The sequence below is a fragment of the Bubalus kerabau genome, chromosome 1 (genome assembly GCF_029407905.1).
Source record: "Bubalus kerabau isolate K-KA32 ecotype Philippines breed swamp buffalo chromosome 1, PCC_UOA_SB_1v2, whole genome shotgun sequence".
In the NCBI taxonomy this organism is placed as follows: Eukaryota; Metazoa; Chordata; class Mammalia; order Artiodactyla; family Bovidae; genus Bubalus; species Bubalus kerabau.
In genome coordinates, this window is record NC_073624.1 from 119,703,799 (window position 1) to 119,847,977 (window position 144,179).

Here is a 144,179-nt window from a genome sequence, read left to right on the forward strand (position 1 = left end):
AGGATATCAAGCTCTTGCAGTTAGGGTGGTCAGACTTAGCAAATTAACTACAGACATCAGTTAAATTTGCATTTCAGATAATCAATGGATATTTTTAGTGTAAGTATGCCCCTTGGAATATTTTGGACACACTTTTTTTACTTAAAGGTCATGCAATGCTTTATATTTTATCTGGAAACTCTACTCCTAGTAGTTCTGGTGATGTCACTGTTTTGACCTAAAGTGAGGAGGAGGGGACTTCCCAGCCCTTTACTCTGGGGATGAATCTCTTAGTTCAACTTTATACAAAGAAATAATTTTCACAAGTCTTCTACAAGTCCCCATTCTTTGAAATATTTTAGTCAATCTTAGATATGATAACCTTTCTAATATTTCCTTTGAAACTTTGCATTTTTTTTTCCTTTGGCCTCTCTGTGAAGTTTGTGGGATTTTAATTTCCTGACCTGGGATCAAACCTAGGCCTGCAGCAGTAAGAGCAGGAAGCCTTAACCACTGGACCTCCAGGGAATTCCCAGAAATTTGCATCTTGATTTGGTGGGATGCTGTGCTGTGCTAAGTCATTTCACTTGTGTCTGACTCTTTGTGACCCTATGGACTGTAGCCTCCCAGGCTTCTCTGTCCATGGGATTCTCCAGGCAAGAATGCTGGAGTGGATTGCTGTGCCCAAGGATCGAACCTGTGTCTCTTATGTCTCTTGCACTGACATGCAGATTCTTGACCACTATCACCACCTTTCATAGGGATGCAAGGTTGAAAGGATACTCATGTATTGCTGGTAAAAATGTTAATTGCCACAACCATGTTGGTTTGCAACCTAACAAAATCCTTAGAGTAAAAATTGCATACCTAATTTGGAGACTCTTTTCCTGAGAATCATTATATACATATAAAATGACACTAGTATAAAATGTTTCATAACAAGTATATCCTAGCAGTATTGGTTTGTAGAAGCAAAATATTTTTTAAAAATCAGCAAAAATTTAAATCACCATCAAAAGAGGAATAACTGAATAATTTATGGTACAAACCTCACTCTGAAATATTAAAAAAGAATAAATTAGAACTATTCCAAATGATTTGGAAAGATTTTCATAAGGTATAGTTGAAAAATTTTAAATTCATGAACAAGTACATATTTCTGAAAATAAATTAATTGCCACAGTAGAAATCTCTATTTCTAATTTTACCTATAATTGTAGAAAAAGGAAGAAAATAAGAAAGACTACATGTAATTGTGTCTATGATGGATCATATCAGAGTTGCAGAATCTGGTGGGAGGAAAGATTATTTTTTTTATAAAAATAAACTTCTCTTTTCCAGTGTAAAATTTCTACTTTCAAAAGCTCTTTTACAAAGTATTGATCCTTTCTGTTAAACCAAACCTAGATCTAGCCTTTATTATTGATTTTAGCATGCAAACTTTACCCTAAGTCTTTAGGCTAACTTTGCTCAATCATTAACATAGTTTAAATACCACAGACAGCAGCTTTAGTCATTTATAGGCCATATGCTAACCAAAAAAAAAGAAAAGAAATAGTAACTTTATTGTAAATCTTAAAAGGCAACAAGTTTATTTTTAGGGAAACAATAGTAAACAGAGAAAATGTCAGTCATCCAACAAGGATTCCCTCAGTTAGCTCCTACAGAACATGAAATTTATAAACCTACTAATGTAGGCAATATGATGTTTTCTTCCCTCCTGTTATATTGGAAACAATGTCATCCCTCTTTCAGCACAGCTCTTTCACCGGTGCTTTGAGATCTATTTACTGTTGTATTTCAAGGTGGCTTATATTCATGATTGCTTCTAATCCCTATTTATGAAACTGGATCCCCCTCTCTGGGATACAATTACACAAACCGTGCTTCAGCCCCATATTTGCCTCTAGCTTATCACCATACTCTTCTTTAGCTTTCATGTAACTTCTAGAAAGAGCTGTTCATAGTTTCATCTCTTTTACTTTGACTCATCCTTCTTCAGTCTATTCCAAACTGGCTTTCCTTTTTTTTCTACAGTGAAAATTTATCTCACCACTGACCTTAATATCATGGGAGTCAATACATATTTTTCTGTCCTCATCTGTAGCCCACTCAATTATTTCCATTGTCTCTGATATTTTCCTTCTCTTCTTGGTTTCTATGGCAAACCTCTCTTGGTTTCTATGGGAAACCTCTCTTGGTTTCCCAATTATTAATATATTTCTGTTCTCCCTCTTTTTTTCTATTCTCTTTTAATCTCATTTATGTTCATTCTTTTAGTCCTTCCTATTTAATGTTGCAATTTCTCAAGATTCAGAGATTGGTATTTCTGTGGTAGTCCAGTGGTTTGCCTTCCAATGCAAGAGGTGCAGGCCTGATCCCTAATCAGGAAGCTAAGATTCCACATGCTTCTTGGCTAAAAACCAAAAGATAAACAGAAATAAATTTGTAATAAATTCAATAAAGATTTAAAAATAATTCATATCAAAAAAATCTTAAAAAAGACATATCTTTTCTTCTAACTCTGTCTCTAAAAATGCATATCCATAGCTATAGTCATCATCCAAGTGACTATGCAAAATGACAACTCTCATTTTGCATCTTTGTAGTTCCAGCTAGACCTCTCCTCAGGATCATACATCCAACCACCTTCTCAACATCTTTACTTGGATATCGAAAGCATTATAAACACCTCATACCTGTGATTGAGCACATTATTCTCCTTTAAAACCTTGCTTCTCTCCAACTGACGGACTGCGGCACAGTTATCCTCTAGAGTCAAAGCCAGAAACCTCACAGTCATTCTTATTATCACCTTTCTCTGATCTTCCCATATTTAATTGATCATTAAATCCTTTAAGTTAGTGATCCAAGTTAGTCATGCATACATCCATATTGCTATCTCCTCTGTAATCGGCACTTATCCAAGCTATTCTCCTTTTTTTCTTGGACAATATTCATAATAAATATAAAATTATTATTATTACTATTATTATTCAGCCTACCAATCACTTTTCCTTTATTGGTTTTGGGTCTCCTCTCACCATTCTCTAAACAGTGAATTTTCCAACAACAAATTTGATCAGATCACTTTCTTAAAACTCTTCAACAACTTTGTATTGCCCTTAGGAGCAAGTTCTTAACATTTCTTCATAAGCCCTGTGTGATCTAGATCTTGTCATCTTTAGACTTACCCTTTTGATCTTCCTTTCCCGGGGAAATACTTTTAAATCTCACAACCTGAGTGAAGCTGGTTTATTTTATCTCTTATGGAATTATATTTCCTCCCTTCTGAGTACTTATTTCAGTTTTAATTGAATATCTATTAACAATTTGATCTTTCATTAGTAACCTCCATTAGAATGAAATTTTAATTTTCTCATCATTGCATTTTCAAGGTCCTAAACATGGCACATAATCAGCACAAAAAATATTTATTAAATAAATGAATAAAAATGCACACAGAATAATATAGTGTGTGAGAAAATAATTTCTACAATCAGACACACTGAATTTCACCTTCTGATTCCTCCCTTGCTAGTTGTATAATCCTAGGAAATTTATTTTTTCCTAGTGTCCTCATCCTTTTTAAGGATAGCTATTTTAAAATATCAATAGCCATTATAAAGTAAGGACATTATACTGGGCTAAGTGCTTTCATATGCGTTATCTCTCTTAAAATTAATGCCATGAGGTATGTGTTAATATTATCCTTACTTTAGAGGTGAGGAAACAGAAAATTAAGTAACTTTCCCAAAGTCATATAGGGGTTAAATGGAAGAGATATAAGTAAAACTTAGGATTCTTTGATACCAAAGTCCATGTTCTAAGCCTTCTTACTTTAGCCACCCTTTTCCTCACGCTAATCTACTGTGTGGCTCCCTGAGCTTACATATACACTGCTTAACACAGAGTCTGACACATAGTAAATCCTCCAGCAATAGGGTTACTGTTTTTCTCACCATTATTGTTATTATTAACTTAGATTATAAGACCTGGGAAATAAAAATGATAAATTCTCATTTCCCCAGAGAATAAATTTATGTGACCATAACAAGTCCTTGTCAAGTCCATCTGCTACAGAGCTGCTGGCTTTCACATCAGAAGGTAAAGCCTTCTTCCTCATCTCCAAGGCCCCTCCCTCCATGCTTCACACCTAAGAGGCCTGCCTGGTATCTCCAAAGGGAGCAACTCAGTGGCAGACTCCACCTGCCAGTGCGGGAGACATGGGTTCGCTCCAGGTCAGGAGGGTCGCTCGGAGCAGGAAACGGCATCTCACGCCAGTATTCTTGCTGGTACAAACCCATGGACAGAAGAACCTGGCAGGCTGCAGCCCATGGGGTCACACAGTCAGACAACTGAGCACACAGCAGCCTTTTACGGCCTTGCACTCCTGCAGCATTCGGGGCCTAGTTCAGTTCAGTTCAGTCACTCAGTCGTGTCCGACTCTTTGCGACCCCATGAATCGCAGCACGCCAGGCCTCCCTGTCCATCACCATCTCCCGGAGTTCACTCAAACTCACGTCCATCGAGTCCATGATGCCATCCAGCCATCTCATCCTCTGTCGTCCCGTTCTCCTCCTGCCCCCAATCCCTCTCAGCATCAGGGTCTTTTCCAATGAGTCAACTCTTCGCATGAGGTGGCCAAAGTACTGGAGATTCAGCTTCAGCATCAGTCCTTCCAAAGAACACCCAGGACTAATCTCCTTTAGAATGGACTGGTTGGATCTCCTTGAAGTCCAAGGGACTCTCAAGAGTCTTCTCCAATACCACAGTTCAAATGCATCAATTCTTTGGCACTCAGTCCGACTTTCACATCCATACATGACCACTGGAAAAACCACAGCCTTGATGTGCATCAAAGCTGCACTTAGGACAAGCATACTAACTTGCTTATGTGAGAGGATTTCTTAGATTGTCCTTTGAGTGGAAAGATGGAGAACATAGCTGGGAAGACTATGCTCCCATCCTCAGTCCCTAGGACTTGCACCTCATTTTCATGATGGCAATTCAGGAACAGGCTGGGTAAACCATTGACAGGGTTTCTTGTGTTTTTATCTGGCTCAAATCAGCTAACTAAATAAAAATAGCAATATTAGCTTTCTGTTTAGGTAACATATAAGGTACTAAAACTTTCCTTGGAATTTTATTGCCATTAAAGAGCAGCCAAAATATGTTTATTTTGAACTATGAAGATGTGTAAAAAGTCTGGAGTCCTGAATTTTAAACAGCTCTCTTGTTGACTTTTTTCTAATATACCAATACATTCTCTAATCTATCAGTATATATAATACACCATTTTGCAAATAATTACTTGAGTAAGCACAGGAGCGAGGAATAAATACCTCCTTCCTGCAAGGCTGTCTTTTAGATTAGCCAGAATAACTTAGAAACTTAGAATAACTTAGAAACTTATAGTCTTATTTTTTCTGTTCTCATGAAAATAAAGTTTCTCCAGAAATATTTTCAAGCACGTTGTTAATCAAGAGAACTGTGAAATGAGGAAATCTGTAGACATCGACAGAAACTAATAAAAATGGCTAATAGTTCAAACTCACCTGCCCTTTCAAGAGTACAGAAACATTATATAATGGATAATGTACAGCAGAGTCATCAGAGTTAGGTCATGAGGAAGCCACAAGGTATCTTGAATACATCTGATCACAGAAAACATAGTCACTGTGATTTATCAACTATGCTGATGAATACCTTATTCATCCTCACCATTTTTCAAATGAGAGAATTAAACCCCAGTAAGAGTTGACTCATTGGAAAAGACTCTGATGCTGGGAGAGATTGGGGGCAGGAGGAAAAGGGGACGACAGAGGATGAGATGGCTGCATGGCATCACCGACTCGATGGACCTGAGTCTGAGTGAACTCCAGGAGATGGTGATGGACAGGGAGGTCTGGCGTGCTTCGATTCATGGGGTTGCAAAGAGTTGGACATGACTGAATGACTGAACTGAAGGTGAAGTTGCTTCTCCAAAATATACTAGCCAGATATTAAATTATTTATTTCTAAAATCAAAATTACATAATACATTTCTCATTTCCTAATTCCAAAATTATTTTCCCAACAACAAAAAACTTGTTATTCTTCAATAATGTTATAAGAAAACATTAAATATTCAGGTTTTTAAAAGAAGCACATGTCTTGCCTATATTAATTGTTTCATTTAATGATTCACAGAGAAATTTAATCTATCACAAAAGCATTAGACAACCTAACAGTAATTTCTGAAGTGTGCATCCATTTTCTTAACTTCTATTTAACTTTTGAAATGCAATCTGTAGAAAACCATGGAAAATTAACTGTATCTCAGGCAATAATGTAAAAATAGAATAGAGTCTTATAAAGCTTGCTCTCTAAATTATATTACAATAGAATATAAGTCTGTAAAACTTAGTAGAACCTAAGTATTTTATCATGGCTTGGAACAGGAATTTGTCCAAACCTATTCTATAGCATTTAGAAAACAACCAGGGATAATTTTCAACTTCTGATAATATTATAGGTCACAATTTCCCCTTCCTCCTCTCAAATCCTTACTGGTATAAAGTATATAAAAATTGTGGTTATAACTAATATATATATATATATTTTTCCCCCTAAATACATAACTACATTTGTACAAATGTAAGGGAAATCTCTCAGCTTCCCAGGTGGCACTAGCAGTAAAGAACCCACCTGCCAATGCAAGAGACATAAGAGATGAGGATTCAATATCTGGGCTGGAAAGACCCCCTGGAGGAGGGCAGGCAGCCCATTCCAGGATTCTTGCCTGGAGAACCCATGGACAGAGGAGTCTGGTGGGCTATGGTCCACAGGGTCTCATAGTCAGACACAACTGAAGGACTTGTCACACATGCACACATTTCTCTAGAATTCAAACACCAAAGAAGAAGCAGAAAACCACAATGACATGAATGTTAATGTGAATTACAGGAATCTGTTTTGGTAATAAGAAAGGACCTTGTATTTAAGTTCAGGAAAAGGGAAAATAGCCAATAAGCAAGGAAGGAAGAATGAAGAAAAAGGAGAAAAAATTTAAAAAGAAGGAAGGAAGACATCAGACTATGATAAATCAGCACATAGAAAACTCAAAGAGTAACATGACAGAGAGTGAATGGATGGCTACTTGAGACTGGATGGTCAGAGTCTAAACATGGTGATGTTTGCCAAGAAACTCATAACATAAAAAGAGATAGGTACCAAAAAACAAGAAAAAGAGAATTTTAGGCAGAGAAAACAATAATATCATTATCTGTAATTAAATTGTTCGGTTCAGTTCAGTTCAGTCGCTCAGTCATGTCCGACTCTTTGTGACCCCATGAATCGCAGCACACCAGGCCTCCCTGTCCATCACCAACTCCTGGAGTTCACTCAGACTCACGTCCATCGAGTCAGTGATGCCATCCAGCCATCTCATCCTCTGTCGTCCCCTTCTCCTCCTGCCCCCAATCCCTCCCAGCATCAGAGTCTTTTCCAATGAGTCAACTCTTCGCATGAGGTAGCCAAAGTACTGGAGTTTCAGCTTCAGCATCATTCCTTCCAAAGAAATCCCAGGGCTGATCTCCTTCAGAATGGACTGGTTGGATATTCTTGCAGTCCAAGGGACTCTCAAGAGTCTTTTCCAACACCACAGTTCAAAAGCATCAATTCTTCGGTGCTCAGCTTTCTTCACAGTCCAACTCTCACATCCATACATAACCACTGGAAAAACCATAGCTTTGACTAGACAGACATTTGTTGGCAAAGTAATATCTCTACTTTTCAATATGCTATCTATGTTGGTCATAACTTTTCTTCCAAGGAGTAAGCGTCCTTTAATTTCATGGCTGCAGTCACCATCTGTAGTGATTTTGGAGCCCAGAAAAATAAAGTCTGTCGTTGTTTCCACTGTTTCCCCATATATTTCCCATGAAGTGATGGGCCCAGATGCCATGATCTTAGTTTTCTGAATGTTGAGCCTTAAGCCAACTTTTTCCCTCTCCACTTTCACTTTCGTCAAGAGGCTTTTTAGTTTCTCTTCACTTTCTGCCATATTGGTGGTGTCATCTGCATATGTGAGGTTATTGATATTTCTCCCGGCAATCTTGATTCCAGCTTGTGCTTCATCCAGCCCAGCGTTTCTCATGATGTACTCTGCATAGAAGTTAAATAAGCAGGGTGACAATATACAGCCTTGAAGTACTTCTTTTCCTATTTGGAACCAGTCTGTTGTTCCATGACCAGCTCGAACTGTTGCTTCCTGACCTACATACAGATTTCTCAAGAGACAGGTCAGGTGGTCTGGTATTCCCATCTCTTTCAGAATTTTCCCCAGTTTATTGTGATCCACACAGTCAACAGCTTTGACATAGTCAATAAAGCAGAAATAGATGTTTTTCTGGAACTCTCTTGCTCTTTCCATGATCCAGCAGATGTTGGCAATTTGTTCTCTGGTTCCTCTGCCTTTTCTAAAACCAGCTTAAACATCTGGAAGTTCACAGTTCACGTATTGCTGAAGCCTGCCTTGGAGAATCTTGAGCATTACTTTACTAGCGTGTGAGATTAGTGCAATTGTGCGGTAGTTTGAGCATTCTTTGGCATTGCCTTTCTTTGGGATTGGAATGAAAATTGACCTTTTCCAGTCCTGTGGCCACTGCTGGGTTTTCCAAATTTGCTGGCATGTTGAGTGCAGCACTTTCACAGCATCATCTTTCAGGATTTGGAATAGCTCAACTGGAATTCAATCACCTCCACTAACTTTGTTCATAGTGATGCTTTCTAAGGCCCACTTGACTTCACATTCCAGGATGTCTGGCTCTAGGTCAGTGATCACACCATCGTGATTATCTGGGTTGTGAAGATCTTTTTTGTACAGTTCTTCTGTGTATTCTTGCCATCTCTTCTTAATATCTTCTGCTTCTGTTAGGTCCATACCATTTCTGTCCTTTATTGAGCCCATTTTTGCATGAAATATTCCCTTGGTATCTCTAACTTTCTTGAAGAGATCTTTAGTCTTTCCCAGTCTGTTGTTTTCCTCTATTTCTTTGCACTGATTGCTGAGAAACGCTTTCTTATCTCTTCTTGCTATTCTTGGAACTCTGCATTCAGATGCTTATATCTTTCCTTTTCTCCTTTGCTTTACGCTTCTCTTCTTTTCACAGCTATTTGTAAGGCCTCCCCAGACAGCCATTTTGCTTTTTTGCATTTCTTTTCCATGGGGATGGTCTTGATCCCTGTCTCCTGTACAGTGTCATGAACCTCAGTCCATAGTTCATCAGGGACTCTAGTTATCAGATCTAGTCCCTTAAATCTATTTGTCACTTCCACTGTATAATCATAAGGGATTTGATTTAGGTCATACCTGAATGGTCCAGTGGTTTTCCCTACTATCTTCAATTGAAGTCTGAATTTGGCAATAAGGAGTTCATGATCTGAGACACAGTCAGCTCCTGGTCTTGTTTTTGTTGACTGTATAGAGCTTCTCCATCTTTGGCTGCAAAGAATATAATCAGTCTGGGAATGCTCATTTTGTGGGCTCCTGGGTCCCCATCGATCTGCATCCAGTGAGTGGAGCAGAGGGGTGTGGACCACAAATGTCTAGTTGTAATGAACAGAGGCCAGGGGAAGCGGCCAGGAGGAGCAACCCCACGTCCAAGTAGCGGTGGCTGTGCAGGCACAGGAGGGCCTAGAGGAGCTATTCCACATTTAAGGTCAGTAGGGGCAGTGGTGAGGAGATACCCTTTGTCCTAGGTAAAGAGCAGTGGCTGCGCTTTGCTGGAGCAGTCGTGAAGAGATACCCTACGTCCAAGGTAAGAGAAACCCAAGTAAGACAGTAGGTGTTGCAAGAGGGCATCAGAGGGCAGACACACTGAAACCATAATCACAGAAAACTAGTCAATCTGATCACACTAGGACCACAGCCTTGTCTAACTCAATGAAACTAAGCCATGCCATGTGGGGCCACCCAAGACGGGCAAGTCATGGTGGAGAGGTCAGACAGAATGTGGTCCACTGGAGAAGGGAATGGCAAACCACTTCAGTATTCTTGCCTTGAGAACCCCATGAACAGTATGAAAAGGCAAAATGATAGGATACTGAAAGAGGAACTCCCCAGGTCAGTAGGCGCCCAATGTGCTACTGGAGATCAGTGGAGAAATAACTCCAGAAAGAATGAAGGGATGGAGCCAAAGCAAAAACAATACTCAGTGTGTAGAAGCAAGGTCCGATGCTGTAAAGAGCAATATTGCATAGGAACCTGGAATGTCAGGTCCATGAATCAAGGCAAATTGGAAGTGGTCAAACAAGAGATGGCAAGAGTGAACGTCGACATTCTAGGAATCAGTGAACTAAAATGGACTGGAATGGGTGAATTTAACTCAGATGACCATTATATCTATTACTGTGGACAGGAATCCCTTAGAAGAAATGGAGTAGCTATCATGGTCAACAAAAGAGTCTGAAATGCAGTACTTGGATGCAATCTCAAAAACGACAGAAGGATCTCTGTTCATTTCTGAGGCAAACCATTCAATATCACAGTAATCCAAGTCTATGCCCCAACCAATAAAACCAATAACGCTGAAGAAGCAAAGTTGAATGGTTCTATGAAGACCTACAGAACCTTTTAGAACTAACATCCAAAAAAGATGCCCTTTTCATTATAGGGGACTGGAATGCAAAAGTAGGAAGTCAAGAAACACCTGGAGTAACAGGCAAGTTTGGCCTTGGAATACAGAATGAAGCAGGGCAAAGACTAATAAAGTTTTGCCAAGAAAATGCACTGGTCATAGCAAACACCCTCTTCCAACAACACAAGAGAAGACTCTACACATGGACATCACCAGATGGTCAACACCGAATTAAATTGTTAAAGAGATCATAGAAGATTAACTAAAAATTTTTTTTCAAAAATATTCTAAGTTTAAAATTATGTTTCAAAAATCAGAATGTGTAGTATAATAAACTTCTGTTGAAAGAGACATACAAGTTTAAAAAACATATATGAGAATAGACACACTGCTTTAGGTGGGATTTGTTGTTGTTGCTAAGTCATATCTGACTCTTTTGGGCCCCATGGACTGTGGCCTGCCAGGCTCCTCTGTCCATGGGATTTCCCAAGCAAGAATACTAGAAAGTGAAAGTGAAGTCGCTCAGTCGTGTCCGACTCTTTGTGACCCCGTGGACTGTAGCCCACCAGGCTCCTCCGTCCATGGAATTCTCCAGGCAAGAATACTGGAGTGGGTTGCCATTTCCTTCTCCAGGGGAATCTTCCCAATCCAGGGATCAATCCCAGGTCTCCCACATTGCAGGGAGACGCTTTAACCTCTGAGCTAACAGGGAAGCCCTAAGAATACTAGAGTGGGTGTCATTTTCATCTCTAGGAGATCTTCCCAACTTAGGGATAGAGCCTGCATCTCCTGTCTTGGCAGGTGGATCCTCTATGGCTGACCCACCAAGAAAGCCCTTAAGTGGGATTATATCAAGCCCAAAACCTTCTATACTGTTTAAAAATATATTATATTAACAAAATGAAAAGGAAACCTACTGAAAGGGAGAAAATATTTGCAAACGCTTTGTTATATAAGGGGTTAATATCCAAACTGTATAAAAAGCTCATTAACTCAATGACAAATTAAAAAAAAAATCTAATTTAAAAATGGGAAAAGGAACTGAGTAGACTTTTTTCCAAAGAAGGCATCCAAATGTCTAACAGTTACATGAAAAGATCTCAACATCACTTATCATCAGGAAAATGAAAGTCAAAACTACAAAGAGATATCACCTCACACTTGATAGAATGGCTATGATCCAGAAGACTAGAGATAACACATATTGGTGAGGATGTGGAGAGAAAGGAACGCTTGTGTATTGTTGGTGGAATGTAAATTGTTTCAGTCACTATGAAAAATAATGTGGAGGTTCTTCAAAAAAAATTATTATATTTGAACAATAAACTGTGGAAAATTCTGAAAGAGATAGGAATATCAGACCACCTAACCTACCTCTTGAGAAACCTGTATGCAGGTCAGGAAGCAACAGTTAGAATTGGACTTGGAACAGCAGACTGGTTCCAAATAGGAAAAGGAGTATGTCAAGGCTGTATATTGTCACCCTGCTTATTTAACTTATATACAGAGTACATCATGAGAAATGCTGGACTGGAAGAAACACAAGCTGGAATCAAGATTGCCAGGAGAAATATCAATAATCTCAGATATGCAGATGACACCACCCTTATGGCAGAAAGTGAAGAAGAACTAAAGAGACTCTTGATGAAAGGGAAAGAGGAGAGTGAAAAAGTTAACTTAAAGCTCAACATTCAGAAAACGAAGATCATGGCATCTGGTCCCATTACTTCATGGGAAATAGATGGGGAAACAGTGTCAGACTTTATTTTGGGGGGCTCCAAAATCACTGCAGATGGTGATTGCAGCCATGAAATTAAAAGACATTTACTCTTTGGAGAGAAAATTATGACCAACCTAGACAACATATTATTTTGTCAACAGAAGTCTGTTAGTCAAGACATTATTTTGTCAACAAAGGTCTGTTAGTCAAGGCTATGGTTTTTCCAGTGGTCATGTAAGGATGTGAGAGTTGGACTATAAAGAAAGCTGAGCACCAAAGAATTGATGCTTTTGAACTGTGGTGTTGAAGACTCTTGAGAGTCCCTTGGCCTGCAAGGAGATCCAACCAGTCCATTCGAAAGGAGATCAGTCCTGGGTGTTCATTGGAAGGACTGATGTTGAAGATGAAACTCCAATACTTTGGCCACCTGATATGAAGAGCTGAATCATTGGAAAAGACCCTGATGCAGGGAAACATTGAGGGCAGGAGGAGAAGGGGATGACAGAGGATGAGATAGTTGGATGGTATCACCAACTCAATGGACATGAATTTGGGCAAACTGTGGAAGATGGTGATGGACAGGGAAAGTGGTGTGCTGCAGTCCATGGGGTCACAAAGAGTTGGACATGACTTAGTGACTGAACAACAACAAAACCAAAAGAAATGAAAAGTGAAAGTGAAGTTGCTCAATCATGTCCGACTCTTTGTGACCCCATGGACTGTAGCCTGCCAGGCTCCTCTGTCCATGGGATTCTCTAGGCAAGAATACTGGAGTGAGTTGCCATTCCCTTCTCCAAGGGATCTTTCCAACCCAGGAATCGAACCCAGGTCTCCTGCATTGCAGGTAGACGCTTTATCCTCTGAGCCACCAAAGAAATGAAAAGAAGATATCAAAAAGATATTTGCACTCCCATGTATAAGCACATAGTCAAGATATGGAGACAACATAAGTCTACATCAGAGAAGGATCCTGTCATTGGCAACAACATGAATGGATCTTGAGGGCATTGCACTAAGTGAGATAAGTTGGAGAAAGACAAATACCATATGATGTCATTTACATGTGGCTTCTGAAACAGCCAAACTTATAGAAATAGAAAGTAGAATGATGCTTACTCAGGGATGGGAGAATAGTGAAGATGCTTTTCAGGGTACAAACTTGCAACTAATAAATAAGTTTTGGATATGTAATACACAGCACAGCATCACAGTCAACATATTGTATTATAAACTTCAAATTTGCTAAGAGACTAGATCTTACTTGTTCTCACTACAAAAGAGAAATGATAATTACATGACATAATAGAGGTGTTCACTAAGGCAACATGGTAATCATATCACAATATATAAATATATCAAATTAACACGTTGTATATCTTAAACTTACATATTTCTATATTTTCAGAATCAATTATATCTTAATAAAAAACTGGCTATATCTGGGATGAAATTATGGATAATGATTAAATTACTTTTGTTTAACTATATTTGTTAAGTTTTTACAATGAACCTGCATTATTTTGAAATAAGGAAAAAGTTAACATTAAGCAATTAACATCTCTTTATCTGATATTATTGAAAGACCATTGTGATCAGTGCAATCCATTACATTTATCCATTCACCCATTTGAAACACCATAGCCTTCATTTCAAAATGTCAAACTGTTCCTTGACAACAGTTTTGAGGTAAAATGGACTAAATTAAGCTCATAGAAGAAGGAAATACATATTCTCTAATCTGTTATTTTTATTAGTTATCCACTTTCTGTTCCTGATTCCCATACTAAGCTTTCCAGAACTTGATTTCAAGTTCTGTATAATTAGCACCAGTTACTCAGAACAAGATGAGGTAGGAGTTTCACCACCAGCTGTTTTAAGGCCATGTCACCAAGGCTCACAAATGATGATCATTAAGAATTTGCCTCAGATGTCCTAATAGATGCCTTTTATTTTCAGAATCAAAGCAAATCTACAATTACTGGGGGAAGTATGGGCTCAGTTTGATTGACACTAGAAAACTTGGTAAGGAAATACAGTCTTTCTCTATTCCCCTCAGGGAGAATACAGCTGGTGTGCGATCTTTCTCTCTCTCTAGTCTAAAATAACACCTTGACCCAGTCTGTTACCTAACCCTGCCTCTCTTATATTCCCATAATGTACTCAGGAGTCATGTTTACATAGTACTGACAAAACTGCAGAGTGACATATATAGCAACATAGAGATTGTTATTTTCCTAGATAAGGGAGATTATTTGCTACTGGCAAGATTACTCACTCAGAACCGTAGTTCATTGCTGCTTTCATGGGCTTCACCCAAGCTTAGAAAATGAGCAAGTCAGGGAAATAGTAAATCTAACAGCTGACAGAATCTCTACAAAAATGGCATCGTTCTTTTCATCGTTGACAAATGGTTTGTTTTTACCCCTTGAGTCTTTCCTACACAATTCTGTACTGAGTTCTGTTCTCAGGAATATTAAAGCATGCCTATAGCCCTGGGATATCTTTGGAAGGAATGATGCTAAAGCTGAAACTCCAGTACTTTGGCCACCTCATGCGAAGAGTTGACTCATTGGAAAAGACTCTGACTCATTGGGGGCAGGAGGAGAAGGGGACGACAGAGGATGAGATGGCTGGATGGCATCACTGACTCGATGGACGTGAGTCTCAGTGAACTCCGGGAGTTGGTGATGGATAGGGAGGAGTGGCGTGCTGCGATTCATGGGGTCGCAAAGAGTCGGATACGACTGAGCGACTGATCTGATCTGATTACCTTACTAGAGGGTCCAAACGAATATTCTTGCTTCCTTGGGGTGGTAAAAACAAGTTAGACCCTCACAAATGCCACTTCCTCATCCTGGCTACACAGATTTTCTTTCCCAACCACTTTTGCAGTTAGCTTAGAGTCAAGATACCAATAAATCATGAGCATACATCAGATGCATCTTTTCCAATTTCCAAGGGCAAGTCAGCTTCTTCTCTCTTCTCAGAAAATGCAGACTGGACAGGTCCAGCCTCACCATGACAGAAGCTTACATCTCAGAGTCTCTTCTTGGAAAAAAATCTGCTCTGGACAGACTCATGATACACTTCAGATTTAAAGAAACTGAAAGAAATAAACTCTTATGATTAATGTGTAGACTACTAGCTTTAGGGGGCAGGTTGGACACAGCAGCCTTCATTAATTATGTGAATACATTCTCTGAGTTTTCCCATCTAATCTAGAGCCAAAAATATATACACTCTAGGGTTATTACTGCCAGGTCCTAGAAGTTATGGAAACTCATCCATTCCTGTATAAGACACATGAGCATTGTTTTTAATCAGGGATACATAAAAACATACCTGTAAAATTAACTGTTTAGACAGCATTGTTGGAAAAATATAGGTAAAAAACAAAATCCTCTTCTAACTCTCCCTCTAAGTCTCTCTCTACAAACACAGTAGAGAAAGAAAACAAGTTTGTTATTAAATAAGCTTTAAACCAGAGTATAATACTCATCTCATATAATCCTCTAAGAGATTGCAAAGACAGAAAGAGGTATCACCCATTTATATAGCTGAGCAGATATAACTTTTTACATATATGTTAAGATAAGAAACTAGTCTGCAAGAGGACTTTGGTAGCACCATTTGTCACACATAGGTATCCTAATTTACCTGGTAGTTGGGATGAATATCCGCTTTATAAAAAAAGAAAAGAAAGAAATTCTCCTATCTTTATAACAGGAGGTGATTTTGCACTTTTGAACAAGGAGTCCATGGAAGTTGTGTTTTATCCTCCCCATGAGACTGAAAGACTCTATCTCCCTGGATGTTTACATTTCAAAGAGATGGTTCCAGGCCCTGGAGAAAGACCAGTTCCTGGGCTGTCAGACTCATAAAAGTCTTATTTAGCTATTTAAAGTTTACATATATTTCTAAGAAAGGAAGCAAAAACTTACCAGTTTTCTAAAGTAAATGCCTTAAGAAAAGACAATTGAAGGCAATCTCTTCCCTTTTTTGCACAGGGGAGAATTAAGGCTTGTATTTTTCATTTGCATTTGTCTTTCACCATTCCCAGTGAACTGATTCATTTGTTCTGAATTGGAAGCCAGGACTCCACATCCTGCTGGAAGTAGCATCTGAGATCAGACCTAAAAGTAATAGATTAATCACTGTCCACAACAATTCCCCAGAAATAGATGTGACAGGCACATAACAGCCCCTCCTTGACTCAAATGGCACATGTTCTGTAGTAGGAACGGGGGGAATGGAGTCACAGAGCAGTTCTGATGGAACAGAATGTAAACTCATAATCTAATATCATTAGGCCAAACCATTTTGAGAATTGTTGGTATCAGGATATTAAGAGTTGAAGAGAGAATCTCATGTCCATCAGTCAAGACTTATTTGACTTTGAGAAACAGAAATCCAACACTAATCATGTGTTGAATCCAGGAAGAGTTGAACAAATAAGACACAGTAATGTCTGGGGCACAGCTGTCTGGACTCATGATCTCTCTGTCTGTTTTGTCTCTTTTATTGCAGACTGATATTTCCATATCAGTGAAGAGTGGGGAAGAGGCATAACTCTCAAGCACACATAAGGCAAATCAAGGCCAAGGTGAGAGTCTGACTGATTTGACGGGTAAAGATTCAAGGAGCCAGTTTTTGATTTGGTTTGCTACTTACATGGACTGTGAAAAGGAGAATAAGCCAAACGTTCCAGCTCCCCAGGATTTTTGTACCATATAGCAAAACAGCAAAACAGAAGCCTGGAATGAAAGGGGCCAGAATGACTGCAGTGTACCTTGTGGAATACCCCTTGTTAAAGAGCCAGTTCTAAATTACTGATACTATTCATTATTCCTACATCCTGCTGGTCTGTTCCAAGGGTGCCACACCCCAGCAGAAACAGGGAGAGGACGAGAAACTGTCTCATAACAAATTCCCAGGAGGAAGACAGAGTCAGAGGGAGATGGCCACGGATTAGCTCCTTTCAGGCCTCCCATGCTCTCTTAACCTGGGAGAATCACAAGGAATCTGTCAAGTTTGGATTAGCTGAAGGTCAAGCATTCATTTGAATACAAGGTCGTACAAACATGTGCAGGTCATCAGGGCACCACTGTGGAGCCATTGCCCAGCAGTAACCACTCACAAGTCCTGTTTTTATAAAAATCTTACATTCTCACTCATTTCAGGAAACTGATTTACAGATACACTTTATAAGTTCATGTTTTAAAGAAAAATCCTTAAAAAATGCACTCATTGACACAATGTAAATTAAGTGCTCACATTTAGATTAATCAAGAGTCATTATGGATATATTTTCCTATTATTTAAAGGGAGCTGGAATACACACACACACACAATGTGTGCATACGTGCTAAGTTGCTTCAGTCGTGTCCAGCTCTTTGCAACCCTATGGGCCATAACAGACCAGGCTCCTCTGTTCATGGGATTCTCCAAGCAAGAATACTAGAGTGGGTTGCCATGCCCTCCTCCAGGAGATCTTCCCAACCTAGGAATCAAACCCATGTCTCTTATGTCTCCTGCACTGCCAGGCGGATTCTTTACTGCTGGCACTACCAGGGCTTTGTCATCAACACAGTAGAGGAGTCCTAGGAAGAAGATTCAGCGAAAAGACAGTAATTCAAAAGTATAATGTTAAATTCATTAAAATTATGAAGGATACTTTTCTTATTGTCTCTTAGTTTTACTAAGGCCCCAAAATTGAAAACCACTGATAATCGATCATTCCTTCATCATCTTCTCAGAGGCACTAGAAAAATCTCCACAGAACCTGAAAACAGGTAGCCAAATCTAATCTTGTGATTCCAGCCAATTCTACCTATGCAAGAGTTCCTAAAACATTTTCTGAACAGAAATAGACTCAGAGGATCCTTTGAAGGAACTTATTAGTTTTAATAACAGCTACGGGATTTCTCTTTCTTCAAATGCATCCCAGCTCAGCAGCCAAATCAGTAGGTACCCATAAGAACCGTCAAAGAGGTAAAGTTTGACAATCAGCAGGAGACATTGCGATGTCACTTTCCAACGGGAAAAATTGCTGAGTTCTTGAACCTCATAAACTCTCCAGTGCTGGGACAGAGTATGACAGAATTCTTCCAAGAGTCTAACTTGAATCTTTGAAGTTTGGGCACCAAAGTGATTGGAACTGGGCTTTCATCCAGATAAGTCTGGGGTGGGAGACTGGATGAAAAGGACTGCAGTGGGAGCAGCCTGCCTTTCCCTGCTGGCTGGGCAACAGTGACTATGTCTAACCCACCTAGTGCAACTGGGGGGAAAAAAAACACTGGAGAGGGCTACCTGTCATGTTGAAGAGGTACACCCTTGGAAGGCAGGAGCCAGGATGGGTAAGAGGTTGACAAGAGAGTATGTCATTTAAAGAACAAATTGAGCAGTGTTCCATGAGACATCTCTGAAGAGACCAGAGGCACCCCAGGAGAAAACAATGTTGAGGTTTCAAGAACAAAAGGTATTAATTGGTAGCATCAATGGTCCAATAACATGAAAATCTTTTTGATCATAACCTATGGTATGAAATATGCTTTACATGGCAATTCCATATAGACATGTGCACGCACACACACACAGTCCTGTGTAGAGAGGAAGAGAATTAAAATTTCACAAAATAAAGCTTATCCTTCTTGCATAAGATGCAATCTGAAATCTTCTAATTCAGTCTGTGCTCTACCAAGTTGTTATATGTCCATAATTAATCAAATTCAGTATACAAACTAGATGCCAGAGGAGAAAAACAGGTGGAAAAGAGGTGTATCAAGAAGAATGGTGAAGCAGACCTTCTTACCTGTTGTTAATCTGCCTGAATTCAGTCTTTGCATTGGACAATAAAGTGAAGTCTACGGTTTTATATTTGATTGCAATTTTCTATGTGTGTTTTAACATCCTGGCATGCTTGGGAAAACTATGCTATCTGCCTGACAGGGGTGAGCGAGGGAGACTGACCTAACCTATTCGAAGAGTTGAGTCAACACATACAATGAACTTAGTCTCATAAAAATAGTTCCTCTGTTTTAGTCTGGATGCTTGCATTACCCCCAAATTCACGTATTAAAACCCTCTACCCCAACGTAATAGTATGTGGAGATAAGGGCCTTTGAGAGCTGATTAGAGCTAGATAAGATCATGAGGGGAGAGCTCTCAGGATAGGATAAATAGCCTTATAAGAACAGAAAGTGTCTCTCTCTCTGTCCCTCCCGCCATATGATATGTGTGTGTGTGTATACATGTGCCAAAAAAGAAAAAAAAAAGGCCCTGTAAGGACATAAATGAGAAGGTGTCAAGAAGCATTTAACAGGAGGCTTCTTGTGTGCTGTTTTGAATCTGTCAGGAATTCTCTGTTCCTTATTAATTCCTGAATACTCAGGAATTAAGAGGAGAGCCACGCCTCTCCCGGGGGCTGAGGAATCCAGGCAGTTCCTTCATTAGTTTTTCTATACGGTGATAAGTACCCTCTTCCTTCTTGTGAACCATACGGTAAAAGTGATTGTCTACAACTCTCTCTCTCTTTAATATGGATTGCCTATGTTTTGTAAGTCTGGAATTTTAATCTTTATCTTTGCTGAGAATAACTACCTTGTAAGACAGTATATATGCCCACACCATGTTGATTAAAACACGTTTGCTCCATCAGAGCTCTGGTCCCCGTGTCTTTCTTTCTCTTTCTTTCTCTCTCTCTCTCAGGCTATTTCTTTGGAGCGCAGAGGCCCTCTGAGTTCACTTTCCTGCCCGGGCTTCTAAGACCCTCTCGAGAAGGCGCTCTGCACCTTTACCACATCGAGAGGGCACCTGAGGCCTCCGTGAACAGAGCAAGCCCCGTGCCAGGGGCTTTATTGGCTTTCTGTGTAAACCAAGGAATATCCGCCTCTTTCTCTCCTTTACTTTCTTATCGTTGACCCCAGACCACCAGGTTCCGGTCCATTAAAGGACCTCAACAAGAAGGCAACTGTCTGTAAATCTGGAAGAAAATTTCACTAAATATTAAATCTTCTGGCACCTTGATCGTGAACCTTTCAGCCTCCAGAGCTATAAGAAACAGTGTCTCTTATACATAAGCCATCCAGTCTATGGCATTCTCTTACAGCAGCAGGAACTGGACACCCATTATAAACACCTTAAGTATTGACCAGGTATTTTCAAAGCTATTATCTCATTTAACCTTTATAATACATAGTCATAAGGTCATTATTAAGAAGAGTTTGATGTTTTCAGTGTGTTTCAATTTTCTGATCTTCCAACCCTTGAAGGATATTACTCAGTGTCAGCTGCTGGAAGGTATTTGTTGTAAGAACTCAGGAGGAAGCAAGGGGTGGGGGGGGCAACATAAATTGCTTAAATGTAAGGGCTCAAAGACAATCTTTTTATGCACGTGGGCATGGAAGTATCATTGAGGAAACAGCTTGAGAAGAGCATCTGTATGTGAAGGCAAGGGACTAGAGGTGAAAATGATAAGAGTATTGCTGGATGGTACGTGGCCTCTCTCATGGAATTCGAGAAACAAGTAACAGACTGGAGTGACATTAATGCTGATTTTAGTCACAGGAAACAGCTTCGCCAGCTAAAATGAGGGAGAGCTAGGAGATGAGTTCAAGATCATTCTCAAGCTCATGGGACATCATTTATTTTAGTCTTCAGATACCACTGAGTATATTCTTCAGAGTTCTGTGTCTGGAATTTATGTATCAAAGACTAAGGCAGCATCATCAGATTAAGTAGAAAAGAGCATTTGGAATAGATATAGGATTAGCTGAGAAGGAGCAGAGCTCTGGATGGGAATCAATACTGAGATACATTTTATAGTAACTCCCTCCACCTATGATGATAATAGCAAGGTAAACTTACAGGAAAAACTGTTTACTGCCCCTCTCAAATCAAAAAGCAGAGTGATGCAATACAAACGTGAATAGAGAGCACTAACAATATACAAATTGAAAAAAGCATTCTAATTTCTGAAAAGAATAGAGATCTATATTATGTTTCTGTGAAACTTATAAGTTTTTCCCATTACCTAAAACTGTATCATACAAATTTATTTAGTACTCTGAAGAATTCTGGAGGGGTTTTTTTTGTTTTTGTTTTGTTTTGTTGTAACATATACTCTACTGTGGAATTACTGGTAAGTTTGATAGCATAAACTGTAGTGACAGGCAAACTGTCCTTAATAAAAATGTCACAGGATTGTACTGTTTTTCACATTTACTTAAGAAATTATTAGTGGCCCGGAGCTTTATAAGTCTTTCTTAAGAGTATTATTTCCTCTTCAGGTAATTTCTTTTTAATTATCCATGTTACTATGACTAACAAATAGAGCTCTTACCAACACTGATATTTAGTACATTTTGTAATTGGCTTCCTCTTTTCTATAAAAGAACAACTCAGAGTACTTCCCTGTGTGTAGCTTTATGCCACCATGATAGAACATTGCAATAAGAAACGGAAAACCATCTCTGCAGAATATCTCTGGAATATTCTATGAATTCTAACAGAAGGGGAAAGAGTACGTCTGAATAACATGAAAACTGGTACTGTGAGTCAAAACTCACAATCACATTGATGGCCAGAAGGGTTCTTATATCTTTTTTTTTTGGTAAAATAAAATCATATTTTATGATTAATATGATTCCTTCAAAACTGCCATTTCACAAGCTTCTATAATTTTATTGATGGTTAAGTTTAGCTCAGCCACAAGACTAGAATATTCACCTCTGTCAAAATACAGGTTGATTCAATGCTGACAGTATGTAATAGTAATCACAAAAATTCAAGATGTTAATTAACCTGATAAAATTCCAACAAAAGCACTGTGATTTTAAGGCTCTGGGCAGATAAAGAAAGAGAAGTCTCTCAGGAGCTTTGTTACTCCTGAAAAAAGACCATCCTTTACTTGTCAGGTTTTATTTAATAGGGCTCCTCCCCTCCCCTTGACTACAAACAGAATGTACACTGTTGTTAATTTCAAAACTGTTTGCAATAATCTAAACTAAGGCAACCGAATTCTCCCTATGATAATAACTAACCTTTAGATATTTAATATCAAAAGATAGATAAATAGGTAGACTAATGGATACAGACATTGTGTATGTATACAATAGAATATTTCTCAGCCATTAAAAATAATGAAATTTTGCTATGTGACATCATGGATGGAGCTGGAGGGTATTATCCTAAGTGAAAAAAAAAACAAGCAGAGATTGATAAATACTGCATATTTTCATTTACTAGTGGACTTTAAGAAGCAAAGCAAACAAATATAGCAAAACAAAAACAAACACAGATACAGAGAATAAACTACTGCTTGCCAGAGAGGGTAGGAGTCAGGGAGAGGGACAAAAGAAGAAGATTAAGATGTACAAACTGTCAATTATAAAATAAATGAGTCATAGAGATGTAAGGTACAGCACAGGGAATATAGTCAATAATATAACTTTGGTGTGATATAAAAATAGCAAATCATTGTGCTGTACACCTAAAACTAGCATAACACTGTACATCAACTATACTTCAATTAAAAAACAAAGATGAACAGAAAAATGCATTATTTTTTCAATAAACCCTGAGGGCTTATTTTAAATTATTTTATATGTTCTTCTCTCAATTTTTGAATAATTTCATTAAATTTTATGAAAGTAATTATTTCTTGAATGTCTGGAGATTTTATCAACATTGTGTTTATTAGTATTCATTGTTTTTCATCATTATCTTTTGTAGGGATGCCTGAAAAAATACATGGCATGAAGAATAAATATATGTCTTTTGTCAAATAGTAACAAAAATAAGCCAGATTGTTAAATTTTTGGTATAGAAATAAATTTAGAGATTATTTGGTGCAATTACTTCATTTGACAAATAAAGAAGCTGAGGTTCAAAGAATATAAATAATTTTTCTCACCTGACTCATCCAAGATGTTTAGCAAACTACATACTGAGTTTGGTGGTCTGTCACCACTCCACATTGTCTTTCTTTAGGGAGACATTATTTTTGGAATATTTTTTTTCTCTTTAGTCATTTAAGCAATCATCTGAATAGAGAAGCCTTGGTTAAATTATAGCAGATAACTACCTTTTTCAACTTGACTGCAAGTTAAACAGCTATCCATTTCAAGACCCAATACTATTTTATTAAAAGTTGCTCATACCTGACCTTCCAAAATGACAAAAAACTTCTGTTGTTCCAAATAAAAATTAAAATGTCATGAAAGTGTTTTTTATAAGTAGCTTATTACCTATAAAGGTATAGCCTTTAAGACATCCTTTAGTATAAAATATGTATAGCTGCCTTATAGTTTATTAATAGGCTCCCAGAATGTTTAGCACACTAGATGTGTTAAAAGAAAGTTATAAATCCAATCATGAGTTTTTCTTCAAATCTATTATTTTCACTGTGGGAGAAGTTTTTTTAAATCATTCATTTATAATGACAATTTGCATATATGTCCATATTTTCCATTATTGATCTGAAGTTAGATCAGCTAAAATAATTTCATACCAGAGAGAAAAAATACATACCTTTGTATTCAAAAAAATGATCTTAGCTTAGCTCAGTGATTCAGGTCAATGATGGTAAAAGTGTCATGATTAGTCAGACTATGGTGGTGGTGGTGGTTTAGTCACTAAGTCGTGTCCAACTCTTAAGACCCCAAGGATGGTAGCCCGCCAGGCTCCTCTTTCCTTGGGATTTTCCAGGCAAGAATACTGGAGTGGATTGCCATTCCCTTCTCCAGGGGATCTTCCAAACCCAGTAATCAAATCCAGGTCTCCTGCATTGCAGGGAGATTCTTTACCAACTCAGTTATAGTGTAATGCAAATACAATAATCCACTTCTGTACATTAATTCATGTTTATTACTGAACACTTTTTACATCAATAAAAGAAGAATGTGAAGTATGGCTTCCATGGCCTAGATAAAAAGATCAAGACTTGTTCCTTGGTGACTGGACAAAATATTAATGGAAATATGAAAAAAAAATTTCTATAAATATTAGAGCAAATATGTCTATATCTGAAAACATCTAATCAGAACTTATTTAAAAACCTTCAAGATGAATCACAGAGAGAAGTTTCTGTATAATGGATTTCTTTCTTGCAATAACCCACTCATCCTACAAATATTTACTGAACACATGATTTTTGCCAGTCACTCTTCCCAATGCTGAGTATACAGCAATGAATAGTGCCTCCTGTCCTCACTGAGCTTATATCCTGCTTAAAGGAGACAGACAGGATGTTGCAAGTCAGATGGTGATAAGTACTGAGAAAAGAATAAAACAAGAAAGAGACTGGAGCTGGGCGAGGGTGGTATTTTAAATATGGACGTTCAGTGAAAGACTCTCATTAGATGATATTTTGAAGGAATGAACCATTACAGGCATCTGGAGAAAAACATTCTAAGTAAAGGGAATAGAAAGTGCAAAGCTCTTGAAAGGGAATAAGCTTGATCCTATTGGCACAACATCAAGCAGGGTGAGTAAAGGAGAGAATGGCATAGATAAAGTCAAGGAGGTAACTCAGTCAGATTATGGAGGGCCTGAACTACTCTAAAAAGACTCATGATGTTACTCTGAGTGAGTTGGGAAGCACTAGGAGTAGGGGATTAAGTCCAAAAGTGATGTAAATCTGACTTATTTTAAGAGATGAACCAGGCTGCTGTGTGGAGAATAGGAGAGGACAAGAATAAGGCAGTGAAGAGTTAGGAATCTGATGCAATAAGCCAGGCAGTAGCAATGGTGTATGGGAAGTGGTGGAGGTCTGATGTATTTGGAAAGTAAATAAGTCCTGCTGTTGGTAGCAATTTGCTATTTGAAAGGTGGAACAATAGCACCCATGTCTCATCTCTATAACCTGTGAAAGCATTGTTACATGACCAACAGGAGCTAAGCTTGCAGATGGGATTAAGGTTGCTAACAACTGACCTTAAAATAAGGGAATGATCCTGGACTATGCACATGAGCCCAGTACAATCACAAATGCCCTTAAAGAAGGAGGGGGACAGAAGAGTGAGTCAGAGGAAGATGTGATTACTGAAGAAAGAAACACAGAGAATGCAACATTGCTGGCTTTAAAGAGAGAGGGAGAGGGGACTTCCCTGGTGGTCCAGTGGCTAAGAAGCCACCTTCCAATGTGGGGAGGAGGATTTGATTTCTGGCTCGGAAACTAAGCTCCCACATACTGAGGGGCAACTAAGCCTGTGAGCCACAGCCAGGGAGCCTGCGCCTCAGCCAAGACCAGCACACACACGGAAAGAGGAAGGGGCCACACGCCAAGGTAAGGGGCAGTCTCAGGAAGCTGGAAAGAACAAGGAAACATTTTTTCCTCTAGAGCCTCCAGAAAGGAATGCAGTCTTGTCTAGTCTTAACAAATCCTCAGCCAGGGAGACCTGTGTCAGACTTCAAACCTACAGAACTGTAAGATAACAAATTTGTGTTGTTTACCAAGTTTGTTGTGATATACGGCAATTGCAATAAAAAGTAATACAGATTAATATGGGGTATCAGAGAAAGAGAAGAGTCAAGGGGCACTAGAGGTTTAATGTAATTTGAATTGTATAATTTGGGCTAATAAAGTGTTGATTCATTATTTGCATAGCTAAATATGTTTCTTATAGCTTTTTGAAAATCTCAGTAAGTACATTTAAGAATGAAAGCTTCTAATGCAAATGTTGGCACCTATCAGTGACCTGATCATCTCCATCCCATTTTTCATTTTCAGAACGTAAACACAAACTTTTATTGAATTTGATCCTTTAACACAAAGCACTGAAGTGTGATAGGAAGGCACTGAAGATATTTTTTAAATTAACATAGTAGCACTAAAAACAAGCATTGTCCTTCTAGATTGTCAGCTTACAAACCTAAACCCTAATAGCAATTTGGTGCCATGTCAAAAAAAGTTTCAATCTCTTTCTTTCTCATTGCCTCCAGAGTCTGTTTACAAATCCTGCAGGCAAAGCGTATTATGAATTTATAAAGCCACCTATTATTTTTCTGAAAATAAGTTAGCTAAATGTATCGCTCAGTTAACTTTTATTTGTTACTTATATCCTGTTAATCATAGGAAAGCCAACTGATGCAGAATCACTCACCTTCTTCATTCATTCAACAAGCTCCTTTATTTTTATATTTGCTTCTCTGGATCTGTAAGAAAAGCACTTTTGTCTGAGCAGCCATAACACAAGCTGTTTCATTCCCTTAGCAATAAGTTCCAAGCTAACCAATCAACTCAGGAAGCCAGGTATTAACCCAATTTCAGGGGCCCGAAAAGACAAAGGTATGACAGTTGTCACTCCCAGAGATCTGGACATATGTCAGAGAAATTGTCAATACTTGAGAGATGAGGCAGGATCAAGCCCCAGGAAAAACCAATAAGAACAAGATCAAAAGCAGGGTATAAGGCTTAAGTGAGAGGCTTAAGTTTATGTTGATGCTTTGATCCTAGAGGCAGGAATTGGTGAAGCAGAATTGATCTGTTCAGGGTAAGGAAAGCATCAGTCCTCTGGACTTATAACTGGGACCACAGGGGTGCTACATTTAGTAACCACTGAGCATCGGGGCTTAACTTTGACACACTTGGTCCACTGTTGTGTTGGCAACTAGAGAAACGTGGGGCAATGAGCTACACAGAAGACAGGTGGCTCTAGAATCTCAAATTCAGGACAATGACTTAATGCAAAACCAACCCGATTGGGGGAGGGGGCAGAGGAATGACGGAAAAGCCGATCGAATTCCTTGCTGCTTCAGTGGTTGACTCAGAACTTCTGTCTCTCTACATGGTGCTGTGTCCCTGGAGAAGGAAATGACAACCCACTTCAGTGTTCTTAGAAAATTCAGCATTCTCAGAAAATTCTATGGACAGAGAGCCTGGCGGACTATAGTCCATGGGGTCACAAAGAGCAGGATACAACTGAGCACACATACGTGGAGCTGTGGAGGAAAATGAGAGGGTATAAAAATATAATAAATGGTCAAAATAGATGTGTTGGCTGAGTTAGAGTGGTGGAGTTAAAAGAAGCTTAATTCTAAAAGAGTAAAGGGTTTAAAGGGAAAAGGTGTGAATTCCCAAAGGTTTCCTCCTTTTTCCCTCCTGTGCAAAACTGAAACCTTCACCATTTGTCTCACTCCAATAGGAGCTTTTTTCAATTGTGTACTTGTCCACAATATGTCTTCTCCATTATTTATCCCACTCAGACCAGGAGTTAACTTTCTAAACTTGCTAAATGAGTCTCCTGAGACACTTTCAAAGAAATGTGCAACCTAGCAGTACTTGAAAGGCATATCTTTTTCAGATGTACATCAAGCCTTGCCTTGGAGGGGTACTAATTTTCATTAGAACTGGTCACATTTAAAGGAGGAGTTTATCTCAAAAAGTTAAGATAATTTCCAAAATATTGTAAACAGTTCCTCCAACTCTAGGCACCAATGCTGCAGACCTCCTACGACTGCTGCTTCTCTCAGCAACCACCACCAAGGGGTAACGTTGCTGCTGCCCAGAGTCGGGGCTAGGACGAGAAGACAGAGTCACTTAGGCATTTAAGAGGGCCCCCAATAATTCAGAAATTAAGATAAATTACATCCAGTGAGGTATATTTTATTTTTTTTAACTGTTGATGTACTTAATATTTTGTGGCCCTGGGTCTTGCAGGTTTTCTCCAGTCGCAGCGAGCAGGCGCTGCTCTTCATGGCGGTGCCTGGGTTGCTCATTGCGGTGGCTTCTCTCGCTGCAGAGTTCATGCTCTTCCGTGTGCTGGCTCAGAAGTTGGGGCACATGGGCTTAGTTGCTCCACGGCATGTGGAATCTTCTTGCACCAGGGATCAAATCCATGTCCCCTGCATTGGCAGGCGAATTCTTATCCATTTTACCACCAGGGAACTCCCAGTGCAGTATATTTTAAAGTCTGAGTTAATACAAAATTATATTGAGCAAAATATCAAACTGATGTGCAAAATATCAAAATTTTAAATTAATTTCAAATTTTAGTCAGTTCTTTAATTCTTTGTGTCTTTGATGAAAGAATATTTGGCTTAAGAAGTGAGAATGTACTCTGTGTATGCACTAAAAACATAGGATTTAGCTTATTGATGGTTCTTTATAGAAATATGAGAACGTTAACTGCTAAATGTTGCTTTCAATGAGGCTATGAAATCAGTTGTTAATTAGTAAGTCACTAAACGCCTAATAATTTTTATTACATTTATCTCTCACTTTTACTTATCTATCATTTTTCACTTATACAAAAACATTTTGAATATTTATATGTGGTGTTTCATCACCCAGTTATCACCACATCTCTGTGTATCCTTGAGCTACACTAGCAATAGAAAGCTCTAATGGTAGAAACAACTTTGAACATGGGTTGGCTTGTGTGATGCTCATAACCCATCACAACCACGAAGCTGCTGTGAATGCTCAGCCTCCTCTTCCAGCCTCAGTCGCCACATCACTCCTCTGCCTTGGCCTTTGCTGCTGGAGAAGGGGGCTCCGCTCCGCTCCTCGCCCTTCAGAGGAAAACTGAGCTCCAGCATGTGTGTGTGAGTCGCTCAGTCATGCCCGATTCTGCAACCCCATTGACTGAAGCCCTCCAGGTTCCTTTGTCCATGGATCCTCCAGACCAGAATGCTGGAGTGGGGAGCCATGCACTTGCCATCTATTCCACACCTGACTGATAGACTGTGTTGTTAACAAAGTTGATCTACTTTGTTGATACAACTTTCTTGTATCAAAACTGATACAAGAATTTTCGTGTGTGCTGCTATAAAAATAAAAGTGACAAAAATTTCACTGTATTGCTACATATTCCTTTAACAGTGTACCTTGAGCCGATCCCTTTCAAAGGCCTCTCTTCCCTGGCAGATGAGAATCACAACAATTACCCAGGGTTCCTAGGTCTACCCCATTCTTCTCCTCTGCCTCTCAGTGAATTTGTGTAATTGTTTTTAAAGAATGTCTCCCTGGCGCCCAAGTCACCTGAATGCATGAAAGGCTTTCCTTTCTTTCCCTGGGATGCATCTCAAAACCCAGGCAGATTGTTCCCTTTGCTTCTACTCCTTTCCCCTGTGTCAGCTTATATCTCCTAGTTCTTGCCTAGGAAGCTCCATAAGCATCCCGGAGAGAAGCCACATCAGCAGCCTGGGTCATTCACCTTCTTCTTTCTCTCCCAGGACAAAGGTGTGTTCCCTGTGTATACCCACTGTCTCTTTCAGCAGCCTACTCCAAGGGTCCTATAGTCTTCAAGGGGATCTTTTATTAAGATGGCTTTCTTTCATGTGCTAAACATGCCCTTCAGTCCAGGCCATCTTTCAATTTCCAATAATTTTCATTTACTTTATATTTTTTTGACCCTGCTGCATAGGATGTGGGATCTTAGTTCCCCAACCAGGGATGAACCCAGGCCCCCAAAAATGGAGGGACAGAGTCTTAACCACTGGACTGTCAGGGAGGTCCCCAGACAATTTTTATACATCAATGAAAATGCAAAGTCAGGGTTGTCTTTATGGGTGCACTCTTTCTCAACATCCCCAGTCTTGTTTGAACCCTTCTCTTTTCTATTTTACTAAATTTAGGAACTCCTTTATGTTCTCTGAATTCACCCACAAATTCCACTTGGAACCTCAAAGTGCTAAGGCCCATGTGGATGAAGAAATTGCTCTGTTTGTGCTAATCGTTAGCCAGCTGTGTTAGGTGGGAGATACATAATCAGCATAGTATCTGGTGAGATCCATGGTTGTCTTTAGAGGAACTTCCCTGACAGGGGTGGATGACCTGCTCACTCCCTTTCCCAGAGACTCTGCTCTCTGTTTTTAGACTCAGAGAGCATAACCCTGTGGTCATCAGGGTCAGCTCTCTTCTTCTGAGCTGTGCCTTCAGTTGCAAGACAACCCCACTCTTACAGGTTTATTTCCTTAAGAGAACTGCCTCCCCATTTCTTGTCTCTAATTTAATTTAACTAGCAGTGAGAGGTTGAAGAACCTTAGGGGCTTTTATAGAGCCTGCAGTTCTCTTCCTCATAAATACACATTGCAGCAACTTGCAGTAACTGGAAGTAATCATTCGCACTGCTCTCCTTGGACCCTCTGGTCAAATGTCTTGACATATATGTTCAGATACTTTCAGCAATGTGTGTTCACAAACTTGACATAAAAGTCTTAGCATCTACCTGCATTCTCGAGTAACTTTTTGACTGATGTTAGGCATTCTGCCTTAGAAAATAGGCATTTGTGGTTTACCTGTACTTTTGAAAGCATATATAATTCTGAGTGTCAGACTCTATACACTTATTTTTAATCTCTGTTGCATCTGTACCTCAGAGGTTTCACTTTCCACTAATATTTCAATGGTGTGTTCCAACCACAATTCAAAATCTTTCTCTAAAGTTCCTAGCATTGGGCTCCTTCCTTTCCTCTCTCCATCCCCACCCAAGTCTCTGGACCCTGGGTAATATAAGCTCCCAGTCAAGGGCTGGGACAAAGGCCCTGATGCAGTTTTCAAAAGCACTCCAGTCACAGATAATAAGGCTGATTGGGTGTCTTAATTAGCCCTGCATATGTGCAGTACACCCATTTCTTCTTCCTTGATGCACTCCAGTTTTCTAGAAAAGGAGGCCAAGGCTGGTTTAAACACACATGTACAGCTGGATACTTCATGAAGAGACTTTTTGATCTATTCTAATAAGCTCACAAAACACTGGGCATGAGAGACTCTCCAGGTGAAATATTCACTATCCAATCATACATTGTTCCAAAGACTTTTCCTCAGTCCCTCTGACTTTCATTTTCTTTACCAAAGACCAGCACTACTCCTAATAAATCAATCTGTACTCCCTGCACCATTAGCCATGGGGAGCAGGCATTACAGGCTCTATTAAGAGTGACATTCTATCTAATATGATAGGCTTCGAGATGCCCTCTGTAGATAAAGTGTCTCAGAAAATTCTCTAAGGCCCAGGTGTCAGATATACACCTTAACAGTACAGTTTATCTATTTCTTCTCTAAACTACCCTGATTTAAAACACAGCTAGTTTTTCTAGTTTCCAGAGAATATCACATAATGCTTATTGAGATTTTTTTTTTAAGCCCTGCTCAAGTTTTCTGGATATGTATCATTGTTCTTAATTTTATTCCTTAACTCAATTCACTAAGGCTCTGCTGCTGTTGCTGCTAAGTCGCTTCAGTCGTGTCCGACTCTGTGCGACCCCATAGATGGCAACCCACCAGGCTCCCCCATCCCTGGGATTCTCCGGGCAAGAACACTGGAGTGGGTTGGCATTTCCTTCTCCAATGCATGAAAGTTAAAACTGGAAGTGAAATCGCTCAGTCGTGCCTGACCCTCAGCGACCACATGGACTGCAGCCTACCAGGCTCCTCTGTCCATGGGATTTTCCAGGCAAGAGTACTGGAATGGGGTGCCATCACCTCCTCCATCACTAAGGCTCTACCTTAACCTTAATCTTACCCACATGCAGATACTGAGCAGGTAGTTTGCTATATGTGCCTAAAATCTGGGGAGTTCATTTGAACCTGAGATATACATTTGGAGTTCTGAGAGTTTATAGAGTACAGGAAACTTTGAAACCTGAATTCTGGAGCATTCCAAATTTTAGAAGTTAGTGAGGTATGGAAGAACTAACAAGAGCAACAAGGGAGGAACCGGTGAGAAGAAAGTGAGAAGAAACCAGGAGCATGTTAAAGCCAAGGAGAGAAAACAGGTAAAGGACACTGTGCTAAATGATGCCAATAGTCAAAAAAGGTGAGCAATGAGAATGGACTTTAGTTTTGGATGGTAGGATATACTTTGAAGTGTTTTTCTGCAAAGAGGAGCAGAGATAGATGGGATAAAGCCAGTAGAGTGAGTAGGGTCAATATAAGACTTTTTTTTTTTTTTTTAAGTTGAGGGAAAATAGCATAGTTTGTATGCTTATCAGGAGAAAATAAGAAGATCCAGGAGGCAGGATGTTCTACAATATTGATGTTCAGAAGGTAAGAGGGCATGGGTAAGTGCATCAGTGAAAAAGCTAATATTTTCAAGGAGTGGAGAATGTTCATTCACAGTAATAAAAAAAAAGGAGGCCCAGTATATGGACGGAGTCCATATGAGTAAATTTGGTGTTGGGCTCCAATCACATTCTTTTCTGATAACTTCTTTATTCTCAGTAAAATAGGAAGCAAGATCATGAGTGAGTATGGGGGAAAGAGATTAGACATTTAAGAAGAAAAGTAAAGTTACAAAATTATTACCTAATTAATCAGGTCATCTAGCTTTGCTCAGTTGTACAGGTTCAGTCATACATTAAAGGGAGAATTCAATTTAATTAGGGTTGTACTTTGACAAAAAAAGGTGTAACAAAATGAAAAAAAAAAAACATTGAACTCATTCTTGATAGAGTGACAATAATGATTTATGAGGAAATTTAAGTGGACTAAAGAAAGTAGTGAAGATATAAGGCTGATACGCATATAAAGTAGTAGAATCAATTGTTTAAAGGCCCTGGTGAACAGTATGGTTTCTGGATTTGGGATAGAAAAGGAAATGAGCCAGATCTCCCCCCCAACCAAAAAAAAAAAAATGTTTGTTATAACAGGAGAGAAAGAATAATGTTTGAAATTAAGATTAAGAGCAGGTTATAGGTTTTGGTAATACAAGATCTAAATGATAACACTGGGAGAGAGAGGCAAGAGAGACTATATGACAAGGTCACTGATGAAAGGAAAATCAAGGCAGGAAGTAGCCACACAATTAAAGGATCATTTATATAGATGTTGAAATTACCAAGAATTATGAATCATGTAAGAGAAGAAGTGTATGCCAGGAGAAAAATCCTTCAAGGAATCATAAAAATGACTTAAACTTTAACCAGAAAAAAATTCTTTCTCTCTGGCATCTGATAACAAAAATGGACAATTTTCTCATCATTTTAGATGTAATGACAAAAGGCAACAAGTAAACTCATTTACAGAAAGATGAACTGAATATTGCTACTGTTGGCTGCCTATCCAGCATGTATGTATTCCATTCACTTGCTTTGTGAACTCTGGTTTAGGTGTTCACACCTTCTTACTGAAAGAAAGTGAAGTGAAAGTGAAGTCACTCAGTCATGTCCGACTCTTTGCAACCCCATGAACTGTAGCCTACCAGGCTTCTCAGTCCATGGAATTTTCCAGGCAAGAGTACTGGAGTGGGTTGCCATTTCCTTCTCCAGGGGATCTTCCCAAACCAGAGATAGAACCCGGGTCTCCCACACTGCAGGCAGACACTTTACCATCTGAGCCACCAGGGAAGCCCATTTCTTACTGAAACTAGGTACCAAAAGGACAGTTGACATTAGCTCACCTCCTCAGATGATGCCTGATCATATTAAGGATAATTGCATCACCCTTACCAGTGATTTGTTAAAAAATGACATGTGACCTGATTTGTACCAATGAAATAAAAGGTTTCCCCAGAGCCTCTGATTAAGTTCCTTCTAGAATTATTTTTTCTCCTGGAAGAACTTTCAGAAAGGACAATATCTTTCATCTCCCAGTTGTTATCATGTATGGATGTGAAGCCTGTGCTCCCTTTGCTATCAGTCTGAGAATAAAACAAAATGAGGAGAAGGAAGAAGTCAAATGATCACAGGCTGATTCTGCTCATCCTGAACCACTGCTACCTCAGGACTTCCATTTATATGAGTCAATACATATCCTTACTTCTTAGGGATAAGCCCTTCTGATGGGAGTTTCCTTTCACTTGGATAAAATATGATTCTCAATTTATGCAAAGAAGATTACAAAATATTGGTGATTTTTTTAGTTAAAGGTATAGAAATAAACATGGAAGCATTGAGAAATGCACCTTTATGGTGTAAGACAGGTTTTTCTTGTGTATAAAATTACCGGTCTTCATCATTCTCTAGACTCTCTGCAGCTGTCATTTGTACCTTATTTTAGGGAAGTAAAGAGGCTTTTTTTAAATAAGTTAAATTGAGAGCATTTTATTGCCAAAGATATGGAAGGATAATAATTATAAAATATGTTGGGCTGCCTTTAATGGGAATAGATAGATTGGGGGCATGAGAGCAATTGAAAGTTGGTACTGATGATCAAAAAATTGTCAGAGACTATGAAGCAGTTTCAAGCATACACAATAATCTCACATGAAAGAAAGTAGTTCCAATAATAAGAAAAACGATTACTATGGTATTTAAAAGACTAAAGCTTATGCCTTTTAAAAAACTAAGTATCAGTTGAAAATAGGCTTTTGGCCATGTAGTTCTCAGAGCATCAAGAAAAACTGAAGACACGGTATCCTAATATAAGACTATGATGGTTACCATTTTGCTGCTATATCTAAGCAACTGTTAAAATAAGGTAGAGAAGCAGTCTTGTTGAATAGGAAACTAAACATGACAATAGACCTAAAGTACATATACTCAATTAAGATGTTTATAAAGGGGAAATAATACCTGGGAAATGAAAAAAGGTTTTTTCCTACAATTAGTAAAGAATCCGCCTGCCAATGCAGCAGATGGGGTTTGAATCCCAGTTCAGGAATATCCCCTGGAGAATGAAGTAGCAACCTACTCCAGTATTCTTACCTGGGAAATCCCATGGACAGAGGAGCACTGTGGGCTATAGTCCAGGGGGTCTCAAAAGAGTTGGACAAGACTAAGCAACAAAACAACTACAAGCAAGCATGTAGATTATTGGACTACTGTTATCAGTTATTTCTTGAAAGTGCAGAGAGATTAATCATCCCTACACATCGCCATAAGATTGGCGATGTCCCTCCCTAAGATATCAGAAATGTCAGTTATTAAGGGCTGAAATTTATTGCTGAAATTTTAGGAGTCTTTGCTAGGTTTGCATCTTTTGCTTTTGCTCTGCCACAAGGACAGTGAAAATAATAACCCCCAAAAGGGGCTTACTCTTCAGTCTGGATCCTAGAATGAAGAAAACATGTAGAAAGAAGTCAAAGATAATCCAGAAAACAAAACCAGAAATAAGCTTTCTTTACTGTAAGTCAAAGAGCTTTGTGCTTGTTTGTTATCACAGCAAGATCTTGTACAAATTGACTAATACACTACATACAACAATATGTATACATATGGGATCTAAACAAGAGATTTTAACTCTTTTAAGGAAAATCCATGTAAGCATCAAATAAGAGACACAGGTATAAAAGACCTGACATTGTGTATATAATCATAGATTAAAGTTAATTGAAGATAAAATTAGTTATATTAACAGTAAAAAATAGAAATATATTTTACTCTGCCCTCATCTGCTCTTCATCTTCTTGCTCTTCATGCACAGATTCCTTCCAAATGTTTCCAGAAATACCTTTGGGATACATCAAGGAAGATGGTGGTTATCCCACAGCACTGCCATTTCCCTCCTTTCTGGCTCAGCTTGCTGCACAGATGTCTTCTGTATCTGCCAAAGTGAAAAAAATTATTTCCATAGCTCGTGAACACCAGGGGCACTGTCACATTGCTGTTGATATCTCCTGGAGTTTGTGCAGAGGCTTCTAATGCAGATAGCCAGGGAGCTGATGTCTGCAAAATAGCATAGTCTACGTCCCTGCCCAAGTGTTGACTGTTAACTAAACATCTATCACCCATTCTGTTGAGTGCTTATGCCATAAGATTCCTCAAAAATTTCAGTAAACATCTCACTTACTTTAACATTCTCTCTCTCCAAGTCTCTGTCTCTCTCTGCCCTCCATCACTTTCCCTCTCCCTCTTTAGCTTTGATTCATGGTACTGAGTCAGATGGCTTTTAATTAATTCCATTTTTCCTGGTTCAGACAGTAAACAAACTGCCTGTAATGCAGGAGACCAGGGTTCAATCCCTGGAGAAGGGACTGGCTAACTACTCCAGCATTCTTGCCTGGAGAACACCGTGGACAGAGGCGCTTAATGGGCTACAGTTCACAGGGTCGCAAAGAGTTGGACATGTCTGAGGGACTAACACTTTCACTTTGTATTCAAAGTGAGCTTCTTTCCCTTGCTATCGTATTGTCTTTAAATTAAACTATCTTTAACTTCATGCTGGGGCAAGATCTTTCCCATGCGGGTCCACAGCTCCCCACATACCTGTATCCTTGCCCCAACAGCCCTCCAGTGGGCATGCCCTGATATTCATTCAACAGTTGTATATTAAAAGTCCACTTTATAATGGGCCTGGTGTTTGATACTAGAGATGCAAAGATGAATGAGAATGCAGTCTTGGTGCTCCAGAAGCTTAAAGGCTGTGACTGAAAATAATATTTACAGGACTGACTCCAATGTACCACAGGAGCCTAATGAGGGGAAATAACTGAATGCTAGTGGTCAAAGAAGACTTTCCTAAAAGAAAGCAAGTCTAATCTCAAACACAAGTTGTAACAGGAACTATACCAGCAAGTAGCAAAAAGTAAAGGAGAGGAAGAGAGAGCAGTATTTTCCAAAATCTAGAACTGAGAAAAAGTGTGATCAATTTGGAGAACTGAAACTCAGGCAACACGGACAGCTCCATACAGCTCTCCATACAGAGCATGATTTCAATGAGAGTAGAAGAGTGTCACTGCATCCTCTACACTTGATAGTTACCAAAAACATAGTAGTTACTTAGTGGGAATGAATGACTCCAGATTCTGAGGATCAGAAAGATTAACAAGACATATGACTGAAAAGGGAACAAGAACATGAGGGTCCTTGTACACCTTGTATTTTGGATTAGAGAGCAATTGACAATTGAAATATTTTAATAAGAGTGATGCAGGACATAACTGCATTTGTACTCTACTGCAGTGTTAGAATGGCTTAGACTCATCGTTGAGAGCAAATAAAAGAGCTCACTGAGGAGGTCATTGTAGTCATCAGCTGATTTGGGTAATAACTAATACTTTTTGTATGTTTAATATGAGCCTAGTTAGTGTTAGACACTGTTAGTCAATCAGTTAGGTCCAAGTTTTTTTGACCACTACAGACTGAAGCCTGCCGGGCTCCTCTGTCCATGGAATTGTCCAGGTGAGAATACTGCACTGGGTAGCCATTCCCTTCTCCAGGGGAATCTTCCCAACTCAGGGATTGAACCCAGGTCTCCTGCACTGAAGGTAGATTCTTTACTATCAGCACCACCAGGAAAACCTATTCTAAATATTTTACTTGCATTAACTCAATCTTGCCAAAAACTCAGTGAGGTAGGCAACATTATTTTACATCTTTTAAGAAAGAGGAACCTAAATCAGAGAGATTAAGCAACCTGCTCAAGGTTGCATCCCTAGTAAGTAGGTAAGAAGCAAAACCAAGATTCAAAACCAGTTAGTCTCTCCAGATCCCATACTTGTAACCTCTTATATTCTACATCACAAGAAAGATGATAGTGATTTATATAAAAAAGAAAAAAAGCATGATAGTGTTGGAGAAAAATGTACAAACAGACAGATATTATGGAGGGAAAATTGACAAGTGTTAGGAACATGATTAGCTGGCTGCTGTGTGGATAAGGAGGGCTTCCCTGGTGGCTAAGTGGTAAAGAATCTGCCTGCCAATGCAGAAGATCTGAATTCAATCCCTCAGTTGGGAAAATCCCCTAGATTAGGAAATGGCAATCTGCTCCATAATTATTACCTGGGAAATCCCACAAACAGAAGAGGTTTAAGGGCTACAGCCCATGGGGTCGCAAGAGTTGGACACAATTTAGCTGCTAAACTGTCATGGGAGTGTGTAATTTCCTCAGTTCTGTCTTGTCACAACAAAAATTTGAAGCGATGGATGGACCAGCATTACAGCCCTCGGATGGACCAGTGTTATAGCTCTGTGTTACTTTATTTAAAAAGTAAAGGAAAATACATCCTGGAGACTGAGGAAATGCCAACCCAAAGGACGCGAAGAGAAAAGAGGCCCCTCCTCCCCCAGGGCCTGCCCTATGTAAAATTGGCTAGCCAGGGGTGCTGTTTGTTTTACCTGAGGTCCTTACTCTAGTCCTCGGACTTTCCTTTATTCTATTTTCATGGGCTTTTCCTTCTTTGTATTTTAGCCACTTGCATTTTGGGTTCCTTTTTCCTATTCTAACTACCTAACAAAACCACCAACACCATATGAATAAGGAAGATAGATTCAAGGATGCTATACAAATTTATAGTTTGTGCAAGGGAGGAAGTACAGAGGGTGGGGATAAATTGTTGTAAGACGTTGTACTTATAAGTGCTTGTGAGACATCAAATAGAGATGATGAATAGGTATTAATAATAGATGGCAATTTGGAATGGAGATTTAGATTGTATTTTTTAATTTAAGATGGTTCTTAGAAGATGAGCCTGGCGGGCTACAGTCCATAGGGTCACAAAGAGTCAGACATGACTGAGCAACAAGCATTTTTTTAGAAGCAGGGAGGGGGCACGCTTTCAAAGAGTATATATGCTGAAAGAAAAGGACAAATGAGGGAATCTTGACTCTGAGAAGATTAAAGGGACATCAAAAGGGAGAATTTTTCATAAACAAAACAAACAAACAAATGTAAGAGCTAATAATAAAAAGATAAAGGTTAATCCAGGAGAGTGTCTCAAGATTGAGGGAGGAGAGATACAGACACAAAGACCAGACTGCCTCAAAGGAAGTTGTAGAAAGTCACAAAATGGTGAGAACACATAAGACGGCAATTTTGAACAGCTCCTGGAAGCTCAGTATGAACTAACAGGAGACTGAAAAGTCTCTGGATCCACAGGCTTACAGAGCCCCAGATTTCTATGCTTTCCCTACAGGAACCCCAACAGGTCTCACAGGGAGGTTGCAGGAGAAATTCCCTCAGGGCTCTGCTGTGGAGGCGGAGGCAGGAGGCATGACCTTTATGAAGCACTTAGGTTCTTCTCCATAGCAAAGGCTTATTCTCCAAGGGAAGAACTTTCCTGAATTTAGGAAGTGCATTCTTCCCCTGCAGCCTTACTGTCTCACTCGGTGGGGGAGGAGATGGAAAGAAAGGCATGTAGTCAACAAGGAAAAGGGCTGGAACACAAGCTACATCCCTGGAGGAGGGACAGACACTCGAGTGAAGCCTAACCCAGGATGGCCTGAACATTCCCCTCAGCTTGACCAAACATTAGACAGGCTTCCTCCTGACTCCAGACCTCTGACTTTCCTTTCCTTATAGCGTTCCCTTTACAAGCTGTGTAATTATAAATGCTTCCCCTGTTTCTTTAAAATGTATATTTTTTTGCAAGTCTCTTGCCAGGACTTTCTTAAGGACCAAGGAACCACCTCTTTAAATTATATTCATCGAGGAGGATAGCTCCCCTCTTTCACAGTTTCTATCAGGAGGTAGGAGCCTAACTTTGGTTCTCCAAGTTATATAACGATTTCCTAAAACAGAGATAGGGAAATCGGGGTGAAGCCAATCAAAAATCGGATGGCCTGAGTCCACCCTCACCAGCTCTTTAAAAACTTTCCCAACTTTTATTAGAGTGCAACTGAGTATCAGGGATTGGTTTATGCTCTCTCACTATTCATGGATTAATGGTAGTGTGTGTGTGTGTGTGTGTGTGTGTGTGTGTGTGTATGCTCAGTCATGTCTGACTCTGCAATCACTTACGCTGTAGCCCAGGCTTCCCAGGTGACTCAGCAGTAAACAATCTGCCCTAGGGAGGCGGTCCTAAGATGGTGGAGGAATAGGACGGGGAGACCACTTTCTCCCCCACAAATTCATCAAAAGAACATTTAAACGCTGAGTAAATTCCACAAAACAACTTCTGAATGCTGGCAAAGGACATCAGGCACCCAGAAAAGAAGCCCACTGTCTTTGAAAGGAGGTAGGAAAAAATAAAAAATATAAAATACAAAAAAAGAGACAAAAGAGGTAGGGACAAAGCTCTGTTCCAGGAAGGGAGTCTTAAAAAGAGAGGTTTCCAAACACCAGGAAATACTCTCACTGCCGAGTCTGTGGCGAGCCTTGGAAGCACAGAGGGCAACATAACAGGGAGGAAAAATAAATAAATAAATAAAACCCACAGATTACGAGCCCAACAGTAACTCCCACAGCGGAGAAGCAGCGCAGACGCCTGCACCCACCACTAGCAAGCGGGGGCTGGGCAGGGAGGTGCAGACTGCATTGCTTAGAGTAAGGATCTGGCCTGAAAGCCCCGAGAGCAATCTGAGAGAACTAACTTGGGCTAGCAAACCAGACTGTGGGATAACTACACGCGCAAAGCCAGCCCTAACCTACGACACCACCAGGCCTGTGCACAGAAAAAAGGACTGAACAGAGATAGCTGGCTGCAGACCATCCCCTTCCGGTGACAGGCAGCCAGAGCCGGAAGGGGGCAATTGCAGCCCCAGAGAGACATTATCTACAAAACTGTAAGCAGGCTTCTTTGCTAACTAAGACGTCTTGGGGTTCTGGACGGTCAACATCCACCTGAGAAGGTGCACCAGTTGTACACCCAGAAAACCAAGCATCAGGGATGGGGGAGGTGATAAGTTGCAGTGACCGCGCTCGCCAAACACCCCATCACCTGAGCTGCTCGGACCTGGGAAGGGTACAAAACGCCGGCCCAACCGAGTCTGTGCCTCTGAGGACTACCCGAGTGCCTGAACCTGAGCTGCTTAGACCTGGGAGGTGCATGCAGCCCAGGGCCAGCCTCCGGCGGTTCCTGGTGGAGCAACCTAGAGCCTGAGCAGTGTGGGCAGGGAGGGTATACATGCCGTGAGTGGGGGCAGGACCAGTGTGGCTGAGGCACTGCAAACACACGCCAGTGTTATTTGTTTGCAGAGTCCCTCCCTCCCCACAGCCCGACTGAACAAGTGAGCCTAAAAACAGTGTCCACCACTGCCCCCTTTGTGTCAGGGCGGAAATCAGACACTGAAGAGACCAGCAAACAGAAGAAGCTAAAACAGAGGGAACTGCCTTGGAAGTGACAGGTGCAATAGATTAAAACCCTGTCGTTAGAACTGACTACATAGGAAGGGGCCTATAGATCTTGAAAAATATAAGCCGGACCAAGGAATGATCTGAAAATGAACTGACCCCACAATACTCACAACAACACCAGAGAAAGTCCTAGATATATTTTTACGATCATTCTTTTTTTTTTAATTTTTAAGTCCTCTATTACTCATTTAATTTTCACTTTTATAACCTACTATTTCTTTGCAAAAAAAAAGACCCTATTTTTTTAAAGCAAACTTCATATATATATATATATATATATATATATATATATATAATTTTTGTGGCTTTCTTTTTTTCTCTCTCTTTTTTTCTTCTTTTCTTTAATATTGTATTTTTGAAATTCCAAACTCTACTCTAGATTTTTAATCTTTGCTTTTTGGTATTTGTTAGCAATTTTGTACCTTTAAGAACCCAATCTTCAGTACCTATTTTTACTTGGGAGCGAGATTACTGGCTTGACTGCTCTCTCCCCCTTTGGACTTTCCTTTTTCTCCACCAGGTTGCCTGTGTCTCCTCCCTATCCCATCTCTTCTCTACCCAAATCTGTGAATTTCTGTGTGTTCCAGACGGTGGAGAACACTTAGGGAACTGATTACTGGCTGGATCTGTCTCTCTCGTTTTGATTCCCCTCTTTTATCCTCCTGGCCACCTCTGTCTCCTTCCTCCCTCTTCTCTTCTCTGCATAACTCCGTGAACATCTCTGAGTGATCCAGTTGTGGAGTGCACATAAGGAAGTGATTACTGGCTAGCTTGCTCTCTTGATTCCACCTCTTTTGATTCTTCCTCTCTTGATTCTTTCTCTTTTGATTCCTCCTCATCTCATTCGGGTCACCTCTAACTCCCTCCTCCCTCTTCTCTTCTCCATGTAACTCTGTGAACCTCTCTAGGTGTCCCTCACTATGGAGAAACTTTTCATCTTTAATCTAGATGTTTTATCAATGGTGCTGTGTAGAAGGAGAAGTCTTGAGACTACTGTAAAAATAAGACTGAAAACCAGAAGCAGGAGGCTTAAGTCCAAACCCTGAGAACACCAGAGAATTCCTGACCCCAGGGAACATTAATTGACAGGAGCTCATCAAATGCCTCCATACCTATACTGAAACCAAGCACCACCCAAGGGCCAACAAGTTCCAGAGGAAGACATACCACACAAATTCTCCAGCAACACAAGAACACAGCCCTGAGCATCAATATACAGGCTGCCCAAAGTGACTCCAAAACCAATGACATCTCATAACTCATTACTGGACATTTCATTGCACTCCAGAGAGAAGAAATCCAGCTCCACCCACCAGAACACTGACACAAGCTTCCCTAACCAGGAAACCTTGACAAGCCACCTGTACAACCCCACCCACAGCAAGGAAACTCCACAATAAAGAGAACTCCACAAACTGCCAGAATACAGAAACGACACCCCAAACTCAGCAATATAAACAAGATGAAGAGACAGAGGAATACCCAGCAGGTAAAGGAACAGGATAAATGCCCACCAAATCAAACAAAAGAGGAAGAGATAGGGAATCTACCTGATAAAGAATTCTGAAAAATGATAGTAAAAATGATCCAAAATCTTGAAATCGAAATGGAATCACAGAAAAGTAGCCTGGAGACAAGGATTGAGAAGATGCAATAAAGGTTTAACAAGGACCTAGAAGAAATAAAAAAGAGTCAATATGTAATGAATAATGCAATAAATGAGATCAAAACACTCTGAAGGCAACAAATAGTAGATTAACAGAGGCAAAAGATAGATTAGTGAATTAGAAGTTAGAATGGTAGAAATAAATGAATCAGAGAGGACAAAAGAAAAATGAATTAAAAGAAATGAGGACAATCTCAGAGACCTCCAGGACAGTGTTAAATGCCTCAACATTCGAATCATAGGAGTCCCAGAAGAAGAAGACAAAAAGAAAGACCATGAGAAAATACTTGAGGTGATAATAGTTGAAAACTTCCCTAAAATGGGGAAGGAAATAATCACCCAAGTCCAAGAAACCCAGAGAGTCCCAAACAGAATAAACCCAAAGCAAAACATCCCGACACATATTAATCAAATTAACAAAGATCAAACACAAAGAACAAATATTAAAAGCAGCAAGGGAAAAACAACAAATAACACACAAGGGGATTCCCATAAGGATAACAGCTGATCTTTCAGTAAAAACTCTTCAAGCCAGGTGGGAATGGCAAGACATACTTAAAAATAACCTACAGCCCAGATTACTGTAACCATCAAGGATCTCATTCAAATATGAAGGAGAAATCAAAAGCTTTACAGACAAGCAAAAGCTGAGAGAATTCAGCACCACCAAACCAGCTCTCCAACAAATGCTAAAGGAGATTCTCTATACAGGAAACACAAAAAGGGTGTATAAACTCGAACTCAAAACAATAAAGCAAATGGCAGTGGGATCATATTTATCAATAATTACCTTAAACATAAATGGGTTGAATGCACCAACCAAAAGACAAAGACTGGCTGAATGGATACAAAAACAAGACCCCTATATATGTTGTGTACAAGAGACCCACCTCAAAACAGGGGACACATACAGACTGAAAGTGAAGGGCTGGAAAAAGATTTTCCATGCAAATAGAGACCAAAAGAAAGCAGGAGTAGCAATACTCATATCAGATAAAATAGACTTTAAAACAAAGGCTGTGAAAAGAAACAAAGATGGTAACTACATAATGATCAAAGGATCAATCCAAGAAGAAGATATAACAATTATAAATATATATGCACCCAACAAAGGAGCACCGCAATATGTAAGACAAACACTAACAAGTATGAAAGGGGAAATTAACAATAACACAATAATAGTGGGAGACTTTAATACCCCACTCACACCTATGGATAGATCAACTAAACAGAAAATTAACAAGGAAACACAACCTTTAAATGATACAATAGACCAGTTAGACCTAATTGATATCTATAGGACATTTCACCCCAAAACAATGAATTTCACCATTTTCTCAAGCATACATGGAACCTTCTCCAGGATAGATCACATCCTGGGCCATAAATCTAGTCTTGGTAATTCAAAAAAAAATTTGAATCATTCCAAGAATATTTTCTTATCACAATGCAGTAAGATTAGATCTCAATTACAGGAGAAAAACTAATTAAAAATTCCAACATATGGAGGCAGAACAACATGCTGCTGAATAACCAACAAATCACAGAAGAAATCAAAATATGCATAGAAACGAATGAAAATGAAAACACAACAACCCAAAACCTGTGGGATACTGTAAAAGCAGTCCTAAGGGGAAAGTTCATAGCAATACAGGCATACCTCAAGAAACAAGAAAAAAGTCAAATAAATAACCTAACTCTACACCTAAAGCAACTAGAAAAGGAAGAAATGAAGAACCCCAGGGTTAGTAGAAGAAAAGAAATCTTAAAAATTATGGCAGAAATAAATGCAAAAGAAACAAAGGAGACCATAGCAAAAATCAACAAAGCCAAAAGCTGGTTCTTTGAAAGGATAAATAAAATTGACAAACCATTAGCCAGACTCATCAAGAAACAAAGGGAGAAAAATCAAATCAATAAAATTAGAAATGAAAATGGAGAGACCACAACAGACAACACACAAATACAAAGGATCATAAAAGACCACTATCAGCAATTATATGCCAATAAAATGGACAACTTGGAAGAAATGGACAAATTCTTAGAAAAGTACAACTTTCCAAAACAACCAGGAAGAAATACAAAATCTTTACAGACCCATCACAAGCAAGGGAATTGAAACTGTAATCAGAAATCTTCCAGCAAACAAAAGCCCAGGTCCAGATGGCCAAAACCTGACAAAGATGCCACAAAAAAAGAAAACTACAGGCCAATATCACTGATGAACATAGATGCAAAAATCCTTAACTAAATTCTAGCAATCAGAATCCAACAACACATTAAAAATATCATACACCATGACCAAGTGGGCTTTATCCCAGGGATGCAAGGATTTTTCAATATCCACAAATCAATCAATGCAATACCCCACATTACCAAATTGAAATATAAAAGCCATATGATTATCTCAATAGATGCAGAGAAAGCCTTTGACAAAATTCAACATCCATTTATGATAAAAAAAAAAAAACTCTCCAGAAAGCAGGAATAGAAGGAATATACCTCAACATAATAAAAGCTATATAAGGCAAACCCACAGCAAACATTATCCTCAATGGTGAAAAATTGAAAGCATTTCCTCTAAAGTCAGGAACAAGACAAGGGTGCCCACTCTCACCACTACTATTCAACATAGTTTTGGAAGTTTTGGCCACAGCAATCAGAGCAGACAAAGGAATAAAAGGAATCCAAATTGGAAAAGAAGAAGTAAAACTCTCACTGTTTGAAGATGACATGATCCCCTACATAGAAAACCCTAAAGACTCCACCAGAAAATTACTAGAGCTAATCAATGATTATAGTAAAGTTGCAGGATATAAAATCAACACACAGAAATCCCTTGCTTTCCTATACACTAATAATGAGAAAATAGAAAGAGAAATTAAGGAAACAATTCCATTAACCATTGCAACAAAAAAAAAAAAATAAAATACTTAGAAATATATCTGCCTAAAGAAACTAAAGACCTATCTATAGAAAACTATAAAACACTAGTGAAAGAAATCAAAGAGGACACTAATAGATGGAGAAATATACCATGTTCATGGATTAGAAGAATCAATATAGTGAAAATGATTATACTACCCAAAGCAATTTATAGATTCAATGCAATTCCGATCAAGCTATCAACAGTATTTTTCACAGAGCTAAAATGAATAATTTCACAATTTGTATGGAAATACAAAAAACCTCGAATAGCCAAAGCAACCTTGAGAAAGAATAATGGAACTGGAGGAATCAACCTGCCTGACTTCAGGCTCTACTACAAAGCCACAGTCATCAAGACAGTATGGTACTGGAACAAAGGCAAAAATATAGATCAATGGAACAAAATAGAAAGCCCAGAGATAAATCCATGCACCTATGGACATCTTATCTTTGACAAAGGAGGCAAGAATATAGAATGTGTTAAAGACAATCTCTTTAACAAGTCGTGCTGGGAAAACTGGTCAACCACTTGTAAAAGAATGAAACTAGAACACTTTCTAATACCATACACAAAAATAAACTCAAAATGGATTAAAGATCTCAACGTAAGACCAGAAAATATAAAACTCCTAGAGGAGAACATAGGCAAAACACTCTCTGACATACATCACAGCAGGATCCTCTATGACCCACCTCCCAGAATATTGGAAATAAAAGCAAAAATAAACAAACAGGACCTAATTAAACTTAAAAGCTTCTGCACATCAAAGGAAACTATAAGCAAGGTGAAAAGACAGCCTTCAGAATGGGAGAAAATAATAGCAAATGAAGCAACTGACAAACAACTAATCTCAAAAATATACAAGCAACTCCTGCAGCTCAATTCCAGAAAAATAAACAACCCAATCAAAAAATGGGCCAAATAACTAAATAGACATTTCTCCAAAGAAGACATACAGATGGCTAACAAACACATCAAAAGATGCTCAACATCACTTATTATCAGAGAAATGCAAATCAAAATCACTATGAGGTATCATTTCATGCCAGTCAGAATGGCTGTGATCCAAAAGTCTACAAGCAATAAATGCTGGAGAGGGTGTGGAGAAAAGGGAACCATCTTACACTGTTAGTGGGAATGCAAACTAGTACAGCCACTATGGAGAATAGTGTGGAGATTCCTTAAAAAACTGGAAATAGAACTGCCATAAGACCCAACAATCCCACTGCTGGGCATACACACTGAGGAAACTAGAATTGAAAGAGACACGTGTACCCCAATGTTCATTGCAGCACTGTTTATAATAGCCAGGACATAGAAGCAATCTAGATGTCCATCAGTAGATGAATGGATAAGAAAGCAGTGGTACATATACACAATGGAGTATTACTCAGCCATTAAAAAGAATACATTTGAATCATTTCTAATGAGGTGGATGAAACTGGAGCCTTTTATACAGAGTGAAGTAAGCCAGAAAGAAAAACACCAATACAGTACACTAACGCATATATATGGAATTTAGAAAGATGGTAACGATAACCCTATATGCGAGAGTGCAAAAGAGACACAGATGTATTGAACAGTCTTTTGGACTCTGTGGGAGAGAGAGAGGGTGGGATGATTTGGCATTGAAACTTGAATAATATCATATGAAATAAATCACCAGTCCAGGTTCGATGCAGGATACAGGATGCTTGGGGCTGGTGCACTGGGACTACCCAGAGGGATGGTATGGGGAGGGATAAGGGAGGGGGGTTCAGGATCAGGCACACGTGTATACCTGTGGCCGATTCATGTTGATGTATGGCAAAACCAATACAATATTGTAAAGTAATTAACCTCCAATTAAAATAAATAAATGTATATTAAAAAAAAATCTGCCTAAAATGTGGTGGCAGCAGGAGATGTGAGTTCAATCCCTGTGTTAGGAAAATCCCCTGGAGGAGGGCACAGCAACCCACACCAGTATTCTTGCCTGAAGAATCCGATGGTCAGAGGAGCCCGGTGGTCTACAGTTCATGGGGTTGCAAAGAGCTGGACATGACATGACTTAACAGGGCACCACAGGCTATAGCCCACCAGGCTCCTCTATCCATGGAAATTTCCAGGCAAGTATAATGAAGTGGGTTACCATTTTCTCCTTCAGGATATCTTCCCAACCCAGGGATCAAACACGTGTCTCTTGTGTCTCCTGCATTGGTAGGCATATTCTTTACCACTGTGCCATCTGGGAAATATTAATGGCAATAGTATCCTAATAAAATAAATTTTTATTTGGAAAACAAAATGCAGCAATAGCTAACAGCGTCAAATACTCTAGAGATGTCAACTAAAATAGTTTGAATCTTTTCAGTGGACTTTAGCAGCAAGGAGGTAACTTCAGTTCAGTTCAGTTCAATTCAGTCGCTCAGTCTGGTCCGACTCTTTGTGACCCCATGAATCGCAGCACGCCAGGCCCTCCTGTCCATCACCAACTCCTGGAGTTCACTCAAACTCACGTCCATCGAGTCCGTGATGCAATCCAGCCATCTCATCCTCTGTCGTCCCCTTCTCCTCCTGCCCTCAATCCCTTCTAGCATCAGAGTTTTTTCCAATGAGTCAACTCTTCTCATGAGGTGGCCAAAGTACTCGAGTTTCAGCTTTAGTATCATTCCTTCCAAAGTAACTTAGAACTATGAAAAAAAGTATTTGGGGTAGAATCTTCCTGATAGTGAGAAATCTCCAGCCTATACTGGACACTCCAAAAAAGTTTGACTTTTTAAAAAATGCAAGGAGAGTATAAGAAATGTCCAGTTTAAAAATGGAGAGGTTGGACTCAAATGTCTTTTCCATTTCAAGCAGCAAAAATCAACTTCAGCTATCTTAAAAGCAAAATGGGAACTTCTTTAATAGCCTGAAGTGAGAGGGAGGGTCAAGAGGGAGGAGACATACGTATAACTATGGCCGACTCATGCTGATGCATGGCAGAAACCAACACAATATATAAAGCAATTATCCTCCAATTAAAAATAAATACATTTTAAAATAAAACAAAATAAACAAATTTTAAAAAAAGACTGAAGAGTCTCAATATAATTCAGGACAGAAATGTCACAAGACCTCTAGGACTGTGTGGATGGCAGCCTGCAAATGGACCCCTGATGATGCCTGCCTCTCAGTATTCATACTTCTTTAAATCTTCTCCTCTCAAGAGCAGGCTGGACCTAGTAACTCACTTTTAATGAATAAAATATGACAGAAGTGATACCATGTCATTCCCAATATTAGATTACAGAAATAACGTGACTTCTATCTTGATCACTCTGTCTCCTAACTTTTGCTCTAGGGGATGTAAGTAACTAAGTTTGGTGTGTGGAGGGTTAGATAATTTGCCTCTTTAGTTTCACAGATCTGAAGATAAAAGGAACTGTATCCAAAGAATTTTACTTAAGAAACTATATCTGAGGATCCCCATTTGTACCTGAAGCTGATTTATATAAAGTGCTTCTGGATTTTGAGCTGATGTTGTAATAAGATTCGACTTTGGAGGAACTTAGGTGAGGCTGGGTATTTTTTAAATATTTAAGGACTTGAATCACTGGAAGCTAGAGGGTAGACTGCAGTCGGCAGCTGCTAAAATAGTCCTCACTGACCCTCACATCCTGGTCTTTATACCCTCCGTAGTCTCCCTTTTCACGAATTTGAGCTGGTGCAAGACCCTTTTCTAAGGATTAAAATTCAGCAAAAGTGATGGGATTAAATTTTCAGAATAGATAACGAAAAAAGACTGACTTTTGCCAGATTTGCCCTCTCTTTCACCCTCCTTCCAAGTCTTAGCTCTCGAAAAGTAGCTTCAAAGGAAAAAATTGGCCCCCTTGTAGAGGTCCATGTGGCAGGAAATGACAGGCTAAATATCCAGAGAGTACCATTGGTCTGTAATGGCCATATGAGTGATCATGAAGTGGCTCTTCTGCCAGTCAAAGCTTGAGGATAGCTATAACCACAGTCAATACCTTGATTGCAATTTTTTGGGCCTTAGAAAGCATCACTTTGAACAAAGCTAGTGGAGGTGATGGAATTCCAGTTGAGCTATTTCAAATCCTGAAAGATGATGCTGTGAAAGTGCTGCACTCAATATGCCAGCAAATTTGGAAAACTCAGCAGTGGCCACAGGACTGGAAAAGGTCAGTTTTCATTCCAATCCCAAAGAAAGGCAATGCCAAAGAATGCTCAAACTACCACACAATTGCACTCATACATGCTAGTAAAGAAATGTTCAAAATTCTCCAAGCCAGGCTTCAGCAATACGTGAACTGTGAACTTCCTGATGTTCAAGCTCATTTTATAAAAGGCAGAGGAACCAGAGATCTCATTGCCAACATCTGCTGGATCATCAAAAAAGCAAGAGAGTTCCAGAAAAACATCTATTTCTGCTTTATTGACTATGCCAAAGCCTTTGACTGTGTGGATCGCAAGAAACTGTGGAAAATTCTTCAAGAGATGGGAATACCAGACCACCTGACCTGCCTCTTGAGAAATCTGTATGCAGGTCAGGAAGCAACAGTTAGAACTGGACATGGAAAAACAGACTGGTTCCACATAGGAAAAGGAGTTCGTCAAGGCTGTATATTGTCACCCTGTTTATTTAACTTATATGCAGAGTACATCGTAAGAAATGCTGGACTGGAAGAAACACAAGCTGGAATCAAGATTGCCAGGAGAAATATAAATAACCTCAGATATGCAGATGACACCACCCTTATGGCAGAAAGTGAAGAAGAACTAAAAAGCCTCTTGATGAAAGTGAAAGTGGAGAGTGAAAAAGTTGGCTTAAGGCTCAACATTCAGAAAACGAAGATCATGGTATCCGGTCCCATCACTTCATTGGAAATAGATGGGGAAATAGTGTCAGACTTTATGTTTTTGGGCTCCAAAATCACTGCAGATGGTGACTGCAGCCATGAATTAAAAAACACTTACTCCTTGGAAGGAAAGTTATGACCAACCTAGATAGCATATTCAAAAGCAGAGACACTACTTTGCCAACAAAAATCCGTCTAGTCAAGGCTATGGTTTTTCCAGTGGTAATGTATGGATGTGAGAGTTGGACTGTGAAGAAAACTGCGTGCCAAAGAATTGATGCTTTTGAACTGTGGTGTTGGAGAAGACTCTTGAGAGTCCCTGGGACTGCAGGGAGATCCAACCAGTCCATTCTGAAGGAGATCAGCCCTGGGATTTCTTTGGAAGGAATGATGCTAAAGCTGAAACTCCAGTACTTTGGCCACCTCATGCGAGGAGTTGACTCATTGGAAAAGACTCTGATGCTGGGAGGGATTGGGGGCAGGAGGAGAAGGGGATGACAGAGGATGAGATGGCTGGATGGCATCACTGACTGGAAGGACGTGAGCCTGAGTGAACTCCGGAAGTTGGTGATGGACAGGGAGGCCTGGCATGCTGCGATTCATGGGGTCACAAAGAGTCGGACACGACTGAGCGACTGAACTGAACTGAACTGAAGAAGTACCCCAATTAAGTCTTATTCAGATTCAGGATCTGCCAAAAAAAAAAAAAAAAAAAAAAGTAAGATAAAATGTTTTATTTTATTAAGCTATTGTGTGTTGGGATAATTCATTACACTACAATAGGTAACTAATACAAAGAAATTATAACCAGGGAGCATAAATCTGTCCAGACATCCTCTCCATCTCTAGTCTCTGCTTGCTTCTGTCATCAAGAGTATCATTCTCAAAAACACAAATTCTCTTAGGGCCCAAATTCCTGGGGACCTAACTGACCACACTTTAGTTCACCATTTCCTGGTACCATCAAGTGTGGTCACAGGGGCAAGGTCACACTCTGCAGCCACCATCACTCGTGGATGAGGGGTGGACCAGTTAAGTGAGTCCTGAAAAGCTAAATACACATGACTTGAGCATAGATGTTAAAACAGGCTCTATTTCGAGTTTCTTAATGACATGTTTTTATGACTAATATGACAAACGTCTCCAAATATACATTATGTTGAAACTTCTGTATTTCCCCACTCTGATGACTTCAGTCATGAATTTTAAATCATGTTGGATCACTCAGCTTTGCAGCTTTTGTAAATTGCTTTCTGCTTGCCTGGGGAAACTCTTTATTGAAGGCAGAAATTGTTGTCACTTTCTAAAATATTTAATACAAAGGAATATCAATTAATCCTGATCTGAGTTTCAGAGCCAAGCACTCCTTAGGTAGTTAAAGTGAAAATAATAGTACAATTAAGGAGGGAGATGGGGACTTCTCCACCATACAGGTGAGAGATTTGAAACCATCACTTTGAATAACTCAAGGTAACAATTGAGAAACCATCATATCTGTTAAACATTTATCTGTAATTATTTTAACAACATGAAAGAAAAGTGAAAACTTTCTAAGTAATTAAATGAAAATGCACATAGCTATAAAATGATAAAAATTGCCCAACAGGCTAAACTTTGTCCTGTTAAAATATTGAAATAGTCCAGAGCACTAAATATAACCAGAATGATTAACAGCATAAAATATGAGTGAAGGCAGAAAAGGGAAAGATTTGATTGAGGCATGAATTTATTTACAGGGCAGCAATGGAGAAACAGACATAGAGAACAGACTTATGGACATGGGGGCAGGGGAGGAGGGAGAGGGTTAGATATATGGAAAGAGTAACATGGAAACTTACAATACCATATGTAAAAGAGATAGCCAATGGGAATTTGCTGTATGACTCAAGGAACTTAAACAGGGGCTCTGTGACAATCTAGAAAGGTGGGATGGGGAGGGACATGGGAGTGAGTTTTGGGAGGGAGGGAACATGAGTGTACCTATAACTGATTCTTGTTGATGTTTGCAGAAAACAAGAAAATCCTGTAAAGCAATTATCTTTTCAATTAAAAAAAATTTTAAAGACAAAAGAAAGGAAATTTGGTCTTTTCTAGCAAAGAGAAAAATATAAGAAATAAAGAAATGATCCATATTCACTTTAAAAAATAGCTAAATAGAAAGATATGCACCCAGCTTATTTTAAGAAATAAGTTTCCTAAAGATGGTATCTCATTGCCTTTGTTTTCTTCCCTTCCTGGTTCCCCTTCCTCATAAGAACAACTTTACAGGCTTTATCCTGGACATGTGCAAAAATCTAAAGGGCAGGGGAAAATAATTAATGTAAATCCTCCATTCTGAAGCCTACAAGTATTACTCATGGCCCCATTGACCAATAAAAAGACTTCAGGAAGATTGTTAGCCCCTAGTACTCAGTCAATGAGGAACTGGAGGAGGGACTTGATCCCATGGACCCCCAGGCTGCAGTCCATGGGGTCGCTATGAGTCGGATATGACTGAGCGACTTCACTTTCACTTTTCACTTTCATGCATCGGAGAAGGAAATGGCAACCCACTCCAGTGTTCTTGCCTGGAGAATCCCAGGGATGGGGGAGCCTGGTGGGCTGCCATCTATGGGGTTACACAGAGTCGGACATGACTGAAGTGACTTAGCAGCAGTATTCAGTCAATGAGGAACTGGAGGAGGGACTTGAGTACCGAGAGGACAAAAACCCCACTGTAACACCTGTGCCTACCCACCAGACAACTGACCTTGCAAGACTGTAATTAAAATGTCCCTGCCCACTGCACCTTGTGTCTCCAAGTCCATTCTTTGAGTTTGGGCTGTTGAGCATTTCTCACAAGGGATAGCCTTGCTTCTAAAAGATTTGTGATATGGTACAATGAAAATTACTTTGCTAACAGAGGTCCCTATAGTCAAAGCTGTGGTTTTTCCAGTAGTTATGTGTGGATGTGCGAGTTGGACCATAAAGAAAGCTGAGTGCTGAAGAATTGATGCTTCTGAACTGTGGTGTTGGAGAAGACTCTTGAGAGTCCCTTGTACTGCAAGGAGATCCAACCAGTCCATCCTAAAGGAGATCAGTCCTGGGTGTTCATTGGAGGGACTGATGCTAAAGTTGAAGCTCCAATACTTTGGCCACCTGATGAGAAGAGTTGACTCATTGGAAAAGACCCTGATTCTGGGAGGGATTGTGGGCAGGAGGAGAAGGGGATGACAGAGCATGAGATGGTTGGAGGGAATCACCGACTCAATGGACATGGGTTTGAGTGAACTCCGGGAGTTGGTGATGGACAGGGAAGCCTGGCGTGCTGCAGTCCATGGGGTAACAAGAAGTTGGACATGACTAAGTGACTGAACTGAACAATGAAAATGCAAATACAATAAAACTCAAATTGTGTGGCTTAAAGGAAAACAATAAAATAAAGATGATTTTAAATGCCAAAATGAAAATAAGAAAAATCAAAATGGTAAAAAAAAAAATTTTAGTTTTAAACTGGAACATTTTCATTCACTCACGTGCCACACATTCAGCCATCGATTCATTCAGTTCAGTTCAGTTCAGTCGCTCAGTAGTGTCCGACTCTTTGTGACCCCATGAATCACAGCACGCCAGGCCTCCCTGTCCATCACCAACTCCCGGAGTTCACTCAGACTCACGTCCATCGAGTCAGTGATGCCATCCAGCCATCTCATCCTCCGTCGTCCCCTTCTCCTCCTGCCCCCAAACCCTCCCAGCATCAGAGTCTTTTCCAATGAGTCAACTCTTCGATGAGGTGGCCAAAATACTGGAGTTTCAGCTTTAGCATCATTCCTTCCATCGATTCATTAGGTATATATTAAGGCCTATTTTCGGAGAAGGCAATGGCACCCCACTCTAGTACTCTTGCCTGGAAAATCCCATGAATGGAGGAGCCTGGTAGGCTGCAGTCCATGGGATCGCTAAGAGTCGGGCACGACTGAGCGACTTCACTTTCACTTTTCACTTTCATGCATTGGAGAAGGAAATGGCAACCCAGTCCAGTATTCTTGCCTGGAGAATCCCAGGGACAAAGGAGCCTAGTGGGCTGCTGTCTATGGGGTCGAACAGAGTTGGACATGACTGAAAGGACTTAGCAGAAGTAGCAGCAGCGAGGCCTATTTTAACCAGACCTTCTGATAAATTCTGAGAAAGACCTGATAAATTCTGAGAAAGATGGATCCCATATTTGTCCTCTTAGTAGTATCATGAAAAATACATTTGTTTCTTAATTACTGAGATTCTGAAATTACACCAAGCCAGAGTGAAAGAAGGAAAAGGAAATTCTAGGTAATACACTTTGTGAGTGTTGAAACATGTCTGGGAGCCAAGAGTACTTTTCTGTTGCTGTATCATTGACGGCAAGATTTTTAGCACACAGTAGATTAGGGAGTGTACCATGACTATTATTGAGGTTTTTTTTTAAGAATTAAGTAGACAGGAAATGCTTCAGCTTATACTTAGATACCTTGGGGATGCTCTAATGTTTGATAATCTAATTGAACTGAGTGGTATTTAAAGAAAGCAGACAAAGCACAATATGCAACTTCACATTCACAGATAGATTTTTACCCCAATCTCTACTTAAAAGATTTCCTATGTGTTTTTAACACAGAAGTGTGCTGAATTTTTTTTAACACAGAAGCACACACACAGACAATTTTAAAAATTGAAGTGGTTAGGTTTTTTTTGTAATAAGCTATACTATTTTGCTTTCTTCTTAATTGGGATGCAGTTTTTAAGGCTTTAAAAGAATCGTAAGAACAAAGAGGATGTAGATTTTCTTTGTATGAATCAAGTAAGCAATTGAAAAGCAAAAGTGTAAGTCATGCCTTCTTAATCACCAACACTAAATGGAGGTTATTAGTGTTAGATGTTCATGCCACTCATTTATGTATTCTGTAAATAGCTATTGCTCACTTAGTATATGTTAGACATTGAAGATATGGCCCCATTGTGATGCCAAGAGAAAGCTCTTGTCTTTACAAAATTTACAGTTTAATAGAAGAAATAGACACACGCATGACTGTGCATGCATGTGTGCATGTTCACACACACACATACATGTGTGCACACGTGCAGAGACTAACATATGGTTTAGTTAGTCCTGACTGCTTTGAGTAGGACACGACTGAGCGACTGATCTGATCTGATCTGATCTTATCTGACTGCTTTGAAGACAAAATAAGAGAGTAGATAGTCACAGGGAGCAGAGCAGGGTAGCTATAATACAGACATTAGAATAGAAGATCTCTGAGGAGGTGGGGTTTCAAGAGAATCTGCATAAGATGAAGGGAAACCATTCAAAGACTGAGGGAAAGAAAATTCTGGGAAGAGAGAGCTGCCTGTGCAGAGACTGTAACAACAAAAACAACAAAAAAAATGGCATCATCATAGAATTGGAAGGAAGAAAAAGGTTTTTAAAAAGGGAGAAAAAAAGTCAGGAAGGGATATATAACACAATACACACAGATACAACACAGTACAAAATTTTTTAGGCCATTGAGAGGACTTTAGATTTTATTGTTAGTACAATAAAAAGCCATTGAGCATGACACAGTCATTTGCATTAATATCTCATGGCAATACTCCCAATTCAACCTTCCCCAAACTGAACTCATTCTCTTTCCCATTATTTTCCCCCAAATTGCTTATTCTTTCTAATCTCTTTATGGCATTTAAAAATCAAGATTCTGTCCTTCCTGCACATTTAAAATGTTATGGTCACGATTGATTCCTTCTTCTTTCTGGTTCCTTCATAATGTGCAAAGAAAGTTAAACTAGACATCTGAGTACCCAAATTCTAAGCCATGCTTTGAATGCACTCTCTAAATAGCATTTAACAGGTTTCCCAACCTCTCTGAATCTCTTTTCCAAACTTAAAAATAATAGATGGTTTTTAGAATTATTATTTATGATGTGCTTGTTACATGCCAGGTTCCTCACAAAGAACTAATTTATAGATAACCTGAGGAACAGATGGCAAATTAATTTGCTCAAAATTAGGCATTTAGCTGGAGAAGGCGATGGCACCCCACTCCAGTACTCTTGCCTGGAAAATCCCATGGACAGAGGAGCCTGGAAGGCTGCAGTCCATGGGGTTGCAAAGAGTGGAACACAACTGAGCGACTTCACTTTCACTGTTCACTTTCATGCATTGGAGAAGGAAATAGCAACTCACTCTGGTGTTCTTGCCTGGAGAATCCCAGGGATGGGGGAGCCTGGTGGGCTGCCGTCTATGGGGTCGGACAGAGTCGGACACAACTGAAGTGACTTAGCAGCAGCAGCAGCAGACATTTAGTAACAGGTAGATTAGGGATTTGAGGCAATTTTCTGATGGCTGAGGTGAGGCATTTTATGAGAATGCCTGTTGCGGTGGTTTGGTCACTATGTGAATTCCAACATTTGCGACCGTATGACTCTAGCCCACCAGGCTCTTCTGTCCATGGGATTTCCCAGGCAAGACTACTGGAGTGGGTTGCCATGGCCTTCTCCAGGGGATCTTCCTGACCTGGGGATCAAACCCGAGTCTCCTGCATCTCATCTTCTGCATTGCAGGTGAATTCTTTACCACTGAACTACCTGGGAAACTCCATAAGTATTCTCAATTCAGTTCAGTTCAGTCACTCAGTTGTGTCCGACTCTTTGTGACCCCATGAATTGCAGCATGCCAGGCCTCCCTGTCCATCACCAACTCCCGGAGTTCACTCAAACTCCTATCAATCAAGTTGGTGATGCCATCCAGCTATCTCATCCTCTGTCATCCCCTTCTCCTCCTGCCCCCAATCTCTCCCAGCATCAGGGTCTTTTCCAATGAGTCAACTCTTTGCATGAGGTGGCCAAAGTATTGGAGTTTCAGCTTCAGCATCAGTCCTTCCAATGAACACCCAGGACTGGTCTCCTTTAGAATGAACTGGTTGGACCTCCTTGCAGTCCAGGGGACTCTCAAGAGACTTCTCCAACACCACAGTTCAAAAGCATCAATTCTTTGGTTCTCAGCTTTCTTCACAGTCCAACTCTCACATCCATACATGACCACTGGAAAAACCATAGCCTTGACTGGACTAAGTATTCTATCCTGCCTCTAAAATCAAATTGCATATGAGAGTATGCTCTGAAATAAAAATCCAAGAATTACCTTCTTCATCCACTATTTGACATATTTAAAGCTCTAACTTCATTCAGGACTTATTCTAACCCATATTCTGATTCAAGCTCTGTCTTGAGAATAAAGATATGGAAGATCCCAATCTTGCTCCCAAGTAACATCAAATTTAGATAGATGTTTACAGCACCCTGCAAGAGTCTTATTACAGTGATAGGTTCATTTTGAAAGATGTGGATTCTTTTAATCTAATATGGACACATATTAAGTCCTGGAAGTTTGCTGCTCTTGATCTTCGGTTGTAAAAATGCCTTTATAAAGTTCTTTTCATTCTCCTGCCTTGTGCTCTTGTAGTGGGTTCCATGGTGGCCTCCAAAAAGATATGTCTATGAACCTTCATAAGAGGGTCTTTGCAGATGTAACTAAGTTAGGGATCTCAGGATGAGATCATCCTGGTTTATCTGCTGCTAAGTCGGATCAGTCGTGTCCGACTTTGCGCGACCCCAGAGATGGCAGCCCACCAGGCTCCCCCGTCCCTGGGATTCTCCAGGCAAGAACACTGGAGTGGGTTGCCATTTCCTTCTCCGGTTTATCTGAGTGGACCCTAAATCCCAATAACAAACATTTTAAGATACACAGAGGAGAGACAGAAAGAGACCATGAGAAAAGGGATGCAAAGATTGGAGTTAAGCAGCCACATCGAGGACACAGAGCCACCAGAAGCTGGAAAACACAAAGAAGGATTCTCCCCTAGAGTTATCTCAGTGAGTGCAACCCTGCCTGCCAAGACCTTGATTTTAGACTTCTGGCTTCCAGAACTGTGATAGAATAAAATAAATTTTGGCTTGTTTTAAGTCATCCAGTTTGTGGTCATTTTTTATGGCAGCCCTAGGAAACAAACCAGCCCATTATGCTACATGTTACCCTTGCAAGTAAAGGAGAATTTCCTCCTTTATTTGAATGAATGCTTCATTAGAGAGTGAAGGCAGGAACAAAAAGAGAACCAATGAAAAGCTCCAGCCCCAAGTATTGTCTTCAAGTCCTTCCACTGAACTGTCAGCATGACATTAACATGCCCTGAGGAGAGCAGCTTGAAGCAGACTCTCCCCTTTCTCTCATCTGCACACTCCGCATCACTGCTGCATCCTACACTTAGTGGACTCTCCCCTTTCTCTCTTCTGCACACGCCACATCACTGCTCCATCCTACACTTAGTGGACTCTCCCCTTTCTCTCTTCTGCACACGCCGCATCACTGCTCCATCCTACACTTAGTGGACTCTCCCCTTTCTCTCTTCTGCACACGCCGCATCACTGCTCCATCCTACACTTAGTGGACTCTCCCCTTTCTCTCTTCTGCACACGCCGCATCACTGCTCCATCCTACACTTAGTGGACTCTCCCCTTTCTCTCTTCTGCACACGCCGCATCACTGCTCCATCCTACACTTAGTGGACTCTCCCCTTTCTCTCTTCTGCACACGCCGCATCACTGCTCCATCCTACACTTAGTGGACTCTCCCCTTTCTCTCTTCTGCACACGCCGCATCACTGCTCCATCCTACACTTAGTGGACTCTCCCCTTTCTCTCTTCTGCACACGCCGCATCACTGCTCCATCCTACACTTAGTGGACTCTCCCCTTTCTCTCTTCTGCACACGCCGCATCACTGCTCCATCCTACACTTAGTGGACTCTCCCCTTTCTCTCTTCTGCACACGCCGCATCACTGCTCCATCCTACACTTAGTGGACTCTCCCCTTTCTCTCTTCTGCACACGCCGCATCACTGCTCCATCCTACACTTAGTGGACTCTCCCCTTTCTCTCTTCTGCACACGCCGCATCACTGCTCCATCCTACACTTAGTGGACTCTCCCCTTTCTCTCTTCTGCACACGCCGCATCACTGTTCCATCCTACACTTAGTGGACTCTCCCCTTTCTCTCTTCTGCACACGCCGCATCACTGCTCCATCCTACACTTAGTGGACTCTCCCCTTTCCCTCTTCTGCACACGCCCCAGCACTGCTCCATCCTACACTTAGTGGACTCTCCCCTTTCTCTCTTCTGCACACGCCGCATCACTGCTCCATCCTACACTTAGTGGACTCTCCCCTTTCTCTCTTCTGCACACGCCACATCACTGCTCCATCCTACAGTTAGTAGACTCTCCCCTTTCTCTCTTCTGCACACGCCGCATCACTGCTCCATCCTACACTTAGTGGACTCTCCCCTTTCTCTCTTCTGCACACGCCGCATCACTGCTCCATCCTACACTTAGTGGACTCTCCCCTTTCTCTCTTCTGCACACGCCGCATCACTGCTCCATCCTACAGTTAGTAGACTCTCCCCTTTCTCTCTTCTGCACACGCCGCATCACTGCTCCATCCTACACTTAGTGGACTCTCCCCTTTCTCTCTTCTGCACACGCCGCATCACTGCTCCATCCTACACTTAGTGGACTCTCCTCTTTCCCTCTTCTGCACACGCCCCAGCACTGCTCCATCCTACACTTAGTGGACTTTCCCCTTTCTCTCTTTTGCACACGCCCCAGCACTGCTTCATCCTACACTTAGTGCAACAGCAAAGCTCTTTCTTGATAAGAATGTTTTACATGTTTTCTGTACAGGTAGTGGTGTTTTTGGAAGGGTACATAGTATTTCCTGAATTCTACCTTCATTTTGTTTCAAATCGTAGTGTATTTAGCCGATCATCCAAGCAGTATAGGGCTTCCCAGGTGGTGCGTGCGGTAAACAACCTGCCTGCCAACGCAGGAGATGTAAGAGACCCAGGTTCAATCCCTGGGTCAGAAGTTCCCCTGGAGGAGGGCATGGCAACTGCTCCAGTAATTGTGCCTGGAGAACCCCAAGGACTGAGGAGCCTGGCGGGCTACAGTCCATAGGGGCACAAAGAGTCGGACATGACTGAAGCGACTTAGCACCCTCGTACCAAGCATTATAAGTGAAAGAAGAAAATAAATTCTCTAATTTTGAGGTTAAGGAATTTCCCCTGGCTTTAAAATCTTCAGTTGTGTTATAGAAAGGGAAAGATTTATGAACCTGTACTTACAGTCCTATCTTTCTTTGCAGTACTTTATTTTGCTCTCCTGATCTAGGAAAATAGTTGATATATTGGCTACTTGCTCTCTTCATTGTCAGTGTTGATGAGCATTTATATGTGTGTATGTGCATGTGTTATTAAATATAAAGATAAGTACCATGAATATAAATTATTGATCTTATAAAATACTTGTGCAGTCAACAGAACAGTTTTAATAGCATAAACGGTAATGGTTCCCTGCTTACTAAACGTGCTTACAACCTGCCTGCCCCGTGTGCCTAGTTGATTTCTCACACTTTTCTACATTTCATAGAATTGGTGTTTTTGCAGAATGTTGGAGGTGATACACTGGTTTCATAGTCTACCCATTTCATATGCTAACTCATTGATTTCCTCCAGAACACGTATTCCACTGAACCATAGATTAGTGTAATCCCTCTCAAAAGAGAGATTAAAAAAAAAATACATGACTAAAAACATGTGATCTTACCAAAATATTTCTTTAACATCTAAAATGCTGCATTTCCAAAACATATTCAGTACCATATAGCATGAATTCTTTAAAGCAATGCAAATAGATGGAAATGCTATGGAGGAAGTTTTTCCAAGAGATACCCCTGGGACTCAAGATACAGCCTAGTCTGTGCTGATTTAACCTCCTCATTAATGACCTGGAAAAGGGTGGGAGTCAAGAGCACATTAATTAAATTCACAGATGTTTCTTAATTGAAAGGTGTACTGCATCTCTGTGAAGGATAGAGACTCTTAGGTTAAAAACTGAAGTGTGGAAAATATATATATATATACATCCAGGCTGGAAAATAATCCAAAACCCAGATTTCACTGGTTGAAGATACTTCATAGCTTTCAGGCTGAAGATGAGCATATAGAATAGAAATAATATATAGTATTGTCCACTTTAAGTGGCCAGGAATTCAGTTTAGAAAACAGAGACACATAAAGGGATATCTTATAAGACAGAGATGCACATAGCCCCTTAAAAGAGATGTTAATTTCAAGTTAGTATAAATAAAGGGACATCAGTTTTAAACTGTAGCAAAAAAAAGTAGGTGAAAGAGATAATGACTTGTGACAATAAGAATTTATTAATAGTCTCAGAATTAAGTCCAATTTGCAAGAACCTGATCACATGAACTTCAAAAATGTTGTCATTGTATAGATGAGGAATATGACACCAAGAAAGTAAGGCACTAACCCAAGTTCCCAAGGCAAATATTTAACAGAACCTGAGCTGAAATTTAAGTCTCCTGACCATTGATTTCTCTACTGGATCCCTGCACCACTGCCTGGGCTAATTTGAATATCAGCATCAAGGTTGTGAAAATATCCTGATTCTATTAGAGAGGGTTCCTGGTTAAAAAAAGAAGAAAGAAAAAGCTTTAGTGGAAAGTTAAAACTCCATACCAATGTCTTGGAGGAATTAACAGAGCCAAGAGGGCATCAGCGAATGATGTAGGCAAGAATGGTTGTTTGTGATATAATTTCTTCTCTGCAGACCATTTAGTGATAGGTTCTAACATGACTTATAAAAAGCTGGCAAACAGCACCATACCAGGAGCCAGATGAATTTTGTTTGAAGTGTTGAACATTTCATTCAATATTGTGATTTTCAGCTTCAAAATTTGCAAATTGAATCTCAATAAAATTAATTAAAAGTAATTCATCAATTAATTAATTCCTGTACTAGTCATTTGACAAGGTTGTGGTAAAAGTCAATTTTTTAAATTATAGGAATGATTTTGTAAAAGAGAAAATATATAAAGTAAGATATAATTTGCATGAATCCTGATTTAATGACATACTCTAACTTCCTAAGCAGAGTCCATTCAACTGAGGCCATGCAACTGTAGTAACTTGTTGAGAAGTCCATCCAATAAAGGAACAGATTTTCAAGGGACATAAACTAAAACAAAGGTCATCTTGTCAAAGCTATGGTTTTTCCAGTGGTCATGTATGGATGTGAGAGTTGGATGTTAGAGTTGGACCATAAAGAAAGCTGAGTACCAAAGAATTGATGCTTTGAACTGTCATGTTGGAGAAGACCCTTGCGAGTCCCTTGGACAGCAAGGAGATAAAAACCAATTGATCCTAAAAGAAATGAGTCCTGAATATTCATTGGGAAGACTGATGCTGAAGCTGAAACTCAATACTTTGTCCACCTGATGCAAAGAACTGACTCATTGGAAAAGACCCTGATACTGGGGAAAGATTGAAGGCAGGAGGAGAAGGGGATGACAGAGGATGAGATGGTTGGATGGCATCACTGACTTGATAGACATGAGTTTGAGCAAGCTCTGAGGGTTGGTGATGGACAGGGAGGCCTGGCGTGCTGCAGTCCATGGGGTCACAAAGAGTCGGACACGACTGAGCGACTGAACTGAACTGAGCTGAAACTGAAACAAGGTTGAAGAGAGAGCTTCATGGGATTGAAAGGTTCCTGCATCTAACATCACCTGAGAGCCAGGAGGTTGATACTTTGAATGTGTATATTCTGTAAGAATACTAAAGGTTTGTATATTCATTGATTATTAAGAGTGCTCAGGAGAAGTCAACCCAGACTTAGAGTCTAGGACCTAGCAAGATTGTAGAGGGAATGGCAAAACTTTAGAGTCAGAAGGATCTGTGTTTGCAGCCTAGCTTCCCTGCTAGGCTGGGTAGTGTGACTAGGGAATGTCACCGAGCTTTCGTCGTTTTGCTTATAAAATAAAGGACAATGTTATTTTATGTCAAAAAGTTGTGTGGACTAGAGGAGCCCGTGTAAATTCTCCAGTACAGTGCTGTGCATATGTGTGTGCTAAGTCACTTCAGTCATGTCTGATTCTTTGCAATCCCATGAACTGTGGCCAGCCAGGCTTCTCGGTCCATGGGATTCTCCAGGAACAAGAACACTGTAGTGGGTTGCCATGCTCTCCTCCAGGAGATCTTCCCAACCCAGGGATCGAAACCATGTCTCTTATGTCTCCTGAATTGACAGGTGGGTTCTTAACCACTAGTGCCACCTGGGAAGCCCCGGTGCTGTACCAACCATGTGATCATTTTTTTTAACATTTAAAAACATATGTTTATCTATGTGTTTATTTTGACTGCTCTGGGTCTTTGTTGCTTTGTGCAGGCTTTCTCTAGTTGCAGTGAGCAGGGGCTATTCCTTGTTGTAGCCATGGACTTCTCATTGTGGTGACTTCTTTTGTTGTGGAGCCAGGCTCTAGGCATGCAGGCTTCAGTAGTTGCAACACACTGGCTCAGCAGTTGTGACACACTGGCTTCATTGCGCAGTGGCATGTGGAATCTTCCCATACCAGGAACTGAACCTGTGTGCCCTGCATTGGCAGGTGGATTCTTATCCACTGCGCCACTGCGCAAGTCCCACAAAATCATTTTTTTTTATTTTATTTTATTTTTAAACTTTACAATATTGTATTAGTTTTGCCAAATATTGAAATGAATCCGCCACTGGTATATCTGTGTTCCCCATCCTGAACACTCCTCCCTCCTCCCTCCCCATACCCTCCCTCTGGGTCGACCCAGTGCACCAGCCCCAAGCATCCAGTATCATGCATCGAACCTGGACTGGCGACTCGTTTCATACATGATATTATACATGTTTCAATGCCATTCTCCCAATTCTCCCCACCCTCTCCCTCTCCCACAGAGTCCATAAGACTGATCTATACATCAGTGCCTCTTTTGCTGTCTCATACACAGGGTTATTGTTACCATCTTTCTAAATTCCATATACATGCGTTAGTATACTGTATTGGTGTTTTTCTTTCTGGCTTACTTCACTCTGTATAATAGGTTCCAGTTTCATCCACCTCATTAGAACTGACTCAAATGTATTCTATTTAATGGCTGAGTAATACTCCATTGTGTATATGTACCACCGCTTTCTTATCCATTCATCTGCTGATGGACATCTAGGTTGCTTCCATGTCCTGGCTATTGTAAACAGTGCTGCGATGAACATTGGGGTACTCGTGTCTCTTTCCCTTCTGGTTTCCTCAGTGTGTATGCCCAGCAGTGGGATTGCTGGATCATAAGGCAGGTCTATTTCCAGTTTTTTAAGGAATCTCCACACTGTTCTTCATAGTGGCTGTACTAGTTTGCATTCCCATCAACAGTGTAAGAGGGTTCCCTTTTCTCCACACCCTCTCCAGCATTTATTGCTTGTAGACTTTTGGATCGCAGCCATTCTGACTGGCGTGAAATGGTACCTCACAGTGGTTTTGATTTGCATTTCTCTGATAATGAGTGATGTTGAGCATCTTTTCATGTGTTTGTTAGCCATCTGTATGTCTTCTTTGGAGAAATGTCTATTTAGTTCTTTGGCCCATTTTTTGATTGGGTCATTTATTTTTCTGGAGTTGAGCTGTAGGAGTTGCTTGTATATTTTTGAGATTAGTTGTTTGTCAGTTGCTTCATTTGCTATTATCTTCTCCCATTCTGAAGGCTGCCTTATACCTTCCAAAGTAGTGATGGGAAATTTCTTCCCGAGTCAAGAACATCTGTGGATTCCATGTCGGTGAACTTCTATGAGATTTATTTAAAACCCCAAGATGTGGACAGAGCTGTCAATATTAATGAAAATAAAGAAAATGGCCACTGAATACATCTAGCTCTAACTCTACAGATGATGCTTGATCATACTGTGAGAAAATCTTGCCCTTACAAGATGATGATATTTTAGATGATTTCATGAGTCTTTTTTATTTTTGATTTCTCTGACTGTGATTTTTCTAAGTTAAAGAATTTAGTTAAAAGAACAATTCAAACCTATGTTGAGGTAACCAGGGAAAAGATTGTTCAACTAACCTTTTGCTGTGCTATTAGTTCCATTAAAACCAACTTATTAAATATAAGCCTGTTAGGCCCAGGGAACAATGATAATCAGGAATAATGTGTCAGATCTTTTAGATAGGCTGAGCCATGAAATAATCACAGCCATGATTTTCCCAGAGCTAACCATTCCTTGCACTCTAGCACTTATGAATCATTATGTTATTGTTTTCCTCTTAATGTCTGCTCTGCATCAATGGTCATAATGGATGGAGATTGATGAAGAATTGAGACTTAGCAGCAACTTAGCAATTAAAATGTTCAACTGGTTTTTGTTCTAGCATTCCCTGGTGGATATGGCCCTGTTCATTAATCTGCATGTTGATTACAGCCACTGTGTGCTATCGATCTGTGTTTCCCACCCCTGTGATTGTAGGAGTATTAAGTGCCATGGGCATCTACAACAACTCACACCTCTGAATTTAATGCTGCTGACAATTATACAATGAAAAAAATTATAGTCACTTTTTCTGCTGAATTAAAGATAACTAAAGGAAATTTTCAAAACCTGCCTGCCTTAAATTATTTTAATAAGTATTTCACTCAATACGATATATACGGTACTAAAATTGTCCAGATAATGAAACATATTTCCTCACCTGACTTACTTTATAAATTTCAGTTAAGCTTTGTTTTTGTATTCAATTATTAGTGACTCCATTACATTAGTTCTAAATTTCTCTCTTCTGTTCCCAAGCTTTTCCTCTCTGTCAGGTAGTTAATGATGTGTAAACCAGCACTTAGGTGTGCTGAGACAGCATGTTATTTCAAAGAATGTGATCATGAATCTTTCTATGAAACAGCTTTTTAAAATGTGAACAACTATCCTGAAATGTATGTGTTTATATCAGCTTCCTTAAAGTGGAATATAACTCAAAATAATTATAATATGAAGAATGAAGCTATTTTAATTGTCACAGAATAAAGTCTTGTTATAGATACCATTGATTGAAAAGAAGGATTCTATGAGACTTTTATTTAGTAAACTTTAGTTAATAACACAGGTACTATACATGAATGTACACTGTTAAACTCATCAGCAGGACCTATAAATACTTTCACTTAGGTGTTTGCTTTCATCACTGATGAATTTTAACAATATAGTTAATTTCCTGAGTCCTGTTTTAACACCAGTAGTAGCACCTGCTAACTCCTAAACATTCAAATTTCCTAGAGATATAACATGGCCTTTATACATGTAACTGTGTTACGAGGATGAGAGGGGTGAGATGATACTTAGTGTTTCAAAGTAAAGATAATTTTAGATTGAAGTCAAATGCTGAACCCATATTAACAGAGACCTGATGCTTGCATAAATAAGTGTGCTATAAATTTTGTTCTTCACTAGAATTTAGGCATTACTGTCAAGTTTCAAAAAAGTGAAAATAAATGATAAATTAATACATTTTTAACATGTCAAAATCATAGAGGCCAGGAGAACAGAACAAGTTATCATTCAAGAAGAGGCAACGCCTTCTGACTACTGCATGTGTATCACTGTTAACTCCACAGCTTATCCCAGTGCTTTTCAAAGCCATTCTGCCAAGTCCAGCCCCTAAATCAAACTGCTCAGTTAGATGTAAGGTCACTTTATAAAGTTAAGACAGCACAGGTCATATTTCACATTACTGGGCATTATTTTAGGTTTGGGAAAGACCTGTGAATGGTCTAATTCATCCTACTGAATTACTTCATATTTTTAAAATAACCTATATGTTTTCTGTTTAGTCTTGAATATGCCATTTAGAGTTATTTTTATTAAGTTTTAAATTACATCATAGTATATACTAAATTCTAGAGGTCATCTTTATGACCTGAATTCTCCAAAGTCCAAAGACTTCTGTTGTAGATATCTGAGATAAATTCACCTGGAGATATTGTAGAAGCAATGTCAAGCTGATTGAGATGCAGCGACTGCTTCAATGGGGTATAAATTGAGACACGTTTCAAGGTTTCACTTGTCAACAACAACAGAATCACTCACTTGCATGACACTGGCTCAAATCCCTGCTTTCCCATCACCAAACTTATCATTTCTTTGGGTTAAGAAATTTGCTTATAAGACTCTTGCTAAAATTACAATGTCTTCCCTGGCAGAGGAATAGATTCATTCTCACACCCATTAGACTAGAAGGGGAAAAGAAATAGACCTAGGTCAAGAATATCCTGTGTTTATGGGAAGGAAGAAGAGAGGGGATTGGCAAGCTTCAGACAAAGTATAGACATGAAGGGGACTTCTTCCTGGACGACTCAGCAGTAACGAATACACCTGCAACAAGGAGACACACACCTGGGTTCGATCCCTGGGTTAGAGTAGAAAATGGGAACCCACTCCAGTGTTCTTGCCTGGAGAATCCCATTTGAGAGAGGAGCCTGGGCAGTCTACAGTCCATGGGGTTGCAACTGAGTGAGTAAGCACGATTAAGCACCTGAAGACGTGAACAGAAAGGAGAATAAGACATAAAGAGCTTGAAGGTCAAGAGGAACAAGAACTGAAAAACATAAGCTGATGTTCTATTGAAAGCACTCTCATTGTTTGTAATTTTTTTGGTCCTCCTAAAATTGTGTCACTCCTTACATTTTTTTATCAAGTAATCAAAATACACAAGGTCTAGTAATCACTTAAAGCACAGTGTACTTATTCCTAATGTTTACTCAGTCTTAGATTGCTGTGATGATGCGGCATCTTCTTTTAGCTACCAGTGATAGTGCTGCATCTCAGCTCATCTACTTCAAAGCTACTTAGTTTGTGAGTTTGTGCAAACACTATGATTTAAAACAAATGAAACTCTTCTCTCTGCCTATAAATTAATACTGATTTTAATATTTTTAACTCAAAACAGGTAAAATATTTCTTATTCCCTATTATTTCTTCTTACCTAGAATTTAAGTTCCTCCTAAGAGAAGTAAAATGATGATATTTTTGCTTGCCTAAACTTGATTTTAATTCATCATTCTCTTGCTGTGGTATTTTAACATACTCTGTTTAACACAGTGCTTACTTTTCATTCTCATGTACCAGTAAGAAGCAGAGAAGTCAAAAATATTATTCAACTCTACTGTATTCTCAAAATAAATAACTTAATGTATAATAATTTAATATGCAAAAGTAAGTTGTAAGAAGAATTCTTATCTGAGAATCATGAATTCCTTTCAGCAATCATCTACTCCCTTTTACCCCATGAGAGTGCAGTGGGAAACCAGACTTGAAAGATCTTTGTTGAGGTTCCCAGCACTGAAAAAGAATCAGAACATCTGCTAGTCTTCTTTTGTCTGAAACTCCTGAAGTACCTTCCATCACAATGTCTTAGTGATCAGGAGCAAGTTGTCTCTTCCTCAGCCTCTGAGACCCCAAAGTTAGTCCCTCAGTTGTGTCCAACTTTTTCTGACCACATGGACTATAGCCGGCCAGGCTCCTCTGTCCATGCAGTTCTCCAAGCAAGAATACTGGAGTGGGTTGCCATTTCCTCCTCTGTGGGATCTTCCTGACCCAGGGATCAAACCTGGGTTTCCTGCATTGCAGGCAGATTGTTTATAGTCTGAACCACCAGGGAAGCCCCCTGAGACCCCAAACACAAACATTATTCCTCCTATTGAAAAGATATTGCAATAACAATTATTCCTAGAATCTCCTTGGCATCAGGAGCCTCTGTAATTGTCCCTAGAACCTCTGTTCTTTTCAAATATTCTTCTATTTTATAGAATACAAACTGTCCTCTCTGGTGCCTAACCTCTTAGTATAGCATTATAGGGCTTCTCCGGTGGTGTTAGTGGTAAAGAAACCCCCTGCCAATGCAGGAAAGACAAGAGATGTGGGGGGGTGGGGGTTCAATCCCTGGGTCAGGAAGATCCCCTGGAGTAGGAAATGGCAACCCACTCCAGTATTCCTGCCTGGAGAATCCCATGGACAGAGGAGCCTGGTGGGCTACAATCCTTGGGATTGCAAAAAGTTGGACATGACTAAGCACACATACACACACACCTGATTATATTCTCTCACTTTTCTGGACACTATAGGGCTTCCCTGGTGGCTCAGTTGGTAAAGAATCTGCCTGCAATGCGGGAGACCTGGGTTTGATCCCTGGATTGGGATGATCCCCTGGAGGAAGGCATGGCAACCCACTTCAGTATTCTTGCCTGGAGAATTCCCATGGACAGAGGAGCTGGGTTGACTACTGTCCATGGGGCTGCAAAGAGTCAGACATGACTGAGCAACTAAGCACAGCACATAGAGACTGTAACCTATGAGACCTTAGTGTTTTTTTGGTGCGTGATGGCTGATAAACATGACTTGCCACTGCATCTAATGTTACCTTCAGCAAGGGAAAAATATGACCAAAGTTTAATAAGGAAGGCCAACATGGACCATTATGCCCCACATGTTTTTTTCCTACTTTATGTTGTGTATTATCAATGCAGCCAAGCTCTTTAATTCTTATGAACCTAACCCCACATGTCCAAGTTGTAGCTGTGTAATGTAGCTTTTCTTTTTAGTGACTGAATGTGAGCCTTAAAGCAGAGTCATAAAATGTATGAGGAAATAGAATCTGAGTTATGTAGCTGCAAGTAAATAGTCAGATAATACAATTCATACAAAATTCACAAGAGGACTAATATAGCTAAAAGATACAAATCAGATCTTAGGCAACCTATATTGGATAAGTGTTTTCATTGAAGATACACTTTTCAAAAGGCATTAGAAAAAGGTTTGGTCACTTAGCTGGCAGATCAAGAAAGTGCATTGAGAACATATCAGAAGGAATCAGGGAAAAGGAAAGACAGAATTGATTTATGAGGTTGTTTACCATGATACAGGCAAAGGATAAATAGAAACAAGATATGTGAAGTATATAAGATAAGAAATACAAGGCAAGAATTTGAACACATTTTATTTTATTTTATTTTTAATTTAATTTTATTTTTTAAACTTTACATAATTGTATTAGTTTTGCCAAATATCAAAATGAATCCGCCACAGAACACATTTTAAAAGCTTAGCAGAGCGTAACATGTCCAGAAGAGAAAGCTGATGATAGTCTTTTTTTTTTTTTTTTTTTTGATGATAGTCTTTATAACAGTTGCTCAGTCATGTCCGACTCTTTGTGATTCCATAAACTGTAGCCTGCTAGACTCCTCTGTCCATGGGATTCTCCAGGCAAGAATACTGGAGTGGGTAGCCATTCCCTTCTTTAGGGGATCTTCCCAACCCAGGGATCAAACCCAGGTCTTTTGCATTGCAGGCGAATCCTTTACCATCTGAGCTACCAGGGAAGCCCTATAACAGGAAAGAGAAATTAAAATCAGAGGTAAACTTTATATTTGCCTTTCTTGTTGAAGTATAGTTGATTTACAATGTTATGTTTATTTCTGTTGTATGGAAAAGTGATTCAGTTTTACATATACAGCAGTATATGTAAACTATATATATAGTTTATCCATTCTATATATAATAGCTTGCATCTGCTAACCCCAAATTCTCAGTCCATCCCTCCCCAACCTGCTTGGCTACCCAACAAGTCTGCTCTCTATGTCTGCAAGTCTGTTTCTTTTCGTAGATAAGTTCAACCATGTCATACTTTAGATTTTACATATATATATTTTACATATTTTACATGTCATATGATATTTGTCTTTCTCTTTCTGACTTACTTCACTTACTATGATAATTTCTAGTTCCACCCCTGTTGCTGCAAATGGCATTATTTCATTCTTTTTATAGCTGAATGGTTTTCCATTGTATATAGGTACCGCACTTTCTTTATCCATTCACCTGTCAATGGCAATTTATGTTGTTTCGTGTCTTGGCTATTGTAAATATTGCTGCTATGAACATAGGGGATGCAAAAACATCATGGTTGTCAGGATGAGAAGTCATCCTCATGTTGAACAAATTATTGTAATTGCAGGATGAAAAGACGAAATAGTACACAAGATTCTCCCATGATCTGAATGAAAACCAAAGGTAATATGAATCCAAAAGTTGTATTTTGAAGTGATAAAAAGGAATGACTTCAGAAGCGAAAAACTTTTGTCAAGAAAATGTAATGCTACAGACTTAGAGAATAAACTTATGGTTACCAGGAGAAAGAATGCGGGACTGGGATAGACTGGTCCATGTACACATTGTACATGTACACACTGCTATATTTAAAATAGATATATCTATATTGCTAAATTGCTATGTTGTGTCCAACACTTTGGCAACTCTGTGGACTGTAGCTAGGATCCTCTGTCCATATGATTTCTCAGGCAAGAATACTGAAGTGGATGGCCATTTCCTTCTCCAGGGGATCTTCCTGGGATTGAGCCCACATCTCCTTCATTGGTATGCAGATTCTTTACCACTGAGCCACCAATATATTTATATCTATTTATATTTAAATGTAGAAAAAATAGATAGCCAACAAGGACCTACTATAAATAAATAAAATTTTAAAAAAGAAAATATTGTGGCTATTGTTAGTAATACTGTATTGTATATGCCAAGCATGGCTATGAAGATAGATATGTTATTTTCTTATTATGTATTATTAATTAATAAATAAAGAGGGCAGGCAGAAAGTTTTGGAAGTAATGAAAATATTTGTAACATAGAGTGTGGTGATAGATTTACCAATATATATAGTCATCATTTCCAAGCTCATCAAGTTGAATACATTAAATATGTACAGGTTATCATATGTCATGTATCAATCATACCTCAATAAAAATTTTTTAAAGAAAATATCATTAACATACAAAGGTTAAGTAAAAGATATTTATTATATGGAACACACACTCTTCTGTTCAGCACCAATATGAATCTGACATGGTGCATCTGTTAACAATTCCAGCAAACAAACCACTACAAAATTTAGTGGTTAAAAATAAAAAGTATTTGTGTGACTTTACTGGTCAGGTGACCATTTCTATTTATCTGGGCCAGAATCAGCCCATTAAGCCCATATGTAACTCTATGCAGGTGGCAGATCAGCTCTCTGGCCTCTGTTGGGATTATTAGTCTGTGGTCCATGTGGTCTCTCACCCTCTAGCAAACTAGACCAGATTCATTCCAAGTATTAACAGGGTTCCCAGAGAGAGAGAGCTGAAACAGACAGGTGTCTTGTGGCCTAGGTATAGAACTGACAGATTATTACTTATGTCATGTCTATTAGCTAAGGCAAGACACGAGACCAAGATAGATTTAAGGAAAGAGGAAATAGACTCCACCATCGTATGTGAGTGGCTGCAAAACCACATTGGAAGTGGGAGGCACAGAGCATCATGTAAGTGTTAAATCATGACGGCCTAAAAGAGAGTGTATTAAGGGACTAAAATGTGGTTTCTCGTGGATACAGAATAGGCTGGGTGAGGAAGAGATACCATGTTAAGATGGCTTGATTATACTTTGTAAGAAAAGTAGAGTCTACAGGAAGAGAGGAGCAGGGCAATTTGAGAAGTGGACATATAAAGATATTGATAGGACGCTATTGAAATAGTTGTTAGAAAAATTAGACAGTAGATATTATATTAATGAGAAAGTTTTCAGAAGTAAATGGTTGATGGATTCGTGTTGGAATGTATGGGTGAAGGCCAGTCAATGAGAAAGAGGAATGATGTAATACCAAGGTTTTAGACTTAAACAGTTGGGTTTTTGTACTATTCACTGAAGAACATCACAGGATAATTGATTTCTCCTATTCTGTGGGGCAGAGAAGGCAATGGCACCCCACTCCAGTACTCTTGCCTGGAAAATCCCATGGACGGAGGAGCCTGGTAGGCTGCAGTCCATGGGGTCCTGAAGAGTTGGACACGACTGAGCGACTTCACTCTCACTTTTCACTTTCATGTATTGGAGAAGAAAATGGCAACCCACTCCAGTGTTCTTGCCTGGAGAATCCCAGGGACGGGGGAGCCTGGTGGGCTGCCATCTATGGGGTCACACAGAGTCAGACACTACTGAAGCGACTTAGCAGCAGCAGCAGCAGCATTCTGTGGGGAGTAAGTGAGGCTGTTGAGAATTAGTAGAGTTTTGGAAATGTTAAGTTTTTTAAACCTCTGACAATAATGCATTTCAAAGAGGTAGGAGAAATAGAAGTCAAACTATAAATTGAGGAAAGAATAAGTCAGGCAGAGACATCTTGTGCAAATATCTCTTTCATGATGCTTCTCTGAAAAAAGATGAAAGTTATAAAGCTAGAGGAGGATCAAAGATCGAAGGAGAATTTTGTTGGCTTTTTCTAGTGTTTCTTTGCTTTTGTTTTTAGGATGGAAAAAGCTTCAGTGTTTTATACGTTGGGAAAAAGGGAGAAATTAAATACATAGGTGGTGAGAGGTTTGGGGATAGGATTAGCTTTTGTAAAAAGAAGGGAAGACAATTTCAAAAGAATGTCATGAGATAATTTTATACATGCCAAGATGAGGAGTTGAGAGTTAAATGCCTACGTGCTTTTCTCTGCTTTGATGGTTTTGGTTACCAGGATAGAACATTTAGGGAAATGACTGAGAGGTAGAATAGCTCCCTTAGGAAAGCTGGAGAGAGAGCAGGCTGAGGACACATGAAAGGACTGTGAAAGAAGCTAAAGTACTCCAAAAGGAGGACGCTTACCTTTGTTGCCAGGAGCTCTGTTCAGCTTCTCCATAGGCATCACTGCATTCAGATGTTCTCATCAGCCCCTCCTCAGGCATGGAGTCCCATCCAACACTTGGAGAAATGAATCCCTTGGAGGATCGTGCTAACACTGGGGACTAGCACCAAGGATGTCAATCTCGGTCTATTTGGGTTCAGGGCAGATCTTCCCACATCGTACTTGCCCCAAATTTCAATTTTCTATGTTTTTTTTTTTTTTTTCCTTTTTTTTTAAATTTTATTTTATTTTTAAACTTTACATAATTGTATTAGTTTTGCCAAATATCAAAATGAATCCACCACAGGTATACATGTGTTCCCCATCCTGAACCCTCCTCCCTCCTCCCTCCCCATTCCATCCCTCTGGGTCGTCCCAGTGCACCCTCCCCAAGCATCCAGTATCGTGCATCGAACCTGGACTGGCAACTTGTTTCATACATGATATTTTACATGTTTCAATGCCATTCTCCCAAATCTTCCCACCCTCTCCCTCTCTCAGAGTCCATAAGACTGTTCTATACATCAGTGTCTCTTTTGCTCTCTCGTACACAGGGTTATTGTTACCATCTTTCTAAATTCCATATATATGCGTTAGTATACTGTATTGGTGTTTTTCTTTCTGGCTTACTTCACTCTGTATAATAGGCTCCAGTTTCATCCACCTCATTAGAACTGCTTCAAATGTATTCTTTTTAATGGCTGAGTAGTACTCCATTGTGTATATGTACCACAGCTTTCTTATCCATTCATCTGCTGATGGACATCTAGGTTGCTTCCATGTCCTGGCTATTATAAACAGTGCTGCGATGAACATTGGGGTACACGTGTCTCTTTCCCTTCTGGTTTCCTCAGTTTTTAATTGGTGCTTGCCCATGACTTTCAATTATCTGACTTCCATTTGTGATGATCAAGAACTTCATTCTTTATCCCATGTATAAACCCAGGGTTGGTATCTCCTGAGGAACAATTTACAGAGGCTGTAGGTGGCTGAAAGGAAAAAAACTGCTGTCTCATTCCCAAATGGATGCTCGTTCAGGCAGCAGGCTTGTTGATCCACTCTGTTTACTGGGAGAAATAGGAAATACTAGGATGCAATATGGAGAAGGCGATGGCACCCCACTCCAGTACTCTTGCCTGGAAAATCCCATGGACAGAGGAGCCTGTTGGGCTGCCGTCTATGGGGTCGCACAGAGTCAGACACGACTGACGCAACTTAGCAGTAGCAGCAGCAGCAGCGGGATGCAATATGGAACAACGGTGGGGTGGCAAGCTTCACAATGTTGATGCAGCAGATATATAGGACGTGTATGGTTGTTCTAGTACCTGCCCAAGAAAACTTCTTTTTGTGCAACAGATTCTAGTGAAAGAAGACAGAGCAGGAAATTATGAAGAGGGTCAATACAGATTATCCTAGAATTTTGTCATAAATCTGGTCCTGTGCAGCAGAGAGGCCTCATTTAGGGTCTGCCAAGGAATCCACCCACTCACACATCCCATGAGCAATAGGCATAGAGCATCCCAGAAGAGATGAGGATAACATACCATCCAGAGTTAGGGCAAAGGGAAAGAAAGCTTTAAAATGGGTTTCAAATTTAAATTGTAATTTAAATTGAAATTTCCTGGACTAAGCTGCATTGGGCTTTTCAGAACCTAACAGAGCAAAAGCTCTGAAAGATCTTTATAAAATAATGTTTAGTTACAGGAAAAGGAGAAACAAAAAGTCATAGTTAAATACAGTGATTGGAGAAAAAAAATAAAACCACTTCTTATGTATACTCCCATTAAAATCAAGCTCATTGATAAACAAGATACACATGGAATCATGGAAAAAATTTAGTTAATAGGACCCCAGACACTTAGCATTTCACATGTTTTGGAAACAGTTTCAGAGAGAAAGTTAAGTCTAAGGATGCATATACATAGAGATGGTGTGCATGGCATGCAAAGTACAAAACTCATGGTAACATTTAAAAATGGCATTTTTATTTGTTGCTTATTTGCATAATTTAAAAATGTGTTTTTACAGTAAATGTTATCTTCACTCAAGAAAGCAATATCTGCATCTTGTTTACTTTTCATCTTTTCAGTGTTTCATCTCCATAGCCAAGTGCAACTCCAATTTCTGCCTCATTTAAAAATAAATCACCTCTGTTTCATTTATAACTTCTGAGTTTCTTTCATTAGAAAATAAAGCTGATTATCTGTCCTCTATTTGCAGTAAAATGCTTACTCTGATTTTTCTTTTCTGGTCTTAAATAGTCAGTCGAGGCTGAGAGGTTTACATAGACTGAGAGAGTCCTTTAGAGGACTTGAGAACACCAAGGTACAGGCTCAGAGCCACCGGATCTCTAATTACGTGATTCTGATTCCCTTCCATCTGGATTTATTTTCAAATGCAAGTGCTTCATAATTCATTCTCTTTTTTAATAAATAAATAAATAAATCATCGCTGAAAGTCTGAAGATTTTAAGGAGCCTAATTCTTGACACGAACTGGATGTTTAGTCTTTTATTGCCTTCACAGCTATAGCCAGATAATCTGGAGTTAGAAAGACAAAGAATTCCTCAAAGTAATGCTGCCAAAAAGATGGCAAAATACTAACGTGTGACCATGGAAAGCCAATATATTTGAGTTCAAATCTATATCCCGGGGCCTTTATGTCACTGATTGTGACACTGAGGTAACGGTTCTTACTTCAGAAAGATGTAGTCACCAATGACATCAGTTTTAAAGCACCTGACACCTAATAAGCGTTCACTTCCGTTCTTTGTAACATGTATGCTTTCATGTGTGATATGTTATGCACATATTTATAAATTTGGAACCCATGAACACATTCACATAGAATTGAAATAATATGGTTCTATGTTTTTGACCAGAACAAGGATGGGAAATTCCTCAAATGTATTATCATGACTTAAATCTTCCTGGAATGCTTTTTTCCCATCTGACTTCTATGCCTTAGCCCACCTTTGCTTGTTGAGATGGCTCCAATTTTACAGTCTTCTTCACTTAATACAGCTCTGTACTAACATTATATGCTCCTATCAACACAGTCATACCAATCAATTATATCTCCTTTGGATTGCAAGCACTTTTTTCCTTATCTCTAATTTGGTTAAGGGATAAATGGAAATATCTTGTTAAATTAAATTTTAATTTAAAAATAAAGTAATAGACACAAGAAAAAATTACCTAAATTTTCTTCAGTGCTTACTGTATGTCCTGGCTGTGCTAAGTACTTACATAAGCTCATTCAGTCGCTCGGTCGTGTTCAATGCTTTGCGACCCTATGCACTTCAGCACACCAAGCTTCCCTGTCCATCACCAACTCCCAGAGCTTGCACAAACTCATATCCATCGAGTCAGTGATGCCATCCAACCATTTCATCTTCTGTCATCTCCTTCTTCTCCTGCCTTCAATCTTTTCTGGCATCAGGATCTTTCCAAGGAGTCATTTCTTTGCATCAGGTGGCCAAAGTATTGGAGCTTCAGCATCAGTCCTTCCAATGAATATTCAGGACTGATTTCCTCTAGGAAGGACTGGTTGGATCTCCTTGCAGTCCAAGGGACTCTCAAGAGTCTTCTCCAACACCACGGTTCAACATGACTTGAAAAAACCATAGATTTGACTGGACAGAGTAATGTCTCTGCTTTTTTTTTTTTTTTTTTTTTTTTTATTATTTTTAAACTTTACATAACTGTATTAGTTTTGCCTCATAGCTCAGTGGGTAAAGAATCTGCCTGAAAGGCAGGAGACCCAGGTTAGATTCCTGGTTTGGGAACATCCCCTTGAGAAGGAAATGGCAACCCCCTCCAGGATTCTTGCCTGGAGAATCCCGTGAACAGAGGAGCCTGGCAGGCTACAGTCCAGGGGTCACAAGGATCGGACACGTCATAGCGACTAAACCACCATAAACCACCACTGATTTTTTAATATGCTGTCTTGGTTTGTCATAGCTTTTCTTCCAAGGAGCAAGTGTCTTTTAATTTCATGACTACAGTCACCATCTGCAGTGATTTTGGAGCCCAAGAAAAGAAAGTCTCTCACTGTTTCCATTGTTTCCCCATCTATTTGCCATGAAGTAATAGGACCAGATGCCATGATCTGCATTTTTTGAATGCTGAGTTTCAAGTGAGCTTTTTCATGCTCCCCTTTCACTTTCATCAAGAGACTCTTTAGTTCTTTGCTTTCTCCCATAAGGGTGGTGCCATCTGCATATCTGAGGTTATTTATATTTATCCCGGCAATCTTGATTCCAAATTGTGCTTCATTCAGCCTAGCATTTCACATGATGCCCTCTTCATATAGGTTAAATAAGCGGGGTGACAATATACAGCCCTGATACACTCCTTTCCTGATTTGGAACCAGTCTGTTATTCCATGTCTGGTTCTAACTGCTGCTTCTTGACCTGCATTACAGATTTCTCAGGAGGCAGGTAGATATCTTGGAGTCTGAGGTCAAGCGGGCCTTAAGAAGCACCACTGTGAAAAAAGCTAGTGGAGGTGATGGAACTTCAGCTGAACTATTTCAAGTCCTAAAAGATGATGCTATTAAAGTGATGCACTCAATATACCAGCAAATTAGGAAAACTCAGCAGTGGCAACAGGACTGGAAAATATCAGTTTTCATTCCAATCCCAAAGAAAGGCAATGCCAATGAATGTTCAAACTATTGCACAATTGCACTCATCTCACATGCTAGCAAAGTAACACTCATAATTCTCCAAGTTAGGCTTCAACAGTATGTGAACAGAGAACTTCCAGATGTTCAAGCTGGCTTTAGAAAAGGCAGAGGAACCAGAGATCAAATTGCCAACATCTGTTAAATCATAGAAAAAGCAAGAGAATTCCAGGAAAAAATCTGCTTCTGCTTTATTGACTGTGTGGATCACAACAAACTGTGGAAAATTCTTAAAGTCTCATTTGAACTAAAAACAAACCCAAATGGTAGATATAGTTAGTATTGCTATGTACATAAAAGGGCACTAAAACACAGAGGGATTAAGTAACACCATGCTGTCACATGGGTAGGATGAAGCAGATTTGAGATTCAAACACAAGCAGTCTTCTCCTTGAGTCTACTCTATTATTTTATTAGTCACTATTATATTTTCTTTCTCTTTCCCCACTCTTTCAGGAAAAGCTACAAGAGAACCATTTATAAAGTTAAGTGGCTTGTAAGAGGGAAAATATATGTTAGGATCTACTACATTATAGAATGCAAAATCACATATAGAGGACTGCATTCGTTGCCTATTGCGATTATAACAAATCACCATAGCTTTGGTGACTTAACACAAATTTAGAATCTGACAGTTCCAGAGGCCATACATCTGAAATCAATCACTGGGCTAAAATCAAGGTGTCAGTGAGTTTATATTCCTTCTGGAGGTTCTAGGGGGAAATTCATTTCTTTGAATTTTCCAACTTCTAGAGGACACCTACATTCCTTGGCTGTGGTCCCTTTTTCTACCTTCAAATCCAGCATATGGCACCTTCTCTATTGTCTGGCATCTGCTTCTGTTGCTTTGAATAAACTGTTGGTAAAAATTGAATGTTAAAGATGCTGCAGGTGAGAACTCAGAAAAAAAGTGAGAGTGATGCTGAAAGCTCAGCCTCTCTGCACAAGTGCTGAATCAAATTTTACTGTAGCCATGAAATTCAAAGATGCTTACTCCTTAGCCATGAAATTCAAAGTTATAACAAACTGAGACAGAATATTCAAAAGCAGAGACATCACTTTGCTGACAAAGGGACGTATAGTGAAAGACATGGTTTTTCCAGTAGTCATGTTTGGCTGTGAGAGTTGGACCATAAAGAAAGCTGAGTACTGAAGAACTGATGCTTTCAAATGGTGGTGTTGGAGAAGACTCGAGAGTCCCTTGGACTGCAAGGAGATCAAACCAGTCAATCCTAAAGGAAATCAGTCCTGAATATTCATTGGAAAGGCTGATGCTGAAAATGAAGCTCCAGTACTTTGGCCACCTGATACGAAGAGCGATTCATTGGAAAAGACCCTGATGCTAGGCAAGATTGAGGACAAAAACAGAAAAGTGCAGCAGAGGATGAGATGGTTAGACAGCATCACTGACTCAGTGAAAATGAATTTGAGCAAACTTCAGAAGATGGTGGAGGACGGAGGAGACTGGCCTGCTGCATGGAATTGCATGTACATGGAATTGCAAAGAGCTGGGCATGACTTAATGACTGAAGGACTGAAGAACAACAGCAGAAAAGAATAGCTTTACCACTTTTTCAGACAAAGGATGACACAGAATGTTTCTGCCTTGAAAAACTATATGTCCCAATCTGAGAGGATTTAATAGAGAGTTTTATAACATTACTTCAAGAGTGGGGTTGCTGATAAGTCATGTGCAGGGTCTCAGGTGGTCTCCTAATCTTGATGAGCCTCTCTGGTTCCTTTAATCTTGCCTCAGGTGGTTTCATGGCTGCTCCTCCCTTGATTGTTGTTGTTGTTCAATCTCTCAGTAAGACTCTTTGCAAACCCAAGGACTGCAGCATGCCAGGCTTCCCTGTCCTTCACCATCTCCTGTAATTTGCTCAAACTCCTGTCCATTGAGGCAATGATGCCATCCAACCATCTCATCCTCTGTCGTCCCCTTCTCCTCTTGCCCTCAATCTTTCCCAGCATCAGGGTCTTTGTTGGCAGCTGTTCATATCTGCCCTTTGGAATTCAGGGAAGTTCATGGAGACTAGAGACTTATCTACAAGAAATTGGGAACACACAAAAAAAGATTTGCTCAGAATCCTACAGGGCAGACTCCACACCCCACCCTCCAGCCCCTAGTTTCAAGAACGTGGTAGAGAAACATTTTCTTAGAGAATAAATGTTTTTTTTGTAGAAACTTGGTAAAAGCATAAATGCTAAAGTTGCTTTTAGTGAATGCTTATAGGGAGATGAGGAACTGGTTCTTGGAAACTGGAGGAAAAGAATCCTTGTTATACAATGGCAGAAAACTTAGTAGCATTGAAGCTTTTAGTTGCACGGAAAGTAAGACTTGAAAACACTTTCTAAAGAATTGAAGTTGTGATTTTGTTTCTTCTTGCTGCTTATTACAAAAACCCACTAGAAAGAGAGAAATTGAAGGAAGAACTGTTAACCAAAAAAGGAATAAGGACTTGAAAATTGGGGGAAATTCGTGGCATATCCTGATTGCAAAAGGAGCTAAAATTAGGAAACTCACTGTCAGGAAAATATGTTCAGGAATGAAAGCCAAGGGTACGTGTAGCTAGACAACCTTTTGCTAGCACCTCAGAAATATCAAAAGCTCCGAGTATTAAATCACACAGAGGTTCTTTGAAGAGATTAGGCATGTGACTCATACATCCCCTTCATCTTCTCAGCAGAAGCCAAAATAAGAAATGTGATCATCCAGGAAAGACCTGTGGAGGAGCCTCTTGTCTGAGACAGTGAATTCCTCTGATATATACTTGAGACTCACAGGTTTCTGGGAATGTTATACCAGCAGAAACACTGAGACCTTGAACTGAAAAGGACCGAAAGGGACAAACGAAAGAAGACTGCCAAACTTCAAAATTCTACAGGCAGGAAACAGGCTCATAAAACCACTCATCTGCAAAATATACTACTCTTGCTGTAAAAGGAAGTGTGTTAGTTGCTCAGTCATGTCTGACTCTTTGCAAACCCATGGACTGTAGCCTACCAGGCTTCTCTGTCCATGGAGTTCTTCAGAAAAATAATACTGAAGTGGGTAACCATTTCCTTCTCCAAAGGATTTTCCTGACCCAGGGTTTGAACCTGGGTCTCCTGCATTGCAGACAGATTCTTTACCATCTAAACCACCTTTTGAAAAATGAACTGTGAGCCCAGAGGGTAGGGCCACAAGCCACTGAGGATTACGCCCACTCCTGGGAACCTCCTGGAGAGTCAGTCTGCTGGGATTTCAGAATTCCTTCAATTCAGTTCAGTTCAGTCACTCAGTCATGTCCCACTCTTTGCAACCCCGCAGATTGCAACACGCCAGGCCTCCCTGTCCATCACCAACTCCTGGAGTCTACTCAAACTCATGTCCATTGACTCGGTGATGCCATCCAACCATCTCATCCTCTGTCAGCCCCTTCTCCTCCCTCCTTCAATCTTTCCCAGCATCAAGGTCTTTTCCAAGGAATCAGTTCTTTGCATCAGGTAGCCAAAGTATTGGAGTTTCAGCTTCAGCAACAGTACTTCCAATGAATATTCAGGACTGATATCCTTTAGGATTCATTGGTTGGATCTCCTTGCAGACCAAGGGACTCTCAAAAGTCTTCTCCAACACCACAGTTCAAAAGCATCAATTTTTCGGTGCTCAACTTTCTTTACAGTCCAACTCTCGCATCCATATATGACTACTGGAAAAACTATAGCCTTGACTAGACAGACCTTTGTCGGTAAAGTAATGTCTCTGCTTTTTAATATGCTGTCTAGGTTGGTCATAGCTTTTCTTCCAAGGAGCAAGTATCTTTTAATTTCATGGCTGCAGTCACCATCTGCAGTGATTTTGGAACCCAAAAAATAAAATCTGCCACTGTTTCCACTGTTTCCCCATCTATTTGTCATCAAGTGATGGGACTGTATGCCATGCTCTTAGTTTTTTTGAATGTTGACCTTTAAGCCACCTTTTTCATTCTCTTCTTTCACCTTCATCAAGAGGCTCTTTACCTCTTCCCTCTTCCTTCCACCTTAAGGGTGGGGTCATTTGCATATCTGGGGTCATTGATATTTTTCCCAGCAATCTTGATTCCAGTTGTGCTTCATCCAGCCTGGCATTTCACTTAATGTACTCTTAATAGACTTTAAATAAGTAGGGTGACAATATACAGCCTTGACTTACTCTTTTGCCAATTTGAAACCAATCTGTTGTTCCATGTCCAGTTCTAACTGTGACCTCTTGACCTGCATTCAGGTTTTACAGGAGGCAAGTAAGATGATCTGGTATTCCTACCTCTTTAAGAATTTTCTACTGTTTGTCGTGATCTACACAGTCAAAAGCTTTAGCCTAGTCAATGAAGCAGAAGTAGAGGTTTTTCTGGACTTTTCTAGCTTTTTCTATGATCCACTGGATGTTGGCCGTTTGAACTCTGCCAAAGAATATGCAAACTACTGCACAATTGCACTCATTTCACATGCTAGCAAAATAAATACTCAAATTCTTTCAAGCTAGGCTTCAGCAGTATGAGAACTGAGAACTTACAGATGTGCAAGCTAGATTTAGAAAAAGGCAGAGGAACCAGAGAAAGGAGGATCAGATTCCAAAAGAGGAAATGAAAAGACAGAGGCAGATGTCAGAGAGGAGAAAAGATATTACATAGCTAGTTGATCTTAAAGTTGGAAGGAAAGGACATAGCCAAGTAATATAGGCAGCCCTGGAAGCTTAAAGGCAAGAAAACAGATTCTATCCTAGAGACTCCAGAAAACAATTCAAGTTTTCCAATACCTTCATTTTAGCCTAGTGAAACTGATTTTGGATTTCTGATCTCTATAACTGTATTGCGTGCATGCTCAATTGTATCTGACTTTTAGACCCCATGGACTGTAGCTTACCAGTCTCCTCTGTCCATGAAGATCTCTATACCTATCAGATAAGATATACTTTAAGACATATTTACTTTGTGGCCTATAACCTTAACAAAATCACTTTTCAGATTCTAGTAACTTACTCATTGATTCCTCGATGATATTCTTTGAATACAGTCTCACTTTAGCCTTCATAACGTACGTATGTTCTTTTGATCTTATTTTACTTTATTATTCTTTTTTTTTTTCTTTTTGCATTATATAGCTTCCTAGGACCTGCAGTACAAAACTGAAAAGCAGTGAGAGAAGGAAATTATGTTTTATTTTCAATTCTAAAGAAATAAATCATTTCACTTTTTGCCACTGCTGCTGCTAAGTCGCTTTAGTCATGTCCGACTCTGTGCAACCCATAGACGGCAGCCCAACAGGCTCCCCTGTCCCTGGGATTCTCCAGGCAAGAACACTGGAGTGGGTTTCCATTTCCTTCTCCAATGCATGAAAGTGAACAGTGAAAGTGAAGTCGCTCAGTTGTGTCCGACTCTTTGCGACCCAATGGACTGCAGCCTACCAGGCTCCTCCACCCATGGGATTTTCCAAGCAAGAACATTGGAGTGGGTTTCCATTTCCTTCTCCAATGCATGAAAGTGAACAGTGAAAGAGAAGTCGCTCAGTTGTGTCCGACTCTTCGCGACCCAATGTACTGCAGCCTACCAGGCTCCTCCACCCATGGGATTTTCCAAGCAAGAGTACTGGAATGGGTTGTCATTGCCTTCTCCGTTTTTGCCACTAAGTTAAAGTAATTTTTTCATTTGATGCTTTCTATGAAGTAGAGTGGGTTATCTCCTGTATCATGAATATATGTTGAATTTTGTTATGTTTCTCTTCATCTACTGAAATCATACTATTTTTTTTTCACTTCTACTCTGTTTATATGGTGAATTGCATTGATTCTTTACCAGTAATAAACTAGCCTTGCTTTCCTGCATAAATTACACTTGGTTGTGATATATTTTCATTTTTATATGTTGGTGGAATCAAGTGCTAATATTTTTTCAAGAGTTTTGTATCTATAGACATGAAAGAAATAGATCTGATGTGTGCTCCACTCCAGTATCCTTGCCAGGGAAATCCCGTGTACAGAGGGCTGCAGTCCAGGGGTGGAAATAACTTGGACACCACAATGCTAGATTAAGCTCAGTAAAATGAGTAAGACAATAATTCCTCATATTCCATTTTCTGGAAGAATTTGTGTAAAGTTGGTATTATTTACTCTTTAAATGCTTAATAGAATTCACCAACAAGCCAATAGGCCTAAAGTTTTCTTTTTGAGAAGAGTTGTAACCTCAAGTTGAAGTCCTTTAATAGAGTAGAGCTTCCTGAGTAAACTTCAGTAGTTTTTTGTTTTGTTTTTTCCCCCAACTCTAAGGAATTTTCTCATTTCATATGATCTGTCAACTGTAGTGTCCTAAATTTTTAATAATACGCCTTTATTATCCTGTTGATTTATAAGAGGTTCAGTTCAGTTCAGTTTAGTTGCTCAGTCGTGTCCGACTCTGCGACCCATGGCTGCAGCACACCAGGCCTCCCTGTCCATCAACAACTGCCTTGAGTTTTACTCAAACTCATGTCCATTGATTCTGTGATGCCATTCAACCATCTCATCCTCTATCATCCCATTCTCCTCCTGCCTCAATCTGTCCCAGCTTCAGGGTCTTTTCAAATGAGTCAGTTCTTTGCATCAGGCAGCCAAAGTTTTGGAGTTTCAGCTTCAACATCAGTCCTTCCAATGAACACCCAGGACTGATCTCCTTTAGGATGGACTGATTGGATCTCCTTGCAGTCCAAGGGACTCTCAAGAGTCTTCTCCAACACCACAGTTCAAAAGCATCAATACTTCAGGGCTCATCTTTCCTTATAGTCCAACTCTCATCCATACATGACTCCTGAAAAAACCATAGCCTTGACTGGACAGACCTTTGTTGGCAAAGTAATGTCTCTGCTTTTTAATATGCTGTCTAGTTTGGTCATAACTTTTCTTCCAAGGAGCAAGTGTCTTTTAATTTCATGGCTGCAGTCACCATCTGCAGTGATTTTGGAGTTGCCCAAAATAAAGTCTGTCACTGTTTCCATTGTTCCCCATCTATTTCCCATGAAGTGCTGGGACAGGATGCCATGATCTTTGTTTTCTGAATCTTGAGCCTTAAGCAAACTTTTTTGCTCTCCACTTTCACTTTCATCAAGAGGCTCTTGAGTTCCTCTTCATTTTATGCCATAAGGGTGGTGTCATCTGCATATCTGAGGTTATTGATATTTCTCCCAGAAATCTTGATTTCAGCTTGTGCTTCTTCCAGCTCAGCATTTGTCATGACGTACACTTCATATAAATTAAATAAGCAGGGTGACATTATACAGCCTTGATGTACTTTTTTCCTATTTGAAACCAGTCTATTGTTCTATGTCCAGTTCTAACTGTTGCTTGCTGAGCTGCATACAGGTTTTTCAAGAGGCAGGTCAGGTGGTCTGATATTCCCATTTCTTTCAGAATTTTCCACAGTTTATTGTGATCCATACAGTCAAAGGCTTTGGCATAGTCAATAAAGCAGAAATAGATGTTTTTCTGGAACACTCTTGCATTTTTATGATCCAGCAGATGTTGGCAATTTGATCTCTGATTCCTCTGCCTTTTCTAAAACCAGCTTGAACATCTGGAAGTTCATGGTTCACGTATTGCTGAAGCCTGGCTTGGAGAATTTTGAGCATTACTTTACTAGCGTGTGAAGTAAAGTGAAATTGCTTAGTCATGTCTGACTCTTTGAGACCCCATGGACTGTAGCCCACCAGGCTCCTCTGTCCATGAGATTTTCCAGGCAATAGTACTGGAGTGGATTGCCATTTCCTTCTCCAGTGGATCTTCCCGACCCAGGGATCAAACTCAGGTCTCCCACATTGTAGACAGATGCTTTACCATTTGAGCCAAGTGCAAATGGGCGGTAGTTGGAGCATTCTTTGGCATTGCCTTTCTTTGGGATTGGAATGAAAAATGACCTTTTCCAGTCCTGCAGCCACTGCTGAGTTTTCCAGATTTTCTGGCCTATTGACTGCAGCACTTCCACATCATCTTTTAGGATTTGAAATAGCTCAACTGGAATTCCATCACTTCCACTAGCTTTGTTCGTAGTGATGCTTTCTAAGGCCCACTTGACTTCACATTCCAGGATGTCTGGCTCTAGGTGAGTGATCACACCATCGTGATTGTCTGGGTCCTGAAGATCTTTTTTGTACAGTTCTTCTTTGTATTCTGAGGAGCTGTCCCACGTTGAAGGTCAGGAAGGGCGGCGGTGAGGAGATACCCCTCGTCCAAGGTAAGGAGCAATGGCTGCTCTTTGCTGGAGCAGCCATGAAGAGATACCCCACACCCAAGGTAAGAGAAACCCAAGTAAGACAGTAGGTCTTGCAAGAGGGCATCAAAGGGCAAACACACTGAAACCATACTCACAGAAAACTAGTCAATCTAATCACACTAGGACCACAGCCTTGTCTAACTCAATGAAACTAAGCCATGCCCGTGGGGCAACCCAAGATGGGCGGGTCATGGTGGAGAGATTTGACAGAATGTGGTCCACGGGGGAAGGGAATGGCAAACCACGTCAGTATTCTTGCCTTGAGAACCCCATGAACAGTATGATAAGGTAAAATGATAGGATACTGAAAGAAGAACTCCCCAGGTCAGTAGGTGCCCAATATGCTACTGAAGATCAGTGGAGAAATAACTCCAGAAAGAATGAAGGGATGGAGCCAAAGCAAAAAGAATACCCAGCTGTGGATGTGACTGGTGATAGAAGCTAGGTCCAATGCTGCAAAGAGCAATATTGCATAGGAACCTGGAATGTCAGGTCCATGAATCAAGGCAAATTGGAAGTGGTCAAACAAGAGATGGCAAGAGTGAATGTCGACATTCTAGGAATCAGCCACCTGAAATGAACTGGAATGGGTGAATTTAACTCAGATGACCATTATATCTACTACTGCGGGCAGGAATCCCTCAGAAGAAATGGAGTGGCCATCATGGTCAACAAAAGAGTCCAAAATCCAGTACTTGGATGCAATCTCAAAAACGACAGAATGATCTCTGTTCGTTTCCAAGGCAAATCATTCAATATCACAGTAATCCAAGTCTATGCCCCAACCAGTAATGCTGAAGAAGCTGAAGTTGAATGGTTCTATGAAGACCTACAAGACCTTTTAGAACTAACACCCCAAAAATATGTCCTTTTCATTATAGGGGACTGGAATGCAAAAGTAGGAAGTCAAGAAACACCTGGAGTAACAGGCAAATTTGGCCTTGGAATACGGAATGAAGCAGGGCAAAGACTAATAGAGTTTTGCCAAGAAAATGCACTGGTCATAGCAAACACCCTCTTCCAACAACACAAGAGAAGACTCTATATATGGACATCACCAGATGGTCAACACCAAAATCAGATTGATTATATTCTTTGCAGTCAAAGATGGAGAAGCTCTATACACTCAGCAAAAACAAGACCAGGAGCTGACTGTGGCTCAGACCCTGAACTCCTTATTGCCAAATTCAGACTGAAATTGAAGAAAGTAGGGAAAACCACTAGACCATTCAGGAATGACCTACATCAAATCCCTTATGATTATACAGTGGAAGTGAGAAATAGATTTAAGGGACTAGATCTGATAGATAGAGTGCCTGATGAACTATGGACAGAGGTTCGTGACATTGTACAGGAGATAGGGATCAAGACCATTCCCATGGAAAGGAAATGCAAAAAAGAAAACTGGTTGTCTGGGGAGGCCTTACAAATAGCTGTGAAAAGAAGAGAAGCGAAAAGCAAGGGAGAAAAAGAAAGATATAAGCATCTGAATGCAGAGTTCCAAAGAATAGCAAGAAGAGATAAGAAAGCCTTCTTCAGTGATCAATGCAAAGAAATAGAGGAAAACAACAGAATGGGAAAGACTAGGGATCTCTTCAAGAAAATCAGAGATACCAAAGGAGCATTTCATGCAAAGATGGGCTCGATAAAGGACCGAAATGGTATGAACCTAACAGAAGCAGAAGATATTAACAAGAGATGGCAAGAATACACAGAAGAACTGTACAAAAAAGATCTTCATGACCCAGATATTCATGATGGTGTGATCACTGACCTAGAGCCAGACATCCTGGAATGTGAAGTCAAGTGGGCCTTAGAAAGCATCACTACAAACAAAGCTAGTGGAGGTGATGGAATTCCAGTTGAGTTATTCCAAATCCTGAAAAATGATGCTGTGAAAGTGCTGCACTCAATATACCAGCACATTTGGAAAACTCAGCAGTGGACACAGGGCTGGAAAAGGTCAGTTTTCATTTCAATCCCAAAGAAAGGCAATGCCAAAGAATGCTCAAACTACCACACAATTGCACTCATCTCACACGCTAGTAAAGTAATGCTCAAAATTCTCCAAGCCAGGCTTCAGCAATATGTGAACCGTGAACTTCCAGATGTTCAAGCTGGTTTTAGAAAAGGCAGAAGAACCAGAGATCAAATTGGCAACATCCACTGGATCATGGAAAAAGCAAAAGAGTTCCAGAAAAACATCTATTTCTGCTTTATTGACTATGCCAAAGCCTTTGACTGTGTAGATCACAATAAACTGTGAAAAATTCTGAAAGAGATGGGAATACCAGACCACCTGATCTGCCTCTTGAGAAATTTGTATGCAGGTCAGGAAGCAACAGTTAGAACTGGACATGAAACAACAGACTGGTTGCAAATAGGAAAAGGAGTTCGTCAAGGCTGTATATTGTCACCCTGCTTATTTAACTTCTATGCAGAGTACATCATGAGAAATGCTGGACTGGAAGAAACACAAGCTGGAATCAAGATTGCTGGGAGAAATATCAATAATCTCAGATATGCAGATGACATCAGCCTTATGGCAGAAAGTGAAGAGGAACTCAAAAGCCCCTTGATGAAAGTGAAAGTGGAGAGTGAAAAAGTTGGCTTAAAGCTCAACATTCAGAAAACGAAGATCACGGCATCCAGTCCTGCCACTTCATGGGAAATAGATGGTAAAACAGTGGAAACAGTGTCAGACTTTATTTTGGAGGGCTCCAAAATCACTACAGATGGTGACTGCAGCCATGAAATTGAAAGACGCTTACTCCTTGGAAGAAAAGTTATGACCAACCTAGTTAGCATATCAAAAGCAGAGACATTACTTTGCCAACAAAGGTTCGTCTAGTCAAGGCTATGGTTTCTCCTGTGGTCATGTATGGATCTGAGAATTGGAATGTGAAGAAGGCTGAGTGCTGAAGAATTGATGCTTTTGAACTGTGGTGTTGGAGAAGACTCTTGAGAGTCCCTTGGACTGCAAGGAGATCCAACCAGTCCATTCTGAAGGAGATCAGCCCTGGGATTTCTTTGGAAGGAATGATGCTAAAGCTGAAACTCCAGTACTTTGGCCACCTCATGCGAAGAATTGACTCATTGGAAAAGACTCTGATGCTGGGAGGGATTGGGGTCAGGAGGAGAAGGGGACGACAGAGGATGAGATGGCTGGATGGCATCACTGACTCAATGGACATGAGTCTGAGTGAACTCCAGGAGCTGGTGACAGACAGGGAAGCCTGGCGTGCTGTGGTTCATTGGGTCGCAAAGAGTCGGACACGACTGAGCGACGGATCTGATCTGATCTGTGTATTCTTGCCACTTCCTCTTAATACCTTCTGCTTATGTTAGGTCCATACAATTTCTGTCCTTTATTGAGCCCATCCTTGCATGAAATGTCCCCTTAGTATCTCTAATTTTCTTGAAGATATCCCTAGTCTTTCCCATTCGATTGCTTTCCTCTATTTCTTTGCACTTATCACTGAAGAAGGCTTTCTTATCTCTTCTTGCTATTCTTTGGAACTCTGCATTCAAATGGGTATATCTTTCTTTTTCTCCTTTGCTTTGCCCTTCTTTTCTTTTCATGGCTATCTGTAAGGCCTTGTCAGACCTCCATTTTGCTTTTTTGCATTTTTTTTCTTGGGGATGATTTTGCTCCCTGTCTCCTGTACAATATCATAGTTCATCACGCACTCTATCAGATCTAGTCTCTTAAATCTATTTGGCACTTCCACTGGATAATCATAAGCGATTTGATTTAGGTCATACCTGAATGGTCTAGTGGCTTTCCCCACTTTCTTCAACTTCAGTCTGAATTTGGCAATAAGGAGCTCATGATCTGAGCCACAGTCAGCTCCCAGTCTTATTTTTGCTGACTGTATAGAGCTTCTGCATCTTTGGTTGCAAAGAATATAATCAATCTGATTTCAGTATTGACCACCTGGTGATGTCCATTTGTGGAGTCATCTCTTATGTTGTTGAAAGAGGGTGTTTGCTATTTCCAGTACGTTCTCTTGGCAAAACTCTATTAGCCTTTGTCCTGCTTCATTCTGTACTCCAAGGCCAAATTTGCCTGTTACTCCAGGTATCTCTTGACTTCCTACTTTTGCATTCCAGTCCCCTATAATGAAAAGGACATCTTTTTGGGGTGTTACTTCTAGAAGGTCTTGTAGGTCTTCATAGAACTATTCAACTTCAGCTTCTTTAGCATTACTGGTCGGGGCATAGACTTGGATCACCATGATATTGAATGGTTTGCCTTGGAAATGAAGAGTGATTATTCTGTCGTTTTTGAGATTGCATCCAAGTACTGGATTTTGGACTCTTTTGTTGACTATGATGGCCACTCCATTTTTTCTAAGGGATTCCTGCCTGCAGTAGTAGATGTAACGGCCATCTGTGTTAAATTCACCCACTCCAGTCCATTTTAGTTTCCTGATTCCTAGAATGTTGATGTTCCCTCTTGCCATCTCCTGTTTGACCACTTCCAACTTGTCTTACGAGCTACAGTTCACTTGGGGCTTCCCTGGTAGCTCAGATGGTAAAATGTCTGCCTGCAATGCAGGAGACATGGGTCAATCCCTGGGTCAGGAAGATCCCTTGGAGAAGGAAATGGCAATCCACTCCAGTATTCTTGCTGGAGAATTCCATGGACAGAGGAACCTGGTAGGCTACAGTCCATGAGATCACAAAGAGTCAGACACAAGTGAGCAATTTCACTTCACTTCACTTCATTTCATGGACCTAACATTCAAGGTCCTGAAAGATGATGCAGTGAAAGGGCTGCACTCAACATGCCAGCAAGTTTGGAAAACTCAGCAGTGGACACGGGACTGGAAAAGGTCAGTTTTCATTCCAATCCCAAAGAAAGGCAATGCCAAAGAATGCTCAAACTACCGCACAATTACACTCATCTCACATGCTAGTAAAGTAATGCTCAAAATTCCTCAAGCCAGGCTTCAGCAATACGTGAACCGTGAATTTCCAGATGTTCAAGCTGATTTTAGAAAAGGCAGAGGAACCAGAGATTAAATTGCCAACATCCGCTGGATCATGGAAAAAGCAAGAGAGTTCCAGAAAAACATCTATTTCTGCTTTATTGACTATGCCAAAGCCTTTGACTGTGTAGATCACAATAAACTGTGAAAAATTCTGAAAGAGATGGGAATACCAGAACACCTGATCTGCCTCTTGAGAAATCTGTGTGCAGGTCAGGAAGCAACAGTTAGAACTGGACATGGAACAACAGACTGGTTCCAAATAGGAAAAGGAGTACGTCAAGGCTGCATATTGTCACCCTGCTTATTTAACTACTATGCAGAGTACATCATGAGAAACGCTGGACTGGAAGAAACACAAGCTGGAATCAAGATTGCCGGGAGAAATCTCAATAACCTCAGATATGCAGATGACACCACCCTTATGGCAGAAAGTGAAGAGGAACTCAAAAGTCTCTTGATGAAAGTGAAAGTGGAGAGTGAAAAAGTTGGCTTAAAGCTCAACATTCAGAAAACGAAGATCACGGCATCCGGTCCTACCACTTCATGGGAAATAGATGGTAAAACAGTGGAAACAGTGTCAGACTTTATTTTTCTGGGCTCCAAAATCACTACAGATGGTGACTGCAGCCATGAAATTAAAAGACGCTTACTCCTTGGAAGGAAAGTTACGACCAACCTAGGTAGCATATTCAAAAGCGGAGACATTACTTTGCCAACAAAGGTTCGTCTAGTCAAGGCTATGGTTTTTCCTGTGGTCATGTATGGATGTGAGAATTGGACTGTGAAGAAGGCTGAGTGCTGAAGAATTGATGCTTTTGAACTGTGGTGTTGGAGAAGACTCTTGAGAGTCCCTTGGACTGCAAGGAGATCCAACCAGTCCATTCTGAAGGAGATCAGCCCTGGGATTTCTTTGGAAGGAATGATGCTAAAGCTGAAACTCCAGTACTTTGGCCACCTTGGAGGGATTGGGGGCTGGAGGAGAAGTAGACGACAGAGGATGAGATGGCTGGATGGCATCACTGACTCGATGGACATGAGTCTGAGTGAACTCCAGGAGTTCGTGATGGACAGGGAGGCCTGGCATGCTGCAATTCATGGGGTCGCAAAGAGTCAGACACGACTGAATGACTGAATTGAACTGATGCAATATTGCTCTTTACAGCATTGAACCTTGTTTCTGTCACCAGTCCCATCCACAACTGGGTGTTGTTTTTGCTTTGGCTCCATCTCTTCATTCTTTCTGGTGTTATTTCTCCACTGATCTCCAGTAGCAAATTGGGCACCTACTGACCTGGGGATTTCATCTTTCACTGTCCTATCTTTTTGCCTTTTCATACTGTTCATGGGGTTCTCAAGGCAAGAATACTGAAGTGGTTTGTCAGTCCCTTCTCCAGTGGACCACATTCTGTCAGACCTCTCCACCATGACCCATCTAAGTTGGATGGCCCTACACAGCATGGCTTAGTTTCATTGATTTAGACAAGGCTGTGGTCCATATGATCAGATTGGCTAGCTTTCTGTGATTATGGTTTCAGTCTGTCTGCCTTCTGATGCCGTCTCTCAGGGCCTACAGTCTTACTTGGGTTTCTCTTACCTTGGACGTGGGGTATCTCTTCACGGCTGCTCCAGCAAAGCGCATCCGCTGCTCCTTAACTTGGACGTTGGGTAACCCCTATCCGCCGCTGTTCCTGATCTTGGACGTGGGATATCTCCTCTTGGCTGCTGCAGCTCCTCTTTAATTCCTGATAGTGATATTTTTTATGATCTCTTCTTGATCAGTCTGGCTATATTTTCATAAATTTTATTCATCTTTTTAAAAGAAAAAGATTTTTACTTCATTGTTTTTACTCTATTGTGTTATGTGTTCCATTTTATTGTTTTCTATTCTTGAATCTCTATCCTTCTGTTTGTTCTAGATTTAGTTTTCTTTTTTTCTAGCTTGTTAAACTGGAAACACTTAATTGATTTGTGACCTTTCTTCTTTTCTTATATAAGCATAAAATGCTACAAGCCGTTCACCAAGAACTGTCTTAGCTCCGATGGTAAAGAATCTGCCTGCAATGCAGGAGACCCCAGTTCGATTCCTGGGTCAGGGAGATCCCCTGGGAAGGAAAAGGCTGGCTACTCCTTCCAGTATTTTTAGGCTTCCCCGGTGGCTCAGATGGTAAAGAATCCACATGCAGTGCGGGAGACCTGAGTCCAATCCCTGGGTTAGGAAAATCCCCTGGAGGAGGGCATGGCAACTGACTCCAGTACTCTTGCCTGGAAAATCCCCATGGACAGGAGAGCCTGGTGGGCTGCAGTCCTTGGGGTCACAGAGTCAGACATGACTGAGTGGCTAAGCACAAGCACTGTCTACACTTTGGATTTGAGTGAGTATTTTTACTCATTCATTTTTATTTCACTGCAGAAGGTTGGTGTTATTGTTTGTTTGCTTAGATTTTTTAAAAATTTTACCTGTAACTTATTTTTTTATTTTGATTCATGGGTTACTAAGAAGAATGTTTGTGAATTTATAAATATTTGGGATTCTTTCCATCATCTTTCTGTTATTGATTCTAGTTCAATTCCGACATGATCAGAGAACATGCTTTATATAATTTTAATTCTTTTGAATTTGTTAATACTTGTTTTATAGCTCAGAATATGCTATGTATTAGCAAATGTCTCTTGTGTACTGGAAACAAATGTTTTTCACTTTTGTCATATAGCATGTTCTATTAATTAGTTATGTTAATTTCCTTGAAAATATTATCTTCTATAACCATACTGACATTTTAAATCAACTTGTTCTATCAGTTTCTATCAATTATTATTAACCTACTATAATTGGGATTATTCCACTTCTTATTTCAGTCCTGTTAGTTTTTGCTTCATGTGTTTTGAAGCTGTTATTAGTTATTTACATTTAGGTTTTTTGTTGTCATTTTCTTAATAAGTTCAATCATGTTTGAGACAAAAGAAACAGAAAATGATGAGACAGTAATAGTATTTATTTGGCAGTGGTGTGTGTGTGTGTGTGTGTGTGTGTGTGTGTGTGTGTTTAAGATTTCTTTAAAATAATGTGGAGTTCAATATTCTGTCAAATGACACAAATTGAAATTTATTTTACTTGCAAGGATGCAGTTCATTTTGCAAGTTAATTCCCACTAAGTTATGAATGGCACAGAGGAAGAAGCAGTGAAGTTTATTGAGATATCTCTGAACAGGTTTCCTTCTCAGTCAGGCTTCATTTGGAAATTCTCCATGCATAAACTGGCTTTACTGTTCACAACATGAATCTGGGTCGATGGGGATGGCTGAAAATAGCACTTGTTTCGAGAAAAATGTATATAATCTTATGTTCTAACATCTGAGACACTAGAAAGCACCGAAGAAGGGAATCAGTGAGTAAACTCTGGGCTAACACTATGCAACGCAGGACATTTTTCAACCTTTACAGATAATCATTGCTCTCTTTTTTCATCATATGTAGAACATTCTCTGCCACACAGTATTTTATTTACTGTGTGAAAAGTTTCAAAGGCAACCTGGTCGATTTTATTCCCAGGAGATTGTTTCACCATCTGCTCAAGCAGTAAAACTCATAGCACTTGGCAAATATCAGTCTCAGGCTATGTCTACACAGCACCAGTGAAGGATTTCATAAGAGAGGTTTCATGACACTTTGATAATTATTTTGGGTTACCAAGCAGGAGAATTTAACTGGAATATTTTCTGACTCCCATTTGTAATTGATAATAGTCCTGGTAATAAACATGAACTAAATTTGACTTCTAATGATATTATCTGATTAGAGTTATGAGAGACCTTACCCTGAATAAGAGTTTCCCAGATGGAGCTAGTGGTGAAGAACCTTCCTGCCAATGCAGGAGTCATGAGATACGGATTCTGTCCCTGGGTCACAAACCCCCTGGAGGAGGGCATGGTAACCCACTCCAGTATTCTGGCCTGGAGAATCCCATGGACAGAGGAGCCTCGTGGGCTACAGTCCATAGTGTCGCAAAAAGTTGGATGCAACTGAGGCAACTTAGCACCTATGCATCCTGAATAAAATTTATGCAAATAGAATAATCCCCTTAATATGAATTTTATTCTCTCATTTTGTTGCCTAACAAATATTGATTGAGCACTTATTTTGTATCCGGCACAATTCTGAACACTGAAATAGTGAAAAAAAATTGAATTTAAAAATTAAATAAATAAAAAGTGCCTTCTCTTACATTCTAATGTCAGTGATAACTGCTAAGAGGCTAAATGTGATGAAGATATAATTTTGAAAGATGGTCAGGAAAAGTTTCTCTAAGGAGGTGACATTTTAACAGAGACATGAATAAAGTAAGAGTGAACAAGGCAGTTTATCTAGGTAAAAATCACCTTAAGTAAAAGGAACAGCTGGTTCAGAATCCCTGAGGCAGGAACAAGCAAGGAGGCCAGAGTGCCTCAAGCAGAGATGTGGGTAAGGGAAGAGTGATAAGGGATAAACTCTAAGAAAGTGAAAGGAGCAGGGGTCAGATCATATGGTATTTATTGCATTTTATTCCAAAGGTAATGGAAGATCACTGGAGAATTTGAGCAGGAAAGTTGTTGATCAGGCATTTTAAAGCATCCCTTGGGCTCCTGGGTGCAAAAGTAAGCAGACTATATGTGTGTGGGCACAGAGGGGAAGTCAAGAGACCAGCCAGGAAGACACTACACAGATCCAAGTGAGGGAGGGAGGAGGCCTAGAACAGGCCGTAAAGCAAATAAATGAGGAGCAGCAGGATTTCTGATCTCTTTTGAAGAACTTTTGCTAATGGATCAATGTGTGAAAGAAAGAAGAGTCTTTATGTCTCTTTCCAGTCTTACCAGGTCAACACTGAGTGAATGGTTGGGCCAATGACTGAAACAGGTAAGTACAAAAAGCTCAATTTTTAATAAATCAAAAGTGATATCCTTATTTACATCTAAATGAGACATTGATCAGATCATTTGTAGAATTCCATATTTCGGGAATGCATGTCAAAGCCATTGAAACAAATTTGGGAGCCACCAGCATATAGATAGTATTTAAAGTCATGAGAATGGGTAGAAATGAGATCTGAGGTTGGAGCCTTGGATTAATCTATTTTTGGCACCCTGGTGTACTCTGTCACAGAGATCAAAAAGCAACTATTGGGGCAGAATGAAAAGAAGAATGTGTGGTCCCCTGGAAGCCTAGAAACAAACATGTTTCAAAAAATAAGAAGAGATCAGTTCTGTGCATTTGTTTCTTCATGCTTTCACTCATTTTATCCCAGTCTTAATCAATATAAGTAGGAAGAAATAAGCACACTTTATCTATTGAAGAGCTAGAAAATGAAGTTGAAATAAAAACAGAAAACTCATGAAAAATATAGTGTCACAGATTCTATTTTCTGATCTCAATGCCTGGGATATACAAGAGCACACCCCATTTTCTTATTCATGTGATAGAACCTTTGGGTAGACCCTCAGATGAGCAACACATATATGAATATATATCTACCTTCGTTGCTATGTTCAATGGCAATGACAGTATCATTTTCTTTTTTTCCCCATTTCCAGACTACCAGTGATGTGGGTAACCTATATATTTAGAAATGAATCATTCACCAAGAAACTAAAATAACTAAATTGAACTCCATTTCAAATGATCTATTCTTAGCTGATTAAAGGGGAAAAAAGCACGCTAAAACTTTATCTTTTATGTAAAATCATGTGTATATATTGGTGCTTGTATTACTCCCTGACTGTAACTTGATAGTGTCTTCGTCTACTTAGAGCATAGGGGACATTCTATTTATTTTTCTCTGATGCTAAGAAAAAATCCAAAACTAGTATATCCCCCTGATAAACACACTGTCTTTCTATCCTCACAGAAGCCAGTCTGCACAAGTTAATTGCTTGGACCTGACAGTGCAGGGCAAAGCAATAATAAATGGGGTGTACTGGGTTGTAGAAAGAACAGATGTGAGTTTTCTGCTCCACTGTACGATGAATTAATTCTCTATCTCTCCATTTATACACTGTGGTCACCACCAAAGACCTATGTTTAAAGACTCTATGGTAAAGCACTCTTCATAAGGTCTCTGGTGACATCTAAAATTTCTCCTTTAAGATATGGTCCTTTTCTACAGTGCTGGGGAGGAGGGACTTTTATTTGAAATGCCACTGAAATATGATTTTTGTTTCTGCTTGCTCTAAAAAACTCTTGCTCACAGACCTACTGCCTGAAGAAACTAGAATTGTGCAATTACCTATAACTTTGTCCCTATGGAAAATGTAGTTGAAATATATTTTGTAATAAATTTTGATATTTTATTTTTCATCTGACTCAAAGGATGCACATATTTAAGCTCTTAGGAATGTCTAGTCTTCTGAACTAGCTTGGGTTCAGAAGACTGATGCATGAAAAAAAGTGTTTTTAATTTATTAATATATTTTTGGGGGGTCACAGATTTCACTATTCAAGCTAAATGCCATGAAAACCTCACCTTTATCTATTGCTTCCCTGAGCACAGACCAACCGCTTGATGATGAAAATGTTCTGAGACTCGATCACTAGATGGAATTTGTTGTTGTTTAGTCTTTAATTCGGGTCTGACTCTTGTGACCCAAAGACTGTAGCCAGCCAGGCGCCTTTGTCCATGGAATTTCCCAGGCAAGAACACTGGGGTGGGTTGTCATTCACTTCTCCAGGGGATCTTCCCGATCCAAGGATTGATCTGGGTCTCCTGCATTGCAGGCAGATGTTTTACCATCTAAGCCTCCAGGGAAGGCCGCATTGAATAATGGAAAATTTTAACTCCAGTCCTAATAATAATTGAACATCCACAACAGAAAATTGACTTCATTAAAATTTATATACTGTACTTGGCTCTTTTTTCTTTTCTTTTTTTTTGTGATCAAATTTAACATGATGTTAACATGGCATAGTAAAAATGTGTGTATAAATATTCTACATAATCATCCTACAAATATTAGAAATTTCAATAAATATTTAATTTTGTTTATTTTCCTGGTATATGTCATTAGATATCCCCCCAAAAAACTTCAGAGAGTTATTTTTACTGTTCTCTAATCCAAAATGTCTCGAGAGCCAGACACACTGTAGTGTAGGATGCTTCCCCACAGTTATGCCAAATTCTTTTATTATTCAACTCAGACTTTTCATGATCATTTGCCAAATAATACTGAGGCAGAAACAAAATTAAAATAAGACAAAATAAATTAATTTTTAAAGACAAATTTACCTCTTCTGCACTTTCAGGTAGCCAGGAAGATGTCCGATATTCTTAAAACTCAAATTGGCTAATTCCAAGAGACAGGGTAGATGAGCTCACGTTCCAATGAAATGGATGTCAGGCAAAATGTGGACTTTTTGTCTAGGCATTGGCATTTAATGTAAAAAGGAAGCTGAAAGCAGCAAAGTCATTGGCAAGCTTGACCTATGAAATATGAAACCTCATTGGGTGAGGAAGCATCTCATGTGGAAAACCTGCTAAAGAGGCTTAATTAAAATCTCAGAGCATTTATATTCTTAATAATCACAAGAATAAGCCTTTGCATTGCACATGTCTTTTATTTTTAATTTTTGTTTGAAGGTGTTTTTATGAAATGCCATTCTTGAATGTGGTTAGCATCATTGTCACACAAACATTCCATGCACGTCCCTGCTTCCACATTCTGCTCTCATGCGCCATCACACCAAAACCTGGGGCACGCTAGGTCAGCCCTAAAATGAGAGAGGAAAACAGGAAGGTCAGTTATGGGATGATTACATGGTTAAGAACAGACGCTAGACAGACTTGGAGTTGAGACTTAGCTCAACTACTTCCTAGTAGTATGTTTTTGAGAAAATTATTTAATTTCCCTAAACTGTTTCCTCATTGGTAAAATGGGGATAATAATATTTTAACATCTCAGTTCAGTCCCTCTTGAATCTGCACACAATGTTAACCCAAGACTTTCTTCCATTTGGAGATGAGAATTGAGATCACTCTTGCTCTAAGGAGAGGTTATCATTAGAAGATGCAAAAAGCTAATGGTCAATGATTGCTTTTTAGGCTTTAAAAACTCCCAGTCTAGGTTAAAGTTGGGAAAAAAAACAAGCAAATGCAACACCCCAACTCTTTTTAACCTTCTCTGGAAATCTCCCCACCACTCACTTGGATTCTGTCTCTGATCTGGGGAGAGTAAGAGAAAATTGGAAGGAAATAAAATTGAAGCTTGAAAGCTTAGCAGTTTGATATGGAGGTGCTGAAACTGAGGTAAGACATGACCCCTTAAAACTGAGAAAACAAAAGTTGAGGATATTTGATGCCTACTTTCTGGATGAGCTCTGACAGGCCTGCAGATATGCCCCAGGTCACTGTAATGTAGGTGCCAAGTGAATCAGGGTGACTGTCCAGGATTTCAGGAGCAGAGAATATCTGATGGGGATCCGGTCAACTGCAGTCTCAGGAAGGTTCAGGAAACAGCCAAACCTTACCTGAAGGTAGAAGAATCACATAAAATTAATCTTTAATTCAATGGAAATGTGCATTCACAAATAGCTTGTACTGAGTGGCAAGAGGCCACTGAAACAAATGCCCGTAGATATGCAAACCAAACAATTATGTGTCTCCCTGAATACCAGCACAGGACAGATCAAGACCAAGAAGTGGAGTTCTCTCCCTATCAGTACTACAGAGTTTTTATAAGCCCTGAACCTTAGAATCAACTTCAGGACTTGGGAACGCAAGGAGAAATCATTCTGTATTTGACTTTAGACTTGAAATAATTTCAAAATATCTAAGTTTCCCTAGAATGAACTGATTCTATTGCAAATTCTATTTCTGGACAGAATTGGCAATCAAGATAGAAATTAAGTTCAGATAGGAGAAAATAAAATTATTTTTAAGTTTTCTGAACATTGGACTTTTTAGTCTGTGAAAATATTGTGTGTTCTATATATGCAGCTCTTTTGACTACACAGAAGAGGTTTCATTTCCATCTAGTAAAAGATGTATCAGAGAGCATATCTCATTAGCCTAACACACATCCAGACACTGTGGCTACAGTTAGGGTGACTGCTGCCAGGTGTATGGTGGGTTCTAGTTATCGACACAAGTAAGTAGTCAAGTGGTTCTCAGACATCAAAGTGCATACGGAGCATGTTAAAATTGCCCTGTGCCTCAGAGATTCTGCTTCCTTAATAGTTGAAGCTTTTACATGGTGTCTAAGTTATTTGGATACTGGTTAAGCTATCTAGCAACACTGGTTTCCATTAAAAGAAAGAAAAAAAAAAAAAGAAGAGAGAGAGAAAAGGACTGAGCATGTGAGCAGATATTAAAATAATTATATGTATTCTAAATAGTTATTAGGTAGCAGCATTATAATCTTATCTTTAAAGAAAGACATACTCAGTTGCAATATTAAGGAGAACATAAATAGTTAAGTTTGAACAATTGGATTACCTTCTAAATTTATCTACTGTTGTTCAGGCAGTGACAACCATAAACCAGCCATCATGAAAGGGATACAAACTTATTAGAATAACTGTAAACTGCAAGCATCAATACAACATATAAATCTACAGCAATAGCATTTATTTTACAAGTAAATCACAAGAAAATATGTGTTGATTAAACGAGTATAGAGAAACTGTTTTAAAATAAATTTAAGAACGTAAACTAGCAGCTTAGCAGACAAAACAAAGCAGTTTACTGGCTGAATAAAGGATGGATGTGCCATCTCTCAATTCGACAGAACTTCGCTTTTGTGGCACTGTTGCAAGAGGGTTCATTAAAATGTTTACCAGCAATAAGCAAAGACCCTGCCACCTCCACTATGTCTTCTCCTCTATTCTCTCACCTTTTGTAGGAAAAGATTTATTTTATTTTTTTTATTTTTTATTTTTTGCAGGCCAGGTAAAATCACAGACTTTGTTAGCATATTAAATGAAAAATTTTGCACTGATAATCTTCCAACCCTAGAAAACCCTGAGTCTCAGGCAAACCAGAAGAGCTGGTTACTCTATTTGCAAGAGAAAAGATTGCTTGTCTTATAAATATTCTATTCAGAAGACAATGAAGACCTTTGTAATAGGAATCATATTTTGAATCATGTTCATCAGATATTCATTTGCCTTTTTGAGCACAAGACTTTCCATTGGTCTGCTCAAAGCATTCACCTATCTTGGGCATGGCAGTTCTTTGCATCATGTGACCAAAGTATTGGAGCTTCAGTTTAGCATCAGTCCTTCCAATGAACGTTCAGGGTTGAGTTCCTTTAGATTTAACTGGTTTAATCTCCTTGCAGTCCAAGGGACTCCCAAGAGTATTATCCAACACCACAGTTCAAAAGCATCGTTCTTCAGCACTCAGCTTTCTTTATGGTCCAATTCTGACATCCATACATGACTACTGGAAAAACCATACCTTTGACTATACAGACTTTTGTTGGCAAAGTAATGTCTCTGCTTTTTCATATGCTGTCTAGGTTGGTCATAGCTTTTCTTCCAAGGAGCAAGTATCTTTAATTTCATGGCTGCAGTCACCATCTGCAGTGATATGGAGCCAAGAAAATAAAGTCTGTTACTATTTCCATTGTTTCCTCATCTATTTGCCATGAAGTGATGAGACCAGACGCCATGATCTTAGTTTTTTGAATGTTGAGTTTTAAGCCAGATTTTTTATTTGCCTCTTTCACTTTCATCAAGAGCTCCTTTAGTTCCTCTTTCTTTCGGCCATAAGAGTGGTGTCATCTACGTATCAGAGGTTATTGATATTTCTCCTTGTAGATATATTTACCAGTATATATCATGATATTTAATATATAGTTAGTGTGATAGTAAAAATATTTAACAACCAATATGGAATGGTTGGGGCTTCCCTGATAGCTCAGCTTGTAAAAATCTGCCTGCAATGCAGGAGACCCTGGTTCGATTCCTGGATTGGGAAGATCCCCTGCAGAAGGCATAGGCTACCCACTACAGTATTCTTGGGCTTCCCTGGTAGCTCAGAATTCACTGGTAAAGAATTCACCTGCAATGTGGGAGACCTGGATTCTCTCCCAGGGTTGAGAAGATCCCCCAGATGAGGGCATGGCAACCCACTCCAGTATTCTTGCCTGGAGAATCCCATGGACAGAGGTGCCTGGTGGGCTACAGTTCATGGGGTTACGAAGAGTCAGACACCTCTGAGTGACTAAGCACGGCATATGGCATGGTTGCTGCTGGCCAAAGTGATGAAGAGTGGTTGACAGGTTGAGAATTTCTCAAAAAGTTGGAATTTGAGATGAGACCCAAAGAATGAAAAGGAACCAGCTATGAAAAAATATGTAAGACATAAGATCAAAAATGTAAACCAGATCAGTCTACTGACACTTCGATAATAAACTATATGGTGAAAGAATCAGAAGAAGAGTTAATATATGTATATGTAAAACTGAGTCACTATGCTGTACATCTGAAACTAATACAACATTGTAAATACTCCAATTTTTTTAAAAAAATAAAATAACCAAAATAATATAAATAAAACCCCTGCAATACATTAGTAAGTGTACTTGACAGAGGATATCCACTGTGTTTCTTGAATAACCATTACAAACTGAATCATATTTTAAAGTTTTTTATTGAGTCTCATTTTTTAAAGCATTATGATTATTATTTTAAAAATAGATTCTTTAGGGGAAAAAAAACTATTAGGCTATTGTAAGGAATAGACTTTTATTTGTAAGTTAATGGGGAAAACTTTGAAAGATTTTGAGCAGAAAATGACACGATTTAAGTAACTTTCTGAAAAGAGCACTCTCCTCCCCGCTGCTTTGGCCACTAGCGCAGGGTGTGCGTGTCAGGTGCTGGGTCGTGTCTGACTCTCTGCGACCCCGTGGACTGTAGCCCACCAGACTCCACTGTGTGTGGGATTCTCCAGGCAAGAATACTGGAGTGGACTGCCATTTCCTTCTCCAGGGGATCTTCCCAACCCAGGGATCAAACCCAGGTTTACCACTTTGCAGGCAGATTCTTTACCATCTGAGCATGTATTAATAGTAGCCAGGATGAGATGGTTGGATGGCATCACCGACTCAGTGAACATTAGTCTGAGCAATTTCGGGAGATAGAGGAGGAGAGGGAAGGCTGGCATGCTGCAGTACACAGAGTAACAAAGAGTCGGACACAACTTAGTGACTGAACAATGACAAGGCCGCCTTGCCAGGAGTGTTCGGAGGGAACTCCCTCACAACACTTCTCTCAACCCACCCTCCTAGGAGTGCCCCGACAAGGCCTGCTGAATGAACCCAGCTTAGTTACCCTGCTGCTGGCTTTCTGGCTCCTGACAGTCCTACTCTTTAGGAAAGTCCTTCTTTTTAGTCCCACTTTTCAGTTCATACTTGCTTCACTTCTGAATGTATTAACGTCAGGTCTTCTTAGCTGATCTTCTGAGCATATTCATGAGGGTCTTCTTAGTCCCCACTTCTTGGAGGAGAAGTTGTAGTACAACTACATGGAAGAATGTAGCCTAGATTGCTGCAGAGCTAGAAACAAAATGAACAGGTACTCTCTCCCCATCATTCTTTCACATGCCTTCCAATTTAATGCAGCGTTTCGATGATGCCGTATTTTTTGGCTAGTATCTAAATCACCCAGCTTTTCTGATACAGAATGGTCAGTACATTTGCCCCAAAGGGTTTGTGTTTAATGACCACTTTCAGCTGGATAGCATGGCTGCCAGTTTGGGACTGTGTGTGTTCCTCCCGATTCATTTTTAGCCTGGAGCAATACCTTTAAGGAATTGTCCTGCTCTGGCAATGCATGCCTAGGTCTGCATGATAGAAACATCTGCTTCATATCCAGAGCTTGCCAACTTAGTTCCCTAAACTGCCTTATTTGTCACTGGTACATCTCATTCCTCGCAAATTCTCTGTTTCTTGGCCCCTTTTTTTTCATTCTCTGATGATAATGGTGATGATGATGATATTTACAATGATGATACAATGATAACCACAGCCGCACGTGTGCCGCCAATGCTTTCTCCATGCCAGGCATGGTGATGGCTGCCTAGCACATATCTCAAATAATCCATTTGACAGTTTGGAAACTTGAATATAATTTTAAGCTCATTTTAGAGAGAAGAAAAGTAAGACTTACAGGCTAGAAGATCACATAGCTTGTGAGAAGTGAACCCATACTTAACATTCAGAACATTCTGACATGAAAGCCCATGGTCCTGCCAACCCATTCCTTCTTGGACTGCTGAGGGTTCTTGTTTCTCCTAGCTATAGCTGACAACAACTGAATGTGTTCATTGATTCACTTGAGTAGTAACACTTCCAGTCTAGCTTGTCTTGGGGAAAATCTTCCCAGTGTACTGCCCCTAAGTAAAAAACACAGATTTGTGGTTTTGCTTCTGTGACTCACCCAAAATGTGTCTTACTGTGCTTTTTTTACTTGGAGCAATCCACAGTGGCTCATAGATCAAGTGGAAGCAATGCTATAAAAACTTCATAATGTGTACAACTGAGTTATTATTAAATTACTTTGGAGGGGCCAAAAGAGGTTTTTATCAGGGGCAAGAAGTACATTGTTTGCTTGATTAATACCCACACTATTTCTCAAAAAGGAGTTAAGGCCATTAGAAATATAACTTCAACTCAAATTCATGTTCTTTAACACAGCTTTAAAAATACTTATAGCATATTAATTGAAAATAAATTTATATTAAGTAATATTGTTTGGATTTGCACTTGCTCAGACATAAATTATAGTTGCATTGCTTAGCCCAAAAGCACTTAATAATTTTGTAAAAATCTGTTTTATTTTTCTAATCATGATGTTTAAAATAGTGAAAGTGTTTTGAAAGTATCAAAATACTCTGATAGAATATTTTGGATTTTCCCACCACTTGTATTTTATTTGAATATGAAAAAAATCTTTCTTGTAAGTTCTCCTCTTAAAAACTATGGTAAAAAGAATATTCACATTTTACTTTTCACAGATGATTTGAATTTCTTTTATGTTTTATACTTATTTAATCTGCTTTTCATAATTGGTCCTTTCTTTTCTTTTCTTTTTTTTTTTTTTTTTTGCTTACCTATTTGTCCTAGAATGGCACGTCAAGGCTGTTAATGCTTCTTAAGAAGCAGGTAGCATGTATTTTCTGACCAACCTTCTAATAGATGCAGACTTTGATGAATAAGATAGAAATTTTTTTTTAAAAGCTTTTTTTTTTAATTTTATTTTTAAACTTTACAATATGGTATTGGTTTTGCCAAATATCGAAATGAACCCGCCACAGGTATACATGTGTTCCCCATCCTGAACCCTCCTCCCTCCTCCCTCCCTATACCATCCCTCTGGGTCGTCCCAGTGCACCAGCCCCAAGCATCCAGTATCATGGATCGAACCTGGACTGGCAACTCGTTTCATATATGATATTAGACATATTTCAATGCCATTCTCCCAAATCATCCCACCCTCTCCCTCTCTCACAGAGTCCAAAAGAATGTTCTATACATCAGTGTCTCTTTTGCTGTCTTGTATACAGGGTTACTGTTACTATCTTTCTAAATTCCATGTACATGCGTTAGTATACTGTATTGGTGTTTTTCTTTCTGGCTTACTTCACTCTGTATAATAGGCTCCAGTTTCATCCACCTCATTAGAACTGATTCAAATGTATTCTTTTTAATGTCTCAGTAATACTCCATTGTGTATATGTACCACTGCTTTCTTAGCCATTCATCTGCTGATGGACATCTAGGTTGCTTCCATGTCCTGGTTATTATAAACAGTGCTGCGATGAACATTGGGGTACACGTGTCTCTTTCAATTCTGGTTTCCTCAGTGTGTATGCCCAGCAGTGGGATTGCTGGATCATAAGGCAGGTCTATTTCCAGTTTTTTAAGGAATCTCCACACTGTTCTTCATAGTGGCTGTACTAGTTTGCATTCCCACCAACAGTGTAAGAGGGTTCCCTTTTCTCCACACCCTCTCCAGCATTTATTGCTTGTAGACTTTTGGATCGCAGCCATTCTGACTGGTGTGAAATGGTACCTCATAGTGATTTTGATTTGCATTTCTCTGATAATGAGTGATGTTGAGCATCTTTTCATGTGTTTGTTAGCCATCTGTATGTCTTCTTTGGAGAAATGTCTATTTAGTTCTTTGGCCCTTTTTTGATTGGGTCATTTATTTTTCTGGAATTGAGCTGCAGGAGTTGCTTGTATATTTTTGAGATTAGTTGTTTGTCAGTTGCTTCATTTGCTATTATTTTCTCCCATTCTGAAGGCTGTCTTTTCACCTTGCTTATAGTTTCCTTTGATGTGCAGAAGCTTTTAAGTTTAATTAAGTCCCATTTGTTTATTTTTGCCTTTATTTCCAATATTCTGGGAGGTGGGTCATAGAGGATCCTGCTGTGATGTATGTCAGAGAGTGTTTTGCCTATGTTCTCCTCTAGGAGTTTTATAGTTTCTGATCTTACGTTTAGATCTTTAATCCATTTTGAGTTTATTTTTGTGTATGGTGTTAGAAAGTGCTCTAGTTTAATTCTTTTACAAGTGGTTGACCAGTTTTCCCAGCACCACTTGTTAAAGAGATTGTTTTTAATCCATTGTATATTCTTGCCTCCTTTGTCAAAGATAAGGTGTCCATATGTGTGTGGATTTATCTCTGGGCTTTCTATTTTGTTCCATTGATCTATATTTCTGTCTTTGTGCCAGTACCATACTGTCTTGATAACTGTGGCTTTGTAGTGCAGCCTGAAGTCAGGTAGGTTGATTCCTCCAGTTCCATTCTTCTTTCTCAAGATAGCTTTGGCTATTTGAGGTTTTTTGTATTTCCATACAAATTGTGAAATTATTTGTTCTAGCCCTGTGAAGAATACCATTGGTAGCTTGATAGGGATTGCATTGAATCTATAAATTGCTTTGGGTAGTATACTCATTTTCACTATATTGATTCTTCTAATCCATGAACATGGTATATTTCTCCATCTATTAGTGTCCTCTTTGATTTCTTTCACCAGTGTTTTATAGTTTTCTATATATAGGTCTTTAGTTTCTTTAGGTAGATATATTCCTAAGTATTTTATTCTTTTCATTGCAATGGTGAATGGAATTGTTTCCTTAATTTCTCTTTCTGTTTTCTCATTATTAGTGTATAGGAATGCAAGTGTTTTCTGTGTGTTGATTTTATATCCTGCAAATTTACTATATTCATTGATTAGTTCTAGTAATTTTCTGGTGGAGTCTTTAGGGTTTTCTATGTAGAGGATCATGTCATCTGCAAACAGTGAGAGTTTTACTTCTTCTTTTCCAATCTGGATTCTTTTTATTTCTTTTTCTGCTCTGATTGCTGTGGCCAAAACTTCCAAAACTATGTTAACAGTAATGGTGAAAGTGGGCACCCTTGTCTTGTTCCTGACTTTAGAGGAAATGCTTTCAATTTTTCACCATTGAGGATAATGTTTGCTGTGGCTTTGTCATATATAGCTTTTATTATGTTGAAGTATGTTCCTTCTATTCCTGCTTTCTGGAGAGTTTTTATCATAAATGGATGTTTAATTTTGTCAAAGGCTTTCTCTGCATCTATTGAGATAATCATATGGTTTGTATTTTTCAATTTGTTAATGTGGTGTATTACATTGATTGATTTGCAGATATTGAAGAATCCTTGCATCCAATTTAGAGAAGAGCTAACACCTATCCTACTCAAACTCTTCCAGAAAATTGCAGAGGAAGGTAAACTTCCAAACTCATTCTATGAGGCCACCATCACCCTAATACCAAAACCTGACAAAGATCCCACAAAAAAAGAAAACTACAGGCCAATATCACTGATGAACATAGATGAAAAAATCCTTAACAAAATTCTAGCAATCAGAATCCAACATCACATTAAAAAGATCATACACTAGAAATATTTTTAAAAGTACAAGTATTCAGACATTTTATGTACCTTCACTGACCACAGTACCCCAACTGAGCAATTACATCATTCCACGCAGGCATAATTCTTTAAACAATATTGCACTCTCAGAACAGTAAATGGCTAAATAATACTCAAGACTAACTTTTCTTGTTCTTAGAGAAGATTATCTCTCCCTCTTTATATATGCATACTCACAGGAAAAAAAACAGACCTAGATGTTCTTGTCCTCAAGAATTCCTATGTAAATAAATAGATGAAATTTTTTCAGTGATAGCTCTTTATTTACAAATAAATGTTTAAAATATGCTAACTAGTGAAAAAATTACTAGTGAAAGTAATTTTTAAAGATAATTTAGTCTCAATTTTAATGGCAATAGTGTATTTTGATTGCTTGTCTGAGAAATGTATTTAAAGTGTTTTCACTATTCTGTAAACTGAATTTACATTCTGACTGATTTTATTCCATTATTTTATATTCTAAGGCATAGAATACAATAAATGTATTACAAAAAGTATTTCCTTTCTATTTGTTTTTGTATATTTGGACAATTTTTCAAAGACTATTTATAGTTGAAGACATATATTAGAATGTGTATGGTAGCTTTAAAAAAAAATGGTGGAAATTTTGAAAATACTTGTTAAAGTTTAAGATAGGAAGGAAAGGTGGCAGTGATAGTTCTAAATTTTTTGTTCATATATTAATATTGTGCTAGTCTTATTATTGGGCTTCCCAGGTGGCACAGTGGTAAAGAATTTGCTTGCCAGTGCAGGAGGCTCAAGAGATGCAGGTTCCAGCCATAGGTCAGGAAGATCCCCTGGACTAGGACATGGCAACCCATTCCAGCATTCTTACCTGGAAAATTCCATGGACAGAGGAGCCCTGGAAGGCTACCCTCTATGGGGTCTCAAAGGGTCAGACACAACGGAACTACTGAGCACAGCACAATCTTGTTATTAACTCATAGAATTTACACAAAATCCAATGGAATGGAGTTTGCTCATTTTACTGACACAGAAAAGGTAACTCACAATTTTCTAAGTGTGCAATTCAAATACAGTTTAGTTTTAATTGTGTAAATGGGGACATAAAATTGAAGCGATTTTTCTTTCCTCTGGAATAATGTTGATTTTTGGATAAGTAGTGACTTGGATATGCTCACTTTTGTTATTTGGTAGTGTACATGTGTGAAAAGATGGTACTGAACTTTTTTATTAAGTACATTATATTGGCACTTTCTCACATAACCTTTCAATTTTCCAAGAAAGCTGATACACATAAAAAATATTAAGTGGAAAAGTATCTGATGAATGCCTCAAGATGAGTTTGGTTCAAAAAAAATTCAGTTAAGCAAGTCTATGGTTAAAATTAAAAAGAAAATTGTGTCTATTTCCAGTATTTTATTGTTTTTTCCTAGAATCCTCATAATGAGAGTGCCAACATGGTTTTTATCACTTTTCTCAGTTTTTATACACATCATTCAATTTATTTCTCATGAGGTCTCATGCTATTATACATCATAGTTGTTTCCAATTATCTAAATACTCCTCATTTTTATGAGGTCTGCCCTGGTGGCTCAGAGGTTAAAGCATCTGCCCACAGTGCAGGAGACCTGAGTTCGATCCCTGGGTCTGGAAGATCCCCTGGAGAAGAGAATGGCAACCCACTCCAGTATTCTTGTCTGGAGAATCCCATGGACAGTGGAGTCTGGTGGGCACGGGGAGTCCACAGGGTCGCAAAGAGTCAGACACAACTGAGCGACTTCACCTCACTTTCATTTTTATGAACCAAATTGATAAATTTGTCTGCCCTGTGGTCTACTGGAAATTTTTAATTCTTAATCATTAGTGTTGGTAGCAAAGCTTTCACTACAGACAGTGAAATGCTGCTCAGATGATTGGAATGGCTTCGGGAGACTGAAGACCATTCCACTGTGCCTCTTGCTATCATTAATGTATTTGAATAAATAAACTCAGGCTAAAATAAAAGTCATGGGGAGATGAGAAAGGTAATAGAAATTACTAAAAATTCAGTGAAAGTGTCTGTTAATGTTTAGTATATGCGATGTATATGGACTCTGGATTCAAACTCTGGACTTGAGTTCCAGCACCATCACTTATAAATTGAGCAAGGCCTTTAACCTCTCTGAGCCTAATCAATACATGAGGAAAATATTAGCACCTACTTTATAGATACCATGGACTGTCGTAGGCATCAGTGATGTAACAACAAAGCATAATTGGTGACAGCATGGAACTTACATGAAGGAAGAGATAATGAGGAAGTAAAGCTATAATTTGCCATGGGGTTGTATGAACAGACATGATGGAAATTAAAGACTAGAATGAAAGTACAGGAAGATGGGGAGGCTGTCAATGCTTTATAAAAGGTGCTTAGAGAAGAGCTCACTAAGAAGATGGTATCTAAAGGAAGCCATAGAGCAAGTCATGTAGATATTCTGGGGGAAAACATCATTCTGTGTAAACAATTGGACTCGGAAAGGTCTGAACCAACAAAATTCAGTTCAGTTCAATTCAGTGGCTCAGTCATGTCTGACTCTTTGTGACACCATGAACTGCTGCACACCAGGCTTCCCTGTCCATCACCAACTCCCAGAGCTTGCTCAAACTCATACCCATCAAGTTGGTGATGCCATCCAACCATCTCATCCTCTGTCATCCTGTTCTCCCCCGTCTTTCCCAGCATCAGGGTCTTTTCCAAGGAGTAAGTTCTTCACATCAGGTGGCCAAAGTTTTGGAGCTTCAGCTTCAACATCAGTCCTTGCAATGAATATTCAGGACTGATTTCCTTTAGGATGGACTGGTTGGATCTCCTTGCAGTCCAAGGGACTCTCAAGAGTCTTCTCCAACACCACAGTTCAAATTCTTCGATGCTCAGCTTGCTTTATAATCCAAATCTCACATCCATACATGACTACTGGAAAAATGATAGCTTTGACTAGATAGAACTTTGTTGGAAAAGTAACATCTCTCAGTATGTCAAGGCTGTATATTATCACCCTGCTTATTTAACTTATATGCAGAGAGTACATCATGAGAAATGCCAGGTTGTACGAAGCACAAACTGGAATCAAGATTGCTGGGAGATATCAATAACCTCAGATATGCAGATGACACTACCCTTATGGCAGAAAGTGAAGAAGAACTCAAGAAACTCCTGATGAAAAGTGAAAGAGGTGAGTGAAAAAGCTGGCTTAAAACTCAACATTCAAAAAACGAAGATTGTGGCATCTGGTCCCATCATTTCATGGCAAATAGATGGGGAAACAATGGAAACAGTGACAGACTTTATTTTCTTGGGCTCCAAAATCACTGCAGATTGTGACTGCAGCCATGAAATTAAAAGAACATGTGCAGTGTGTACAAATAAAAGCAGAGAAGCCAATGAGCGTCAGCAAAGTGAAGCAGCAAAAGCAGCAGGGAAGGTGAATTTCAAGAGGTGGGAAGCACGAGGTGGAAAGGTAGCAAACCATCCAGGGCCCTGAGTGATGATAAGGGCTTTATTATCCTGGGTGAAATGAGGAGCCATTGGAGGGGTTTGCATAAAGCAATGACATAAACTTGTTTATGTTTTTAAAATAGCAGTGGCTGATCTGTTGAAAAAGACTGTAGGAGAGAAACAGTGAAAACATAAAGGTGAATCAAAGACAAAATAATTGTAGTTCCAACTAATTCAGTAACCCAGTGGACATATCAGATTCCAGATAAAATTAGCAAGTAGACCTAAATGAAATTACTAACACATTGACTGTTATGGGTAGGATAGATAGGAGAAGTATTTTGCTTCAGCATCTTGGAGGGAAGAAATTGTCATCTGCTGAGATGGTGAAGATTAGAAGAGGAACATTTGGGGTTGAGAAGGGGGGGTTTTGTTGTTTTTCAGTCACTCAGCCGTGTCCAACTCTATGACCCCATGGGCTGCAGCACACCAGACTTCCCTGTCCCTCATTATCTCCCAGAGCTTTCCCAAGTTCACATCCTTTGAGTCGGTGATGCCCTCCAACCATCTCATCCTCTGTCTCCCTCTTCTCCTTCTGCCTTCAATGTTTCCCAGCATCACAGTCTTTTCCAGTGTTCACATCAAGCGGACACATTATTGGAGTTTCAGCTGGGCTTCCCTGGTGTCTCAGATGGTAAAGAAAGGAGATTAAGGGCATGATATATTACAGATATCCACTGGTAGATAGTTGCCTACAAAAGCCTTAAGTTTGGTAAGAGAAGGAGGTATAAATTTGGAATTCATCAAGGTAGAGCTATAACCTGCACTCATGACACTGAATAACATCTTGTGAGTTATTAATGTTGATAATAAGTATAAGAACTGAGCTTTAAGGCATTCTAACTGAAGTTAGAGAAGATCAGAAATGGCTAGAAAGCTCCAGAGGATTAAGGAAGAAAATATTCCACATGTTGTTGATAGATGAGTAATGGGAAGTGATCACTGAACGTGGTAACATGATTGTTGACTTAACAAGAGAAATTTTGGTAAAATAGTGGGAATTAAACCTCTTAATGAAAGTGAAAGTGGAGAGTGAAAAAGTTGGCTTAAAGCTCAACATTCAGAAAACAAAGATCATGGCATCCAGTCCCACCACTTCATGGGAAATAGATGGGGAAACAGTGGAAACAGTGTCAGACTTTATTTTTCTGGGCTCCAAAATCACTACAGATGGTGACTGCAGCCATGAAATTAAGACACTTACTCCTTGGAAGGAAAGTTATGACCAACCTAGATAGCATATTCAAAAGCAGAGACATTACTTTGCCAACAAAGGTCCGTCTAGTCAAGGCAATGATTTTTCCTGTGGTCATGTATGGATGTGAGAGTTGGACTGTGAAGAAAGCTGAGCGCCGAAGAATTGATGCTTTTGAACTGTGGTGTTGGAGAAGAGTCTTGAGAGTCCCTTGGACTGCAAGGAGATCCAACCAGTCCATTCTGAAGGAGATCAGCCCTGGGATTTCTTTGGAAGGAATGATGTGCTGAAGCTGAAACTCCAGTACTTTGGCCACCTCATGCGAAGAGTTGACTCATTGGAAAAGATTCTGATGCTGGGAGGGATTGGGGGCAGGAGGAGAAGGGGATGACAGAGGATGAGATGGCTGGATGGCATCACTGACTCGATGGACATGAGTCTGGGTGAACTTCGGGAGTTGGTGATGGACAGGGAGGCCTGGCGTGCTGCGATTCATGGGGTCGCAAAGAGTCGGACAAGACTGAGCAGCTGATCTGATCTGAAAACCCTATTGGAGTGGGTTCAAGAGAGAATGAAAAAGGAGAAATAAGAGAGATAACTCAGCCAATCTTTCAAGAAATTTTGCTCCAAAGGAAAAAGGGAAAGTAGCTAAAGGAGCATGCATGATCAAAGAATTTTTTTTAACTCAGAGATTGTAGTGAATGTTAAATGGAATAATACATATAATTGAATAGAGCCTGACATGTAAGAGCTCAATAAATATTAACTATTATTATTGTATACTAAAAGGAATTTTTTCCCATAATAACAGTAAAAAGTCAACTCTTCCTGTCCTTTTCCTTCTCAGTCTCCAAATAACTAAGCAATTCTAGGATCATAGGAATCTTCAGAAGACAGAATCACCTTGACTGGCAATTGAATAAGTCACCTGACTGGGGGACAAGGAAATACGTTAAAATATAACTCAAGCCCATGAGTTATCAGATAATCCAAGCTCTATATTTTTGCCTTATATTTCAAACTTGGCTGCATTTGACAGTTACCACCTCCTCCTTCATGAAGCTCTCAGCTATCTTGATTTCTATGACAACTTGTTACTGGTTTTTCTGCCTCACCAAACACTTCTCTAAACTGTCTTGTTCCTTTCTAAGTGTATGTATTTTTTCCAAAATACTGTCTTCACTTTTGATTTCTTCTCTCTCCCTCAATGGTCTCAATGTCCATAGGTGCCTCATTTGAATATGTTCAAACATGAAAACATTTTTCTAACACTTTTCACTGTTACAGTTGAAACCATTATCATCTTATCTGATGGCTACCGAAAAATCCTATCATTTTAACATGGTCTCCTTTTCACTTTTCTTGTTTGTTTATTTAAAAATTTTTTTAGAATACAGTTGATTTACAATATTGTGTTAATTTCTGCTGTACAGTAAATTGAATCAGTTATACATATATGCATATGTTCTTTTTTAGATTCTTTCCCCATATAAGTCATTACAGAGTATTGAGTAGAGTTTCCTGTAATATACAGTAGGTCTTTATTGGTTTTCTATTATACGTAAGTAGTATGTATATTGGAGAAGGCAATGGCACCCCACTCCAGTACTCTTGCCTGGAAAATCCCATGGGTGGAGGGGGAACCTCGTGGGCTGCAGTCCATGGGGTCGCTAGGAGTCGGACACGACTGAACGACTTCACTTTCACTGTTCACTTTCATGCATTGGAGAAGGAAATGGAAACCCACTCCAGTGTTCTTGCCTGGAGAATCCCAGGGGCAGGGGAGCCTGGTGGGCTGCCGTCTATGGGGTCGCACAGAGTCGGACACGACTGAAGCGACTTAGCAGCAGCAGCAGCAGTGTGTATATGTTAATCCCAATCTCCCAATTTGTCCCTCCCTGTCTTTCCCTTTGGTAACCATAGTTTGTCTTCTATATATGTGACTAGATTTCTGTTTTGTAAATAAGTTCATTTGTACCTTTTTTTTAGATTCCACATATATGCAATAGCATATGACATTTGTCTTTGTCTGACTTCACTCGATATGATAATCTCAATTCCTTCTACTGCTGTTTGTCTCTCCTACATGCATGTTTCAGGCCTGATCCTCTCTTCTGAGTATTAGGCTCACGATGACATCTCCACTTGAACGCCTAGTCACCATCTCAAATGTAACATATCCAGACTTGCTGTTCCTCAAGGTTTCCCATCACAGAAAGACATCTCTGTTCATTCATTACTCCAGGCATTAATTCTAGTCACCCTTGAGTATTCTACTATTCTAACATCCTACCTCCAATTTATCACATCTTTCAATTTTCCTATCAGGTTGTATCCTGAGTCGTATCTGAACCACTCCCCAGCAGTTCCACTCACAGTATCATTATTTTTTCTCTAGATTACTGAAATGTCCTCTGTAGAAAGTATTATTTTTGTTAAAAAAAAAAATGCTTATTTCTCCCTTACTTGTGGGTACAAAGACCGACATGTCACCTGCTTGACATATGATTTGCCTTAACAAGTAAAATATATGCATGTGATTTGTTTCATTTTCAGATAAAGTCACTTAATCACCATTGCTGACTTTATAGATCATTTTTTTTCTCCTTTCTTTAGCAATTATAGAAGCCCTTGTTGATGTGGAGGTGCCATGAAATTGATGTTATTTTCATCAATTGATGATGTGGGAGTTGCCTCAACCCACAGCACACTTTGCACGTGTTACTATCCAGCCTGATCAACATGACCTCCAAACCATCTCCTTGGTATGCTCTTGCTTCTGCATCCCTACAGATTATTTTTCACAAAGCTACCAACTTCTCTCTCAATGCACAAAACATTGTATCTGTCCTCTGTTCCAAGCCTTTTAATAGCTTCCCATAAGACTGAATAAAATCTAAAGCCATTACCAACACCCACCATGTCCCTATATATATCTGTTCTGGTGTCTCCTAACTGCCTGAAGTTTGCATTTCTGGCCCATATGGGGACTGAACCCACAACCTTGGTGTTATCAGCACCATGCTCTAAACAACTGAGCTAACTGGCCACCTAATGTGAAAGTTGGACCATAGATAAGGCTGAGCACCAAAGAACTGATGCTCTCAAATTGTGGTGCTGAAGACTCTTGAGAATCTTGGACTGCAAGGAGATCAAACCAGTCTATCCTAAAGGAGATCAGTCCTGAATATTCATTAGAAGGACTGATCTGAAGTTAAAGCTCCAATACTTTGTCCACCTAACACAAAGAGCCGACTCTTTGGAAAAGACCCTGATGCTGGGAAAGACTGAGGGCAGGAGGAGAAGGGGGTGGCAGAGACTGAAATGGTTGGATGGCATCACTGACGCAGTGGACATGGGTTTGAGCAAGCTCCGGGAGATGGCGAAGGGCAGGGAGACTGACATGCTGCGGTCCATGGGGTCACAGAGACAGACATGACTGAGTGACTGTCTGAACAACAGCTGTCTCAAGTCTTTTCATACTTCCTCCCCACTCACTCTTTCTCTACTCCAGATATGCTGCTGCTGCTAAGTCGCTTCAGTCATGTCCGACTCTGTGCAACCCCAGAGATGACAACCCACCAGGCTCCCCCGTCCCTGGGATTCTCCATGCAAGAACACTGGAGTGGGTTGTCATTTCTTTCTCCAATGCATGAAAGTAAAAAGTGAACGTGAAGTCGCTCAGTCGTGTCCGACTCTTAGTGACCCCATGGACTGCAGCCTACCAGGCTCCTCTGTCCATGGGATTTTCCAGGCAAGAGTACTGGAGTGGGGTGCCATTGCCTTCTCCATCAGATATTCTGGACTTCTTTAATTTCTCAAATATGACTAGTATGCTCCTGCTGGAGCCAAAAGCAAATGCTGTTCCCCTTCCTCTTGCCATCTATTCTCTGATCAATGCATCCACTCACAAAGTGAAAGTGTGAAAGTGTTAGTTGCCCAGTCGTGTCTGACTCTTTGTGACCCCATGAACTGTAGCCTGCCAAGTTCCTCTGTCCATGGGATTCTCCAGGCAAGAATACTGGAGTGGCTTACCATTCTCTTCTCTAGGGGATCTTTCCGACCAAGGGATAGAACCCGGGTCTTAAACATTGCAGGCAGATTCTTTACCATCTGAACCACCAGGGAGGCCACCCATAAAATTTAACTGAAACTCAGCTGGTGAAGAAGTCTGGGAAATGCCCTTTATAGCCATCTGTTTTTAATAATACAGAGAAGAGAAAATAGTAAGTGTGGGGCTAAGAACCAATAAACTATCCAGTGCCCTTGGCATAATATAAATTGCATAATAAATATGTATCAAGAAGGCAAAATGAATATGTCCTCCTCAAAGTTTCTCCTATTAATCAGTACCTGCTCATAAGATTATGAAAATTACAGAGAGGCACAGCTAAGGGCAATGGAGGTGGTGATCTGAGAATTATATACAGAGTAGGTGTGATTTTCCTGAAAACTCACATGTTAAGCAAACCAATACAGTGAGACTCTCTTCTTATAGATAAATGTTATGTTAAAGCATCTCACTAACACTTGCATTCAAACTCCCTTCCTGGAAAAATGAGATACGGTGCTAGCCAAAGCCTGGAGTCATGGGATCCAAATCTGGCAGAGATGACAGGGTTGACACGGGAGTGACAGTGCATGAATAGAGGCAGTTCTAAATAATGACAACCATGGATAAAGCCAGAGAAAAACCAAGCTGACGTTAAAACCGAAGCATCAATTTAATGAAACTGGGTAGTGAGGCAGAAAACGGGAACCAGGCAACAGAATAAGAACCAGTCACCAAGGGATAGAGAAAAGGCTCAGAATAAAGGCTGGGAGGCAAAGCACGCAAAACTCCTGTGGTTCTGGAGCACAAGTCGTCAGAGATTTTTGAGCAGAGGCTTTCTTACTACCCTCTGTGTGGGAAGAAACCTTCCAGACATACTGTAAGACTAGTAGAGGAGCAGATGAAATTTAATTTATCATTAGTCTGTTAAGTTCCAGGCACTATGATAAGCATTTTACATGAGTGCATTATCTAATTTTCCATTCATAGAAACCCCCAAAGTTATGCACGATCTCAATTTTACAATTGAGCATAATGAGACCCAGAGAGGTTAAGTCACTTTTACCGAGTCACACAGTCCAGTAAGGACTGGAGATAAAATCAGACAAGGACCTAATTTCATAGCCCATGAACTTATCCAGCGGCTTTATCAACTAATTAAAGTTTCTGGCATCAAATATATTAAATACATAAGACACACACACATATACACACCCACAGACAAAGAGCATTTTATCAGTAATACAAAATATACCTTTAACTGCCTTTAGAACATGTATGGTGAACAGATTTATCTTGTCAATTATTTCCTATGTTAATATTATCATGCCTTTTTGTCCTCAGCAGCATGTTCTAAGTGAAGAAAGAAGGCAGAAGGCTGGAGCACAAGGATATTAACATGTGGGAATGAACGTTTGTGATAAAAACCCACAAAACCAACAAGCTACAAACAGATAACTGAAAGCAGACTGCATTTTTCTGTTTTTTTAATCAAGGAAGTAGGTCATTTTACATTATGTCTGCATTGAAATTTTCTTCATGTTCCTCACTATTCTTACAAGGTAAAAAACAAAACATAAGTTTGAACTTTTGGGTTATTATGGAAGTACTGAAATTAATTACTGCAATTGATTACGCAACTATGCAGCAATTAATCATGATTATATAGTGGAGGTGAAGAATAGATTTAAGGGATTAGACCTGGTAGAGAGAGTGCCTGAAGAACTATGGACAGAAGTTTGTAACATGAAATTTAAAGACGCTTATTCCTTGGAAGAAAAGTTATGACCAACCTAGACAGCATATTAAAAAGCAGAGACATTACTTTGTCAACAAAGGTCTGTCTAGTCAAGGCTATGGTTTTTCCAGTAGTCATGTATGGATGTGAGAGTTGGACTATATAGAAAGCTGAGTGCAGAAGAATTGATGCTTTTGAACTGTGGTGTTGGAGAAGACTCTTGAGAGTCCCTTGGACTGCAAGGGGATCCAACCAGCCCATCCTAAAGGAAATCAGTTCTGAATATTCATTGGAAGGACTGATACTGAAGCTGAAACTCCAGTACTTTGGCCACCTGATGAGAAGAGCTGACTCATTGGAAAAGACTCTGATGCTGGGAAAGATTGAAGGCAGGAAGAGAAGGGGACAGCAGAGGATGAGATGGTTGGATGGCATCACTGACTCAAAGGACATGAGTTTGAGTAAACTCTGGGAGTTGATGATGGACAGGAAGGCCTGGTGTGCTGCAGTCCATGTGGTCGCAAAGAGTTGGACATGATTGAGCAACTAAACTGAAGTGAAAATAGAAATAATATTGTCACAAGTTCAATAAAGACTTTAAAAATGGTCTACATCAAAAAAAAATCTAAAAAAATACTAATATATGTATCAAAGATATGCAATCATTTCAGCTCAATTTTTATCTCCTCTGAATGACTCCCACATGCTTTAGAGGAACCATTACCTTTGCCTCTCTGCTCTTGCATTGTTAACACCTGGAGGGCACTTTTTACCTCCCATTCAACCCACTATGTTTGAATCTGCCAGCCATGAAAATTGTTCTCCCAGAATTTCTAGGTGCTACATATTTAAGAATTCTTACTGAATTCAGTTTCTCTGAAGCATTTTATGCTCTTGACCACTAACTTCTCTTTGAAATTATCCTGAGTTCTTAGTCACCATTCTTCTCTGGATTTCTTCTTTTTTTTTTTAATTTTTTTTTTTTTATTTTTAAACTTTACAATATTGTATTAGTTTTGCCAAACATTGAAATGAATCCGACACAGGTATACCCGTGCTCCCCATCCTGAACCCTCCTCCCTCCTCCCTCCCCATACCCTCCCTCTGGGTTGTCCCAGTGCACCAGCTATCCCTCTAACTACTCCTTCAAGACATCTTCTGAGGTTTCTTCCTCTTCCTTTCTCAGTACTTTAAATGTTGGTGTTCAAGGAAATGTATTTCTCAGCTCTCCTCTGTGATTCTTTTTTTGTTAATGAGTCTCCTCCATTCTTCATTGGTGGTGGTTTAGTTGCTAAATCATGTCCGACGCTTAAGACCCCATAGACTGTAGCCCGCCAGGCTCCTCTGTCCACGGGATTCTCCCGGCAAGAATGGAGCAGGTTGCCATGCCCTCCTCCAAGGGATCTTCCCGACACAGGGATGGAAGCCCCATCTCTTATGTCTCCTCCTTTGTCAGGAGGGTTCTTTACCACTAGCACCACCCTAGAAGGCTCAATTGTAGTTACTATTTCAAAAATCTTATTTCCAGTCCTGATTTCTCTGATGACCTTTTAATCATACTATATTTTGGATAATTCCAGCTGGGCCCCTTATATCAAGAAAATTAGAAATGGGCCTGTCATATTGCTGCCGAGCAGTCTGCTCTTTCTCCTGTCTTCTGTATCTTATCCAATGCCATGACTGTTCGTGTAGTTTTCTCTATTCCAAAAATCTGGAAGTTGTTCTTAACTTCACTCTCAATTCCAATACCCACCACGCATGAAGGAAAATGGATTCATATCAATCACCAATTTTCATATGTGCACTAAAAGTTTCCATTTCTCTCTTTATCATCTCTATCTTCCTTCACCAGAATTATTTCAACAGCTTTTTTCCTTAATTCTGGTTTTGCTTACTTCTAGTACAGTCCCTGCCCTGTAGGCACGGTAATCTTTTTAAAAGTCACTTCTTATCATGTCACTGTTCTGCTATAGCCATTCAACTACTCTACCTGGAGCTCGAATCTCCTGCTAAACTCTCAAGCATTGGATACAAGATCTTTCACAACCTGGCCCCAGATAATGCCTTTGTTCATGTCCATCTCAGTCCCTCATCTCTGTCTTATAAAAAGCTATTAAATGATATAACTCCTCAAATGCAACATCCTTTTCTTTCTTATCTTGGCACATGCCACCCACAAGAAATACTTTTTCCCCTTTGTCTCTTCACTTGCTTTACCAAACTGCTTTACTTTCTTTTATACTTTTACTGTGTAAAAACTGCTTTACCAAACTGCTTTACTTTCTTTTATACTCAACTGTGAAGTTTCTGTGATTCACCCTTCCCAAAATATATCTACACAAACACACATAATTTAAAAATAAATGTGAAATAAAAACATTTTTAAGAACAAACCCTAAGAAAAACCATTACCATAGACCCACACCAAAGAAAAACTAATACTGTACACCAAGATAATGTATCTATGTTTTGTAAACATTTTTGCAAAGATGTTACATGTGCTTTCAAACACTTGTCTAAAAGTATTACAGACGAGCTGTCACTTTCATTCCATTAATTAATGCTGCTATAACTTCACTATGTGTCATCACTTCTCCAAGTAAGTGGCAAAATTTATCTAAAAGGAAAGAAAAAAGACTTATCAGGTGAGAGGCTTAATGGGATAAGCTACTATCCTCTGTACCTTCTCTCCCTTCTTTATCAGTCATTCTATATTCTCCTGTTTTGGACACCCTTCCATTCTAGATCTCTTGCTTGGTTATCTCACACCTTCATAACTCGTTGTCTGATCCCCTAGTCACCTTGTCCTTGTCAGGCCTCAGTTGCGGTAATTATCACTGGGCATGGAAACAGCAAAAGGTGACTCGCTGAACCCCCTGAGTCCCGAAACACTTATTCCTCTCTGCTCCAATAGGTTATAGCAGCCCAGTGTCTGCATAATAGCCAGGTCAATTATTTCTGCCAATATAGTAACTCTGTTATTTGTCTGCTCGTCTGTTGGCATGGGGTTTCCTAGGTGGCTCAGTGGCAAAGAGTCCGCCTGTGGATGTTGGAGACACAGGTTCAATCTCTGGGTTGGGAAGATCCTCTAGAAGAGGAAGTAGCAACCCACTCTGGAGTTCTTGCCTGAAAAATTCCATGGACAGAGGAGCCTAGGGGACCAGGCAATGGGGTTACAAAGAGTCAGACATGACTGAGCAACTGAGCATGCACACAGCACACACACACACACACACACACACACTGTTGGTATGAGGAACCTAAAATGATGTGGTGGCAGCTTGGACTTTAAATTTAGTTCAACATTTATTATGTCCCTGGTTGCAGGCCCTTCCCCTTCTCACATCCCACCCAGGAACCAAGATATTAGTCCTGTAGAGACTACACAGCAGGGAGAGGAAACACAAATTCCCTAACTGGATAAGTAGAAGTAATGATCCATGGAAGACCTTCTACTCCTACTATTTGTTTCACAGGCCCATTTAGATAAACTATTTGCATCACAATCTCACAGAATAGCAATTGATTCAAAGTATATTGTGATGGTGGTTTAGTTGCTAAATCATGTCTAACTCCTTGCACAACCCCATGGACTGTAGCCCACAAGACTCCTCTGTCCTTGGGGTTTTCCCAGCAAGAAAACTTGAGTGGGTTGCCATGCTCTCCTCCAGAGGATCTTCCTGACCCGGGGATAGAACCCACATCTCCTGCATTGCAGGCAGGTTCTTTACCATCTGAAACACCAGGTAACCTGGGCTTCAAAGAATATACAGCAACCTAAAGGACAAAGTGCAAAAGGCAACTAATACTGCAAAATGTCCTCCCCAAGCTGACACCTTACGTGCACTTTTGACAGACCCTTCTGAGACTCTGTGTGATCAACAGTTCCTGAACTGTGGATCCCACAGTCATGTGCTCCTTGCTCTACCTCCTCAATCCTACAGTGAGTTCCTCATCCTAGGTGATGTCTTTTCACAGTATAATCAGACACTTTGTGAGTCCTCTGGCAAGTCTGCTAGCTGAGCTACTGTATACACAGATACACATCAATCTCAGTACAGGTGGTTTGCTATTAGTATAATCAACGAGACACCAAGTAACTTGCTGGATTCTTCAGAATTAATCTCACAGCTGACTGGTTAGACATTCAACAGCAGGTTACTCTTGGTGAAAGAGAACCCTTGCTATTTAGCCTATAGATAGACATTATCCCAACCATAATAGCTTCTCCATTCATGAGCCAAACGTGCAAATACTAGAGCAGAAAAGCAGAGGCTGGCTAGCGTATATTAAATTAGTAATTATGTCCATCTGCTTTTAGTGTTGCCTCTGAAATTGGTACTCTAGAGTATGAGTTGTTATGAAATAAGAAGATGCACAGATCTTTGTGCCACTCCCATCCATCTTCATGCCTCTTGTGTATTTCTGCCAGGGTCCAGCCCCAGTGGATCCAGGGAATTCGAAGGGGAGACGGCTTTGATGATCAGGAAACAATAGATCAATTAAGCGTTAATTAAAGATATAAAGAGTGGTTAAATAAGGATAGCTCAGTGAGGAAATTCTGTGGAGAAAAGAGGCTGAATAATTCAGCCAGAAGGTGAGAGAAAGAACGACATGGGGAGACCAAGCTTTGGTGAACAAGGCCCACACTTTATTTTCCAAAGTAGTTTTTATACCTTAAATTATACCTAGAGGATAATGGGGGAAGGGGTAGAGTCATGCAGTAAGCCAGGCTTTCTTTCTGCAAACGTATCATATGCAAAAGTTTAGGTGATTTGCATCATCTTCTGGCCCGGAGGCCTGTTAACATTTTAAGACCCTTTCTTCAGAAAACTTATTTTTCTCTAAAGGTGATTAGTCAGGCGCCACCCTCCAAAAGCATTAGATAAAGTTGCATTCCTACAGGGCAAAGGTGTGGTGGACTATAACAAGAAAAAGAATTAACTCAAGGGTCCAAGGTTACAAACATTAAAGCTACTATTTACACCAATTATATTAATCAATACACTGCCAGGGACACAGTAGGTAAGGGATATGGAGACTTAGCAGCAAACATTGGCCCAACAAGTGAAAAACCCTTATCCAATACAATTTCTAATCAATCTTTTAACTGCTCAAAGGAATCTGTATTTAGACAGTTTAGAACATCTCATGCCTCTCACAGTTGGGAGGCTCTGAACAATCACATGTGGCCAGAAAAACCTATTCAGGCAGGCTAGAGGACTTCCAAAGGAGTTTGTAGGTTGAAACACTGTCACACCCAGGAGTTATTAACTGGAGCTGTAAGTTAACTCTTTTTTCAGAGAGAGGTAGTGGAGGACAGCCCTCCGTAAAGTCAGAGGTGTAGGTGAGAGCACAAAGCAGAAAATAGGCAGACTCTGGTTTTGTGGGTAGATGCTCGAGAATTTCCAGGGGGACTCCTGAGGCTCGGTCCCGCCTTTGCGTATGCCGAGCCTCCTTCCTCATGACCTTTGCCACGGACGGAGCTCCTCACACCGGCTCCAATTTTCTATTCCTGCACTTTCCAGATCCCTGAAAACCCCGCAAAGCTATTCACCACTTCCCAGGGATTTTTGTACCTTCAACCACTTCTTTCTTCACATATGTTTGATGACAAGTTACACTGAATGAAGTTCTATTTGGTGGGAGACTTTTCCCTCACCACTGTCTTCCAGGGCCCCTCCAAGCGGTGAGCGTGTGATGGTAGTGTTGTCTTCACTTGCATCAATCAATCCATCCAGATCCAGACCCAGGTGTTTGGCACCTCCATCAGCTGGCCTTAAGGAACCCTCAAAAAGGATGCACTTGTGAGCTTAGAGTTAATAACAGTGGTAGGTGACAAGGAGCTCTGGTCAGCAGACCAGTGTGAAGTGTCCACTATTTAGTAAGTTTATCCAACATGAATATGCCCTCAGGGACCAGAGAAATGACTATGCTGGAGATCTGTGAAGTGCACATGGGCTAGGACTTTGTCACTGGCCTCTGTGTATCTCCCTTCACAAGATGGGCAGTTGATGCTTGAATCTTCAGGTGTGAAAGTCAACTCAGAACCTGCATTTAAGTGCTCTCAAAATATTTGAGTATTTCTACTTTCCTCAATGTATGCTACTATATTAAAGGAAAAGGAATGGGAGAATGGCTATTGAATGTGTCTTTTATGTATATTACTTCTGCAGTGTTCTTCCACCCCTTTGATCAATAACCCTGACTCTGAAAACTGGCTAAGTTTTGGGAACAAGGACTGTGATTTTCCCTTACAGAGACTGCTATCAATCTTCTTCTCACTTGTTCTTGACCTCCTTTGATTGTATAGGTCAGGGATCATCAAACTTCTTCTGGAAAGGGCCACACAAAAATTATTTTATGGCTTTTCAGGTCACACAGTCTCTGTTGAACCTACTTAACTTTGCCACTGTAGCACAAGATGGCCATAAACCATAGGTAAACAAAAGGACTGGTTATGTTCCACAGGCAAATGACTGGCTTTGACCCACAGACTGTAGTTTCCTGACCCTGATACAAGTCAAGTTATACCCTTACTGTAGATACCCATCTATCTCAGTCACAGAAGATCTGTGGTCTCTAAAATAAGACAGAGCCTCCAAAGTCAGTCCCTGCATGTTGCTCTGACCTTGCTGCCCATCATAATAATGATATCTACTTTGCTGCTGCTGACTGAGGGCTGCCATCTGACATCAAATATGCCATGATTTTATTATCCACATTGACCCCATGGAGACAAGCTTCATACAAGCATCTTCCATCATCAATGGAAGCCTACAGAAATAGTCACCACTATGCTTCTCATCAATATTGAATTTTTTATCCTTTTAGTAAAAGGAGAATCCTCTGGGACCTTCCAAGAAACATAGTCAGATGGTATTTTTTGCACTTGTTTAATAAATTCATTCTAAATTGCTTATTCATCAAGTTGGTGATGGAGTTCTTACTACTATCTGACTAGTAAGCTTTCCACTTCCAGTATTTCACATCAAGGGGACAACTTCTGGTATTCTTCTAAGTTGAGTTCCTCAACAGCATACCAAAGAAGATAGAAGGACAAGAAGCTTATTTGAGAATCATACCCAAGACGTACTGGCAGGGGGAAGAGGAAGAAAGACAAATAAGGAAAGGAAGCCAAATACAGACTGTTATCAAGCAAGTTACTGATTCAGGCAATTGAAATGCAGTCTGGCTGAGAAACTTGAAATTATCCTTCTGAAGGGACAGGAAAACTGAAGTATCAGTTTTCAAAATCATCATTGGCCAAGGACTGTTCCTGGGGTACTAACTGTATAATGAGAGAAGCTGTGAGCCTGAAATGGCAGGATCATGCAACAGGAAACGTGTGTCACCATGAGTACCAGGGAGACATGAGCAGGACAACATCAATTATATGTTCTACATACATTGTAGCTGATGGAAAGGAAGAAAGGGATGGACAGGAGAAAGATTAAAAAAAAAAAAAAAAAAGATTTTATTTCTTAGAGTAAAAAGATATTGCCATGTAGACATTCACAAAATTCTAGGGTTCAAAAGAGATAGAAACAATTTTCCTCTCTTGCCGCACTCGAATTTCCTGATCAATATGTGGCTCTTCTCCATATGGCCATTCAGAGGCCATGATTATGACAGTTTTGCTATATTCAATATGTGGTTTTCAAGGCCACTTTGAAAATCACCTTTTCAGCCAGGGGAAAGAATAGAAGATAGAGATTTACTTCCTAGAATGTGTATTGAAGCTAACAGATACCATTCTCACTTATGTAATATTAGCAAGATTTTGTTACAGGAGACTTGGGATCGATTCCTGGGTCTGGAAGATCCCCTGGAGAAGGAAATGGCAACAGTGTCCTTGCCTGGAGAATCCCATGGACAGAGCAGCCTAGCAGGCTACTGTTTATGGGGTCACAAGAATCGGACATGACTGAGCGACTGAGCACACGCACACCATTATGGCTACACCACTGTTACCAGCCGCAGGACACAGGTTCTGTCTAAAGGTAATAATATATGTTTGTCTTATAATTCAGTGGCTTGAAAGTAACCACCCAAGAATTTAAAGTAAGCAAAGTTTTTAAAGTACTGTAGATTTTTCTAGATGTGGTGGAGGGGTCAGGTAGAATTTAATTTTTACTGTTGTTCTGAATTTGATTGAAATATACTCCAAAAGTATAAAAATGAAGTGGGTCTTGATTTGGGAATATAAAATAATTTATAAAACACACTGTTAACTAATAAAATCAAAATACGATCTTTAATACAATCCCATTACCCAGGTGGCTCAATGATAAAGAATCTGCCTGCCAATGCAGGAGACCCAAGAATAGTGGGTTCAGTCTCTGGGTGGGGAAGATCTCCTGGTATAAGAAATGGTAACCCACTCTAGTATTCTCACCTGGAAAAATTCCATGGGCAGAGGAACCTGGCAAGCTACAGATATGGGGCCGCAAAAAGTCAGACACAACTGAGCAACTAAACACACTCACACATGCATTAGAGTAAATTAGAAAGGATTCACATACACACAACAAACAGAATATGCTTGTGTGTGCTTACAGATATTTTTAGAAAGACACATAAAAGATTATTCATAATGGTTATCATCAAAGAGTGAAATTGCTGGTCAGAAGTTTGAATTAGAAAAAGGGAGATTTCAGTTTTTCTGATTTTTTTTCACTTCCACTTAAAATATTTGTTTATTTGTTTAGAAAAAAATAATTACTAGGAAAATAAGTCCATTGAACTAAAAAGTCAAATACTCTGACTTACATTTTTTAGTCACGTAACTTAAACTGCAAACTATCTTAAAATTCCTCAGTGTTCCCTGCAGCTGTCTGTTTCCCATCAGTTGGCAGAATCACTGAGTCATAAGAGGACAGAGTTTCATTAACATAGGCAAAGAAGAGCCCTATCCTATGTCACATTCTCCATCCATGCCATCTGAGTGACTTCCATCCAGTCAGAATAGGAGAATTCTGTTAGTATGCATCCATTCATCCATTTATCAATTCACTCATCTCCTTAAAATTTTGAGTCAGAAGCAGCAACAAAATCGTTAGAAGCAGATGATGAAAATGTCATGATGGTGATGGATGGTGGAAAGAGAACTTCTGAAGAAAACAGTGTTTCAGAGCAGACATTTGCATTATTACAGGGCGACTCTACCAGCTATGGACAGAATTGGAAGAGATAGTCTTTGTTCAAAATCTTGTCTTCTGTTTTCATCACAATACCTTTAGAAGTAATAGCCCTCTAAGGGTAAATACTGAAAGGAGGAGGTTTTATTAATAATAATTCTTTACCCTGAGCACTTTATTGAATGTGATTATTTAAGAATGTCAGATGTCCTTATGCATCTGCTCATTTTCACCTGCTTTGTACAGTCCATGAGAAATAACTACCACTTTTAGGATAATATACATTCATGAGTTATGTTTTGAACATAAGGTAAAATCTCCATTTCCACATAATGAAACTTTTTATGATATGATCATTTTACTTTTCAACTCATGCCATGCACCATGCATTTTTTTTTCTCCAAAGTGATCGAATTTGTCATATAGCTTATGCAGTTAGGTCCTTTGGACCATTCAGAACACAGTCATACTGATTCAACCTTTGCCTGATGCTCTGGTCACATGGACACCTTTCAAGTTGTTCTTTGAGAAATTCATTTAAGTCACTTAAAAGCATTGGAGTCTGGTTGAATGCCTGCAATAGGAAAGGTTTGCTGCTGAATAGGAATTTGAATTCTGCTGGATCAAGACCAGAGTTGAGAAATCCACTCTGAAGCATCATGGTCATGAAAGCCAAAGAATGAAGAAAGCCACAAAGAAAAAAACAGCAAATATACCTAAAATTAAAATGGCAGGAGGCAAGGGCTATTCCATCTGAAGCTTCCATAAGCAGACATCAGAGTAGAGGAAGGAAGAAGCGGGGCTCTAGAGCTGGGGCATGAGCTCAAGTAAAAGAAAATCGAGGTACTCCTGGTGGCCCAGTGGTGAAGAATCTGCCTGCCAATGCAGGAAACAAGGGTTCAATCCCTGGTCCAGGAATTAATATCTCACATGCCTCTGGGCAACTGAGCCCAGGTGCCACCAGTACTGAGCCCACAATTTAAAGACTGCACTCTGCAACAAGAGAGACCACTGCAGTGAGAAGCCTGAGCGCTGCAACTGGAGAAAGCAAGTCAGCCCTGCTCACTGCAGCTAGAGGAAGCCTGCCAGCAGCAATGGAGAGCTCTGTGTGCCACAACAAAAGAGCCGGCACAGTCGAAAATAAATACACAGATAAAATTAAACACAAAGGTCAATGGTCGTCTTAGACATTTGCCTAAAATAAACATTAGGCTACTGCCCATGAAAACATCCACCCAGAAAGGACCGCTCTGTGCCCCTCTTCAGCTTGTATAGTGCAAGAGAGGACAGAAGATGCAAGTGAGGGCTACCTCTTTGAGTCTCTTCCACCTGCTCAAATTCTGTATAGGCAGTGGGGCCCTGCACTCAGGTTAAGCAGACAAGCTTCCACTTGGCTGCATTATGGCTCTAATCGTATTCCTTTCTCCAAATGACTTAACAAAGTCATCAGACAAAAAGTACACAAAAACACAAAACAAAACCATAGGTAAGTGACTAAACAAAAAAAACAACAAAAGAAATGAGGCAAAAGTAAAGAGGACTCCAAGGGTGCATAGCAAAGAGTGAATACCAGCTTGAATATTCAGGATTTTCAGTAAGTATTCCCCCCTCCAACCTACACACAAATGTTATCAGATAAGTAATGCTCAGGCAAGATTCCATGACAATAAAACCATATAATAATTATTCTTCTATTTTTAAATAATGGAATTTCAGCGTTTACTTTTTCTATAAATATGAATTGAATTCCTACTCTATCTATTCCAAAGGGTATTCCAGAAGCTGCAATGGTCTTTGCTCTTATGGAGTTTATAATCTAGTGACAGAAAAATCAGTAATCTCATTGAGTTAAGCTTTCAAGTTTAAAAGAATTCATAGTGTGCCTTGGGAGCACAGAACAATGGAAATTGGCTGGAGGGGCAGAGACGTACTGATGCAGACTGCTTCTTTGCAGTAGTAGATGATATTCTATCAAATACATGAAGACATTTCATTCCACGAGATTAGTGCATGTCTTTTGTATTACAAACTCTTTAATAAAATAACAAATGCCCCATAGAAATTATATAAGTGTTCCGATGCTCCAAATTTTCAATTGACAACAAGAAATCTAGTTATAGACGCTGGGGAGGGATCGCTTTCATATGAAAATGGAAAAGCTGTTACACAGAAGGATTGAGAGATATCACACCCTAGCTGAGAGCCGGTGGTGCTTGGGCCGGACTTCCAATTGCTTCATAAAGAAGAAGCCACCCCCGCTAGAGGAACTGGCAGGCTACAGTCCATGGGGCTGCAAAGAGTCGGACACAACTAAGGACACACTCACACACATACACACACACTACTTGTAACTGGGCTGTTCTGCACGTATTGTCTTTGAAAGCCACAAATAAATAATACCTGATAACTTTGAAAGATTAAATGTAAAAACAGGGGAAAAAAAAAGCGGGGGGGCATAGCACAAGACAGGCCAGATTTTCTCAAAAAATCTATTTATCTTTGGTAAAGAGTATTTTTTAAATATAATTCAGGAGGGAAATGGGCCACAACCAGCACCAACACAGAGACAAAAATGCTATGTTTCCATATTGTCTGAGACTTCTGTCCCCTCATAGAGCTCCCATTTCCCATGTAGCCCTGTGGGGCCAGCAGAAATTAATTGATTTCATTAACATCTGACTCAATTCTGAGATGACACTTTGTAAGCCAAAGCAAGTAGATACTGTGACTTTTATATTAGAATTCTAGGACTGCTATCACAAAGTACAAAAATATAGAAGTTTCAATCAACACCCGTTTGTTACCTGAATTTGCTGTGGGACTCAGCTGATTCTCACCTTAGCATCTCACAAGGAGGAAATCAAGGTGCCTGCAAGCTTGTGTTCCTTTCTGGAGGCTCCAGGGAAGAGTAGCACCGAGCTCATTCAGGTACTGGAAGAACCCAGGTCCTCGTGGCTGTAGGCATGAGATGCTGCCTTATTAACCATCAGCACAGGAGCCCCTCTCAGCTTCCCAAGCCCTGACATTTCTCTTCACCTCACTCCTTCCATCTTCACACCAGCAATCAGCTGTCAAGTTTTTCTTAGCTTTGAGTATCTCTGACTTCTGCTTCTTCCAGCTAGACATATTTCTCTGCTCCTAAAGCTTTTGGGATTAGACTTGAGTCCATCCTTGTAATTCAGCATAATGTATTTAAGGCTCCTAACCTTATTTCATCAGCAAAGTAAATAATATATTCACAGTTTCTGAGGGATTATGGTATGCACATACTTGGGATGGTATTATTCTGCCTAAATAGCCTGATTTCACTATGAGAGTTGGAAGAAATGGTTCAGCTATGGGAAAAGGGGAAAAGAAGACATATGACAGAAAGGGACTGACAAACAGTGGTTGATTGGAGATAAAAAAAGTTGTATCTGGTTGGTGGTTTTGTCTGGTTAGTAAAGTATTTGCTGTTTGGTTTTTATATTGAATCTGAATGCCTTTAGGGTGATAAAATACAAATTGTTAGCTCCACATTTTCCACCATTCCTCATGATTCTACTCTGCCCTAATTTCCACTATTAATCTTACATCCCTGTCCTCTGAAAACATCTGTGTTACAAAATCTGCCTTAAAGTGAGGTCCACAGGACGCAAAATTAAAAAAATAAATAAATGGGGCATATGGAGTCAGGAGCATATTTGGTCACGAGAAGACAGAAATGGCATAATTGTAGCCATCACATCCCGTGGGACGCGGAGCAGCGCTAGCATACCCTCCTTTGTATTCTCCAAAGCAGTCAGAAGACAGTCTGTGTGATTCGATCATCAATTCTCCTGATACTTTCACCTCTAGAGAGGAACTGGGAGCATACTCAGGGGAAAGGTCTGCCAAGCATAGTTACACTCATATATAGGCGAGTTTCAAAAAATGGTTTGTTGTTGTTTAGCCGTTAAGATGGAAGGAGTGACGGGAGAGGAATGCAAATGACCTTAGTCACTGTGCTGTGCGAAGACACTTCTGTCAAATCCAGTTCTTTTTCGATCCCCATGGTCTGTAGCCTGCCAGGCCCCGCTGTCCATGGGATTATCCAGGCAAGAATACTGGAGTGGGTTGCCATTTCCTTCTCCAAAGGATCTTCCCTACCCAGATCAAACTGGTATCTCCTTCATTGGCAGGCAAGTTCTTTTCCACTGAGTCAGCCAGGAAGCCAAAAAAATAAATGAATAAAAGGTTCCTAGTTCACAAGAATTTCTCTCTCTTTGTAAACTCATTCCTTGAAAGTGAAAGTCGCTCAATCGTGTCCAAGTGTTTGTGATCCCACGGGCTGTAGCCCGCCAGGCTCCTATGTCCATGGGGATTCTCCAGGCAAGAACACTGGAGTGGTTGCCATGCCAACCCCACGGACTACACAGTCCGTAGAATTCTCTAGGCCAGCATAATGGAGTGGGTAGCCTGTTCCCTTCTCCAGGGGATCTTCCCAACCCAGGGATCGAACCCAGGTCTCCCTCATTGTGAGCAGATTCTTTATCAGCTGAGCCACAAGGGAAACCCAAGAATACTAGAGTTAAGGGTAGCCTTTCCCTTCTCCAGGGGATCTTCCCAACTCAGCTATTAAACCAGCATTTTCTTCATTGAAGGCAGATTCTTTAACAGCTGAGCTACTAAGGAAGCCCAAACTCATTCCTTAACTGTTCATTAAAATGCCTACAAATGAAGGTCTGTGTGCTTGGCATCTATCACATTGAAAAATTTATAATGTAAATAAACTCACAAGAAACAACACAGTGACCAGACAGGGAAGAGCACAGATTCTGGAACCAGGCTGCATAGATGAAAACTTTGGCCCAATTATTTCTTCACTGCTTCCAACTGGGAAAAGTTATTTAATTCCTCTGTGCTTTGCATTTCTCATCTGCAAAGTGGGAAGAGTAATGGAACCTACTATACAGGGTGATTTTGTGAGGATCAAATAAGTTAATATATTAAGGGAAATATCTGATTCAATATTTACTAATATGTATATATTCAATACTTCAGTACTTATTTAATAAACATTGAATATTATTATTGTTTAAACCTCTCAATTTATTTTTAAAATAATATCTGTGTTCTTAAAAAAAAGACTGAGTTTTGAATATGTGAAATAGATTAAAATCTTATTCCAATATTTGTGTGTAGGGTTAAAAAATAAATCATATTCTCAGAAGGGGCTCAGTGTTTCCTGGTGAATATTAAGTAAACTCTCATACAGAAAATAGCCACAAAATACACAGTGGAGAGTGTGAAAGAAAGACAGGAGAACAGACCTGAATGTGTGTGGAGAGCTGGGAATATAACTGAGAAACATAATTTTGTGGAGTTTATAACTTAGTAGAAAGTGGATTTTATATGAAGCTAATGAAGCTGAAACTTTGGAAAACTTTATAATGCAGGACACTTCTAAGGTTGAGAAAAGGACCAAATAATCTGTGAATTTAGTTTTATGCTAATGATTTTGAAACAATTTTATTTCCCAGCTTTATTGGAGTTTAACTGGCAAATAAAATTGTAATATTTAAAGTGTACAATATGATAATTTGACTTATGTATAAAGTGTGAAAAGATGCTCCCATTGAGCTAATTAGTACCTCAATCATCTCACGTATTTACCTTTGTGTGTGTGTGTGTGAACATTTAAGTTCTACTCTCTTGGGCTGTGCTAAGTCGCTTCAGTCTTGTCTGACTCTTTGCGATCCCATGGACTGTAGCCCACGAGGCTCCGCTGTCCATAGGATTCTCCAGGCAAGAATACTGGAATGGATTGCCATATCTTCCTCCAGGGGATCTTCCCATGGGATTGAACCCATGTCTCTTACATCTCCTGCATTTGCAGGTGGATTCTTATCCACTAATGCCATCTGGGAAGTCTTAGCAAATTTCAATTACACAAAAGTTTTATCAATTATAATTATCATGTTATATATTAGATCTTCAGACCTTATTTACTTTATAACTGAAAGTTTGTAAGCTTTTATCAATCCTTTCTTTTTTTCCTCACTTCCCTAACAGCCCATGGTAACTGCTCTTTTACTATCTAATTATCTTTTTTTTTTTTTTTTTTTTTTAGATTTCACATATAAGTGATACCATGCAGCATTTGTCTTCCTCTGTCTGACTTCTTTCACTTAGCATATGCCCTCCAGATTCATTCATTGGTGTTGTTCCAAATAGCAGGATTTCCTTCTAAGCCTAAATAATACAAATATAATTCCATTGTGTATATATTATTCCATGACTCCCCTGGTGGCTCGGTGGTAAAGAACTTGCCTGCCAATGCAGGAGACCTGAGTTTGATCCTTGGATTGGGAAGATCCCCTGGAGAAGGAAATGGCAACCCACTCCAGCATTCTTGCTTGGGAAATGCTGTGGACAGAGGAACCTGGTGGGCTATAGTCCATGGGGTTGCAAACGAGTTTGACACAGTTTATCAACTAAACAACAACATATTATTCCCCACACACACACATCTTCTTTATCCACCCAACTGTCAGTAGACATTTAGGTTCTTTCCATAGGTTGGCTGTCGTGATTATGGCTGCAGTGAACATAGGGGTGTAGGTATCTCTTTGAGGTACTGATTTTATTCCCTTTGTATAACAAGAAGCGGGACTATTGGATCATATAGTAGCTCTGTTTTTAATTTCTTGAGAAATCTCCATACTGTTTTTTCATAGTGGCTGTTTACATTCCCAGCAACAGTTTTCAAAGGTTTTCTTTTTTCCACATGCTTACCAGGATTTTTATCTGTTATATTTTTGATAATAGCCATCCTAACAGGTGTGAGGTGATAGTTCATTATGATTTTGATTTGCATTTTCCTAATGATTAGTGATACTGAGCAGCTTTTCATGTGCCTGTTGGCTATTTGTATGCCTTCTTTAGAAAAATGTCTATCCAGGACCTTTGCCCAGTTTAAACGTGGCTTATTTATTTATTTCCTGCTATTGAATTGCATGAGTTACTTGTATATTTTGGATATTGAAGTTGTACTTTGCAAATATTCAAATATCCCTTATTGGATATGTTGGGGGAGTTTGTAATTTCTTCTCTTCTGTCTCGCCACAGCAAAAATTTGAAGTGATGGATAGGCCAGTGTTACAGCTCAGTTATATTTGGCAAGCAGAGGAAGATACATCCTCAAGGCATGAGGGAGGGCCAACCCAAAAGATTCGAAGAGAAGAGAGAGGCCCCAGGCTCAATTTTGGCTCCTTCTTTTATATGTTTTTTTCTCCTCTACCTGAGCTTGCCTTTTGTAAATTGGTCTAGCCAGGAGAACTGTTTGTTTCACCTGAGGCTCTCATTCCAGTCCTCGGACCTTCCTTTGTTCTATTTATGCAAGATTTTCCCTTCTTTGTCTTTTAGCCACCACCATTCTGGACTCATTTTTCCTATTCTACCTACCTAACATTCCCCCCTCAAGAGATGGGAGGACCAGTTTTTTGGGAACAGGGGCATCGAGGTCTTTCTGGATACTTCCTGCTGAGCTGGGATGACGAGGGGCATTGGCCTCCCCACTTGCTAGTCTCAAGCCTCAGAGTCCTTATAGTGGTGTCCATCTGAGGGTGAGTGATATTTTCTGTGGTCAGATGTAGTTTTATATATCCTTATTAAACTGACACTGCATGTTGTAGCTTGTCGACCTGAGCAGAGACAAAATGGTTAGACAATAGATAATACCCTGGAGCAATCATAAGCAGCATCAATATGGTGATAACAGGGATTAGTAAGGGAATTAGCCAACTCCAAATTCCACCTTGTCAGGAGAAGGAGCCCCTAAAGAGAGATTGTAGCCACCCCAAGAACTCTCCAGCTCATTCTTTGAGATCCTGTAGGATCTGAATGTTTTTCTTGAGGACTGTGAAACTTTCTTTAACTTAACTGGAGGTACTTACCTAGAAACAACACGTCTCATTCAAGATGGCTCAATTCCCTCCTTGTTCAGGGATCAGGAGATCTATCTCCTGTCTATTTAGGACTACAACCCCTGCCAAGCTGTGTTGGCTCTTTAGAGCTGTCCTGAGAAATCCTTTCCCCAGAAACTTAATTTTCAGGATGTTCATTAGAATGGCACTCATTTGTAGTCCTGATAGGTATCTGAGATCTCCCAGGGGCTCACGGGTATACTGAGTGTCCTTTTCTGTTTTCTTCTATGGCTTTACTCATGAGTAGTGAATCCAGGAGTCATGTTCTGGTACCTTGACTGCTGTTGGGGTAGAAAGTATTACAGGGTAGGGGCCCTTTCATGGGCTGGAGCTGAGCCTTTGGGGACCCATCTTTCCAGACTTTAATTAGGACTTGAGTCTCTGTAGCATATAGTGGTGACTCTTTAGAATCTTTTGGGTCCTGGTTGACACCCCACAAGCATATATCCTGTTGAAATTGCCCAATAGCCATGGTATAAAACCAGAGGGTCTGAGCCTCTGGATCTAGGAAGAGGTCATTGATGTAAACAAAAGGTCTCCCATATAAGCATCTCATAAGGACTAAGACCAACCTGTTCCTTAGGAACAATACGGGTGCAGAGGAGAGCTTTGGTAAAGCCTCCTTCCATCGCAGGGAGGTCTGGGTTATCTTTTTTATCGCTGATTTTAAGAATTGGTTGGCTCTTTTTACTTTTCCTGAAGACTGAAGCCTCCAGGCACAATGAAGATAAGTAATGCCCAATGCTTTTGAGACTCCTTGGGTGACCTTAGAAGTAAATGATGTCCCATTGTCACTTTGTAATGACCTGGGCAGACCAAATCTTGGAATGTCTCATGGAGCAGTTTTGTTTTTTTTTTTTTTACTACTTCCTCAGCCTTCTCAGTCTGGGTGGGAAAGACTTCAATCCATCCTGTGAATGTATCTATCATGACTAATAGGTGTTTATACCCTTGAGAAACTGGCATCTGTGTGAAGTCCATCTGCCAGTCCTCTCCTGAGTAGGCCCCACGTCGCTGGACAGGCTGGCCAGCTGGGGTCTTTGAACTCCTTGGGAGCTGTTTAATTGGCAAGTAGGACAAGAGGAAACCACTTGCCTCATAGTCCTTTGGAGGCCTGTTCCTCGGAAGGACCTTTCTAGTAATCTTTGGAAAGCCTTTTCCCCTAAATGAGTGGAGGCTTGTAAGGAGTCAACCAACTTCCATTGGAGGTTCCCAGGCAGAAAAAGGAGTTCCTCCTTGTGGAACAACCCCATATGATCTTCTTGAAAGCCCTCACTCTTAGCTTTAAGAGTCTCAGCTTCAGTATATGAAGGAGTTTCTGGCAAATTAGACTGTGGAACTAAGGTGGGAACCCCTATTAGGTCATGGTTCTGTAATGCTGCTCTCTTAGCTGCCTGATCAGGTGCTTGGTTCCCTCGTGCCACTTCCGTGTTCCCTTTTTGGTGTCCTTTACAGTGGGAGACTGAAACCTCAGTGGGCAGATGGACTGCCTCCAAAAGCCTAAGGATTTGATCATATTTGATTGGGGACCCTCGGGTGGTCAAGTGGCTCTTTCTTTCCAAACAGCCGCATGTGCATGTAGCACCAGAAAGGCATACTTAGGGTCAGTGTAAATGGCTACCCTTTTTCCTTTTCCCAGCTCTACAGCTCGAGTCAGGCTATGAGCTCAGCTAATTGGACTGAAGTACCAGGTCGCAAACATTTAGTCTCTACGGTCTCAAAATTGGAGACTACTGCATATCTGGCTCTTCTTTTTCCATCCAAGACAAAGCTGCTTCCATCAGTGTGCCAGATTTCCTCAGGATTGGTCAGAGGATCGTCTGACAGTCCGTCTCGGGGTTTTGTCCAGTGGTCCAAGGTTTCTAGGCAAGAGTGAAAGGGAAGAGAGCCCTCGCGAGTAGGCAGGAGTGTGGCTGGGTTAAGAACCTCACAAGAGGATACAGTCAGGCCTGGATTTTCCATCAGCACTACTTGATATCTGAGGATCCTTTGATCAGACATCTATAAATGGCCTCTCCCATTCAGGAGTTGTTTCACTTGGTGGCTGGTGAAAATAGTTAGTTTGCCCTCTTCTATCAGGACTGCAATAGCTGCAAGATTTTGAAGGCAGGGAAAGATCTCTTCTCAATAAGTGAGTAGGACACTTAGGGACCACCAGAAACTGGTGGGGAAATATTTGTCCATCCCAGTAACAAAAAAGTGCTCAGGTGAATCTTTTTGTAATTGTTTTTCCTGTAGCACCAAAAATGGTACAGGTTTGGGAGGAGAAGGCTACAGAATAGGAGGTCAGGACAAAGCAGGTATCCCCTGTGTCAAACAAGAAATCTCGGACCTACCTGCCACATCTAGTTTCACCCTTGGCTCCAGCCCCGTGATTGTTATCTGTGACAGGCAGGCTGGCTGGACCGGGCCACTTCAGTCCTGTTGAACCATCATGAGGGGAGGCTTGGTGCTTGACCTTGAGGCTCTTGGGTCCCAAGGGCAGAGTACTGCCCAATGTCCCAGTTGATGGTATTTGTAACAAGCTGTTTTAGGAGACTTGTCACAGTTTGGACACTCTTTGGCTCAATGTCCCACCTGTCTACAGATTAAGCATTTTCCTCATGCCTTATCCTTTAAGAACGCGGGGTTTGCCATAGGGCTTCCCTATGGCAGTATCTAGGCATGCCTTATCGCTTTCCTTTTCTCCCTTTCCTGGGCCTTGGCCTCCCTCTCCTGTTCTCTGTTATAAAAGGTATGGGTCCTGCTACTGTATCTGTTGTAATTTTATTCTGATATCTGATGCACATTGGGACAGGAATTTGTCCTTTAAAATCACCTGTCCCTCATAAGAGTCTAAATCCAGATCAGTAAACTTTTGGAGGGCCTCTTTTAGCCTTTCCAGAAAGGCAATGTGGTTCTCTTGGGCTCCTGAGTTACTGCTGAGACCGGGGACAGTCCCACAAGTAATAGGCTTCCTTCTATTTCCATGGGTGGATGTCTTTAGGAGTGAGTCTTTCTGAACCTCATCCTACCCAGTACCGTTGCAACCTGAGAGCCAGGTGTCCCCAGGTCAGAGTGCAGATCCCCAGGCAGGTTGAGGCATGACAGCCTCCTAGAGGTTGAATCTCCAGGCAGGTCAAGACATGTCGGCCTCACAAGAATTGGGTCTCTGGGCAGGCAGAGGCATGTCAACCTCCTGGGACCCCTGAACTGGCAGATCCCCAAGCAGGTTGAGGCATGACAACCTTTCAAGGATCAGATCCCTAGGCAGGTTGAGACAGGTCAACCTCCTGGGACCCCCAACAGCTGGGCATCCCCAAGGTCTCCAGCATGACCAGTGCTGGGTAGGATTAAGGGGTTGTAATCTTAACTCATTGCTGGTTTGTCCACCGTGGATAGGAATAGATATCATGATGTAAAGCAGTCCAAGCCTGTGCCCTGAGACTGGGAACCTGGTCAAACAGCCATAAGCCTTATCCTCTTATTGCTCTGAGGGAATGTAAGTCACTGATTTCCTCCACTAGTCCTCCATATGAGCAGTGTTTCCAATGGTAAACATTTCATTGTCATAGACTCACTTTAGGTAACAACAGAAGTAATGACAAAGAAGTGGGTTATCTAATCCTGTTAGGAGCATTAAGAGTATTTTAATAATAAGTGGGGTGGAGCAATGTTGCCTACAAGGGCACAGGGTCCTGGTTGTAGGAGTTAGCAAGTAGCTTAAGAACAAATTGATAAGAGGCCAACAGACCAGATGTTCCATAAAAGTGGAGTGGCTATTTGATCCAGGGGTATGTTTGTAGCTTTAGGAGAAGGGTGGTAAGGGTTTGGGCCCAATGGCCTGTAGAGCTAACCCTCAAAGTGGCAAACATTATCCCTGGAAGCCCAATTGCCTTTGAAGGGATGCCACCAGATGGACTTCTAGCAGGCACTGTGTGCCTGTCACCTGCTCTAGAGCGTTCACTGAGAGATGCTGATGTTGCACATGTTGTAGGAAACATGGAAGATGAAGGCCTGAATATCTAGACAGACTGAATATTACACAGTATTTCCCTCCCAAGGGCTTCCCTGATAGCTCATTTGGTAAAGAATCCACCTGCAAAGCAGAAGACCCTGGTTCAATTCCTGGGTCAGGAAGATCTGCTGCAAAAGGGATAGGCTACCTACTCCAGTATTCTTGGGACTCCCTTGTGGCTCAGCTGATAAAGAATCCAGCTGCAATGCAGGAGACCTGGGTTAGGACAATCCCCTGGAGAAGGAAGGGAAAGATTGCCCACTACAGTATTCTGGCCTAGAGAATTCCATGGACAGTCCATAGGGTCACAAAGAGTCGGATACGACTGAGTGACTTTCACTATCCCTCCCAAAGGCCAGCTATTTTCTGGTTGTCCCTCCAGAAGATCGTAAAGCAACATTGTGGGCCTGGACCCCCGTCCAGGAAAAGAGCATAAAACAAGGCGGAAGGGGGCAGGGCACAACTTTTAAAAGAATGTCATAGCCCAAGGGCACAACATAAACCAATTAAAATCAAATGGGTCCAAGATGACAAGCCAAATTCAACTAAACCTTGATCCTCAATCTGCAAGTTAAACGACACACCCAGAGGTACCAGGACTGTTCCAAAGCACTGTCAAAAGACCTAGGAGTGGGTGGTTCCCCAACTGTTGGAATGATTCTCCCACTCACTAGCATATGAAATTACCCAGCTCAAAAAAAACTAATCACATCACATTCCATGGCCACTGCACTCTCCCTCTGCGATGGCCAACACCCTGTGGAGTGTGCTCTCTAAATCCAAACAAATCCACCTCTTACCTATCACTATGTCTGTCACTGATTTTTTTGCAATGAGTTATCAAGGGCCTGACTTTCATTAGGTCCTAAAACCAGGCACTGTGGGTTTTGGCCAGGCTCAAGTACCAGTAGGATATGACTGAGTGACTAAGCATAGCACAGAGTCCCTGCCATGTGGATTTGAGTCCCAATTTTAAGTAATTAGTTTCGAGCACAACTTTCAGAAATGGAAAGATGATGACCTGCCCAATACTTTGTAAGCAGTGGCATAGATGGAGAGAGGAGCTGAAGGATGGAAGGAAAAAGCAGTGGGAAAAATGTGCCAATGAATCCCCTTCATAACCTTCTGGAAAATCTGCTAAATACCTGACCTGTGCTCACAGTTTTTATTGACCTGATCCTTGGCACAGAGAAGATTAAGGACACAAGAACCCCCACCGGCTTGGGCAACAGCTACCAAGTAGCCCCTGCCAGAGTCCCTCAGTTGCACCTACTTCCACTCGCCTGTTCTCAGGGGGTTCAAGGAAACAAGAAATGAGAAACTGTAAAGGAATTAAGATTTTTTTCAGCCATATGTCCTTCCAGCCATAGGGATGAGGACCTCCTACCCCAATCGGAGATCTCCTGGAATCTGAGACGGAGCCACGTGAGCTTTCTGCTGAAATTGTTTTTGCTGTCCCACTTTCCAGCATGCTGGGCTTCTTGTCACTTCCCCTGCACTGGGTTTTCTTCACCTTCAGCTTCCACCACGGGAGATTTCATCGAGTTGGGCTTCTGCTGTGCTTGGCCTTCACCATATGGGGGCCGAGCCTAGGTTGTTTCAGCCAGGTTAAATCAGAGTCAAGGCACCATAGATGTCGGGGGAGTGTGTAATTTCCTCGGTTCTGTCTCACCACAGCAAAAATTTGAAGCGACGAGTGGACCGGTGTTACAGCTCTTTTATTTGGCAAGCAAAGGAAAATACATTCTTGACGCGTGAGGGTGAGCCGACCCAAAAGATATGAAGAGAAGAGAGAGGCCCCAGGCTCAATTTTGGCTCCTCCTTTTATATGTTTTTTATCCTTTCCCTGAGCCTGCCCTATGTAAATTGGTCTAGCCAGGAGGGCTGCTTGTTTCATCTGAGATTCTTACTCAAGTCTCAGACCTTCCTTTGTTCTGTTTTCACAGGCTTTTCCCTTCTTTATCTTTTACCCACTGCCATTCTGGACTCCTTTTTTCCTATTCTAACCTATTCTAACTACGTGACTCTATGTGACTTAAAATATTTCTCCCAACCTACAGTTTGCCTTTCTTTTCTTGATGGTATTCTTTGTGATGCAGAAGCTTCCTAGTTTGACGTACTCACTTGTTTACTTTTGCATTTGCTGCCTTTGCTTTTGATGTCATATATTTCCCTAAAGAAGGTCCACCAAAATGAAACAGACATCAGATCTCCCCAAACCAGGCTATTCACCTGGAACAAATGCATTTATACTATGGGGTACTTGAGATCCACATTTGGTTTATTAGTGTTCCTAGCATTTATTCCTGCCCATCTCTATGCCATTGCATCTGCTCTGCTGCTACTTAGTCACCTTAGTCATGTCCAATTGTGTGACCCTGTGGACTGCAACCTGCCAGACTCCTCTGTCCATGGGATTCTCTAGGCAAGAATACTGGAGTGGGTTGCAAGTCCTCCTCCAGGGGATCTTCCTGATCCAGGAAGTGAATCTGGGTCTCCTGCATTGCAGACAAATCCTTTACCACTGAGCCACCAGGGAAACCCCCACCTGCTCTAGGTTGGGCTTATTGAAAGAGAACATTCAGCCCAGCAACCTATTTGTTATTGGAAAGTTTTCTCAGTCTTATAGCCACCACACTTAATAGCGGCTACATTCTGGAATTTCTATCTCCTTATCTTTCTCAAGGGCATTCCCTCTGCTCCACCTCAGCTGCCACAGTCCTATTCAGAAACCCATCAACTCTTCATAGATGAATACTATGGACTGTTACCTGATGTCTGAACCCCTTCCCTTACTCTTTCTGGTCTATTTTTTATATTGCCAATAGTATTATCTTTATAAAACTGAAACACACTCATAATAGTCCATGGGATTTTCTGGGCAAGAATCCTGGAGTAAGCAGGCATCTCGTTCTCCAGGGGATCTTCCTGACCCTGGGATCGAACCCGGTCTCCCACAGCAGGCAGATTCTTCATCGTCTGAGCCACCAGGGATGCCTAATCCACTTCATATAATTTTTCAATTGCATCCCATTTCCTTTAGAGTAAATGCTAACTCCTCAGTAGGAAATTCAGATCCTTCATAATCTGGTCAATACTTTTCCCTCAGTATCATCCCCTCTTTCACCATTTGCTTTCTTCCTATTTCCCAGCTGCATTGAATTACTACTCATTTTTTGACAATGCTACCCTGTGTCAAACTCCCATGCTTCTCTGTCATTGTACCCTGTTAATGATGGCTTTAACTCCATCACCTTATTCCCTGGTTGACCATAATCTGTCCAGTAAATTCTAAGACATATTTCAAGAGCTAGTTTTTGGGTTTGTTTTTTTTTTTCTTTTTTCTTTAATGATCTATGTTAAGTATTCTTTGACAACACCTTGGGAATTAACTTTCTTTCCTTTGTGTGCCCATTACTCTTTGTAAATAAACTTCATAATCATTTCCATT

At 40.1% G+C, this 144,179-nt stretch overlaps 2 long non-coding RNA genes across 2 annotated transcripts; one reads left to right on the top strand and one right to left on the bottom strand.

Moving 5' to 3' along the window:
- Positions 1-25,434: 25,434 nt before the first annotated feature.
- Positions 25,435-72,195, top strand: LOC129641783 (uncharacterized). The gene is made up of 3 exons (XR_008709437.1): positions 25,435-25,606; positions 70,925-70,990; positions 71,591-72,195. It is a non-coding gene; the product is annotated as an uncharacterized LOC129641783 (long non-coding RNA).
- Positions 72,196-99,800: 27,605 nt separating this feature from the next.
- LOC129641784 (uncharacterized) lies at positions 99,801-131,952 on the bottom strand. The gene is made up of 4 exons (XR_008709438.1): positions 131,822-131,952; positions 131,623-131,740; positions 100,557-100,720; positions 99,801-99,964 (listed from the first exon to the last, which is right to left on the bottom strand). It is a non-coding gene; the product is annotated as an uncharacterized LOC129641784 (long non-coding RNA).
- Positions 131,953-144,179: the final 12,227 nt, after the last annotated feature.